Source organism: Rhipicephalus microplus, chromosome 4 (assembly GCF_043290135.1).
Source record: "Rhipicephalus microplus isolate Deutch F79 chromosome 4, USDA_Rmic, whole genome shotgun sequence".
NCBI lineage: Eukaryota > Metazoa > Arthropoda > Arachnida > Ixodida > Ixodidae > Rhipicephalus > Rhipicephalus microplus.
This window is the reverse complement of record NC_134703.1, coordinates 186,251,755-186,395,933: the sequence shown is the minus strand read 5'-3', so window position 1 is coordinate 186,395,933 and position 144,179 is coordinate 186,251,755. Positions and strand designations below refer to the sequence as shown.

At 47.6% G+C, this 144,179-nt stretch overlaps 1 protein-coding gene across 1 annotated transcript; it reads right to left on the bottom strand.

Annotated features, from left to right (window-relative positions):
* Positions 1 to 25,684: 25,684 nt before the first annotated feature.
* LOC142814698 (uncharacterized) lies at positions 25,685 to 136,298 on the bottom strand. Its single transcript, XM_075893876.1, has 4 exons — positions 136,151 to 136,298; positions 57,738 to 58,035; positions 33,509 to 33,634; positions 25,685 to 26,042 (listed from the first exon to the last, which is right to left on the bottom strand). The coding sequence occupies exons 1-4, from the start codon at positions 136,274 to 136,276 to the stop codon at positions 25,762 to 25,764; spliced, it is 831 nt and encodes a 276-aa protein (XP_075749991.1). The 5' UTR covers positions 136,277 to 136,298; the 3' UTR covers positions 25,685 to 25,761.
* Between the last annotated feature and the right edge of the window lie 7,881 nt (positions 136,299 to 144,179).

The window sequence follows — 144,179 nt, the reverse complement described above, 5'->3', positions numbered from 1 at the left end:
TAGGGGCCTCGTCATGCGGTGTCCTGGACTAAGGACGCCGACCATGTAGCAGGGTCATGCTTTGGCCCCGTACCTCTCTCTTTTACAATAAATGTTTTTTATCATCATCATCATCTCTTCGTGACGGAGAGACGCCGAGTGCGCTCGAACGTGCATACGTCAAAGCAACACAGCCCGAAATGGGCGCCTGCCATGAAGGTGCTGGCGTGGCGCGACAAAACGAACGCCGGCGCGCACGTGCACCGGGTCACGTTGAAGTGTATTGGCGCCTTGAGTGTGTATGTAGCCATGTTTTAGGGTCGAAGCTTTTTATAACGGCACTAGTTCATCCCTGGTAGCCGTTGTAGTATGTAACAAATATAACATTTTGACCTCCAAGGTAGTGCCGGTAAAAAACTTCTTCTGTGCGTTGTTAAACAATACAAAATAGTGCTCAATGTACACGCCAATGGCTGCTAATGAAGAATGAAAGACAGGAGCATTCGGCCTTTAATTACCGCGCATGCTGCAATTCCCATTAGCAGTCCTTGGCATGTACATGGAGCACTACCTGATAAGAAAGGCCTGCTGCGTTATACTCGCTGGGTGTAACCTCCTTAGTTTTGAAAAGGTTTAACGAGTGTTTAGACGCAGTGCCATGAATACAATGAACTAGTAGATACCATGAATGAACTCGAGGTGGTTAAAGGTGGGAAGTTGATACGAAGCGCAAGCCAAGAAAGTAAAAGCCGAATTCCCCTGTCTCTCATTTCCCATTAGCAGCCGTCGGCATGTACATTGAGCACTATCTGACATGAAAAGGTTGCTACGTTATACTCCCTGGGCGTAACAACCTTGGTTTTAGAAAGGTTTAGCCAGCGTTGGGCCACAGTGCCATGAATACATTGAACTAGTATATACCATGAACTCGAGGTGGTTAAAGGTGGGAAGTAGACCCGAAGCGCAAGCCGTAAGCAAGTGTGCGTGTGCCACCTTTCGTTTAGTCTTTGGAATGTCCGCTGGATGGTGGTGCTTCTATGTGGGGAGTATAGGATTAATAGATGCGAGGTGGTGGTACTTGGAGTCTTGAATAGATGGATGAACGGACACATAGACAGATGCATGGATGGACGCATGAACGGGCGCAGGGGCGGATGCATGGACAAACACAGGGACGGACGCACGAACAGACGCACGAACAGACGCCCGCACGGACGGGCGGATGGACGCATAAACGGTCACACAGACGGACGCATGGATGGACGGAAGCAAGAAGGAATGGACGGATGAATGCTTCACCCCACTCTGCATCATTCACTTCGTATATATGCTGCCATTTTTTTACATGACACGCATCTCATGACTATCATGTTTGCGTCAGTCACATACCTTCGTCATCCATTCACGTTCCTTAATACCAAATTTCGCATATGCGAAGCTAGCGAAACGGCCGCCAGCACATCATGCGCGTAGAATGTAGTCATGTTACATAACACGCATCTCATGATTATCATGTTGCCACCAGTCATAAACCTTCGTCATTTTTTGGCGTCACGTAACACCAAACTTTGTATATGTGGAGCTAGCGAAACAGCCGCCAGTGCCTTATGAAGGGCCCAATATACACCTACGTAACGTTGACGCGTGGGCACGCCGGGCACAGTGACGCTACGCTAGCAAAACGCGAGCATAGTCTGACGCCAGGCGCGACCGGCGCGACCAGCGTCAGGCGGCGGCCACCGGCGCGAAATGCGACATGTTGCGTTTCGCACCGATGACGTTACCAGCACAGCACTGCATAAGCCTTTCTTCGTGACGGAGAGACACCAAGATCGCTTGAACGCACATGCGCCAAAACAACGCAGCACGAAATCGGCGCCTCGCTTGGAGGCGCCTGCGTGGCCCGACAAAACGAACGCCGGCGCGCACGTGCGCCGGGTCACGTCGAAGTGCATTGGCGCCTTGAGTGTGGCATGTAGAAATGTTTAAGGGGTGAAGCTCCTTAAAGCGGCACCCTTTCGTCCCTCGACGTAGTACGTAACATGTATGACGCTCTGAGCTCACATAGAAAGGGCAGCGCAAAAAACTCGGGAAAAAAGAAGGACAGTAGAGACAGAGCGCTGACTAACAACTGAAATTTGATTGCCATCACCTGTGCATATATATGAGCCTAAAATGTGATTGAGAGGAGGTTTAGAAGCAAGAAAAGAAGGCTGGTTTAAACCAGCGATAAAAACTGCAAACGGAAAAAATCTTCAAAGGAACTCGCGCAAGCGTGATGAGTGAAATGCATCAGGTCATGATAAAGCAAATGACACGCAAAATCAAAGAAAGCCTTTAAGATAACTAGTTTCAGCGTCAGACAAGGATATGGAAGGCCTGCTCACGCACTTGTCACCTGCTTCATGAATGAAGAAAGCCTCAACAATATCGCGCTCTATCTTATCCCTCCCCATTAAAAAAAAAAAACCGAGTACTACGAAAGTCAGGAGAGCAGCCACAACGCCTGCAATGGTCAGCCAGAAAACCACTGGTCGTATTGCGTACATTATAGTAATGCTCCTTCGCCCTTTCATTAAAACACCTGCTAGTTTGACCAACGTACTCCAGTCCACAACTTAAAAGAAACATGTAAACTACATTGGAGATAAAATCTGTGTTCCTGTTCCTGTGTTTGGTTGTGCACCCAGGGTGTTTTCCTCTGTGGGCCATGCCACATAACCTCGAGAGTTTGAAGGGCGCGGACAGTACAACTTGCACGTCATGCTTTGATGCAAGTCACCTCCGGTTATGCGAGAACTTGTGAACATATGGGATAACTTGCACATGCCTTTTCTTTTTTCTACAATCTTTTTGTTTCATTTGATCACGTTTCATGTTCCGTAACAGAGTCTCACACACCGCATAAATTAATTCAGGAGGGTAACCCACCTGCTTCAATCTGGTAACCTGTGCATTAAAGCTAGATGAAATGACATGTACACATGACTAATTCAGGGCTGAATGCAGACAGTTCACTGCAATGCTTCGCTTAACAAGCTTTGAATGGGCGCTGTCATGACGTAACAAGAGTTTCTTCGATCTAGATTTATACTTCCAACAGATGTGATTATCGCCGAAAAGCAAGTCAATGTCAAGAAATTGCAACGTTCGCTTATCAGGCTTTTCATGCGTAAATTTCAGGCCTTGACTTTCACTCTGAAACACATGAAAAACGTCATAAATGACTATGTCAAAGTCATCAACATAATTCAAAACTACTAGAAAATCATCCACATACCTAAAGATCTTGACAACCTGTGGTATTTGCTATTTATCGTGAATGCGGCAAGCAACAACCGACAAGAAAAGATCACAGAACACCGGAGCCACAGCTGAACTAATGCATATGCCCTTTCTTTGAACATAAAACTTGTCATCAAAATTCACATCTGTAGAAGACAAATAGAACTCTAAGAGCCTAACAAAGTCATCAGCAGAAACACCTGCTTCACCTGAGAACTGAAGTTCACCATATTCCTGAACCCTATCTCGAAAAGCCTGCAGCAGTCCTTCATCCTTCAGCAGACCTTTTCTTCCTTCTAAACCTCCTCTCAATCACATTTTAGGCACATATATATGCACAGGTGATGGCAATAAAATTTCAGTTGTTAGTCAGCGCTTTGTCTCTACTGTGCTTTTTTCCCGAGTTTTTGTGCTGCCCTTTCTATGTGAGCACTATGAACCAACTAGTCCAAACCAAAGTACTTCTCTTACGATTTGACCTGTGAGGCGGACCCGGTGGGAGATTTCTCCCGTGCGGTGTTGAACAATAAAAAATTCGAAGCGTGTGCGTTAACTAACAGCCGAATTCACCTGTCTATCATTCCCCATTACAAGCCATTGACATGTACATTGAGTACTATCTGACAAGAAAGGGTTGCTACGTTATACTCGCTTGGTGTAATCTCCTTGGTTTTAAAAAGGTTGAGCGAGCGTTGAGTCGTGGTGCCACGAATACAGTAAACTAGTATATACCAGGAATTCAACGTGGTTAAAGGTGGGAAGTAGACACGAAGCGCAAGCCGTAAAAGAGTGTGCGTGTGCCACCTCTTGTTTATTCCTTGAAATGTCCGCTGGATGGCGGTGTTTCTATATGCGGGATATATGATGGAAAGTTGCGAGATGTTGGTGCTTGAGTGTTGAATAGATGGACGAACGAACACACAGACAGATACATGGACGGACGCACAGATGGCTGCACAGACGGATGGACGCATGGACGGACGCAGGGGCGGATGCATGGACGAACGCAGGGACGGGCGGACGGATGCACGTGCAGACGCATGAACAGACGCACGCACGGACGGGCGGATGGACGCACGGACGGTCACACAGAAAACGCATGCACGGACTGTAGCAAGAACGAATGGACGGACGGATGCTTCACACCACTCTCCATCATTCAACCCGTGGATATGCTAACATTTTTTATTTACGTGACACCAAGGTCATGAGTATCATGTTTGCATCAGTCACACAGTCACATACCTTCGTCATTTATTCAAGTCCCGTAATACCGAATTCGGTACATGCAAAGTTACCGAAACAGCCACAAGCACATCAAGAGTGCGGCATGTAGCCATGTTACAAGACACGCATGTCATGATTTTCATGTTAGGGTCTGTTCCTTGTGTTCACCATGCAGCCATGTTGTACGATATGAGTTTTACAATATGTCATGTGAACGAAATCACCGCCAGAGCAGCAGGACCATGAAATATAAATCATGACACTGGTTGATTTGTCGGGTTTAACGTCCCAAAACCACCATATACACTACGAGAGACGCCGTAGTGGAGAGCTCCTGGAATTTGGACCACCTGGGGTTCTTTAACGTGCACCCAAATCTTAGCACACGGGCCTACAACATTTCCGCCTCCATCGGAAATGCAGCCGCCGCAGCCGGGATTTGAACCCGCGACCTGCGGGTCAGCAGCCGAGTACCTTAGCCACTAGACCACCGCGGCGGGGCTAAATCATGACGTTCATGACAGTCGTGTCATGACTTTCATGTTATGACTAGTCAGATATGTTCTTCATACAGTCATAATATCCCATACCAAGTTTGGTGGCGATACCATTATCGAAACGGCCAGGATATCTAAAAGCCGTAGGTGGCTAGATAGATAGATAGATAGATGGATAGATAGATGGATAGATAGATGAATAGATAGATAGATAAATGGATAGATAGATAGATAGATACGCTCAATGTCGCCGAAGTTCGCTAAGAAATGCGTCGCATTTAAAATTCTTGCAGACATGCTAATGTAATCACAGCAGCGGAGTGGTCACAGCACGAACGGTTGCCCATTCGCACTGTTGAGTTGTACGGTGGTCAGTAGACATGTTGGGCAAAGTAGAAACGATGATATAGAAATTTCTCTTCGTCGAGAATAACGCAGCAAGCGTTCAGAGCTTGGTGTATCTGGCATAAAACAGTGCGCGTTACGTACCAGTGACATCTTACACTTTTTATTTCGTCACTAGTCTGCCGACGAATGACTAATTTTAGAAAGACGCCATTCTGCCGCATGTCAAATTGTTTGATTTAGATGTAGTCGAGAGCGCAGTAAATCAATCAGATGCTTACATTGCCATTATACTAGCATCTGGTTAACCTCCCTGCCTTCCTTTTTTCACGTTTCTCTCTATATTGCCATTGTCCTTCCAAAACATAATCAAAATATAAATGACGAAAAAAGAAGGCGATGATAACTCAGGCACTTTGTGTGCGAAAGACGTGGGGATAATTGTAGGGCAGCTAGTTGAAGCCTGCTACAACATTGCGGCAAATTACTTATCACATTAATTTTAGTGATAAGTCCAGGGCACTGATTTATTTAGAGCATAACTGTGCATCGGTTGACTACATCATAAATATCCGTACGAAATAAAATACTAAAACAAGGTCTCACAATAAGAGGGCAATATAATTCAACGACGATAATTAGGCCAGTTTTGCCCAATGCACGTCTCCAGAAAATAGCAATGCTAGAATGCCTATGTATTTCTAAATTCGACGTATTTATCAATGAGATGAAGTGGACAAAGTAATAGTGCTGCCAACAAATCTACAGCTCCTTACGACGGTGTGAAGAAAAATAGGACAGTTGCCACATTTTTCTCTATAAATCGGGCGAAAATAAATGGAGTATCAGAAAAAAAAGAACGCCTTCTGTGCAGACAGAAGAATCTGGCGGTGGCTTTCGCTCGTATCTGAAGAAAAAAAAAACAAACAAAGACCCGCACTCTGAAATCCATTACGCTCTGCTGTCTGCCGCGGTTTCTTTGGATGGATAGATTAATATGGCTTTACCATTTAGATTGGCGGTGACTAACGCCATCAAGCCGTAATACTCAGTGAACCAAAAACTACATTTTTTTCGTTTAAATAGTGAGGTTGGGGACTCGTACTTTGCAGTGAAGGGTTTAATTTTGCCTCGAGCGTTGACTTTAGCCACCAATCAGATAACCCATTTCTAGTTAACTATACCCGCTTAAAGTCTATTTTGTCCTCCCTGTATCTAAACCCCAGTGCTTTGAAAAACTCTGCGCCGTCATCCCGAACTATATGGTGAAGCCCTTTACAGAACTTCATCAAGTGTTCGGCAGTTTCCTCCTCCTGTCCACACGCATTGCATACCATGTCTACTCCTTTGAAGCTGGCCCGATCTGTCTTCGTTCGCAATACTCCCATTCTGGCCTCAAACAAAAGAGAACTACCCCGATAATTATCATAGATTCTTTCCTTGGTAATTTCCTGCTTAAAAGTTCGATAGGTCTCTAGTGCGGACTTCTTAATTAAGCCCATTCTCCACATATTGGTATCAGCTTCCTTCACCTTCTTCTTAACCGATACGTCTTCGTGGTTTGTCCCCTTGCTGTTTTCTAAGTATTTACCAGTCAATTTTCTGGTTCGCTTCCTCCATTTTGTATCGACACTCTTCATGTACAAGTAGCTCAATACCTTGCTAGCCCAACGCTCATCCACCATTTCTCTCATTCGCTTCTCACAGCTTATCTTGCTGCTAGCTTCTCTGCTCTCAAACGATGTCAATTCCATATCACTTTCAACTCCCTGATTTGGTGTGTTCCCGTGATTCCCCAAGCAAAACCTTCCTATTACACGTTGCTTAATTTCTAATCTTGTTTGAACTTCTGATCTCAGGCAGAGAGGACCGCGTTGCCGAACGTAAGACAAGGAACCATGAACCCTTTTCATAATCCTGTCACAACATACACATTGTAATTCCAGTGTCCTGTTTTTCATCACCGCTGCACTCCTCTTACCTTTAGTCGTCACGTATATTTCGTGTTTCCTTAGGTACTCGGCCCCATTGGTTATCCTTACGCCCAGATATTTGTATTTATTTGTTATCTCTAGCGTGGCTGGCTGTATTCTAAGCCCAGTACCTTCATTATCCTGACTGCTGATTTTCTCATGTGACTGCTGATTTTCCTCACTGAATCGGAAATCTAACCTATCTCTTCATTACCGCAGATGCCCACAAATCTCTGCAAATGTTCCTTGTTCTCGGCCATTAGCACTATAATATCTGCGTACATCAATGCTGGTAGTGCCTGTTCAATGAGTTTTCCTTGTTTGACGAAAGAGTGGTTGAAGCCAAGTCCACTTTCCACTAATTTGGTCTTTAATCCTTGTAGGTACATCGTGAATAACAAGGATGACAGAGGACACTTCTGCCAAAGCCCCAATTTAAACTCTGCGGGCTTGGATACCTGTTTTTTCCACTTTATAACTACCTTGTTACCTTTGTAGATGTCCTTTAAAATATTACCGACTCCATCCTCCACACCTAGTGTGTCCAGTATTTTCCACAAGTCCTCTTGAACCACGCTATCGAATGCTCCCCTGGTATCCAAAAATGCTAGCCACAGGGGCCTGTGTTTCTTCACTGCCGGAATCAGTGCCCTCTCGCGGTAGCCAGGCGCACGACGCGATACTTGTTTGTTTTACTGTGGTGCGCCACGATTGGGACGGCCAGAGAGAAGAAACACGCCGCACGCTAACCATCTGGGAGGCCATGGTCTGGCGAAGCCTGCGATGGCTATTTCTCACGTGTCCGCTTTATGGTGTTCGCACAATATGTTTTTGCACGCGATTTTTTGTGAATAGCACTCCTCGTGGGTCGTGTTTCATTGTGATAGCCATTATACGGACAATCTCGTTTGGATTTTGCCACCGGCGTCGACGTCGCCGTCATTCACCGTATATTGATGCGTATTTATTTATGTGACAAGGAAAAAAGAAAAAAAGTAAAGCAGAAAAAGACTACGGCACGCGGAATCGAACGTCCTAAATGTTGGTTGTGAGTGCACGGCGTCAGCCACAAAGCCACGAAGGAGCACCTTTTGAACGTTGAAACGGCAAGCTGTATATATGTACCACCTACCGCTGGCCATGGCGATCTCTGAAGAACAATGGCGTTTTCGGCAGTAGAAGGGAGAGCGCAATGAGCGCGCGTCGCGAGATCGTCACGACGAGGGGGCGCGTGCTTTCTTATCCAACACGTATACTTTGCCCCGCGGAAAAAGGGAGGCGCAAGCTCACGCGTGCGCGTGCTTATCTCGCGGGGGGTGGGGGGTGGGGATCATACGTTTTAGGCGTTTACTGTAACGGTACTGTTGTAATTACCAGGCGCACAAACGTCACTGAACTTGCTGCACCATCTCCGCTTGCAAAAAAAGCGCGTTTTTCAGACCCAGCGAAGTCCCGACTGAGACACTTATTTGCGCTCATCTGTAACTGTGAGTACGTTTCGTGCGTTATTTGTACGTGAGAAAGGCGGGGCAGGTTTCGATTTGCTTGTCATTTCTCGCGTCACCTTTTAAGTTGTTGCTATCAAGTTCATTGCTTCGCCTTTGTGGTAAAGATGCTACTTTTTTTGTAGCCGAAACACTTTAGAAGAACATTCGGAAGGTGGTGGCAAACCCCTAAAGAACAACAGGTTAGCGTGCCCTAGTTTTTATTGCGTTAGTTTCAATTTACTTCCATACTGAGTTGCGTATTTCATTGTTGTGGAAACACAGTAATGTTTTTAAACGTGACTAACCTAAAAAGCACATGATGCTGTGTTTACGTCTTAGTACGAACAAACAGTGGGAAAGCACATGCGATATATATATTAAAATATTTACATTTGTCATAAAGCTGCGTGCTTGAATCTGTACTTTCATTTGTTTTGGGATAATTACTCGTCATTGCTCATAACCGTTTTATGGGGCTTTATGTGCATGTTTGAAAAGTCGTACTGCTCTGTGACGAAGAATGAAGTTCGCTGTTAGGCGAGCCATCAGTGCTCTATATCTCATTGAATGTGGCTATTTTTCTTCAGTCCGAAGCGTTTTTAAACTATTCCGAAAGGCCACAGCTGATCAGTGCGCAGAGTGCACAGTTGAAGAATTGCAGAATCAGCGTTTCTCAAGATAAAGCTCATGTACCCTTAGATATTATGTGCTCATATTGTCTGTGTTTTTCAAATCACTAGGTATATGAAAAATGAATGTTTTTGAAAATTATTTCTATCTAGTACGGTGAATATTAGTTGAGATTATCTGGGGTCTACTTTGACACATTTGAAATCTTTACAATATGACGGCACTTTTAGGTTCTTCAACTGCTTTCATTGTTTTTTCTTTAATTTCGAATGTCTCCATTAGGCATGCGGCGAATGTTAACGCTTGTTTGTTGTTATGATAATGCATTACTAGCCCAATTTCGCGATTCATCATGTGCATATATCAGAAGCTCTTCCACACTTTCGTGAGAATAAAAATTTTGTTTTTAGCATGTGCGCAAGCATTTTATTCTGTTTTTATTGCGATATCAACTGTATGGACACTCTCAGCTAGATTTAGCCGCTTGCATCACCGTCGTTAATGGTATATGTGTATTTATCTATATATATGAAAGCAAAAGAAAGTAAAATAATCGAGAAAAAGACTCCAGCGCACAGAATCAATCGTTCGACCTATGAGTCGTCAATGCGAGGCGTTAGCTACTGAGCCACTGAAGATCACCTACTTCAAAATTTACACGGAAAGCTATTTATATCTACCACTTACTGCTGGTGCCGGGCATCTCGGGGGGGGGGGACTATCGTGTTTCAAGCATTACCAGCAAGATGGCGCAATGAGCGCGCATCGTCTCATCGCGCCCTGGCACGCGCTCTTATTTCCCACGCGTACTTTGCCCCACGGAGACGAGGAGGTGGACGTTCACTCACGTACCCTCATCTCATAGTGGGGTGGGTCGTACGTCGTAGCTGGCCTTGGACTCTCCCCGGAACAATGCTGTTTTAGTTACCGCGTGCACAAAGGTCACTGCAATTGTTGCACAGCCTCCGTTTGTGAGAAGAGCGCGCTTTTCAGACGCAGTGAAGTAGCAACTGAGACGATTATTCGCGTTAATCTGTATCTTTGAGTGCGTTTTGTGCACCATTTGTGCGTGAGAATTGGAGGGCACCTTCCAATTCGCTTCCCATTCTGTGAGTGACCTTCGAATTGGTTGCATTTGTTGCTATTGTAATCATTGCTTCGCCTTTGTGGCAAAGCTTTGACGTTTTTATATCACTGTTCTGTAAGTATCTCACTTTGTGGAAACTTTCATCTTCAGGGAGGTTGAACATGTGTATATTCTTCCGAAGAGTTCAGTTTCGGGTTAAGCGGTGATGCATACTTCAAGAAATTAAGCGATATAAAAAGGGCAGCAAGAAAATAGGCACACAGAATGAAACGCTTCGTCCCGAGTGCCTTTTTTGTTGTCAAGTTTATTGAGCTTCGTTTTTTCAAGTATGTGTAAGCTAATCTCCTGGTAAACGTTTGAGCCTGTATTGTGACATATTAGATGAAAGTGTTGATTTTCGGAAACGAGGAAAAAAAACAAGGCCAAAAGCATTTTGTGTTGTGAGTGCAACCCTTTTTTTTTTGTTGACGGCACATGCTGCATGGCTACAGTGTTTACAGAATCCATGATTCCAAAATGCATGAATTGAAACGGGTGAAGGACGGTGCAGCTCGAGCGAAAGGATGCGCTAGAAAAGGGGGGAATAGGTCGTGCACAGTGTTCCACGCGGGAGTGGGCTTAAAAAAAGGAAAGCATCCAACGCACTGATAAGGACAGACATACAGACAAAGAACTTTAATGGTTCCTGAGAAACGCTGCTCATTTGGAGCAATGTCGCGGGCCACTCGCACGTAGGAACGGGGAAGCCTAGCCTCACCGCCGCATCGTGGGCTCTCTGGACCGCCCGTAGTTGTGGTAGCAACTCTGAACTTTGTAAGGCAGAGTCCCAGTCTTCTTCTGTGAGCTGACTTGGGTCCTATAACGAGGGGCACTGCCAGAGCATATGTGCTAAGTCACTAACTTCACCACAATCAGGACAAGTAGGGTCGAAAGCTTATGAGGAGACTATGCTGAGGAAAAAAAGCTTGGATAGGACCTGGTCTGGAGGATTCTAAACGTGGTGGCCTGAAGTCTTGACAACTTTTTGTGTGGAGGAGAAAATGACCGCCTACTCAACTGGTAGTGTTAAGTAACTTCACTGAATGTAAGTAAAGCGTCTCTAAAAATTTCACTGCCAACCTGTGGACCTACGTCCTCCCCAGCACGGAGGGTTAGTGCGCGCGCCCGGGAGTGAGCAGTGTCATTCAGGTTTACTTGAGAGTCCAGTAGGGGTTCGAGATGTGCAGGGAACCAGGTAATGGCATGTGGAGAAAGTGTCCTATTTTCAAGTAGTTTTAATACTTCACTACAGACGAAACCAGAGGCAAAAGCCTTGAGCGCTGACTTTGAGTCGGTGAAGATTTGCGATATACTGTCATTCAAAAGGGCAAAGGCTACAGCCAACTGTTCGGCTCTTGAAGGAGTTGAGCCCCTAACTGACACAGAATTGATAATACAACCCATATGATTGACGGAAATAACAGAAAACATATCTGAGCGTCCGTACTGAGCGGCATCGACAAAACACACTGAATGGAGATCGTTCCTGATGTTCTTCAGACGTGTGACGGCCCCAGACCGGTGCCTTCCTACGTTGTGCTGAAAATGGACGTTTCGCGGTGATGGAGAGACCTGGATGGCAGTACGCTGTTCATTTGGTAGTTGAAGACGGTGATCCTCTACGAGTGCCGGACTGAGGCCTAGGACGGACAGAACCTTCCTACCAGCCGGCGTAGACAACAGGCGCATTAGCTGTGCAGTCTCTTGCGCTTCAATCATCTCATCTAAGGTGTTATGAACTCTTAGCTGCATAAGCCGTTCAGTGCTTGTTCGCACGGCAATTTCCTACACCCTCTTTACGCTTTTTTTGATCAGAAATTCCAGCTTCTTATTTTCGAATCCATACCAAGTGTGCATGGCAACAACGTACGTTATGTGACTCATGAGGAATGCATGAAGGCGCCTCAGTAGATTGTCCTCTCTTAGTCCCCCCCCCCCTTTGTTCGAAACCTTATTATTCAACCTGATCATGTTCTCGGTCTTGGTTGAAGTCTTAGCGATGGTTTGTCCGTTGTACCCGTGCGACTCTGTAATCATGCCCAGCACTCTAATAGCGTCCACTCTCAGAGTGGGGGCACCACTTCCGGTGTGAAGTACAATGTCTACCTCTGATAAAGGCTTCCACTTTTTTTGGCCTGGCTCATTTTCTATTGGGCCTGTATAAAAGCAGCTCCGATTTACTCGAGGAGCACCTCAGCCCTGTGCCAGCAAAGAAGAGTTCTGTCTGATCGATGGCTTCCTGGAGTGCAGTCTCGACTTCCCCTTCGCTACCTCCGTGACACCAGATGGTAATATCATCAGCGTAAAGCGTATGGCTGATGCCCTTCACGTTAGGTAGCAGTGTGGACAACTCGCATATAGCGATGTTAAAGGGAAGCGGTGATATCACCACTCCTTGCGGCGTGCCTTTAGGGCCCAGTGCTATGGGAGAGGACTTGAGGTCTCCGATATTGAGCGTGGCCTTCCGGGATTCGAGAAAGGAGCTGACGTATTTTTGGAAGGCTTCGCCTAGTTCAAGCTCAGAAATGGTGTTTAAGATGTGCACGTGAGAGATGCTGTCAAACGCTTTTTCCCAGTCAAGACCCAGGATGCCTCTTACGTCCTTTGTATTCGCGCCTATGATTTGATGTTTGACCACCTTCTTTGTGTCCTGTGTGGACAAACACGAACGAAACCCAACCATGTTGTAAGGAAAAAGACCATTCTTCTCGATGTACTTCAGGACACGGTTGTAAATGACGTGCTCCACCACCTTGCCGACACAGGACGTTAGGGATACGAGCCTTAGACTGCCTAAACCAGGAGGTCGCCCCGGATTGGGAATGAAGACAACCGATGCCATTTTACAAGAGTCGTCTAGGACAGAACCCTCTCTCCATATGCGATGGATCTCATCGGTAGAGAAATTGATGGATTCGTCTTCCAGGTTCATGAGTGCCTTTTTCGAGATGCCATCTGGCCCCAGAGCCGATCGTTCATTAAGGTTTTGAAGAACTTCCCAAACGTCGCTGGTGGTAAAGGGCTCTCCGAGCTCGGTGCAAGGGAGTCCAGTGTAAGACGGATAGTCTGAACAGCCCGAGGAGCCCATGGGTAAATATCTGTGAGCCAAACCACTCAGTATAGCGTCTTCAGAATCAAACTGTCTGGCGGCATGTATGAGTTTAGCAATGGCTTGCCTTTGATTACTCTAGGTATTCGGCTCGTGCAAAAGGTGCTTTAGCAAATTCCATTTCCCTCCTATCCTCATTTGGCCATAACCAGAATTGCACACCTCATGCCACTGCTGCCTAGAGAGGGTCTGGCAGTGGTCCTCGATGGTTTGGTTAAGTTCTGCAATTTTTCCGCGAAGCCGGCGATTGAGCCTCTGCCCTTTCCATCTATTGAGTAATGATTTTTTGGCCTCTAAGAGGTGCGCAAAGCGGCTGTCCATCTTATCCGTTTCCAGATCCGCGCGTATCTCTTTTGTCGCCTCACCGATGTCTCCCTTGAGCTGTTTGACCCATTGATCCAGGATGGGGGTTGAGTCTTCAGCTTGCGCGCGTTCTTTTCTAATATGCTGGAAGTGATCCCAATCTGTGAAACTAAATTGTCTGAAGGGTTTGCCCTTTACACTGATATGGGTAGCTTAGACATTATGACATTATGGTCTCTACCCAGATCCCCGTGCAAGTTGTGCCAAGTAGCAGATTCAACATTTTTAACAAAGGTAAGATCTGGCGTAGTTTCCCTCGTGCAGGAGTTCCAAATCCTGGTCGGAAATGCTGGGTCCGTGGTCAGGGTAAGGTTCAAGTTTGCCGCTGCTTGCCACAAATTTCCACCTTTACAAGATGACCACAGATAACCCAAAGCCTGAGGAGGAGCGTTGAAATCACCCGCCACCACAAGCGGGGAGATACCGGCCTTGGCGGCAGCCCTATTCAAGAGCGCCACAAACCTTTGTCCTGAGTCATTTGGCGAACTATAAATATGCAGGTTGAAAACGCTACTCTTTAAATGGCCGCCTGGAATAATTTCGACCAATGAGTGTTCCACTTTACTACTGTTCATAGAAAGATAATGCGAGATATGGGTGTATCCCTTAGATACGAGCGTGCAAGTGCCCCTTCGTCCGTCTTCATAAAGAGCGTGAGATGTGTAACCCGGTAAAGTGACAGAATCTGAAAGCGTCTCCTGAAGCAAAATGACGTGCGGCGTTTCAGAGTAAGAACGAGTGAACTGCTGAAGAACTGCCTTCTTGCGGGTAAACTCCTGTAGTTCCACTGCCAAATCCTAAACTCTTTAGGCGGACGCGCCATGGTTAGGCTCGAAAGATTTGTGCCTGCGTTCAAGCGCGTTGACTTTAGCGTCCAACGTATTGACCTTGGTATCCAGTGCGCTGAACTTGTCCGCCAAGGTATCGACCTTAACATGAACCAATGCGACTGTTTGGTTAAGCGACTGGAACATGTCTCTGATCTCTGTTTTAAAACTATGCAGTTCCTCATCAAACGCGGGTCTCGTCAAAGCCCTCTTTTTTTGCTGGGCGAACAGTGCACTGCACTTTCATGGGTGTTTCGACGGGCGTCTCCACGGTTTTGTTACAGGCGTTTCCGTGGCCGTTTCCATAGGTGTTTCCACGGGCGTTTCCATAGGCGTTTCGACGGGCGTTTTGAGTCTAGTGACCTGAGGAGGTTGAGGAGCCTCACTCTTAGCGTTATTGGCTTTCTTAGGTGCGACTATCTCGACTCTGAGTTGCGCGGTCGCCTCTTTTAGTGCAGTGGTCTGCCTTTCCAGCTGAATAATTCTATCATTGTTCTGCTCTGGCAGTATGCTCCTCGTTACCTGTTTCTGGGATCCTCTGACGCGGTCAGCCCAATCGGTCGCTGTTGCAGCAGGCACCTGAATGCTGATGGCCGGGCCCCGTGATCGGGAACAGCTTCGGGACTGGGAACGGCTTGTGGATCGGGGACCGCTCTTGTATCGGGAGCGCCCCCTCGAACTTCTGGACTGGGACCTGGACTTGTTGGCCGGTTCGGACAGCTCATGTATCGGTGGGAAGTCCTTGTAAGAGTCGCGTCTCTCTCTTCTGCGCTGTCTGACGATGTAAGGTATCTCGAATTTTTGTGTACAGGTTCTGTCGGACATTGGATGAGGCCCTCCACAGAAGGTGCACTTCGATGAGCAAACGTGCTGGTCGCCAGGGGAGGTCATTACGCAACCTCGACAGATAACATTTCCTGGAGTGGGGCACACGTCGGCTCTGTGGCCGAGTCTACCACAGGTATTGCAGACATCCGTCTGCCGTCGGTAGAGAGTGCACTTGACTATGCTGGGACCACACATGACGTAATTTGGGTCTCGAAATCCTTCGAAGAGGATAACGACTGTGGTAGAATTCTTGATTCGCCGCACTTCGAGAACGGTGGGATTCCTCGGCTGAATAAGAAGTCGTCTGAGCTCTTCGTCATCAATTTCCACATCGATGTTTCTGATGATGCTCTTGCATGTGTTGTCGGGCGCAACGATGTAAGAGCTAACCTCGTATTCTGCGTTATTAATGGTGATGGCCTCCAGACTTGCATAGGCCTTGGCATTGGATTGCGATGGTGTACTAATCACAACAATTTTCTCCATAGCGTTAAGACAAATGATGTCTTCTGCGATATCCACAGCGAGAAGACGCGCCGCTGTCATGAGTGCTTGAGAAATCCGGATGTTACCGGTATTCTTAACGTTCAGGCCTCCCCGAGGCCCAACGATGATTCCAAAACGCTCCCTTGGTAGATGAGGCAGCCTTGGCGCATTGGCGAGGCGTCTCTTCACTTTGGCGGGAGATTAGGTGCCAGCGTTCTTGCCATATGGTGGGCCTTGAACTTCAGCGCCCGCCACGGGTGCTTTAGTTGACTTACGCTTAGAAAGCGCCGTTGTCCATCCAGAACACTGGAATTCTTCGGAAGAAATGTCCTCCCCTTGCAAAATGACTTGCATAGCCATCTTGATAGCTCAAAAACACTAAGCCTAGCAGTAGGCTTCGCTAAGCCTAACCTTAGGCCCAGCAACCCACGGCGTGGTCGAGCAAGAAAGTCCTTCAAAACTCGGTAAAAGATCCACCCACCGTGACAAAATTGTTTGCACGTGGTCCTCGATACCTCAGGCGTCGACTGGAGCAAAAGGCATCAAACACATAGGTACTTTTCACAGAAAAAAAGGTGAACAAGCAGGAGCCGATGTTTCGACGAGCGCATGCATTGGCGCCCCCTACCGTCCAGCCATTGAAAAGGAACAAAAATGAAATTTATTGAAAATTGTATGCGTGAGATAGCTAAGGAGATTAAACGCGGCTGGTATTAGTTATGCCACGAAGGCGCACATAGTGCGGGCTACCATTAATTCAATTTGTGACTGCGGATTCCTCTAGCTAAGGTTGTAAATGAAAGGACATCCGGTGCTGTCAGCGTTGACGTCATGAGTTAGAAACTTCTGTGGAAGGTACACCGAATAACCGACCCCTGGTGAACCGACGAGGCGTTGAAAGGGGTCGGTTCACTTTATTAGGCTGAGTCATTCCGAGCCGCCCACCGAGGTGAGCCGCTTTGCCCGCTCCTAGCTGCAACGGGTGCACTCGAGGGGCCGAGGCAGGCGTGGACAAACCATATTGCGCAGCTTGAATAGCATCACGTCCACTGGTAGGCGATGCCCTCGAAGGTCAGGGTGATACAATTCCCTCGGCGCACACATGACACGACCGGGACGGCTGAAGCGATGTTGGCCGCGTTGTCAATGACGTCTAAATTCATGCCAATACCATACACGACGCAAGCACGTGTGTTATCCACGCACAATTTTAACTTGTTGTAAATGGAGCAGTTCCTCTAACTTCGAGAAGTTGTGAAGGGCCCGCTGATGATGTAGCCTAAAAGGCAACGAGGTTGCGATGAAAGTTTACGCGGATACACAGGGTGGTGGTGAACTCAGAAAGAAAGGAAGCGATGGCATCTGAAGACACCAGTTTGTTTTCTTCCCGACTTGTCTTTGGATGATAGCGCCGCTGCGTTTCTTCAGTATTGTGGGGTAGGCAGGGGCGTCTTCTGGCTCAGGCACTAAGGTTGTGTTGACGTCGGTGGTCGGCTGGGGAGATAGAGCCAAAAAAAGGGGGGGGGGGACACTGAGTGACCTCATCTATTTGCTCGCCCATCTAACCGAGGTTGGCGTGTGGCTCTCTCAGGATGATCTGGATACTGGTGACGTGTCGGTTTCTGTTGTATCGGCACGAGAAGAGGTGATCTTTTGCGCTCCCGCGGGCGCTGGTGACGATTGATTCGCCGTGTTGGACGGACCTGGAATCGGTCTTGTGGTGGTGAATGTTGCAAAAGTGGCTATCAGTTCTGCAAGCTTTGAAGGGGCTCTCGTGTTACCCGTCGCCACCTTTTGCTTCGTAATTTTTAAAATTTTTTTGAAGTAGCAGTTGTGGTTGCCTGCTCCTGCTGGTTTGCGTGAGCAGCTGCGGCGGCTGCCTGATCCTCCTGGAACTCACGTACCACCTTCTGGAGTAGCGCACACGTGCGCAGCAGTGAACTCCAAACGGCTTCGTCATGAGAGGCTGCGCACACGGGGGGGGGGTAGTAGTGGTAAGAACAGACTGGCAGAAGCGGGAACAACAAAAAGCGTGCTCACGCGTTGGGAGGTCGGACTCAACCTTGGCAACGTGCTTCCCGTAATTTTCTAGTTCTTAATGTACCTGATTATATGAGCTTTATGGAGTGTTCATTTTTAACTCAATAAAACTATCAAGGCCCCTTCCTTATGTTGAGAATCTACAGAAAATTGAACTGCCTGTCCATTCCTGCACTGAGAGTGTGCTAAGTTTTTTTTTACTGCAAGAAATTGAAAAGATAAGGAATTGTGGCAAGGTACAATTCCCTGGAATGGAATAGTAATAGAATGGCAGCGCCCATTACGAAGCACTGGTCAATATGCAAGGAGCAAATTGTTATTTGAAGCCTCAAGAAACATCGTCATTATTTTCTTCTATGAGTATACTGGATAAAGTTGAAAACTCTCTGAGAAGCATGGTTTACATTTAAAAGCAAAGAATTACATTCGCCTGAATGCTGCTGCTCGCCTTTGATGCGAAGTGAGGCACACGTTGCGTGAAACATTGCAATGCCGTTTTTCGAGAGTATTGGTAAATTGAACTTGACAATATATTGAGTAATAACAGAGTTGAACGTAAGAGAGACGACAAAACACTCTCTGTGGTCTCTCTCATGTCCCTCTGTTAGCGCTCAATACTTCGAGGAGAAAAATATAGGCCTGCAGAGTTCCTTCAATGCACCTAGTTAGAAAAAGAAGTGCCTTGCCACACATAGATGGCGTTTAAAGTTCTGCCTCTCCCGAGGACCTCGATTTTCTTGCGCCAAGACAGGTGGTTACCATATATGTCTTTAACATGAACTAATGTGGTCTTTTAAAGACTCCCAGGATCCGTCTGAGGGTAAATTAGAGCTGCTTCAAGAACACTAACTGGGAACGAGGTCAAACTGGAGATACGATCGCTAGAACGTTTACAGCACAATGAGGAATTCAAAGCAAATCACAAATAACTGATTTTAAGCGCAAACGCTTTTCATAATAAAATCATGGTTCATAAGAAAGGGGGAAGCGATAAAAACGATATTGGATTTATCAATAATAAAATATTGAAAGCAAATGCTCTTTCCGACTCCTTACACGTTCCACAAATAATAATAATAATAATAATAATAATAATAATAATAATAATAATAATAATAATAATAATAATAATAATAATAATAATAATAATATTTACCATTATTATTATTAATAAATGGTTGTCTATGCTCAGGCACTGTCAAGCCTAAACTGTTCAAATGCGCGTAAAAGAAAAAATATGCAAAAACAATAGATGAAAGAAAACAGAACGGAAAAAGAAGAAAAAAAAGAGGAGAAAAACAGAAAAAAAGAACAAAAGAGAAAGAAAAAGAGAAGAAAAGTAAGAAGAAGAGCACAGAGGAAGAAAAAAGACCGAGAAAGTCGCAATACGGCGATACGAGCCGTAGCGGGGCTTTCGATTGTCTTGAGAGAGGCTGGTGTTAACGCGGGAGAAGTGACGGCAGTGTGCGAGACGAGATAAAACTTCCTCAGAGAAAGAGCTGTCGAGGGTTCAGGGACCGAAAGGAAAGAGACGTCGTGAGCAAAACGCGGCGAGCGACCATGGACGAGAAAAAAATGGAGAAAAGCCGGTAGTGCGTTGAGCAGCTATACTGTAAGTGAATGTCACAAAAGGTAAGATCGCATCCCAGTTCATGTGGTTGGGGTGAATGTACATCACGATCCAGTCCGAGACGTTCGATGAAAGCGTTCAGGCAATAGGTTGGCCTGCGGATGGTAACTAGAAGTGGTCTTGCCAAGAGGTTCGAGGCACGCGAAACTTGGTCGACAATAGAAAAGAGACATACTTTGCCACGATCACTGAGGAGAACGCGTGGGGCTTCTTGGCAGAAAAAGATGTGGCAAAAGAAGAAACTGGTGACCTCAGTGGCAGTCCCAGATTGTATAGAAGCTGTTTCTGCGTAGCGGGTAAGGTGGTCGGCAGCCGTGACAATCCAGAGATTCCCATTTGTTGTCATAGAAACAGGGTCACACATGTCGATTTCGCCGACTTCAAAAGGCAAGGTGGGTCAAGGAAGAGGTTGCATTAGGCCAGCCGGTGCAGTTGTAGTTCATTTTCGTCGTTGGCAATCAACACAGGGAGGAACGTACTTAGCGGCGGCTGAAAAGAGGCCAGGCCGAAAACAACGGCTTCGTATTTTTTCGTAAGTCTTGTGATAGCCTAGATGGCTGTTGGTTGAATCATCATGAAAAGCTTCAAGAAATTCACGTTGAATTGAACGCGGGACGACAAGTACCCACTTGTTGCCGTCGATGTGGTAAATGTAGTGGTATGGAGCGCCACCGACGAGCTTAAATTGTTTATGTTGTCGACGGAGTCACGTGTTTTTAGGAGTAGTAGAACTGGTCCTGTGGTCAACAATAGTGCGGCAGTATGGGTCGACACGTTGTTGAGAAACAACGACAAATTGGTTGCCGGGTGATGAACTTAGCGCTGCGATTGGAGAGGCGGTGCCGTTTTGAAGTAGGGATGGTGAAAGGGCTCCACTGGGCAAAGGACAGCGCGATTGAGCATCAGCATCTTCATCTGTAGGTGACAGATCTGTAGGTGACATCAGAATCATACTCCTGCAAGCGAAGCACCCAGCGACCGGGGCAACCCGATAAGTTTTTCAGCGATGAAAGCTAGCATAGGTCGTTATATATCTGTAACTACGGTAAAGTGACGGCTTTGAAGATATGGTCGAAATCGTTGCACTGCCCAAACAACAGCATGGCACTCCTGCTCGGTAAGGGTGTAGTTCTTTTCTGCAGCGGTAAGAACACGACTTTTGTAAACAACGACGCGTTCGCGTGAGTTGTGGCGATGCATGAGTACTGCACCTAGACAATGACTACTAGCGTCAGTGTTAAAGATGGTGGGTGCGCTTGTATCGAAGTGGCACAGTACCGGGTCCGGCGTAAGGGCTTGCTTCAATGCCTTGAAAGCGCTTTCGCAGTCTCCAGACCAAACGAAGGTGACGTTACTTGCGTGGAGTTGATTGAGGGGAGACGCAACTTCCGCGAAGCCTCGTATGAAGCACCGGAAGTAAGAAGCTATCCCAAAAAAGCTGCGAAGGTCGTTTTGACGTATTGGACGGGAAACGTCGAGGATGGCGGCAAAGTTGTCAGACTCCAGCTGAATTCCTTCTTTGCTGACTAAGTGGCCGAAAACCTTGATTGTCTTGCTAGCAAAGGTGTATTTGTTGGTATTAAGCTGTAGACTGGCTTTCGCAAGACATGCGAGGCCTTCTCAACACGTTGCAGATTCTGCGAGAACGCTGAATAAGAACTACCATGTAGTCGAGATAGAAAGGCATGTTTTTCATTTCAAACCACGCCATACTCCGTCTATCATGCGTTCGAAGGTGGCGGGTGCGTTAAAGAGTCCAAAAGGCATCACAGTAAACTCATACAGCCCATCTGGCGTTGAAAATTAGGTCTTTTTTTGTCAGACAATGACATTGGTATCTGCTAGAAGCCTGGCCTAATGTCGAGGCTAGAAATATCGATGCGTCATCGATGCGAGGCAGACGATAAACATTTTTGCGCGTTACTTTGTTTAGCGCATGGTGATTGACGCTGAAACAAACTGTCCCATCTTTCTTTTGAACCAGAACAACTGGAGATGACCAGGGATTCGAGGAAGGACGCATGATGTTGCATATTAGAATGTCTGAGACGTTTTCCTCCCCAATCTTGCGTTCTGCCTGAGACGCACTATATGGACGCCGATGTACAATACGACAGCCATCAGTCTGGATGCTGTGAGTAGCGGTGGTATCTATGCTGAGGACGGGCAAACTAATGTCAAGTTGAGAACAGTGTCTAGGCAACAGGGCGAGCAAATCTTCAGTTGAAGCTGGTGCTAAGTCAGTGCTTATGGATGCCAACACAGGTGTGGAAGAGGCATTGAGTGGTGGTATTGTTGACTGCGACATTGTTGTGGTTGTTGTTCGGAAGAGTGATGATCGCAACAGGCTGAATGTTGACCGCGCAAGATACTGTTGAGCCACAGGGGAGCACTACAGATTGGGGGGTTTGATTTAGGGCAGTAAGGTAGGCAGACTCACCGAAGAAGCGAATAGGCCTTGATGTGATCACAATGCCCCTACGTAGGGTATGGCTGTAAGGAAATACGTACTCCACCATTCACAATGTCGGTGCAATTAACGATTATACTTTTTTCGATATATGGCTGAAGTACATAATCTGACGTGGTGACAAGGCGGATTCGTCCATCGTGTTCAAGTGGCGAAGAGTCGGTGGCATTTAGATGCGGGAGGCGCTGACGACAAGATATGGAAGCGGACGCAGAAGAAATCCCACCCCAGAATGAGATCGTGGGTGCGCTCACGAATATCGCGTAAACAGCGTGATGGCAAATGGGTTCGATGCAGACATGAATGGTAAACTGCGCAAGTGGACGAATGAGAGCGTTGGTCTCCGAATGGGGAGGTGGGCCGCCATAAGGCGTGGTCACTTTTCGATGGCGGGAACAAAAATCAGGACGAATAATCGAAACGGCAGAGTTAGTGTCTACGAGAGCCTCAACGCATACACTTTCTACAAACACTACTAACATGTTCAATGGCCGCTCCGGAGGAATCGTTTGCTGTCACGTGGATGCAGTTTTCCCCCCTAAAACTGCATCGTGGAGTTATCCCCGTGGGCGTTCATGAAATGGGAGGCGGGCCGCAGAGGCAACACTGGACGCAGACCTGGCAAAGGCGACCTGCGGCGCGAAGTACGGGCATTTTCAGACATGTCACCATGGTAGGTAGGAGACGGTGAACGGTGATAGGACGAGCGAGAAGGTTGCCGTAGGTAGTTCATAGTCGGATGGCACCTTCGGTGTTCTTCGGGAGCCTAGCCGCGTCGCTCGTCTTGTTGGCACCTTCGACAAAACCGGGTGCTATGTCCTCGATAGCCACATTAGTAACAGATGGGCAGAGAAGTGCTCTGAGGGGCCTACTGAGGTGGTGCACGCACTGGCTGTGATAACGAAGCCACAGGCGTACGGTCGCCTGGTGTAGGTACAGAAACAGTAAACTTCAGTCTACGTTGGCGTCTGGCGCACGCAGCGACCTTTGGGACAAGTCGGACGCGATGCGGACATGACGTCTTGCCTAATCAGGTTTCCAAGCCATTTTTTTTTCAGAAGGGAGAGTAACTTCCGCAGTGCAGAGAGAGCAGCACCCATGAAGCGCTTCAAAAGCGATGTCGCAAATAAGTCCAGGTAAATTGAGGGGTGCAGGCAGAAGAATGTCGGAGGCATCGTAGCAGAAGCCAAGAGACTGAAGGCCGTCAAGCCGCTGGCAGATGGTTATCACGTCCTGGGTGGTAGCAGGATTTCGCGTGTCGAAGGCGTTAAAGGTGACCATGTTGATTCTTTTATTAATGTGGAGAATTTGGTCGTTCTGAGACATGGTGGAGTTAACACGCTTGCACAGGGCAAAACATGCTCAATGTACCAAGTGTAAGATTCGCTCGGCAGCTGCGTGCGTTCAGTGAGCTTCTTTTTTGCTTCCTCAGCGCGAATTTCAGGGGTGCTGAAAGTTTGACAAAGTTGCTGCCCGAAAGTGTCCTAGTCGGGAAGATCTGGGTGGTGATTCTAGAACAAAGTTTTAGTGACATCGGACAACTAAAAGGGGACGCTGTGAAACTTCTGTGGATGGTCCCACCTGTTCAAGTTGCTGACAAGGTCGTAGTTTTTGATCCAGGTTTCTACGTCATCACCTCGGAGACCGGAAAACACAGGTGGATCAAGCTGGCGGGTGTTGTTCGGTAGAGCGGATGGCGATAGCTGCAGTAGGATGATGATGTGGGATGGGCCAGGATTTTCTTCGGCGGCCATGGCAGGTGGTTACACATGATGACCGGAGCGGAGCTCCAGCGAGAACGGGCTAGAGGACTTGGGGGAAGCAGAAGCAACGTCCACCACTTATGAGGAACCGGTTTATTTAGCCAGGATTGAGCTAAATCACACTGGTGATGATATTTACCGATGACGAAGATGTACAGGTGATGATGACATGTAAAAAGAATGAAGAGTCCTTCGCTTGTCGCGCTCACAATATGAAAAAAAAAAATGAAACAAGAACTGCAGAATACCTCCAACTCCACATACTTCTTGACGTCTTCTACTAGTAAAAAGTATTGAAGGAAATATGCAAACCGTATTGATGCTAATGGGGCGGAGGAAAGGGCAGTAATAAAGGTATTTTAGTTTCACTGAGCACTTATTTCGGAATAGAAACTTAAATCATCAGGCTACTCCCACTCATACAAAAACAAGAAACGTAAGAACTTCAAGACAGCCCCAATAATTTGCGCATCGCAAGAATTCATCACTGCAGTTTAGTTCGGTGAAAGGTGTTAGCAACAAGTACAACATTTTAAACCAAAACAAGATCTTTTTTTTTTCACCTGGTTTGGCTGGGGGTGGAGTACGCTTTTTGAGCACTTCCGTCTCTCTTAAAATTTCACTTGGCTCAGCCCTTTTCCTTTCTGTTTTCTGATTGGCTTTGCATGCTATATGTTTATGGCGCGGGCTGATAATCTGATTTTCATACCTCACAATAAAGAATGTTGGACATTACCATGCTGAGGAGCCTATGTAGAGCACTAGAAAATCATTTACTTCATTAGGAATTCACAGTTCCTCCAAAATTGCAACTCTCGGGCTTTCGATGATCGTTTTCATACCTCCTCATATTGCCAGATGTTACGTTAGGGAGGTGGCGGACACCGTTTCTGCCATCAGATAATGAATTACATTGGTCACTTCGCTGGTTCCGCAAGAAATACATGAACAGAGTTCCCGTGACGCTGTCGCTTCTTAGGAATCATCTGGCTAGCATCCGGTGTGTGGCGGGGCCTTCGTTTCTCTACTGAGTTCACCACTCATACTTTAGAACGGTGGCTGCAAGACAGACTCCCCTGCCCCTACTGCGCATGAATCTAGCAAGCTGGCGCAGATTCAAGAGCAAACGCACCACCAGCCGGGTAATAGTAGGCACTTCAATCCTAGGCCCCACAATCACGTTTTTAGGGCAACACGGCATCGCCGCCCTTCCTGGGGCACGGATGCGTAATGTTTCACAATTTAGCTCTGGCACCAGTAGCATAAGTGATGTTTCTAGCAATTCAGGGCTATGCATGCTTACTCTCCGGCATTATAAACAACCAATTGCGTCTTGAGATGGCCCTTCCTGCTATAAAATGGGGCTGCTTTTTTATATTGTCCGAACACCTTGCAGCAAAAAAAAAGACCTGTCGATTGTTACAAGAGTAATGCTCCATTTTCACTGCGTTATGTGTTCGGCGTGTTGAGGGCTTGCGAATATGTCGCTGGCCAAATATCACTCAACCTTATAGTGTAATATAAAAAAGGTGTAAAAAATAAACACCGTGCTAAAACCCAAAAAAAGATAGAACAATCTTAACCTAAAATAGGTTGTACATATTGCAAAGTGGGCGAAGAAACGTGAAAATATTCAATGCATTATAATATTGAGTTGCGAGTTTAACTACGCAATTCTCTAGATAAATTTTTCTTTTTAAATACAACGAGTAAATATGTAAACGAGAAGATACGTACCATCGCAACAAATTTTTATTGTAGCGCTTAACTTTCGCCCAGCCCAACAGAAGTAGTTGTGATTATATTTGGAATCGTTATGGTGCATCACGTAGTGGCACGCTGCGATTTCTGGCTCAAAGTTTATGGCTCGTACAGTGGCCGCTGGTAGTTGGAACGGTGGAAAAAACAAGAAAGGCCACCTGACGCCTTCTTCTTGCAGCGTGGCTGCTAAGATATATGCCATGACCACACCTGGACCTGATGGAAAAAGAATACTCAGTTAGTCGATGACGAATAAGCTTAGCAAAAGAGGTTGTATTGTAAGAACAGCGCTAAAATCGTAGAAAGAGAGAAAAAGGCAGAATAGAGCACTGACTGTCAGCTAAATTTACTAAAAGTGCTGCGAATGCTATTATATGGAGTGTAAAAATAGTGCTCCTGCGCAGCGTGATATAGGTGACCTAAAAAAACAATATTCTCCCTTGGAAAGTAGAAGTGATGGTGTAATTGTGCGTTGATTCGGAGCTTCCTTTAAAAAATTAAGTATTAGTTCTCTTTCATTCTTAGTCGTATGTTTTTTAAGTGTTTTCTGAAACAGAGGACCGAACTTTCATTCTTTGCAGTGTACAGCCATGCGGCTACCATAGCTATTCTGAACATTGCAAGCATGCTGTATTACTCGGTTATTGAAGCATTGCCCTATATATTATATGTATATCTCTGCACATGTCGACGGTATCTAATGCCCCGCCGCGGTGGACTAGTGCCTAAGGTACTCGGCTGCTGACCCGCAGGTCGCGTGTTCGGATTCCGGCTGCGGTGGCTGCATTTCCGATGGAGGCGGATAAGTTATAGGCCCATGTGTTCAGATTTGGGTGCACGTTAAAATACCCCAGGTGGTCGAAATTTCCGGAGCCCTCCACAACGGCATCTCTCACAATCATATGGTGGTTTTGGGACGTTAAACCCCGCATATCAATCATCAACACACACACACACACACACACACACACACACACACACACACACACACACACACACACACACACACACACACACACACACACACACACACACACACACACACACACACACACACACACACACACACACACACACACACACACACACACACACACACACACACACACACACACACACACACACACACACACACACACACACTGTTATGAATTTTTCTCTGTGGCGATGGTAGCGGTGGCGAAGAGCGGCGAGCCGTCGAGCGGACTTTGCTGAAGCCTTAGCCCGAAGGCGAAACAGAGAGGCAATCCGTTTTGAAAACAGCAACAAAAGTAGCGTTTACTGTAGCAGGTTGTCGTTTGTACAGAGCCGGCCAGCACGACAACGTCGGCTGGGGCAAAATCCCTCTAACATGGGGTCGGCACGGCCTTAACTAGCGTTTTGGGACTCTTCTCGGCTGAGGAGACGCAGCCCTACCCGGAACTGCAAAGTGGTTCGGCGGAGGAAGCGACGTTATCCCCGGAACTGCATGGTTCTTCTGCACAGAGGGCGGCGCTGGGAGGGGGGGAGACAATTCGTCGAAACAGGGCTCAATCTCGTGAGACGTGCTCCCGAACGAGGAACATGTCTGTGGCACAACAGCACCCCCGCCGCCAGACAATGCATCCGGAGTTTTGAGCCGTCAGCGCGGCTCGGAAGGAGGGATGCTGTTTGACCGTCGGTACCCGTTCCGCTTTCTCCGCTCGTTGAGACTTTCATAGGCCTGCAGAGGTTCACTTGAACGACGGAGTCGAACACAAAGCCGAACCACTCTGGCCAAAGCAAGCACCCTCCAAATGCTGATCAAATCGCCAGACCAGCAGAAACGAAAATATTTCCTCGAGGTTTAGCTGAGCTAAAAAAAATAGCATCACGAGCAATGGATCTGAGGAGCAATACATAATGTGGACACACCTTTAGCCAAGTGTCAGTGCATGACACTGTTGAACCAAACAGAATTTTTTTGAGCGATTCTCAGTCATGATTTAGGCAGATTATGGACGATCGAAGCTGCTTAGTTTAACTCAATTTGGCCCCGAAACTACAATTTAGAGTACCAAGCAATTCTGAATCACGCACATTGGCGTCGCTTGCAAGCGCCAGACTGTTAAACATAACAAAGTTTGTCATCTTACAAGCAATCATTCAATGCGCGCCGCCAACGATCATCACGACAAGAGTAAGCACGCTTGAAAAAACTAAGAAGATAAGACTGAAAATCAAACTTGTGTGCGTTATACAAAACAAAGTGAAAAGTTGGCCTACATTTACGTGCATACTTAAACGTAATGCAAAACCCCGAAGGTACTTGAAACAGGAAGTTTTACTCAGGCTTCTCTGTTAAAATAAAACACACTGGCTGTTATCTTTTGAAATATTATGAAAACAAAATAATGAAACAAATATAGCAATGCCAGTTTTTTCGATGAGAAGGAAAGTAAAACTTACAAAAATTCAAACGCATTGCTTCCTCATCGGCGAGCAACACAACTAGAAAAGGTTATTCTCAAAACTAACCACGAAAAAAATATACATTCTTGGTAATGTCAAGACGAGGGCCCTCTCAGACGAACTCTGGGGAGTCGCGCACTCCATAGCTTTCGAGGGATCCGGTTTAGAAAAAGGCACAACGAACAAAGCTGTTTGCCGAACTCGGTAGCAGAAACTTTTGACGTACAACTGCTTAACTTGAACAAGAGGGCATCTGCACTGCATCGTTTAGCCCGCCCGTTCAACCAGTAACCCATTCGCCATGGTGGGGAACAACCGCTTGTATTACAGCTCAAGCGCTTGCAACGTTTCCACCCATGCTTGCATCTACGTGGCAGTGAAAAGGATGAGACCAAGCGAAGATTTCGGCGTCAGCTTTTTCTTGAAGTTCCTTTCTCTGTGACGCGCTTCGCGTTTAATCTAGATCTCAGCAGCGACCTCAATTTCAACTGTTTCTTACTGAGCTTTGTCCCGAACCCAGCCCTGATATTGAGTATGGCCTCTGGAGAGCCATGGCGTTTAGCTGCTTTGGGAGGCTTGGCGTTATTCGACTTTGCCTTATGTTTTCGCCGGCGATTCTGCCTAATGAAACTGATCGCCATGCTCAGAGCACTGGTATTCATACTCGCAAGTACACTGCCTTCACTTTGTGAAGTCAAAGCTCCAGACTGGTTAGCTAGCTTTTCCTCGGGCCCGTTGCTAGCTGTCTCTGCTTGCAACAGAACAGGATTCCCGATGCCTTTAAGGCTAACCACCTCGCCTGAAGGTGTCTCTTTAGTTCGTGAGGGTTCTCTCTCCCTTTCCAGGATAACCCATGTTCCCAGGCCTTCGTAGTCTGCCTCCTGCTCTATTTGACGCGATTCATCATGATCACGTGTGCTGCGAAGTGGCTCCGTCTCTGGCGCTTTATGGGGCGCCTCGGCGTCCTTAGCTACGCGATGGGCCTCGACCCCTAACTCCTCGCGATACACCTCAGCGCCTGGCTCTATCCGACGCACTTCGGCGTTTTGCACCTTGTGACCGGCCTCAACGTCAGATACCTTTCGACTTTCCTCAGTGCCCGCGCGCTTTCTCTGACACACTTCAGCGGCTTGCGCATAGCAACGGGCCTCAGCCTCTTGCGCTTTCCTGTTGTCCTTATGATCTAACGCTTTCCGGCGAGCGTCATCATCAAGCGCTACGCGATGGACCTCAGCCTCCATCGCTTTACGGCGCGCCTCATCGTCCCACTGTTTTCGGCAAGCGTCTACTTCTGGCGCTTTACGGCGTGCTTCGGCGCTGTCTCTATCGCTCCGACTTTCAGCAGGATATGAAAGAAAAAAAATATCTTATCAAATTGTATCTAGCCTGGCTAAAATCTCCTGCTTCCTGGTAGGGTAAACAACTCAAAACATGCGCGATTTCGCGCGGCAACAACGTGGCGAGCTTCTCCACCCAAAGGTCGCGGCTAACACCAACATTACTGCAAACAACTGCAAAATTCTCAAGAAAATGCGCGATGTTCTCGCCTGTCTGAAAGTTGTGGAGCTGATGTTTCGCTCGCTCCCATTTAAGCGCTTGAATTTTAAGATCAAGCGCTTTCATTCTGAGAGAATGTTCTCTCCTTTTTTGACACTCCTCGGCCTTCCATTGTTCGTGCCTTTGAGCTTCGAGGTCTTCACGGTTTTTCTCGGCCTTCTGCTTTTGCTCACAAATGAGCTCCCAAAACTCGTCAGCCTCATCGGCAGTCACATTTTCTACCCGCATCACCTCGAGAATCGCTTCCTTTGTTTTAGCGGACCCGGCGGAAATCCCCATGGCTCCACAAATTTCGAGGAGGTCCTCCACAAGGTATTGCTCCATCGCGATCTCGTCCCTCGTGATGCTCCACTACTGATATTCACCGTACTCCAAAACTAATCTCGTGGTTTAAAGTAGGTGAATATTAAATTATAACCACCAAAACAAAACAAATCAAAACACTCTCCTAACAATTGCCTGTGCTAGAGAGGTCTGGCGAAATGAACAGGAAACGTTGGGCACTCACCCAACCAAAGTAGCCGACGATGGTCCAACTCGTGGCTGCCGTCGAGCAGTATCAGGCCTTCAGGGATCCGGTCCAACTTGCCAATGTTGAGATCCGGGGTTGCTTGTCCCCGCTTGCCGAACGATGAGAACGGGGTAGCGTATACCAGCGTATGCAAACGCTAATATCAGGTCGGTCGTGCTCGAGCTTCCAGGGGTCCGATCCGGCGTGCCAAACGTAGGGTAGCGTTTCACAGCGTAGCCAAACGCTATCACGGTGGTCGTCCTCGTGCTCAGAAATCCGATCAGACTTGCCAAAAGTAGGATATGTCTTCCCACCGCTGCCACCACTGTTATGAATTTTTCTCTGTCGCGATGGTAGCGGTGGCGAAGAGCGGCGAGCCGTCGAGCGGACTTCGCTGAAGCCTTAGCCCAAAGGCGAAACAGGGAGGCAATCCGTTTTGAAAACAGTAACAAAAGTAGCGTTTACTGTAGCAGGTTGCCGTTTGTACAGAGCCGGCCAGCACGACAACGTCGGCTGGGGCAAAATCCCTGTAACATGGGGTCGACATGGCCTTAAATAGCGTTTTGGGACTCTTCTGCGAGACCAGTTCCCCGGAATGGCACAGTGGCTCGGCTGAGGAGACGCAGCCCTACCCGGAACTGCAAAGTGGTTCGGCGGAGGAAGCGACGTTATCCCCGGAACTGCATGGTTCTTCTGCACGGAAGGCGGCGCTGGGAAGGGGGGAGACAATTCGTCGGAACAGGGCTCGATCTCGTGAGACGTGCTCCCGAACGAGGAACATGTCTGTGGCGCACGCACGCACGCACGCACGCACACACACACACACACACACACACACACACACACACACACACACACACACACACACACACACACACACACACACACACACACACACACACACACACACACACACACACTGTCTAAAGCTTGCAAGGAGTGGAAAACAAGCAATTGGTATCATATCTGGTGGCTCTTTTCTAAATATTAAGATACCTTATTACGTGCGGCATAACATGCAAAAGTCTTTGATCACTCTGTTTTTTACTGGTCCATTTTTATCGTCTTTTACTTTCTGCAGGAGGGTTTCGCAAATAGGTATGATAATGATGTTAGGAATGCGGCACCTTTTATTCTTTTATAATTGTTGTCTTGACTGATCTCATGCTTGTGCTCACATGACTTCTTAAGGGGCTCTTTTTATTTTATTTGGTACCCCCTATCAAATGAAGCACATTCTCAGCACTCCGGCGCTGATAGGACCAGCATGTAGATGCATTATCAAATAATGAAAGGTGCACATCTAAGTACTGAATTCAGTTGTCTTTAGGGAATTCAAACGTAATTTTGAGCCTCCTGGAGTGCTCATTGAATGTGTTGAGAGCACGCTCAACTTTTTTCAATAAAAATGGCAGCATATCCACGGAGTGAATGATGGAAAGTGGGGCGAAGCATTCGTCCGTCCATGCGTCCGTCTGTGTGACCGTCCATGCGTCTGTTAGTGCGCCCGTCCCTGCATTCGTTCATGCATCCGCCCCTGCGTCCGTTCATGCGTACATTCATGCATCTGTCTGTGTGTCCGTTCGTCCATCTATTCAACACTCCAAGTCCCACCATCTCGCATCTTTTCCTCATATATTCCCCATATAGAAGCACCGCCATTCAGTGGACATTCCAAGGACTAAACGAGAGGTGGCACACGCACACTTTCTTACGGCTTGCGCTTCGGGTCTACTTCCCACCTTCAACCACCTTGAGTTCATGGTATAAACTAGTCCACTGTATTCATGGCACTGCGGCCCAATGCTCGCTAAACCTTTCTAAAACCAAGGAGGTTACACCCAGCGAGTATAATGTAGCAACCCTTTCTTGTCCGATAGTGCTCAATGTACATGCTAATGGCTGCTAATGGGGATCGCAGCGTGCGCGTTGACTAAAAGCCGAATGCTCCTGTCTCTCCTTCCTCATTAGTAGCCATTGGCACGTATATTGAGCACTATTTTTTATTGTTCAACAACGCACAGAAGAACTCTTGGCACCACTTTGGAGGTCAAATGTTATACCTATTTTGGATATGTGCCACTGGTGGTTATGTTGTAGGCCCGTGTGCTCAGGTTTGGGTGCGCGTTCGTTAAAGAACCGCAGGTGGTCGAAATTTCTGGAGCTCTCCACTACGGCGTCTTTTATAATCATTTGGTGCTTTTGGGACGTTAAACGCAAATATTATTCCATTATTTTTGAAATACTGCAATGATCGACGGGCGTGGGCGATAGGAGGACGAGACGAGATGTGAAGGCGTTGCAATATGGAGTGGCCGTAAACGTTTCTACGTCGGTGAGGTGCAAATAACTGGTGGTTGAAGGAAGCATACTGAATTTTCTGTATCTGTATATGTTTTGACATTAATTGATTATACAAAGTTAATAAATATGAATTGCCGGAGCAGGGGCTAGTCAGCGCTTCAGTATCAAATAACGTTGCTCCGCAGCTGTTACACACGCTGAGGGATTGTAATATTGAGTATCACAATGCGAGCGACCTGACTAAACTTTTAAGTGCGTATTTTCGCAGTCACTTTGTTGATTGAGACGTCGAATTATTTGTGCCGTATGCGCGCATAATATGATCGGTTATATACAACTATGTGCGACACTTGACTAAAGGGAAGCGTATCATGGCGAGTGCAACAGTCAGTGTTACTGACGTTCTGACCAGTGTATCTTGTTTGTAGTGCACAGAACTCTACTGTGCCTATCTTGGTACATCACTAGTTAAAAAGACGAGCACCATCCAGACGTAGGCATTTAAGTATGTACATACAAATAGAAGCGTTCAAAGTTGATTAGCTGTGCGACGACTAGCGTCACATTTAAAACACATTGAGTGTTCACGGGGAGGGCACTTAGTGTGGTGTATCGTGTTATTTCTGATGTTATAGAAAATTTTTGTTTTTACCTCACCTCTTGTCACATCACACATCTATTACTGCAAGGGTGAAAGTGAATGTCATCGTGAGTTCAGGTGCGCACAAACCCAATTGAGGAGAATCGATTCGATCCAGAGCAGGGGAAATTTTTTTTATGTTTTAAAAAAATTCTGGTCTACCTCCTGTGGAGAAAAATTGTGATAATGTCAGAAGAGAAATGCTGGAAAACTGATGGTGGCCATTGATGGCCGACTTACCTCCAATAGCGTACAACGCCATAACAACTGCGTAAGCTGTTCCACTATCAGCGCTGTACTCAGAAATGAGATAGGGTAGTAATATGTTCACAGGAGCTGACAAAGCCATGACCAGACGCAGCGTCGCTGTAAAGAAAGACAAAAATCCAGGTTTCACCGCGAAGACTCGGTGATCAATGCAATAGCAGATTATGTCTATATATGCCTGTCTTACAAACACATTTTAGTTGGTTATACCAAGGACGTTATAAAGTGCTGGAGTGGAAATTCTTGCCCATAAGTGAAGCCGTGCCAACCGTAAGATGGCGGCTGCGGCAGCCATTTTACGATGGGCATGATGAGCTGTTCATGTTCGGTGATTCAGATGGAGCGTTTTTATCGCACGCTTAACGAGTGTAACGTGACAACCTTTTAGGGTCAGGTAGTGCTCAAAGTGCGCCTGGTGTTACTATTTTTATTTAGTAAGCCTCGAATTCCTGGCGAATTGGTAGGAGATTAAGTCACCAATACTAGTCTTTGCGGAACATTTCCTCGAAAACATTCACCTTTTAATTTATATTCAACATAGCTTTTAGAGCAACGAAGCATAGCCATTTGATCTCTAAGTGGGAACGACTGGGAAATAACGTGTTTCTCAGATCTTTCGAGTGCAAAAGCTCGCTTCACTACTGCTGGCGAATCATTGCGGAAGCTTTCACACCAGCAATTTCTTTAAACCTCCTTCGGTTGTACTCCCTCACGCATGCATCTGAGTAATACATCATTTGTTCACCTGGGAATCACAGACCTTTCTTACGCGCTTTCTGTATTGCTTGATGATTGTGTATTGCTTGATGAGTTCTAATAAAGGATTGCTAACATTCTAATATTTCTTTGCAGTTACTGGGAACGAAGTGAGGATAAGTGGCGGGGCTTAAAATAAATATTTCACTATCTTCATCATAACTCGCACGAACATAGCACATGTGTACACTGAGGAACTCAAATTCGCTATTGAGTAGCTTGACACCTCAGTGTGAATGGACTCAGTGTGATGTAGAAGTGTTACCGGCAGGGTCATGTGGCTTTCTCAAAGTTGGTAGTGTGATGTTTATAGCAGGCGTGTTTCCACTGTTCCAAGACGGCAAGTTAGTCTCTTCGAGTGCACTGACTCAAACTCACCAGGAGAGTACAAAGCCCTTTTAAAGAGAGTTGTATACGTGGCAAGTTGAATATCTCGGAAACGTACAACATATACTTTTTTATTTGTTAAAGCACACAGGAAGGCTTCTACGTCTATTTAACAGTGGAGCGCAGCTGATGTCGCAAGAGAGGCAGAGAGAGGCTGATGAAAAATAAATAAATGATAAGGACGCTTTTTTTTGTCACCCGTCACGGGGGCACGAATCAGCGCCTTGTGGCTAGGAGGCCTTGTATCTTCGAAAGTGTGGGAAAACAGAGGTCCTCTACCGTCACCACAGGCAGACCGAGGAGGCGATAATTACTCGCCATGATGCATTGTTCTGTGGCCATGTTACAGCAGGAGCCTATTGGGGGACCTTTAAGGTTTGTCTTCAGAAGTTGAACGCAATAGCGATATCCAGTCCCTAGAACTTACGTCAACCATTTAGTGCATTATTTTATTGCGATAGCAAATATATGCTTTTTACCATTGCCAAAGCTGCAGTAGTACATGATCATCATCATCATTTCTTGATCACCACGCCACGCCTCTCGCGCAGCTGATGCTAGCTCGAGCTGCGCGAGGATTGGAGCAAGCTCACGCGCCCGGCGGTTTGGACGTGGCAGCCGCCACCGCTCGGCTTCAGCGGAATCGCTTTTGATAATGAAGTGGCGAGACAACGACACGACCACGTTGGCCGCCGTTACGTCTTCGTCGCTCACTCCATTGGTGACCCCGAGAACGCGCCCTTCGACACGCCATCGGCTGCCATGTTTCCGCGACTCGGCCCGCCAGTGCCGCCATTCCAGTCGACCTACCCCAAGGTATGGTTTATGCAGCTCGGCAGCGTTCTTACGGTGAATGGCATCACAGACCAGCCACTGATGCACGCCATTATTCTCGACGCCCTTCCGGTAGAGCTGCGCCATCTCGCTGCCACTTCAAGCACCAGCCCGCTGCCCTACGATTCCCTCTGCACTGCGGTGCTCGCCCGCTACGGCCACACGTACCGCCAGCTTCCGTTTACGCACACCTGGCAGGTTACCCAAACGTCACAGAGCAAGGTACGAACTGGTGCGAGCCCTCCATTGACCACTACCGCGGTACCCCGGCTTCAACTACTCTACCCCTGCACCTGACCACGACCACGAGGTAGAAGACGCCCCCACTGCGACTGACCTCCCCTCCAAGAGGTACATTCCCTCAGAGCTCCCGTGCATAGATCCGTCGCACGTGCGTGCCACCTGCACGACCTCCATGACATCGACGGCACGCGACACCTACCTGGCCGCACGCCTCGGAGTTTGGCTCAAACATCCTTCCGCCCACTATTCACGTCCCGGTCGCGGAACATTTACCATCCCCATTGTCCGAAGGGGGTTCTCTACCAGCCTCAATGCTCTGCGCGTCCTGCCAGCAGCAACCAGCAGCGCCCTCACAGTCTCCCGCAGCCGAAGTTAAAGCCACCAGCCATCAACCACGGCCAAACTTCCGAGACGCTGCGACTATGACCAACGCTCCTGAGGACAACGTGCCTGGTCCGCCTATGCCACAGCAGACCGCACATCTCACGCCTGACATACAGGCACCCATCTTCCATACCAACCTGCGCACGAACCCACGTGCGCCGACTACTGAAGGTGCTTCCCCAAGCCAAGGTACGCCCACTGAGCCTCCTCCAGGGTCTACATCTGATGGATCACATGACATGCCTCCTTCTGAGTTCTTGACGAAAACCGTGGGCCAGCTGGTGGGTAACTGGAATATAGGCACACCCTTTTACAAGCCACATACGTCATTCACCTCTACCCGACGTGTACATTGCTACTTACCCCCTGCCAACGTAAGTGGTCAAGTCCACTCATATTCAATTACCGCTCAAGTCACGACACCCGTATACCGACATCGGCGCCAGCACTGTGCACGCCCACGAAAGCACCATCGAAGCCATTGCTTGTTGATGGGTGGTCTGCAAGACGTCACAACGCCGCTTCTAATTGCTTCGTGCGCAGAGGCCAAATCAACTTTTGTACACCCGCCCACCCTGAACGCACCTCTATCTGCAATGCTCACTTGAGACACCCTGTGCGCTCCCAGCTGGCCCCAGCTGGTCATCTTGTCACCCACTTGTGTACAAACACAGCGACCGAACGCTTACTTCTTCGTCCACTGCGCAACTACCAGTGTCGCCCACCAGAGACACACTGGTTCCCGATGGTCACTACATGTTGACAACCTAGACTTCCCAAATGGACACCTTGCAGATTGTTGTTCATGTATATAGTCTTTTTCTGTTTCTTTGTTATATACACTTCAAATCGCGCAATGCACAGGGTGTGGGGGAGCCCTGTAGAACACGATCATCATCATTTTTTGATCACCACACCGCGCCTCTCGCGCAGCTGATGCTAGCTCGAGCTGCGAGAGGATTAGAACGACCTAACGCGCCTGGTGGTTTGGACGTGGCAGCCGCCGCCGCTCCGCTGCGGCAAAATCGCCTTTGATAATAAAGTGCGAGACAGCGACACGACCACGTTGGCCGCCGTGACGTCTTCCTTGCTCGCTGCACTGCCGTCATGCATCGTATATGTATACGCATGTATATTTAGGAAAACTCCAAAAAATCACAGCTTTGCCGCAAAGTTGAAGCAATGAACGCGATAGCAACGAATTGGAAGGTCTCGCGCAGAATGAAAAGCAGATTGAAACGTACCCCACGTTTCTCACGCGCAAATGACGTACGAAACCTACTCACACGTGCAGATGCACGAGAATAAGCGCCTCAGTTGTTACTTCGCTGTGTCTGAAAAGCTTGCGCTTTTCGCAAACGAAGACTGCAATAATTGCAGTAACCTTTGTGCGCCTGGTAACTACAACAGAAGCGGGACAAATTAAGCGCAATCGTAGGCGTGAAATATTAGAGCACGCGTCACCGCGCGATGTGGTGACACGCGTTCATTGCGCCATCTTGCTGGCAATGCTGAAAGCACGATGATTCCCCGAGATAGCGAGTGCGTGGCGGGGTTATCTCCGGCTGTTCCAATCGCCATGCTCCCGAGTGAAACTAACGTGTATATATACTTTTTCAGTTTCCGAACTCTCGGCTTCGCCTACGGGGAGAAGGCGGCCGGCCACACTTTCTGCCACCGCGGCGCTGCAGGACAACTTTGTTCCAATCGAATAAACGTCGTCTGCTACAGCTAGGAAGCAGACGACGTTCATTCTAAATCACCATATTGACAAAATCACCAAACCACTAAATCGATGAAATCACTAAGAAGGGACGGCGAGCAAAACGCTAAATCAAGGCAACTAAAATTGTGGGAGATAAGCAAGAAATATGTTGGTGCCTCAGCGTTTAAAATACATATGTCGGTCAAAAGAATAATATCTTCTATAACTCGCCCTCTTTGATCAGTTTTTTGGCTGCCCCAGAGAGTACAATAAGCGTTAAAATCACTGACTAAAACAAATGGCTCTAGCAGTTGTCTTGTTAGGCTCTCGAAGTCATGAATGGTTAAAGGTTGATGAGGTGTTATATACAAGGAACAGCTGGGGATGGTTTTATGTGCTAAAATGGTGATCGCGATAGCCTCCAGAGATGTCTTAGGCGTCATTGCTCGGCTTGGGATGCCACCTTGTATAAAGATGGCGACACCGCCCAACAGTCTGTTAGCATGTTTAGTCCTTTCGGAGCATGGTATAACGTTTTGAGAAATTTTTTCACCCAAGTTGGTCTCTTGGAGACAAAATACCCCTGGTGAGAGTGATTTATAGAAGTCCTTGATGTCACCTAAATTATGGATAAAACCTCTACAGCTCTATTGTACAATAAATGCCATGATGGGGTGAACAAAGTAAAAGTAAGCAAATATATACATACAAAGCGTTCAGAAATTTACAATAGTAGGTGACACATGCACGGTGATTGAATAGAGATGATTGTGTGCTGTCTGTCACCAGAAAGCGAACTGTATTTTTTGCAGGGCCTTTGTCAGGCTTTGCGACTGGGGCTTTGTCTTTTTGAGGTGGTCGAGAGACTCGCACTGCTCCCTAGGTAGTACCTGTGCCGGTGGGGGAGACGTGTCCATCGCCGCCGTTGAGGTGCTGGACAGCCGCTCCACCGAGTGGTGTTTTCTTTGGGTAGGCTTCGGCCCAGAGGACGATGCCTTCGACCCCATCAGGCCAGAGTTCGACGGTACCTCTATAGCTGCAGGGATGCCCTGGCAGCTGTTAGAGCTTGCAGCAGTGGTCTGTGTGGCCATGTGAACTGAAGGCAGGCCTACCTTGGCTGTTCCTGCCTTGTGGGCTGGCAGCAGTCGCCCAGGCACACTGCGTGTGGCCTGTGCGACTGCGTGTGGCCTAGGTGACTGCCTGTGGTCGCTGTGGTGCTACCTCCTGTTCCACCACTTCGGCAAGAGATTTCCGCAGAGAGTATGGGGAGAGACGACACCTTGTTTTGTTGTGTGTGACTTGCATAGCAATGATTTCTTTTTCTTTGTTACATTCCGCGCAAGCTCTGGAATACGCCGGATGTTCCCCATCGCAATTTGCGCAGAGGAAATTGGCCTTGCAGTAGTCGTCAGACGGGTGCCCTGTTGTACCACACCACGCACAATTAAGCTGCCCACGGAAACTTTGCAAAGATTGCCCAAATCTTTGGCACTTGAAGCAGTGCCGTGGATTCGGGATGTAGGGCCTGAAAGGAACTTTAAGGTAGCTGGTTACTCTTTTCTCAGGTAAGTTGCATGTAGCGAAAGTAAGAATGATGTGTTTAGTGGGTATTTCTTTGTCGTCTTTCCGGATTTTAATGCGCTGGACCTGTATGACGTTCTCTTCTTTCCAGCCCTCCAAAAGGTCGCTGTCTGTGAGATCAATTAGCTCATCTTCGGAGACACCTCTTACCGCGTTCTTTGGGCGATGGACTGTGACAGTGATGGGCATGTTGCCAAATGCTACAAGCTTTGCCAGATTTTGGAATTGCAACTTGTACTTCACTTCGACTAGAAGTTCCTCACTGGCCATATTGGTGGCCTTGTAGCGACTTCCGATGGTCTCAGCGAGACTCTTTGGCACTAGAGATGGAGAAAGATTTCGTGCTTTCTTGTCTGAGCTCTCGCATTGCATAACATGATACTTGGGAAATGAGTCTGTTTTCTTCGAAAGGAGCTCGTTGGTCGCATTTTTGCGCCCTCTTTTAGGTGGGGATAATTGAGAAAAGGGTTAGGTGAGCCCATGATAGAAGTATTGTTCGGTAATAATGCCAGTGACCCACCATTGAGCCCAATGAGGAGACAGGACAGAGGTTGTGGTGAAGCAAGCCCTGATGTGAATGTTCTACATTATCACTGTAACATACTATGGTCTACCTTAGGTTGGGGAGCCACACACGGTTAGCCCTCGCCGAGCTCCTTGACGCTATCATAACATTATGCCATGTCATTCTGCCATAAAAAAGTTTAACTTTAAATCGTTGAGATCCCCAGAACTTTGGACCATAGGTAGCAAATGCAACAACAGAAGACTTCAAGAATTCAGTGTCAATTCAATGAGTGCATTTCCTCTTCAAGTGCAATAAATATTGGTTTGTTGTAAGCTGGGGCTCTGATTTTTACCTCTAGGAATGACAAGTCACAGTTACAAGCCTGCATTTGTCTTTGGCGCACAGTGTCATCATGAAAGATGGTATTATAATTAAAGACTGGTTTGTGCAGAGATTCGAAATGCGAAGCAATTATGGTAGAATACAGAGGCCTTGCTGATAGCCGCGTCGGTAACAGATGGGTAGTGTATTGGCCATGCAAATTCTCACAAGATGAATGGTCCACATGGGAGAGCCTCTAGGGGCACTACAGGTGCTTGTAAGCTTTCTTTTCGCACAATCATCCAAGGTTTATAATGCTATCTTGGTAAAGTGTGTCAAAAACAGCTTGTAATATCTTTATTCGAAAGATAATGCAAGCCTTTAGATATTTAGAGATACAACAGTAAAAGAAAGACATATGGATTGCATGGTTGCTGAACCCTTCTAGCAACTCTATTGGAACCGTATTCTGCCACCGGTTCAAGCGAGGGTGCTAACGGGTGCCATAGAGTAATGCTTACACTTGTTTTTGGAAGGGAAGAAGTTTTTTGTAATTGAAGGAACCCAGGAAGCAGGTTTATGAAAGCTGTACGATTTAGTTTTGAAAATAAAGAGCTTAGATTAGCAAAAATGGGAGCAAAAGAAGTGCCGCGCAAATGGCTAAAAACTATATCCTAAATTTTGGCGAATACAGGGTCGGTACCGTCATTCTGCGTCTTTTGGAGACACAGGAGCTTCCTCAGAAGACGCTCACGTTATTTTTTTTTCTGAACACGAAATCATCCACGGGTCACAGATATTTCGGCAACGACAAATCAAGAGCGAATATAAAGCCCTGAAGCCCCTAAGTGAAATAACGGAGCGGGCCTCTCACAATCGTAAATACAAGCGGGTCAGACACCTTCCTTATTCAGTGAAGAACTGTATTTTTAAGGGTAAAGCTCCTTACAGTGGCATCCGTTCGTCTCTCGTAGGCGTTGTAGTGTGTAACAGGTATAACATTTTGACCTCCAAGGTGGTGTCGGTGAGAGATTTCTTCTGTGCGTTGTTGAACAATAAAAGGTAGTGCTCAATGTACATGCCAATCGCTGCTAAGGGGGAATGAGAGACAGGAGCATTCGGCTTTTAGTTAACGCGCACGCTGCGATCCCCATTAGTACCCATTGGAATGTACATTGAGCACTATCTGACAAGAAAGGGTCGCTACGTTATACTCGCTGGGTGTAACATCCTTAGTTTTAGTGAGGTTTAGCGAGCGTTGAGCCACAGTGCCATCAATACAATGAATTAGTATGTACCATGAACTCGAGGTGGTTAAACGTGGGAAGTTGATGCGTAGCGTAAGCCGTAAGAAAGTAAAAGCTGAATTCTTCTGTCTCTCATTTCCCATTAGCAGCCGTAGGCATGTACATTGAGCCCTATCTGACAGGAAAAGGTTGCCACGTTATACTCGCTGGGCGTAACCTCCTTGGTTCTAGGAAGGTTTAGCGAGCGTAGGGCCGCAGTACCATGAATACAGTGAACTAGTATATACCATGAACTCGAGGGGGTTAAAGGTGGGAAGTAGACCCAAAGCACAAGCCGTAAGAAAGTGTGCATGTGCCACCTCTCGTTGATCCTTGGAATGTCCGATAGATGGTGGTGCTTCTATATGGGGAATATACGATGAAAAGATGCGAGATGGTGGTACTTGGAGTGTTGAATAGATGGACGAACTGACACACAGACAGATGTGCGGATGGACGCATGAACGGATGCAGGGGCGGATGCACGGAGGAACGCAGGGATGGACGCACGAACAGACGCACGTACGGACAGGCGGATGGACGCATGGACGGTCACACAGACGGACGCATGGATGGACGGAAGCAAGAACGAATGGATGGACGAATGCTTCGCCTCACTCTCCATCATTCACTCCGTGAATGTGCTGCCATTGTTTCGCACTCAGCTGCATAATAAACAGGAACGCGTCTTTTGCCCAGGTGGAGCTTTGCATTGGTGTTCTCATTATCAAAAACTGATGTTATAACAAAGTGTCACGATTCATTCCCGCCGGAGACACTAATTGGTATGACGTTCGAGTACACAAATATTATTTAGCCTCATTGTATGAGCAAAGTACACAACAAAAATTTCGACCACGTATGGAACGCAGTTCATGAAAACAGCTGTCTACTGTTGCGTAGAGTTTCCAATAGCAATTTTACTATAAAGCAGCGAGTATTGCTGAAGACTGAAAGGTCGCCGATTTCACTTTCAAGGTGGCCATCGAGACCCTTTTGCACTGATGGTATCACTAAGACACGTTATTTTTCTCGGTGACTGCACATGCGGGGAACGACATGTTTCATCACGCACCTCTGTCTTCGTTTCCATCAGTTCGATGAATAGATATCACCTAATGAACACGCCCTCATATTCGCTCAAAAGCTTCGACGCGAACTGTCTGCCACTGTGCAAAGTGCTCTTTAATTACTCCGACAGGAAAAATTCGAAATGACACCAGAAAACGAGAAAATAAGAAACAGGAAGAAACATAAATACCTCATAGAATAGGCTTTCCGTAGAACCATGCCAGTGACCTTGAGCTTCACAATCATATCTTTTGTTTTCATTTTAGGGGCGAAGCTCCTTAAGGCGACACCTGTTCGTACTGCGTCGTAGTCGTAGTGCGTAACCAGTCTTACGTTTTGACATGCTAGGTGATGCCGGTGGGAGATTTCTCCTGTGCGTTGTTGAACAATAAAACATTTGCAGCGTGGGCGTTAACTAAACGCCAAATTCTCCTGTCTCTCATTCCCAATTAGCAACCATTGGCATGTACATTGAGCACTGTCTGACAAGAAAGGGTTGCTATGTTACACTCGCTGGGCGTAACCTCCTTGGTTTTAAAAAGCTTAAGCAAGCTTTGGGCCGCAGTGTCATGAATACAGTGAACTAGTATATACCATGACTTGAGGTGGTTAAAGGTGGGAAGTAGACAACAAGCGCAAGCCGAAAGAAAGCATGCGTGTGCCACCTCTCGTTTAGTCCTTGGAATGTCCGCTGGATGGCGGTGCTTCTAGATGCGGAATATAAATTGCTAAGATGCGAGATGGTGGTACTTTGAGTGTTGAATAGATGGAGGAACAGACACACAGACAAATGCATGGACAGACGCACGGATGGCTGCACGGACGGATGGACGTAGGGATGGACGCATGGGCGGATTCATGGAAGAACGCAGAGACGGACGTACAGATGGACGTGTGGACGCACGAACAGACGCACGTGCGAACGGGTGGATAAACGAACGGACGGTCACACAGACGGACGCATGGACGGACGGAAGCACGACCAAATGGACAAACGGATGCTTCGCCCCACTCTCCATCATTAACACCGTGGATATGCTGCCATTTTTTTGTGCTACCTGATGATGTTAGAACGCTAACATCATCTTAATACATAAGAAAGGAGATGACAAGGACTTGAAGAATTACAGGCCGATCAGCTTGCTCTCTGTAGTATACAACCTATTTACAAAGGTAATTGCTAACAGAGTAAAGAAAACATTAGAATTCAATCAACCAAAGGAACAAGCAGGATTTCGAACAGGCTACTCAACAATTGACCACATTCATACTATCAATCAGGTAATAGAGAAATGCTCATAATAGTACCACCCACTATACATAGCCTTCATAGATTACGAGAAGGCGTTTGATTCTGTAGAAATATCAGCCGTCATGCAGACACTGCGGAATCAGGGCGCTGATGAAGTATATATAAACATTCTGGAAGAAATCTACAGGGGATCAACTGCTACCATAGTGCTTCATAAAGAAAGCAACAGAATACTAATCAAGAAGGGTGTAAGGCCGGGGGACACAATCTCCCCAATGCTATTTACCGCGTGCTTACAGAAGGTTTTCAGAAACATAGAATGGGAACAGTTAGGGATAAGAGTTAATGGAGAATACCTTAGTAACCTTCGCTTCGCCGATGACATCGCATTGCTGAGTAACTCAGGGGACGAATCGCAACTCATGATTACGGAGTTAGACAAGGAGAGCAGAAAGGTGGGTCTTCAAATTAATCTGCAAAAATGAAAGTAATGTACAACAACCTCGGAAAGGAGCAGCGCTTCGAGATAGGTAATAGTGCACTTGAAGTTGTAAAAGACTATGTCTACTTAGGGCAGGTGATAACCGCAGAGCCTAACTACGCGATTGAAGTAACTAGAAGAATAAGAATGGGGTGGAGTACATTCGGCAAGCACTCTCAAATTATGACAGGTAGATTGCCACTATCCCTCAAGAGGAAGGTATATAACAGCTGTATCTTGCCGGTACTTAGCTACGGAGCCGAAACCTGGAGACTTACAAAGAGGGTTCAGCTTAAATTGAGGACGACGCAGCGAGCAGTGGAAGGAAAAATGGTAGGTGTAACCTTAAGAGACAAGAAGAGAGCAGAGTGGATTAGGGGACAAACGGGGGTTAAGGATATCATAGTTGAAATAAAGAAGAGGAAATGGACTTGGCAGGGCATGTAGCGCGTAGACAGGATAACCGCTGGTCATTAAGGGTAACTAACTGGATTCCCAGAGAAGGGAAGCGGATTAAGGGGAGACAGAAGGTTAGGTGGGCAGACGAGATTAGGAAGTTTGCGGGCATAAATTGGCAGCAGCAAGCACAGGACCGGGTTAACTGGTGGAACATGGGAGAGGCCTTTGTCCTGCAGTGGACGTAGTCAGGCTGATGATGATGAATATGTCTTTTTGGAATTTTCAGCAACTTAATATGTTTTTCGTGCTACTTAACAACACGCAAAAGCGTAGTAAAAATGCGCGCGATTTGGCTTTGTAGCCTATGCTTTGATGCGCCGGAAAGTTCTCACGACGTATTGCGGCCGTGGTTTACCAACATTTAGCGCCATAAAGCTCGCGTCTCTAAACTCTGCATGTCTCACGTTCACCCATTCAAGATGCACTCAATTGTTTTGACCTTTCATGAAAAAAAAGGCACAACACACGTGTCAAACAGTGAAATGCGGGGATGGAGCGAGAGGTCCCGATGGTGTGCATATGCCTAAATATAAAATAAAATTTAAGTAGAGCGCAAAACAAAGGAGACACAGGAAGCAAGTAGACAGAATAGAGCGCTCCCGTTCACGTAAGGGATCGGCTGGAGGAAAGCCTGTAGCACGTGAAAGGAGCTGTCGTGGAAACCCAAGTGGCACAGATGCCTTATCCTGAAAATCGCCCAGCTACGAAGGTTGAAGAGGTAGTGTCACTTTCGCGGCGGTGGCACCAGTAACGCGAATCTGCAGGTAGTAACGTGATGTTACCGGAAAGCAGCAGCCAATTTTGGTAGACACTGAGAGACGCTCTGCGGACCTGCAGCATCTTGTAACAGAATTTTCCTGGACATATGTCACTCTTACACGGCTGCTACCCACTGACAGTCCTTGGAGTGCGGTACTTCGACGGTTAGGCCTAACGTGCAAAGGCCCATGACGACTGGTTCAAGGCAGAGAAACAAGCAGCTCACTCAACGGAGGACGACCAACAGAATTTTTCTGGGCGAAGCGTCTTATGCCGTGGGTCACGCGTCCGTGATGTAATAGTAGTAGTAGTAGTAGTAGTAGTAGTAGTAGTAGTGTTAGTCACCTCCATGGCCGTACTAGTGGAGTGGCATGCGCGCACTCTTGAATTGAGAAGGAAAGCCGCGCAAGTTAATCATAAATAAAAAATAGTTGCTTCTGATGAAATACCTCACAGAGGCAAGTATCAGTGACTTAATCTCCAATCAAATTTGTCTTGAAGTTCATTCTTACTAGAAAAAAGAATGGCAGATCCCACGTAGAGGGGGAATGGATGATAAGCGAAGCACCAATGAGCAATGTTGATATGCCACCTTAATATCAGCACAACGTTACGAGGTGGAGGTAAATGACGCCGTACATGACTTCCGTGTTATGATTATTATGTCTGAATGTGTTGTTTACCTTCGTCATATATTCATGTACCGTGACGAGTGAGTGAGTGAGAACAACTTTATTATGGTCCAGTGCACATGCTGAGGTTGCCACGCGTCACCCGGCTACTCCCACGTGGGGACCGGCAGGTCTAGCCTGACGACCCTGTCGCGAGCACACTGGACGGCCAGGATTCGGTCCTGAAGTTCTGGGCTGTGCAGAAGCGTATCCCACTCGGTTTTGCTATAAGTCGGTCCAAGGGACCTGAACTCCCAGAACATGTGTGCTAACGTAGCAAGCGGCGCCGGCGGCCTCGGGGATTTTGTGAGGATAAATTGCATTTAGGTATGCTAACGACGGTTGCGAATGGGTCTGAAGTAAGCGCAACGAGACGGCCTGTGCTCTTTTGAGTTTTGAATGTGGCATTGGGAATGCCCGCCTCGCCATGTAGTAATACTTGGTAATCTCGTTGTGTGTAGTAGGTGTGTCTTTATGTCCCACGTCATCGGCACTGGAGCCGTCACCCATGTAGACAGCAGTGCGGTCAGTGAGTGCGCGCGCTGCTGTGTGGGCCGACTCGTTCGGGTTCAGTGCAACGCCGTTTACGGAGCCAACATGCGTGGGGAACCAATATATGGTGTGAGGGACAATCGTATCGCGGTTGGAGCTGTTCAAGGTCCTGGCTGCCTCTGTTTATATGCGGCCCTTCTGAAAGGCTCTGACTGTGGATTTGGAGTCGCTGTACACCTGTTCGCACCGACCATTTAGCAGAGCGAGTGCGATGGCCACTTGTTCGGCCACCTGGGGATTTCTTGTGCGTACCATGGTGCAGTTCGTAGTCGAACCCGTCTGGTCCACGACCACCACTGCAAACTTTTTGCCGTCTTGATATGCTGCAGCGTCAACGAAACTTGCATTTACGCCACCTTTTCCCAGTTGTTTCAGTAGAGCCGTCGCCCTTTCCCGACGACGTCCCTCTTTTTCTGCAGGGTGAGTGTTGCTGGGTATTGGGGCAACAATGACGTTTTCCTGTATATGTTTTGATATACGCACGTTATTTGTTTCCAGCTCGATTGTGTTAAAACCTAGCTCGCCAAGTATGCACCGACCAGCCGTCGTAATGGACAAGCGAGCCAGCTGCGAGCGTTGCTGCGCTTCCGCTATCTCGGCAGCAGAGTTGTGCACACCGAGCGCGAACAAGTTCTCGGTGTGTGCGTACGGGAAGCCCCAGTGCTTTCTTGACGGTATTTTTGATAATCACGTCAGGCTAGTCGCACTCCGACGTGAGCCAGTTGTGCATGTCAACGGTGTAGGTAAAGTGACAGAGCACAAACACATTGATGAGCCTTAACAAATTGTCTTCCTTAAGACCTCTATGTCTCCCAGAGACTCGTTTGACGAGTCGAAAAGCGTTGTCAGTCTTGGCGACAATCTTCCACAGAGCAGTGTCGTTGCCACCCTTCGCTTCAATAAACATGCCGAGAATCCGGATGGTGTCTACCCTCGGGATTTCCTCGCCGTCACTCGTGTAAATGTGTATATCGCTTTCTTCGACGGGTTTCCATTCCTTAGGTCGGCAACCTCGTTCTTTTCTATAGAGCAGGAGCTCCGACTTTGCAGGTGAGCATCTGAGTCCCGTTTGGTGCAAGTACGATTCCACCTCGGCGACTGCTTTTTGAAGGGCATCTTGCAACCGGCCTTCGCTGCTGCCAACGCACCAGACTGTGATGTCGTCGGCGTAGATGGCATGTTTGATGCCGTCCACACTAGCCAGTCTTTCCGACAGTCCGATCATGCAGAGATTGAACAGCACCGAAGAAATCACAGACCCTTGGGGCGTGCCTCGATGTCCGAGTGGTACGTCATCAGAGAAGAAGTTCCCGATGCGCAGCCTTGCTTTTCTTCCAGACAAGAAGGACTTGATGTAGTTGTACAGCCTGGGCTCAAGCTCGAGTTTCGCCATAGTCTCCAAGATGAATTCATGCTTGATGTTTTCAAAGGCTTTTCCAGGTCTAGGCCAACAAGAACCTTTGTATCTCTAGAGTATTCATCAAGGACTTGGTGCTTAATGAGCAGCATTGCATCCTGCGTTGAAAGGCCGGTACGAAACCCAATCATATTGTGCGTATAAATCTCATTTCCCTCCAGGTAGTCGTTAAGGCTGTTGAGAATTGCGTGCTCTGCCACCTTGCCCACGCACGACGTGAGGGAAATGGGGCAAAGATTCTCAACGCTAGGAGACTTTCCTGGCTTGGGAATCAGTACGGTGTCAGCTAGCTTCCATTCCTCAAGAACCCTTCCCGTTTTCCATGCTTCATTGATGAAACCAGTTAGACGTTCTATGGATGCGTCGTCGAGGTTTCTCAGGGCTCTGTTCGTGATCACGTCTGGCCCTGGTGCCGACTTGCGACTGAGCATTTGTATCACTCTCAAGATTTCAGCCTCTCAAAAGTCTTCATCTAGTTCAAGATGAGGAGGACCGCCATACTCTGGGAACTCGCCGTTTTCGTCCTCTCGTTCGACCGGCAGGTACTTGAAAACTTATCGGGTAACGAGTTCGTCAACCCCCTGTTCTTTGGTGGCCTCGTGAAGGGAACGGTCTAAAGTGTGTCTCTGGTTGGTTCTAGTGCTGTTCTCGTCCAGGAGGTGCTCAGAAGGTGCCAGGACATGCCATTTCTCGACGGACTAGCACAACTCGTCCTACTGCTGTTTGCACAGTGTGTCGCAATGTTGCTTGATTTCTTCACTCAACTTTGATATTCTTTGCCTCAGCCTACAGTTGTGCCTCTGCTTCTTTCATCGAGAAAATAGAGCTGACTTGGCTTCAAGCAGGTGGGCAAGCCTACTGTCCATCTTCTTCACATTCAAATCGGCCTTTATCTTGTTGGTGGCAGCGGTGGTATCTCTGCGGATGCCCTCGCACCATTCCTCGAAATTGTCAGGAGCACTGGCCCTTGTACCAGGAATGCTGCGAAAAATATCCCAGTCAATCACCGCGAACTCTTAGACTCTGCTACGGTCCACTATAATATAAGTTTTCAGAACGTAGTGGTCGCTGCCAAAATCCATGGCGCTGTTGGCCCATGTAGTCTTTTCGACATTCTTGATGAAAGCGAGGTCTGGCGTCGTGTCTCTGGTCGCAGAGTCGCCTATCCGCGTAGGAAAAGCCTTATCAGTGATTAAGGTAAGGCCTAGTTCGGTGGTGGCCTGCCAGAGGTCGCGACTTTTTCTTGTCTCATACACGTTTCCCCTTAAGCCATGTGGGGCATTGAAGTCACCGACTATGACAAGGGGCCGAGGACCGGCTAATTAAACTGCCCTCTCGAGCAACGTCTTGAAATGCTAGCGCCTGTGCCTGGGGTAACTGTAGACATTCAAAACGAAAACACTGTTTTTTCGCTGATTGCGCCTTGGTGTGTGAAGTAGGATCTCTACCATTACATATTCGATATTGCATCTGGCCATCTGCAAGTTGTAGGTGACGTGCGTCAGCTTTTTACTTATAAGTGTGCAGACACCTCGTCCTCCTGACTGGCCAGGAAATGCCCAGTGTAACGAAAGGACACAAAAGCACTGTGTGTTAGGTACGATTTGTGGAAAAAAGGACATAAAGACGCCGAGGAACGTCAAACCGAAACTGAAGAAGACGAGCGGAGGGCAGGTGGCACGAAGGCGACAACAAGAAAGGAAAAAGAAGAGGAGAAGAAGAAGGAACGTGCGGAAAAGAGAGCTCGAGGGTTGAGGCCACGAAGGCAGACGAAGCGGTGCGCCTCTCGAGAGGACGAGTTCCTGGCAGCGTTCCTGAGCCGGACGTGGGACCCGTACGTGTCGATCAGGTCGAGCTCCAGTGTGTCTGTTCGGGGTCGAGTCCGTCGGCCTGTACAAGGTCCAAGGACGGGGCCTGCCGAACGGCTCCTGCCTGGGTGCAGTGGCCGGGAGCAGGTTCGTGGGCGAGGCCTACCGGGTGTGGTCCTCGTGAGCTGTGGCCTGATCCTGGACCTCAGGAGTTGCGACACTGACTGCTGGGTTGGCCGCGATGTCCGACTCAACGGCGCTGCACACGGTAGCGCATCCGTGTGCCGTCAGCCATTCCAGCCGTGCCACCTTTGCCCTCGCGCACGTCGACGACCGCATCATGTCGGGACGACGGGGACCCAAACTGTGAGACAGTGGTTTCTTCTTACGAACCGAGAACTATACGCGCTGGACACTGAGTTAGCGTAGCCGCGAACTCTGCGCATATTAATGGCGGTCTGGTTTTCGTGCATGTTGTGTGATGCTTGGCGTATAGGGTTGGATATATAGTTTTATTTTCTCCTGTCACTTCCTTCTCTAGTGTACAATATAAAGCTTCTTTTGTTCCCTTAAATTGTTCATGTTAATCCTTTCTCGTCCGCTATAAACATAGTGACGAACGTGCTTAACCATCACACCCGGTAACCAGAAAGGGACGCTGCAGAGGCTAAGTTCTCTTGAAGTGCTGTAATGGGAGGTTTCTTCGTTATTGTTGTAAACTACTGCTACAGGTGTGCTCTTTTACCAGCGTAGCCCCTGCAGTTCCATTGCCAAATACAGACAGTGTCTTTATTGTTATCCATTATGGATTCTACTTTGATCACCGCCCTGGGGGGTCAGTGTGGCTCGAAAAATCTGTTCATCTTCATAATTAGCTCCTCGGCTATCGACGTGTACGGGAATGGCCATTTCCACGTTGCCAGGCGACGCACTCTGTGGCACAGATTTAGGCAGTTTGGCGTGAATTTCTAGCGCAATGATGCGCTCGTTTATTGCCCTAAGCCCCTATACTGGGTCACTGAGTGCATCCTGCATCTGCCTAACACTCTCCGTGAGGCTAGCTACAATCCCTGCCACCATCCTAATGTTCTCAGTAATTGTAACCAGCGTTTGCTTAATCTCCTCGACTTGAGATTCCGTGTTTTTAAGCTTGCTTATTACCGCTCTGCGTTTGGTTGCCATGGGCCCATCACCAATAGGAGCCGGAACCAGCATATCGGTGGTTTCGCCTTCAGTTTTGCTGTGCATCGTGCTCAGCATTCTTTTAAACTCCGCCAATTCATTTGCCATTTTAGTAAGCGTATCTATCCTTAAGCTCGGCGTTTTCCTTTTTCAATCGTAATATCTCCGCGTCTCTAGCATGCTCTGGGGACGGGTCGCACGGCATGGGTTGCTCGCCGTCATTACTACGAACCCTGTCGGCCCAGGTTAGGTTTTACTTGCCCCTGCTCTGATCCTTGGTGGCGTGGACTGCCCCGGACAGCTGGTGTCCCCGTGCGTGCCCGCAGTCTGTCCTGGGCGAGGGGTCTGGTCTGGTGCTCGGTGCGTCAGTCTTTCCCTGGCCAGGTCCGAGACCGGATCCGGAACTGGCACCGGAGCTGGGACGTGGTCTGGTGCCACCCCTGGATTGAGACCGTGTCCTGGACATGGAGTGGGCTCCGGATCTCGAACGGGATCCGAGACGCACTCTGGACGTGGAACGACTCCTGCAGCTGCCTCTGGTTCTGGATCTCCCTCGTGATTTGAATCGGCCTCCAGGAATCGATGGTCCGGCATGACCCTGCTGATGACAGTCGTTGAGCTCGAGCAAACCATCGACATTGACGGATGGAGACCTCTCCCTAAGGGCGCGGGCCCTAAAGCCTCGCCTGCGCCTGACGACATAGGGTATCTGATATTGGTGCTGGCATTCCCTGGGTGCGGTGAGGTGCTTTGCGCCACACAAACTGCACATTGGTTTACAAACATGATCATCTTCTTGCTGGATAGCTAGTCTGGAAGCCTTGCAGACTGAAGCGTCGGGCGTGGGCAGACGTCAGATCGGTGTCCTAGTTGGCCGCAGGCATAGCAAACATCAACCTGCTTCCTGTATAAAATTCACTTGATGAAGTTGCCGCCATAGGAAACATAATTGGGAACCTTCTACCCGTCGAACAGCACTATGATCACGCCAGTATTCTTGATTCTTTTTGCTTCGAGGGCCAGTGGATTTCTCGCGTTGACAATTTTCCAGTCGATGGCTCCCGGATCATCCCTAAGAGGCATCCCATGGATGACTCGCTTGCAGGTGGCGTGCGGAGCAGCAACATATGAACTGACTTCGTGGTGCTGTCTGGCCACCGTAATAGCTTCAACGTTAACGTAGCGCTTAACATTCTCTTGGCTCGAAGTACTGACATTCTCTTGGCTCGAAGTACTGACGACCATAATATTTTGCAGGTGATTAGGGCACATTGTGTCCGTGTTTCTCTCTTCCGGACTGAGCCCCGCCACACTCCACATGGCCTCTGCCACGACAGACGCGCCAGATTTGCTATTACACAGACCACCTCTCGGCCTCACGACGACCTTAGTTTCGTCACATGGCAGCGGTGGCATCTTGCTTCCCTTCATAAGGTTTATCGTTACATCTCTGAAGCTGTGACGGCTGGGCGTAGGTTCTTGAGCATTCGTCTTAGACGCCGGCGTTCCGGCGCCAGCAGCTCTACTGGCTTTCCTCACTTTCGATCGTCTTTTATTTGCCGTAATCCACCCGGAATCCTTGTTATCCTCTTCAGCGGCCCCTGGGGTGTTCCATGATTTATATTTCACCTCTTAATGTGGCGAGAACAAGTCCTTTTATGTTTGAGACGCAGTGCCTCTGCACCGCGCAAACAACGGCGCAGCCGGGCCGAATGGCGGCGTCTGAAGCTGCACACTCAGCGTCGTCGTCACGAAAGTAATTTAATAATGTAAAATAGTCAAATCACCGGTGTGATTCTTGTGTCCACAGCGTGCCGGTGATCTTAAAAGTCCGTTGCAACCCAATTTAGGGTGAATGTGGCCTCACTTAACACCAAGAAGCGAAGAAATCCCTGGAGCCGATCGCAACGTGTCCCACCTGCACGGCGCCATCCTCACTCCCCCTTAACGGGATACCAAATTTTGTATCTGTGGAGCTAGCGAAACTGACGTGAGCAAGTTATGAGCGTCGCATATTGTCATGTTCTTACATGACACGCGTGTCAGGATTATCATGTTCGCACCAGTCATGTATTTCGTCATCCATTTACGTCACGTAACACCAAATTTGGTATATGTAAAGCGAGCAAAACGGCCTCGAGCGCATCATGAAGGGCCCAATGTAGCATAGACGCGTGCGCACGCTGGGCACTGCGATGCTACGTTAGACTCTATAGTCTGACGCCAGGCGCGAGCAGCATCTGTCTGCGCGAAATGCGACAGGCTGCCTTTTGTACCGATGCGTTACCCAGGCAACAATGCGTCTTTCTCTTTCGTGACGGAGGGATGCCGGACGCACTGTGTTGCGTCAAAGCAACGCAGCGCGGCATGTGCCTACGAGTATATGGCAAGGCCAGCGCCAGGCACGGCAACGCAGGCGTGACACGACGAAATGAACGCCGGCGAACACGCGCACCGCGTCACGTCGAAATATATTGGCACCTTGACTGCGGCATGTAGTCATGTTCTCACATGGCATGCATCTCATGACTATCATGTTTGCACCAGCCACATACCTTCTTCATCCATTGGCGTCTCGTGATACCAAATTTGGCATAAGTGAAGCCAGTCAAACAGCCGCAAGCGCATCATCAGAGTGGCATATAGTCATGTTGTTACATGACACGCATGTCGGGATTATCATGTTTGGATATGTTATCTACTTATGTCGTCCGCTCGCGTCACGTAATACTTAGTTTGGTACATGTAAAGCTAGCGAAACGGCCGCGAGCGCATCATTAGCGTAGCATTAGTTATGGTGTTACATGACACGTATCTCATGTTTATCATGTTTGCACCATTATCATACTTTTGTCGTTCATTCACGTCGCGTAATACCAAATTTTGAATAAGTGAACTAGCGAAACGGCCGCCAGCACGTCATGAGCGTGGCATGTAGTCATGTTGTTACATGACACAAATGTCATGATGTTTGCACCAGTCACATATCTCGTCACCCATTCAATTACTGTAATACGAAATTTGGTATATGTGACGTCAGCTAAACGGCCGCGAGCGCATCATGAGCGTGGCATGTTAGTCATGTTGTTACTTGACATGATATCACGATTTTCAAGTTAGGGTCTGTCAGTTGTGCTCGCCATGCATTCATGCCATACCGTACTGGTTTTGCAACATGCCATTTGATCGAAACCACTGCAAGAGCTGCAGGACCATGAAAGGTAAATCATGACATTGATGATATACATGTCATGACTTTCATGTTATTACTAGTCGAATGTGTTCTTCATACAGTCATGTTATGCCATACCAAGTTTGGTATCGATACGATTCTCGAAGCGGCCAGGAGAGCTAAAAGTCTTAGGCGGCTTGATAGATAGATTGATAGATAGATAGATAGATAGATAGATGGATAGATAGATAGATAGGTAAATATATAGATACGCCTAGAATCGCTGAAGCTCGCTAAGAAATATTTCACATTTAAAATCGTAACAGGAGGACGCAGTTTGAGCAATATCTGACCAGAAAAGGTTGCCACGTTAAACTCGCTCGGGTGTAGCCACCTTGGTTTTAGCAAGGTTTAGCGAGGGTTGGACCATCGTGCCATAAAGTAGTGGCGGTTAAAAGTGAAACTAGACACGAAGCGCAAGTCGCAGGAGAGCGCGCGCCTGCCGCTCCCCTATTCCGTCCGTGCCACCTCTCATTTAGTCCTTGCAATGTCCGCTGGATGGCGGTACTTCCATATGATGAATATTTGATGAAAAGATACAAGATGGTGGTACTTTGAGTGTTCACTAAATAGACGGATGGATGGACCAACGTTCGGATGGACGGATGGACGCAGGGGCAGACGGGCGCACGAACGAGCGCACAGACGGGTGCATGGACGCACGGATGGATGGGTGGATGGATGTTCGGATGCACAGACGCACGGATGAAAGCAAGAACAAAGGGACCGATGGGTGCGCGGATAGACTGACGGATGCTTCGCCCCACTCATCATCATGCACTCAGTGGATTGCTGTGATTGTTTTTTCTGGTTACCTTTTAATGCATGGTAGACTATTATGTAAGTGTTTTGTTTTAGCGTGAAGTAGTTGATAATATGTGTTTAGTCTTGCCACCAAGGTCTCCGTCTTTTCCTCTTAATCCAAATCCTTTGGAAGCGTTCTCGGGATAATCGTGAAAATAACTGTCCAGCCTCTGACAAGGTTTTCTATTTTTTGGTCCAATCAGTATTATCGGGGGTTGCCAGGATGGATAATGAGAAGTGAACGGTTGTGGCCAAAAGATCAGGCAATATGAAAAAGGGGCGACCGAGTTTTTAGGAATCCGTAACTCTAAATAAAAGAAAGTAGAATAAACTTGAAAACAACTAAAAAAAAACACACTGCATGGACGTACCCTCGAACATCACGAGTGGTGAAAGGTAATTTTTGAGTTAAAGCTACGCTTTGAACATGCGCATATATCGGCGCTCGCTGGTGCGATTGATGTTAAAGCTACCACGATGGCATTATCCGGCTTGCTTTCGGCCATACAATAGCCTTTCAGCACTCAAAAACTTAGGGTACTTTTTGACGAGGAAAGGAATGCTTTCGATGCTTAATTGCATGGTTTTTAAAGTATTGCCACATACACGGTGAAATGTGCATTTTTATGTCATATCTGTATACTGCCCGGCACAGGATAACCATTTCATTACATATGAAGTCAGGTAGGCGTTAATAGAAAGTGCGTTCTTTTTGAGGTTGTTTCACACCGCTGGAGCATCGCCTTCGTATTCTTACCTATGAAGTTGTTCCCGACACTTCTTATCCCACGAGGTGTCGCCAGTCCTATAATAAGCTAGTGCATTTAGTGCGCTTGAGGTCATATACCGGGGAGTGACAGTGCGATGCTTTAGTTTAAAACAAACCACTCTTTCTGTGATCGAATCCCGGCGATGCTCTTTGGAGGAAAGACAAATTGCGAGTACTTACGCGTGGAGCTCATTGACGAGGAGGGAATTTGACGAACGCAGTCTAGTGTGGCTTCACGTATGCGAATATGACGAACACATTCTTCCTGTGCAGTCCATTTGAACAAGCTTTTCGCTGTCTCTAAGTGTCCTTCTTTTGTTTACGCGTTGCGCCATGAGAAAATAAATCAAATGCATTCACTAGCTTCCGAGACGGGTGAATAATCTAATTTTGAAGAAAATCGTTTTCGGTACGGGGCGGCCTGTTTTCAACTTGAGCCTCGATGAAGAAACTTAATAAGATTATTTATTTCTATAATTCTTCTCTTGTTGTTTCGCTTATGCTATCTCACCCTACCGAAGCAGCGATTTGCCGAAAACTCTGCGATAACAGGCTGTTGTAAAAATGAAACCAACGATATTGATGTAGCTTGCCCGTAAGATCCACAAGCAATATCAGGCTGGCTTGATGCGTTGGTTCTATGCTATGAAACACAGAAAGTACGTGTGAACTGGTAAATTCCTAAGCGCAGCGTCAAAGAGCGTTGTGTATGCACGCTCACCATGCGTCTTTCAAGTCCTTTTTTCGATATTAGGCGCTAAGTCTGCATTGTGATCGCGTGTATCAATGTGATACAAATTTTCTCACTCAAATATGTGTTACTATTAGGGTGAAAGTTGCTCTGGTCAGTAAATGCATGGATTTTAGAGAAAAAGGACAGGTTAAGAAACATTGTACGGTGTTCACGTCTGATGTGTGTATTATAATTGTTGTGGTTTATTATATGTGTGTATATGTGTTGTTATATGTGTTGTGGTTTATTAATGTGTGTATTATAATTGTTGTGATGAAGTACTTCAACGCGAAAATGTTTGCAGTCAAGATTGAAGTTTGATTTTATCCTGTAACAAGTATTGAACCAGTAAATACGCTTAGGAACTGCAAGTAAAGTCCAACTGAAGACAACGTAGAACGCAATGTAGAGACTGGCAACGTAGCCTGTCCCTGAGCAAGGCAGAGTGTAATTTTACGGTTACGAAACTGGAGTGCGTCACCGTCGTTTTCCCCGTACACAAGTTTCGCCCCTACATCTACGGTCGTCGCTTCTCAATCATCACTGATCATCACTCCATTTGCTGGTTGGTTGGCCTACGTGACTCATCTGGTCGACTAGTGCGATGGGCCCTACGATTGCAAGAATTTGAATTCACGTTCTGCTACGAGAGCGGTAACCACCACGCAGACGCTGCTTGTCTGTCGATGCTTCCTCTACCAACGACCGGGCTGTTCGTGAGCCAGTCCTGCTTCGACCTCCTCCTGTTCATGCAACAATCGAGGTGTGTTATGATAAAGGCCACTTAATATAGGTTCCAGCCTCTATTTGTAAACATTATTTCAACATAGAAGGTCTAAGAATGATCATGCTGACGCTAATTGCTCCCAAAGCTTCATTTGGAGTCAAAGCACTTAGGTGGTGTATTTGGAGGCCAAAATAATGCTGATGAGACTTTTCTAATCTACATGTGATGAGTGGTAGTGCAGTCTACTAGATATAAAATGTCAAGTGTAAATTATTCTTACCTTGCGTACTGTCGGAGAGATTATTGATCATTGAGAATCCCAAGTAGAGTGTTGTCATTGGAACGAAGTAGAAGAGCAGGTCAAAGAGAAAATGCGTCCCAAGATAAGTGCATCCTGTCAGGCCTGTCATCAACTGCAACTCCCTGGCTTCGTTGCATATTTCCATCGAAGGCAATACTACGAAGCTGGACGCTAGAAGTCCTGTGCTCATAGGCACCAATAAACCCCAGTAGATCCAGTTCAACAAAATTGAGTTTATAACTTCATTAAGGGGACCACCTTCGTACGTCTGGTCTACCTGCAAACACATCGAAATGGAGGGGTCAACTGTTGTTTACCTAGAGACAAGAGATGAGCTTGTGGCTAATCTGATTTACATGCTTTGTGTATTAAGCACCTCAAGTGGTGCTCTTTGGGATATTGTATTCGAAGAGCGAGTACCATCATTGGAAGTTACCGAATTGAAACAGGGGCAGGGGTGTGCGAGTGCTCTGACCTTCTCGGGCAGAAGAGTTTGCTACGAGCTGGCTTTATCGAAGTGCACAGCCGTCGTAGTGGACGTAGTAAGGAACGATTTTGCCTTGGAATATGATTAGAATGGTTTCAGTGCTGCCCAGGCGTCGTGCACCTCCGATAGTCAGCTTTGGGTTGCATCGGCGGAGGGTCGAGATTGGTCATCGCCAAGACGTCTGCACCAACACCAGTGACACACTTTGTCCCAAATGTGGACTAAAAGATGCACCTATGGACCACGAGTGTGACCATGTTTGTGTTGTGTGCAATGGAAACCATGAAACAGGTTCATCGCTGTGTAGACAACGATTTAAGCCGCGCCCTACACGGTCCATGGAAAAGCAAGACCCACCCATCCACCGATCTCCTAGTCGCGAACAAACTCACGGTTCAAGCCAGCGGAAAAGTCGAAGCAAAAGCAAGGAACGCGGGCGGAAAAGTCGAAGCAAAAGCAAGGAACGCGGGCGACGCTCCAGTGCCAGCAAAAGTAAAGATCGCGGTCGTCGCTCCGATTCAACGACGCAAGACGACGCCTGGCCAGGCCTATCACCAAGCCCTGCTCTCAACAACTCTTCGGTCAACTCACACCAGGTAGGCTGGGCTAAGTCAGCCTCTTCTAGCTGCTCCTCAAATCACACCAGTAACAACGACTCCACCCTCTTTAAAGAAAATGCAACCCTAAAAGCTGAAATTCAGAGGCTTAAATTACAACTCGAGTCTTTTCACTTATCCGCTACTACCACTCAAATTGATTCTCGTCCTCCTTCCGCATCAACCACCCAAGCCCCTCCCTCTCATTCCGCCTCTTCCATGTGCCATTCATCAGCCCCACCTGAACCCTCTGCACATTTGCCCATGGACACTAGCCCCTGTGCTCAACGCGAACCACTTCTCCCTCCCCCCAGCAAACGTAAAACTCCGAGCACTCCACGATCAGAAGAATCCCTGGAGGAGACAGTTTTAAATTATAATGACAGAATAACCGCATTAGAAACTAAATTTCATAATATACTCACCGCAGTTGAAAAACTCAGTGCAGATTACGCAGCCAAACATGAAGCACTCGCCAAATTTATGGACCTTGTGCAAGCTCATATCCAACAAACTACAAGTTGGATAGCTGAAGTTAGTGCCAATAATCCTAGCATAGCACCACTTTCCACCTCAGCACCAGCTTCGCTTAACAATGGCCAATAACCCGACTCGCTCCGAGCTTCAGGTTTGGCAATGGAACTGTAGGGGGTTCCGAAAAAAGAAAGCACATCTGCAACAGTTCCTTGCCTCCCGTTCTAATCTACCCGAAGTCATTGCCCTCCAAGAAACTCACGGGCCAGTCAGCTTCCCAGGTTATAATGTCCACCAAACTAAAAAGCTGTCCCGGCCTGATACGGCAATTCTTACTCAAAAACACCTCACTGCAAATCACTCCCACTTCGACGGCGTCGATATAGAGCATGATTTTTTGGAGATTATTCCTCATAAGAATAACACATCTGCTCTTTACCTTCTGAATGTCTACAGCCGCCCTCGAGACAAACATCACCGCTTTGACTCCCTTTTTACTCAAGCCATTTCCGCTGCCAAAGACCATTCCCTTTTAATTCTTGGTGATTTCAATGCACCCAACCCGTTGTGGGGTCACACTGTTTCTACTCCTAAGGGCAGAGCCCTGTGGATACACATACAAGACCACAGACTCACGCTACATAATGACGTCGATGCACCAACCAGGCTAGGAAACAGCGTATCGAGAGATACCTCTCCCGATCTTACCCTTACACGCAGAATTCAGCACGTTACATGGAGCAACTTGCAAGTTAATCTCGGTAGTGATCACTACATCATTACTACTACAGTACATTTCAAGCACAAACCCTTCGCACCTAAGCCAATCAGTCACACCAATTGGGACAAATTTCGAGAGGCCCGCCAGATATCAGCTCCCAGAAACATCCAAGACATCTCAGAATGGGTGAAGCAACTTCACTCAGATGCTGGGGTGCATACTACAACTTTGCCCCCCGAAACCCCCCTCACCACGGTTGATGCCAAGCTTTTACATATGTGGGAAGCCAAACAGTCTCTCTTGAAGAGATGGAAAAAAGGACGGCACAACCGAAAGCTAAAACTCCGAATAGCCAAGCTTGACCTGCAGATCCAGGAGTACGCCACACAACTGGCCTGCCAGCAATGGGGCCAGGTGTGTGACAGCATGCAAGGAAACCTTGACAGCAAACGCACATGGCAACTACTGCGCCACCTCTTAGACCCTACCACATCACGCACACATCAAAACCAGAGCATAAAGAAACTTGTATATGCTCACAAAAACGATCTAAACGGACTCTTCGACGACCTCCGCGATAAACATCTGCCTCCTGCTCAGAAGTATAACACACCAAAGTACACTGGAAAGCCCAACGAGTTATTGAGCGCCGCTATCACGGAAGCAGAGGTTCGGCATGCTATGGCCACTCTGCGCACAACGTCAGCACCAGGCCCAGACCACATTAACAACAAAGTACTTCGCAATCTGGACGACAACTCCGTCACGGCAATCACAGATTATTTCAATCACTGCTTTGACACTGGCACCCTTCCAAGTTCCTGGAAGGATGCCAGGGTAATTTTCATTCCAAAGCAAAACAAACCAGTGAACACTTCCAATCTCAGGCCTATTTCACTAACTTCTTGTCTTGGTAAAACGCTTGAACACGTTATACTCAACCGTCTGAATAAATACATGGAAGACAACAATGTTTATCCACCAGAAATGGTGGGTTTTCGAAAATCTCTGTCATGTCAAGATGTCATGCTTCGACTGAAGCATGATATCATTACACCTAACAGCAGCCTAGATACGCAAGCAATCTTGAGTCTGGACATCCATGGAGCTTTCAACAACGTTGCTCATTCCGCCATCCTCCGCGAGCTTAATCTCATAGGGGTTGGCGCAAAGACATATAACTATATAGCTACTTTTTTAGCCAACCGTACCGCAACCATACACATAGGCGCAGATCAATCTCAGTCTTACGCTTTGGGAAGTTACGGCACGCCCCAAGGGTCTGTGCTGTCACCGTTTCTTTTTAATGTCTCTATGATGCCGTTGGCGCAAGCATTGAGATCTATCCCTGACCTCAAGTTTTCACTCTACGCCGACGACATCACTCTTTGGATGACTGGCGGCTCCGATGGAGAGATTCAAGACACCCTGCAAGCTGCGGCAAATACGGTTGTGGCACTTACAGGGTCTATGAATCTTTCATGTTCCCCACAGAAATCTCAGCTACTTCTCCTACCATCTCACAGAGGGGGCGAAAAACACATATCCAATATACAGGTAATTCTAGATGACGTACCAGTTACTCGAGTGGATAGGATCCGCGTGCTCGGTTTACACATTCAAAGCAATCGGCTCAACACATACACACTAAAGACACTTCACACCACCGTTGATCATACCTTGCGACTTTTGGGTCGGGTCAGTAATAAACATGGCGGACTAAAGGAGGCCGAACTCCTCCGCTTGGTCCAAGCCTTCGTTATCAGTAAAATAACTTTTACAACGCCTTACCTACACTTTCTTAAATCAGAATCCGACCAGATAGACATCCTTTTACGCAAAGCGTATAAGTTCGCTTTAGGGGTGCCTATACGGACCTCCACTGAAAGGCTTATGCGTACTGGCACCTTCAACACCCTTGCTGAACTAGGAGAAGCCCATATTGCATCTCAGTATAACAGACTTTCTAACACCGTGACAGGCCGACACATTCTACAAACCCTTTCTGTCACTCCGGCATCCATCACTAAGGTCAAGTACACCATTCCACACCACATACACGAGAACCTATACATTCCACCACTTCCAAAAAACATGCACCCTGAGCACCAGAAACAGCGCAGGATGCAGCGCGCGAGGGCCCTCAAAAAACAATTCTCCTCCTCCAATGATGTGCTCTATGTTGACGCCGCCGATTACGGAAACAGGCATCATTATGCAATATCGGTAATCAACTCTCACGGCCAGGTCGCTGCGGCCGCCTCCGTTCTTGCTTCTTCTTCGGAGGAAGCGGAAGAGGCGGCCATAGCCCTGGCCCTGACAATACCTAGTTCATCCGTTATAATCAGTGACTCCAAAACAGCTATATATAATTTCGGAGCGGGCAGGGTTTCTAAGCCAGCCCTTTCCCTACTTTTGCATCATCCCCTTGATCGACTTGTAGCACTAATCTGGACTCCCGCGCATGCGGGCCTTGCCGGAAACGAGGCGGCTCATGCGAGTGCCCGAGGATTCACAGTCCGGGCACACGCATCCGATGTGTCGCAATTCGCTACGAATGAGGCGCCATTTACAGCGCGGGATCGCCTTATTTCATTCCACGATATTTGCACACACTACCGTTTAGAGCGATTAACCTTCCCGCCACTCACGCGCAAATCTTCACGCAGGTGCGAAATTCTGTGGCGACAGCTGCAGACTCGCACCTTTCTTTCGCCTTACCTCCTACACCGCATTCATCCATCCTGTTATCCTTCCCCCTCATGTAAATTTTGTGCCTCCTCCACAGCAGACTTGAACCACATCATGTGGCGCTGCCCTAAGCACCCTCTTCCCCCATTCCTGAAACGCCTAATTTCTAGTGAGGAGCAGTGGGAGGCTGCCTTGCGCAGCTCGAGGCCCGCTATCCAGGAGGCCATCCTGGAGTGGGCTGAGAGGGTAGAGGAGGACTACTTCAAGTAGTTCATCCCCACCACACCCTTTCCTGTTGCCCCCTTCCCTTTAACAAGGGATAAATAAAGTTGTTCATTCATTCATTGCTACGAGCTCGCCCCATGATGACCATGGCATCTAGACAGTGCCGAGTGCTTGATAGCCGTGCATGATCAAAATGAGTACGAGAACGCGCATCTCGTCAGAAGCGAACTTTGGGAATTTGCAGTGGTTACTGAAGAAACAGCGCGAAGGTTCTTTTTACCCACTGAACACGCGTCTCCTACAGGCGTGTTCGTAGGCGTTTGTCCTCTTTCGGGCAGCTTCTTTAGTTTGGGCCTGATATAATTTTTAATTCTCAAAGGCAGCAAGGGTGCACACTCAGCACTATTATGCTGCTCGTTTCGCTTCCATCAAATATTGCAGATAAATACAAAGAGAGGTTGTCGCCAGGGGTGCTTGCATCATAGCGGCATTGAGTGGATATGAATACGTCGTGAGCACGGTGAAATTGAAGGCGATACATATTAATTACATATGCACACCCTTTCATTCTGAGAAGGGCCCAGTTCAACTGATGGCTGTCATGAGGCCTGTGTGACTGTCAATCGTTTGATGCGGTGGATGCTCAGCAGTAGCCCTTTGCAGATACCCTAATTTGGTCAGCTTGCACTACTCTTAGAAGGCTGGAGCTGTAGACGAGCTTGTATATAACCTAGCTTGTCTCAGCTTTTCAATCTGGTGCTTACTCCTCTGCTTGGTCTGCTTCGAAGAGAAGTGTGCATAACCTTTTTTAATATACCAATTACTTAGGGCTTCATAAACATAACACTGGGCAGTTCTGTCCTAATTACTTAGGTTTCAAATAAACTGCAACAATGGTTTCAGGCGCAATTAGCAAAGTCCTCATTAGCATAGAGCTTTGTAACGTAACTTTTATTAGCACGATCCCAATAGTCATCCTATTAGTTAGCTCAAACTAGCATGGTGTCCCTTATAGTCAGTGACAACCTAAGAATAAATGTCGGCTTCGCCTACAAGGCCTCGTTGCCCTGTTTTTGTGCTTCAGTGCTACAAAGGAAGTAGTTCCCAAACAGTGGCCATAACTTTAACGCATACGACCATCCCCTCACAATACTTGACTGGTACTGAAACACGGAATCTGAAGCTTGATAAGTAAACTTGAGAAGGCGCAGACTCTTCGTCAGCTTAAGAATATGTCTGGGGAAGTAGTCACAAAACTCACTCACGAAAAAATGTTTGCCCAAGAGAAATTTTGTTGCGTAAGTTAATTCCCTAAACAAGAAAAACGTCTTAAGAGGCCATCGTTGTTGCATCGGCCGCTGCAATAATGCACACCACGACTGCTCGGAAACACATCAGTGATAGTGATGCAGTTGCTATATTTGCTTACGTCCCCGAAAAATGCTGCTAAGTGGATTCGCAAAACAAAATGTTTCGTAAAAACAGCGTGGCTAGAAAAAAATCCTAAGAGTAGTCCGGACCACTCTTGGGAACAAAGTGGCTAATTAGAACCTGGCGCCGCGGCGGTATACTTTGGTGCCCTGGCTGGTTTTGGATTTATTCACGCCTCTGTGGGGCTGCTTGATTGCTGATGGGGAGTTTTCATTTGTTTCGGTGCTTTGAGTTTCATGTGTTGTTTCCCTTGTACGCGGTAAATGGTATTGACAACCACCGTCATCCAATAAGTTTGGAGTCGCAGTAATTGAAGAATCTTAGAATCTTATTCGGCATCAATAGCGTAAAATTACGCATGTAAAGATTTGTGGTTGGATGAAAATCAATGTGCTACGTGAATGATCGGTGCATTCGGACGCAGCACTGCGCATGATCAACTTCATTTGCTACGTTTTTCTGTTGCGCCTGACCTCATCCGATTAAAGGTACAACTCGAAATCCTTGCCTCATTGGTGGAAATTGCCACCAAAGAGGTTAATAGGAGCTCGTCACTTGCACGCTATTGGAATAAAAATGAGAGGAACTTTTTGGATTGCGGTTCATGAAGCCTATTTTGGGGATGTGCTCTAGTGTACTTCGATTGGCTCTAACTGTCCAGTAGAACGATCTCTGAAATACAGCTGTCGGCACACTTTGGGACAATCTAGAGCAGGCGCGTACTTTGTAAACCAAATCGTATTAGAGGTGTGCATGATTGCGCAAGGAACAACAATCAAATTGAGCGTTTTCCTCTTCACTGCTCTGCGTCTCTCAGAATCATACGGTGGTTTTGGGACGTTAAACCCCACAAATAAATCATCAATCATCTTCGCTGTTCAGAAACCGATATGGGCCATGATAATAGGGCAAGCAGTCAGGACAAAATAACCCTAGTAATTTTATATGACACTGAAAATGTGCAAACCCTGAAAAATCTGGAGCAAATCTTGGCTGAGTTTGTCCCTGCGACAATTACCAGCCGTTTAACTTGGCACACGAATATCATTCGAAGGTAGAGCGAGCCACTGGCACGTATTTGTGCGACGCAGTGACCATTTGACCTGGGAATGATTGCTTTGCGAAGGCGAAAGCCCCGTCACATACTCTGATCAAAGCAGACGACAAATGCGAGCAGGTGATGGCTTGGCCGACAAGCGCAGCTTGTGAAGCAATACCCTCCACATCAGCTCACTCCATGACGTTGCCAAAACACTTCTTTGATCTGGCACGCCTGTCGTCATCGTCATATCATCCCACTCACACATAAGAGCAAATTATTTAACGCCGTGAAAAATGCGCGAATACTTTCTGACAGCTCTCTTACGTGCGGCGCAGTGGTCGAAAACAATGGTGTCGTAAACAGCGTATCGGTCGGTGCAAATTTTAACAAATGCCTTTCGCTTGAGTTCCTTCAGCGTTCGACTGGATGTGTTGTGGTTACCGCTGCTTTTTCGGGGCTATTAAAAGGTGTGAAAACAAGCAACAGTGTATCCGTGTACGGCGACGCGTAGCGAAGCCTGTGCCTCGGTGTGTTTATCAAGCGAGATCGGCGCCTGTGCATCAACAACAACTATCACTCGAGAAGGCTGCCATGTGTGTTTGTGCGCTGGTAATAGTTCGTTCGCTTCAGTTTCCAGTCTCTCAGTTGGGTGCTGTGTGACATTTTGGATTGACAGTGTTATGGCACGTTACTTGAGTGACCCCAAGTACGTACGAAAACGTTTGAACTACGCGCTCTGTTCGGTTCTTGCTTCGCCACTGATTAGCCCGTATGCGCCTATTTCCTTGTGAGCAGTCAAGTGTTCAGGAGTGAAACAATGTTCGTAGTGAACAGTGGTGCTGTGTTGACGTTTCCAACACTTGTGAAGAAGTTGTACTCGTGTGACCGAAAATTGAAAGACAACGTTGATAACTGTTTTGCCCTGTGAAGTTGTGGCGGTGGGGCTTGGCGTTTTTGTTTCTTAACTCGATTGATTGATATGTGGGGTTTAACGTCCCAAAATCAACATATGGATATGAGAGACGCCGTAGTGGATGGCTTCGGCAAGTTCGACCACCTGGGGCTCTTTAACGTGCACCCAAATCTGACAACACGGGCCTACAACTTTTTCGTCTTCATCGGGAATGCCGCCGCTGCAGCCGGGATTCAATCCCGCGACCTGTGTGTCAGCAGCCGAGTACCTTAGCCACTAGACCACCACGGCGGGGCTGTTTGTTAACTCGTCAAGTTAGTATGAGGCACCAATTACCTGCGTGTTGCGTGTAGTGCAGATAATGCGGCTGATGCAGAGCGCGTAGCCAGCTCCCGTCCCATCAACAAACGAAGCTGATTGGTTCCGCGAAGGCGAACGTGCAAGACCCCGAGCACGGGAAAGGAGACTCTTTTGTTCGCACGGTTGACGAGTGGAGCCGTCAAAGGCAATCCCGTTCGGAAATAAAAAGAGAAGGCTTAGGCCGCGTGTACACTGAGCATTCCGGCCGCCGAAAGTGCTCCGAATCGGGTTCGGCGGAGGCGAGATCCGCCGAAAGGGCCCTCTCCGCGCCGATTGCTCTCGGACCGATTTTTGTGGCGTTTGCCGCCGAATCGGTATCCGCGGACCAATAGGAGCGCTAATCAAGAAATTTCGAAAAATGGCGGCCAAGCCCTACTCACTTGTTATGCCGCAGTGCACGTAACTGAATGTTGAAACCAACGGGAGTTTAACCTACTCTGTGCCTACTTCGCGTCCGTATTTCGTGGAAGAGGTGACCGAGCTTGCAGTGGGCGTGACCGAGCTTGTTGCGGTCTTGCAGAGCAAAACAAACCCACCAACGCCGCTGGCGTCGGTGGTTTTTCTGCTCTTCATGCATTACAAGACAGCCACTTGCCAGCAAAGTAAGCAGTACTGTCTTTTCTTGCTTCTTGCGTATGAGAATTGTCGAAGTATACACCACCGGATATCGTAGTAGCGTTTGCGAGCCGCGACAATAACCGGGTGACAGTGGATCCATCCCGCGTTCGCCCCGTAGTAGATGGCATATTCGGCGGCGCGGCGCGCGTCCAGTGCGAACGACGCTGCGTTTGGGCAGCAGGGAAATTTCGGTTGCTGTAGAAAGCGGATGTTTCAGTGTGAACTAGGCATAAGGCTGGTGCACACCAGCGACTAGCAGCGGTCGCGCGACCATTTGTGACTGGTCGCACGCGCGACCACTTGCGACTGGTCGCAAACAGTCGCGAACGGTCGCAGATGGTCGCAAAGCGACTGCTTTGGCTAGTCGCTTCCTGACCGATATTTCAGTCGCGTGACTGCAGTCACAAAGCTGCTGGAACCAATCAGCGATGCTCAATTTTTGTTCTTTTGTTTTTCATTGCGCTTGCTTCCTGCCGCCAGATACAAACGAGTGCATTCTTCTTGGTCTGTGGCAGCATGGCCACCACGGAATACTTGGCTTGGAGATGGCGGGGCGCAGCAGCTCGAGCGAAGGGTCGAATTTACGTGGCGGTATTCGCAAGAAGGTAAACACCATCAAAGTGAAGAGAATATAAATTGTGCACTATCTTTTCCCCGTATTCAGAACCGTTTTAATGGCTTGAACTTGATTTGTCGCCGCCTTCAATGCAGCACGCTTGGAACCCGTTTGTGCTTCATGCTTTAACCATATGGTGTAGTAGCGCAAATTCACGGGGACAAAAAGGACAAGAAAACACAACACTCGCTTTCTTGTCCTTTTTGTCCCCGTGAATTTGCGCTACTACACCATATGGTTAAATGATGTCTCACCAACTAGCCTAGCTCTCAACCCTACTGTGCTTCATGCCTTGCCAACGGCTTTAGACACCGCGTTCGAGACGCGTTTGTGCTGCATTGTAGGCTGTGGCAAGTCAGTTTGAATTCAAAGACTGTTTCTGAATACGTACGACTCTCGGAAACACTCTTCGTCGTCTCAGCGCAGCTCGGGAGGCAGGCGGTTTGCATGGCCGGCCAACTCCCGCGATCGAAATGACCATCACACCCACTACCGGCCTTTTTTCTTTGGAGGCATCTGTGATGCCAGCGCTGACACCATGACACAGTGCATCACCACCATGACAATGTCTAGTTCTTCACTTGAATAGAACTTGACCCTGTTGGGAACGCTGTGCAAGAACGGACGAAAACAATAAATGCGACGCACCCGGTTTGCTCCGCTCACTCAGCTGGCGGTGATCAGCTGATCGGTGCCGTTCTCTAGAGTTCTCGCGGATAACGAGATCCGGACGTGACTCTCCGCTTTTGCGACTTCCGGTCGCTCGCATGCAGCCCCTGCCGGTGAGAACATCAGTTGCTCTTTGGTCGCGCGACCGCTGCTAGTCGCCGGGGTGCACCAGCCTTTACTCGGAAAAGCGTCTGGCAAGAGGCAGGTCAAGCGCCACCGTCTGAGTTTAAGCCATTGTTGGCATGCACGCGTGCCATTGAGAATGACGCGGGGACGTGACCACTTGGCTGACCGAGACATAGTGGCGGCAGGGAGACGAGCATAACCTCCCCCGCTGTACCTCATTACCTGGCGTTGTTAGCATGTCGGGGCGCCTGGCTGTCGCATGCACACCTGATAAGCGCACACAGCACAACGGTGTGCTCACCGCTCCTAAGGACGCTTCCAGGAAGCAACATTTAATGAGAGAGCTTACGAGACTTGAACGGGAGAACGGCCGCCGACGGAAGTCGGCCGACGAAGGCAGCATGGCATGGCATGGGAAATAGTGTCACACGTGGAGAACCTATCCCTTTGCGTGTTGTATTTGGTAACGGGGTTTTCAGCAATGTAGTGTCTATTATGAAAGTGTTTCTGCAATTGGTTGAGGCAATGCGAGGCCACACGTGTGATTGGCTTGTGTGAAGACCCTTTGTTCAACCGAGAGTTGAAAAGAGGACGTTTGAATATGAAATGAAAGAGCGGATGTTCGGGCTTGATATTGGGCCGTAGCCTGAGGCTGCAATAGAGCGTCTCTTCACCAGACTGCGGCTCTTCCTTCGCGCTGCCATCGTGCACTCGAGTCATCGAGGAGACCCATCCCGAACCTCAAACATCTTTCCTCCTTGGATAGTGTAGAAGCTAGTCGAGGAGGAGGAAATCAGCTCGTCACTTCTCCTTTTTGTGATTACCTTAGTGCGAACGCCGTGATGTGACAAGCTGAAGTTGCGAGATGCTACATACTGTTGTGGATAGTGTTACTTCGGCAGCACACCTAGACTGTTCTTTGGTAAGAACTTGAGAGTTCTATGTGCCAGAGAAAGCCCGTGAACGCCAAGCTTCCCCCCGGCCCAAAGAAAGAGCAAAAGTTTCCCCGGTGCCTTGCTTCGGATCAAATTGCAGGCCAGTACCAGCTAACTACAGGTTTCCGAGTTCGTCTGGCTATCGTTTTGCACGGCACTAGAACCTTACCAAGAGCTGGTCATGGCCAGGTCTTACACTATATAAATGAACGGGCACGCCTGGCCAGCCTTTTATTGCTATGTCATCGGCAGCTTCCAGTGTGCAGATTTTCTTTTGCTTGTTGGCCCGAGAGCACTCTTGGCTCCTGATGACACTGACGGCTACTAAATGCTGCCATCGGTGAGTTGACCTTGCAGAACTAAATTTGTTGCTATTCACGTATTACTATAATGTGCGCAAGCTTTCAAGCCCAACAGATGTAATGTTTCCCTATGTTAAATTCAAGCATGAAAAAATTCACTACTACTGTTATATACATACACATAAAATAGAAAATGGGGCAAGTGAATTAGCAGTTATTTCTGATGTGATATAAGTGAGCTCTTGTTTGACTATTAAGATGAGCCTCTCTATTTATCACGTTTAATAATTGGAAAGCTAATGTGAAGTCATTTTGTTGGAGCCCGGTTACACATGAGAATTCGTGTTATTATTTAAAATTACTTCTATAGATAATTACCGCTGTGGTAGCACTATACTTCGCTAGGACATATCTATTGTGGTACGTAAATTTTACATGGGGCTTCAATTTATTTCAAAGTGAATATAGCAGATTTTATCACTGCGACCATGTGATAGCTCCGTCAAATAGGTATTATAGGTGAGTGCTTTTAATGATCGTTTTTAAACATTGATACAGAACAGCCACAGCAGCCTTGCTGCGTGAAAGAGGAAGATGATGACTATTGTTGCTGGTTGTTGATGAACTGGCGCTATCTTGTTTGTCGAGCTATGTGCATCGCATATAGTGTAATAAATAAGTTACGCGTAACATTATTGGTGGAGGTTGGACGATTCCCGTACCTCGATAAAGACGCGCAGTGGTCGCAACACCAGGGACTCTTCGGCTACTTCAACGGCCAGTACCTCATCACCACCAGCATCTCCAGCTGCGTTGACAGCCTACGTCACCCTGCCACCCCTTCGAGATCCCAGCACTTTCTCCGCTGATACTACCATCGACGTTGACACTTGGCTGCACCGGTACGAGCGCATCAGTGCTACCCACCTTGGGGATTACACGCTAATGCTCGCGAATGTTCTGTTCTACCTCGACGGCACGCCGCGAACATGGTTCGAAACAAATGAAGCCTAAATCACGAGCTGGGATCCCTTCAAAACGAAGATCCATGGTCTTTTTGGCGATTCATCTGGTCGTCAGCTCGCTGCCAAGAATACTCTCGCCACTCGTGCCCAGACGTCTACTGAGTCATACGTCTCATGCATTCTTGAGGATTTGGCGCTTTGTTGCAAGGTCGGCCAGCGCATGTCGGAAGACGAGAAAGTTAATCACGTTCTCGAAGGAATTGCTGATGATGCCTTCAGCCTGCTGTTTTTAAAAATGTCACGAGCATCAACACAGTCCTGAAAGAATGCTGTTGTCTAGAGCAGTCTAAAGCCCAATGCGTCATCCACGGCATCACGTGCCTGCCGAACACAGCGGCAACTTCCTCGTGTGATGATGCCTTCCAACAAGTTCCCCGATGTGACAACCTCACCCGCATCATTCGTCGCCAGGTCGAGGGAGCCCAACCAGTAGTCACTCCACTGCCAACGCCTGATCCTTCACCGACAACGATCTGACGGATACAAGCCATCGTTCATCAATAATTATCGAACGTCGGCCTACATCCTGTTTAACAAGTCTGCTCTGCCGAGCCTTTTCATCGTGGTCCCTCCGCTCCTCACTTTTGTTCTCACTACACTCGACAACGCGATTTGTCTGAATGGCGTACACTCGACGACAAGCCCATATACCTAAACTGCCTAGGCATCGGTCATATCACTCGCCACGGCCGCAATTATTGGGCTCCGGCGGCACACTATGGGCCTCCCCCCTCCTCAGGGCACTTCTGTTCACCAGTCATCCTCAGCATTTGATTTCGACTCCCCCTATGCTGACCACATTCTCTGATTCTGCCGCAACTCTGACGACACCTCGCTACGCCCGCGCACTATCCCCTGCTCACCGTCAATCTCAGTCGCTCCCGCAACGCCGTCCTGCCTCTACAGCCTATTCGCAGCGCCCCCGACCGGAAAACTTGGCAGTGCAGATTCTGGAGGTGAAACTGCATTGACGACTACCTCTACAAGAAATCCTCGTGTAACATTACCAACCATCCGGAATCATTTAAATGTTACTTTAGACAATGTACCTGTGCGCACGTTGATCGATACCGGCACGCATGTGTCCATCATGAGTGCAGCTTTTCGTCGCCGACTAAAGAAAGTTGTCACACCCGCCTTGAACCGAGCCGGTCTACTCACCGACGAGGAAACTGCCGCCATTATCGGCATGTGCTCTGCCCATGTAGCTATTGCCGATAGAAGCACTGCTGTTCTATTCACTGTTATCAAAAATTACTCTCATGATATACTTGAAGGTATGGACTTTATAACTTCTCACTATGCCCTTATATCCTGTTCAGCCGGATGTTTCGACCTTGAGATCCCTCTACTTTCCCATCCGACCAAGCCACCTCAAAGCCGTCTTTGCTGCATTAATTTTGTGCGCCTTCCACCTAACTGTGTTACACACATTGACCTCTTCTCTATGCCACCTGTACCTGACGGCAATTACATGGTTGAACCAATTCCTGCCGTGATGCTTACACATGGCGTTGCTGTTCCGCACACGATTTTGACAATTGTCGGAAACCACACATGCCTTATTATTGTCAATTTTGCCTTCACTGCCTCGATGCTTCCACACGGTTTCTTGGTGTCTATTCTTCCACAATTCTTCCACAAGGTATTATTCCAAAGGCTGAAAAAACTGCCCTACTAGACGATTCGGTTGAGCCCTTCAGAGTGGATAATTGCTGCAGCTCAGGCCGTGATCCAACTATTTCACCTTTATCGGGCGTTGAAGTTGACCACATGGTACCATCAGACCTGACTCCTCATCAAGCGGAAGCCCTTCCTCACGTCCTGGTGTCCTATCGGGACATTTTCGACTTCGCCAGCACATCCTCAAGCCGGACTAGTGTTGTTACTCGTCGCATCAATACTGGTGACGCAAGTCCCATTCACCGACGCCCATACCGAGTTTGCGCTTCCGAGCGTACAGTTATACAAAAGGAAGTCAAAAGGATGCTTAAAAAACACATAATCGAGCCCTCGTGTAGCCCATGGGCTTTTTCTGTCGTCTTGATTAGAAAGAATGATGGAATTGTGATGGAATTGTGAGCGCTTTTGTGTATGTTATCGGCATCTCAACAAAATTACGAAGATAGATGTTTACCATTTGCCTACAATTGATGATGCTTTAGACTGTCTTTGTGGTGCTGCGTATCTTTCCACAATTCCTTCGATCTGGCTATTGGCAGATTGCTGTCGATGAGATGGACCGCGAGAAGACTGCATTCGTTACTCCTCATGGTCTTTATCATTTCAAAGCTATGCTCTTTGGTCTTTGTAAGGCACCGGCCACATTCGAAAGATTTATGGACTCATTGCTCCAAGGGTTCAAATGGTCAACCTGCTTAAGGTATTTAGATGACGTTATCGTTTTCTCGCCCACATTCGACTCCCATCTCGATCATTTATCGGTGATTCTTGAAATATTTCGTCGAGCCAGACTTCAATTGGACTCTTACAAATGCCACTTCGCTTGTCGTCAAATAACTGTACTGGCCACCTCGTCGATGTCGTAGCCCGCCCGGATACCGAGAAAATTTGCGCCGTCACGGACTTTCCTGTTCTGAAGACTACAAAAGACGTTTGCAGTTTTGTGGGATCGTGCTCCTATTTTCGACGCTTTGTTAATGACTTCGCAACTATTGCACGCCCTCTCACAAACCTCCTGAAGAAGGACGCCCCGTTTTCCTGGGGCACTGATCAAGATTCATCTTTTTCTCAGCTGACGACCCTCCTTACAACACCACTGATTTTAGCTCATTTTGATTAATCAGCTTCAACCGATGTTCGCACTGACGCTAGTGGGCGTGACATTGGAGCAATGATGTTGCAGCGCCAACGTGGACTTGACCGTGTTATAGTATATGCAAGCCGACTGATATCTATCGCCGAGCGCAACTATTCAATCACGGAGCGTGAGTGCCTCTCTCTTGTGTGGGTAGTCCCCAATTTCCGCCCATAGTTATACGGGCGTCCATTCCGAGTAGTCACCAATCACCACGCGCTTTGCTGGCTGGCCTCACTCAAGGATCCCACTGGACGCCTCGCTCGTTTGGCCATACGTGTACAAGAATGCACATTCACCGTAACGTACAAAACAGGGCGGTTGCATCAAGATATGGATTGTTTACCGCGCTACCCTGTGGAATAAGCCGCCCATACTGACACCTTTCCAGACCTTCTGTTGGTGACGCAGCTACTCAACCTTCACCACGAACAGTGCTGAGATGCTTCTCTGTGAGCCATTATTGAAAATGTTGAAATAATGCTTCTAGACGCTTCTCTACAAACGTTCCTGTTCAAAGACAGGATCCTTTATCGCCATAACCTCGATCCATATGGCCATGACTTACTCCCCGTCATACCAGCACATCGTGCGACTGTCCTCAACCAACTTCATGACGCTTCTTTGGCGGGCCACTTGAGCGTTTGTCGCACATACGACCGTGTACTTCGTCGTTCCTTTTGGCCTGGTCTTCCCATTCTGTTCGGCCCTACGTCGCCTCTTGTGAGCCCTGCCAGCGCCGTAAAAAGCCATCTTTTATTCCAGCTAGATCCCTTCAGCCGATTGACATTCCCACTAAACCATTTTTCGAGTTGGCCTCGACCAACTTGGCCCGTTCCCGATCTCCAGCTTAGGCAAAAAATGGATTGCTGTCGCCCCTGACTATGCGAGACGGTACGCTATCACATGAGCACTTCCGACGAGTTGAGCAACCGATGCAGTGGACTATCTGATATGGGATATTATTTTAGTACACGGAGCTCTCCGCCAACTCCTCGCTGACCGGGGCGGGACCTTCCTGTCAGCTGTCGTTGACGAAATCCTGCGCTCTTATTTTGCGACTTCGTACCATCCGCAAACGAACGGTCTTACGGAGCGCCTCAACCAGACCATAACTGACATGCTCTCTAAATACGTAGCGGCCGACCACCAGGACTGGGACGTCCGTTTGCCATTTGTGACGTTCCCCTATAATTCGTCACGTCACTACACTGCCGGCTATTTGCCACACTATCTTCTATACTGCCGAGAACCCGCCCTACCTTTTGATACCTTGCTGCCCTCGGTCACTGAATATGCCGGCGAAACCATCGCGCGAGCCGACCACGCACGCCAACTTGCCCGCAGCCCTCTACAGGCCTCACAGGAGCACCAAAGGCAGCTCTACGATCCCATCATCGGAACGTGCCTTTTTCACCTGGTTCCCTTGACCTTCTCTGGTTCCCCTCTCGGCGTGTAGGTCTTTCTGAAAAAACTTCTGTCGCGCTGCACTGGACCATACCGCGTCGTTCGTTAGGTGAATGACGTTACATATGAGATCGTTGCAGCCGATCCAACGTCACCATCGTCAACTTCGAGGGACATCGTGCACATAGCTCGACTCAAGTCATATCACCCCCTTCCACCGCATGCGAGTAGCTCAAGCACCGAGACGGTGCTTCTACCGCCGGGGGTCATGATACTGAACAGCCGCAGCAGCCTCAACACATGAAAGGGAAAGACGACAGTTGTTGCTGGTTGCTGATGAACTGACACTATCTTGTTCGCCGAGCTCTGTGCATCGCATATAGTTTAATAAATAAGGTACGCGTAAATTTATATTGTTTTTAGCGCTTCACAGATAGCAGAGTTTAAGGTCCTGTGATGCATCGGTTGGACGCACTGGCACAGCCAGCCTCATCATGACATAGATCACCTGTACAAAAATAGGAACGACACGTAGTTCCTAAATGTGGAAGTCTATGTCATAGCTGGGACTGTTATCATTCATCGGACCTTGAAGTGGTGTGGAAGCATGCATGGTAGCCTCATCTGGAAGAACCGCAATTGGCCTGGGAGCTTCGAGGGCACAAAACTACCTAACGGCTGGTTGTAAGGGTAGTTTTTTTAATACATACGATTAAGTAAACACCACTTACTTTGCACAAATTGAAAACCCAAGCATGGTTGCTTGCAGTGGATACCTGTATTATTCTCACAAATGATGCTTATTGAAGAGTAATAGAACTAAGCTGCGAGATAATTGAGAGCATTGCAAGTTGAAAGCCTGCAGCTTGTGAATGAAACTCCAATCATCTGAGGCTGAAAAGCTCGTGCGTTTGAACGGGCGCATATACTTTGATTCCTTATTGGGCTATCGAGCTTGTGACTCACTCTGTGGATCAAGTGCTCTGGAAAGAAATACAAAGTGGGTTGAAATCGCCTAGCTGTTCACAACTTGCAAGGAGAAAGATCTATCGTACAAGCCTCAGATGACATAGCACCAGTAACTGCATCCTTCACTTGATGTAGCTTTCTCTCTCTCAGTGCTGTTGTATGTTGCGTTTCACGTGAACGTGTTGACCACGATTGCATAGTGATATATGATTTTTCTGCAAATTGTACCTGATCTAAGTATGCATTGTTGATCTCTAAAGATGACGGTCAGTGTGCCTCAAAGCCATGACTCCTAATCTTCCTGTCTGTGGCTAGCCTACTCAAGCAGCAGTGCGCTGCAGCCAGCACCCATGCAAGTCGATTCCTTGAGCACTCTTTTGGTGTTCTGTGCAGGACACAGCATATCCATCTGGCAAGACACTGACATCAATAATTATGGTAACTGTTGCTAGCACCTGTAGGAGCCCGTTGCGTTTGTTGCGTATGATTATTTCCCCTGATGAAGTGCACTTTTGAAAGGTTTTGTTTGTTTAGAATAATAGATGTGAGCGACAAGCACACTCATAATCCACAAGCGCTTTGTGTCTTCTAGACTGCCTATTTGCTCTTATACCCTGCATGGTGAGTTGGCTATGTTAGATAGCCTAATGTTATGAACATTAGCTGTTGCTTGTAACGCAGTCTAACTTGTGTTCTCAAGTGAACCTATTGGTTCTCGGCTTCTCGCACATGATGTAAAGTCGATATAGAAGATAGTTTACGGGCTTAGTATGCCTGGCAGAAGTTTCTTGCCTTCATATATAACATTGAAGTTCTGCACTTGTATTATAATAATATATTTGCAGTCTTCATTGTTTGTGTTTGCGTTAAGACTTCCTTTTTTATTATTTTTGCATACTTGTCGAGGGGTTTTGAAAATGCGACATCTGTAAACATGAGCACATATGAGACAACTGCACTCTTTTGCATGTAGCATGGTTGTAACGATGATCTGTATTTTTCTACGTTCCAGCGGTAACACGAGATCCAGTGCTGCCTGGTCATGTACAATGTATCAAGAACAACACACAGAAGACTAGCAAGTAGAAAGGAACTGCCAGTGACTTTTCTTCTGCTCAAAGTTCACGACAGCTGAGAGAGCTCGTTGTCACGTCTGGAGTAGTTTGAATTGTGTACATAGTAGCATTCTGTGCAGCTGTAGCTTAACTTTTTACCAGTTCATTATTCAGCAGTTACATTGCAATTGAGCATTCCAAATTACCTAAATTTTGCATGGAAAATACCGAAACATGACACTAATATAAAGGCTGCTGTGAGAGAGAGAGGAAACTTTATTAGAACTTGGCCGGCAGCTTGGTCTTGGTGGCCTCAGATGGCGGCGCTGAGTCCCTGAACTCGGGCGGCATCTTCGGCCTGCCGGACAGCCCAGAGCTGGTCGTTGAGCTCCGAGATTCTGAGCGCCGCCTCCCAGCGGCGGCGTCGCCGATGGAGAAGGTCCCCCGCGGCTCCCGCAGACAGGACGGCGGCGGGAACGAGTGAGCTCGAGGCTTCCTGTTGCCTGGTATTGGCAGCCGCCATAGGCGCATCGCGAACGGCGGCCGTTTCTCGACCATTGTTATCGGCGCATTCCCAGAGCATGTGGCGCAGCGTTGCTCTGTGCCCGCATGCTTTACATATATTGGTAATGTGTAAGTGCGGGTAGCAGTGGCGTAAGACGACCGGGCTGGGGTAAGAGTGGGTTTGTAGTAAGCGATAGCTTACGGCATCGTGTCTGTTTAATTTGTCATGCGGTGGCGGGAACTTTCGCCTTTCCAGTCTGTAGTGTTGCGTGATATCTCGGAACGTGATGAGACGATCACCCCACGACCATTGTGGTCTGTGTTGTCGCTGCGTGTCTGTCAAAGTGTCTCGATCCGGCAGATCAGAAGCCCCGTTCTCGGGAGCGGAGGCGGCGGCCACGGAATGTGCCGCGGCTCGGCGAGTGAGACCTCGAGCCGCGGCGTGGGCCGCCTCGTTGCCCGGAAGCGGGACATCGGTGTGTGCCGGGGTCCAAAGGAGGAAGACTGTTAAATTTTGTTGTGGCGATCGCGACGCTGAGTCACCATGACCGCACATCTTAAGGATGCGGGCCGCTTCCCGCGAGACGCGGCCGCGCGCGAAGCCGCGGATTGCTGCCTGCGAGTCGCTGATTACTATCGTAGCGTTCGGCACCGTGGCGATTGCTAGGGCTATCGCGGCTTCTTCGGCCGCCTCCGTATGTCCCGTGGTCACCGTGGCGCTCGCGAGGCATTTGCCCGCACGGTCAATGACCGCAGCGGCGTGTGCGTGTCTCCCGTCCCCATATCTCGCGGCATCTACGTACACAACTTCGTCGCTAGTGCCGTACTTCTTTTGAAGGTCACTAGCTCGCTGGTTACGGCGCCCGACGTGGTGTGTCGGGTGCATATTCTTAGGAAGCGGCGGAACAATTAGGCGGTCGCGAACCGAGGCAGGAACATCCGCTTTTTCTCCCTGCTGAGTGTGGTACCGGATGCCAAGTGACTCGAGGATGTGTCGACCCGTCTTAGACCCCGACAAGCGTTCGTTTTGCGAAACGACATGGGCCTCAATTAACTCGTCGAGTGAGTTGTGCAGTCCAAGTTCGAGTAACTTTTCAGTGCTCGCATTCAGTGGAACTCCAATTGCTCTCTTGAAAGCCTTTCGTATTATACATTCGATCTTGTTTTTTTCTGAGCCTAGAAATTTGAGGTAGGGGGCAACGTATGTTATACGGCTTATTGCGTACGCCTGCACTAGACGGATCGCGCAGTGTTCGCGCATACCAGTACGTCTGTTCGTGATACGACGTAGGAGTCGGATCGTGTCGTCTACCGAACGACGTAGTCTTCGCACCGTCTCACCATTATGGCCGTTTGCCTGTAGGTGTAACCCCAGAATTCTAATTTTGTCTACGTGTGGAATGGGAGTGCCATCTGCCAATAGAACGCTTATTTTGTAGCACTCCCTTTCCTCGTCGCGCGGGGTTTTGCGACCTCTACTTGTAGGTTGGTAGAGTAGAAGTTCCGACTTGGTTGCCGAGCATTCGAGGCCCGTTCCTCGCAAGTACTCCTGAACTTCGTCTACACCTGCCTGGAGCGTACGCTCGACATGACCATCACAACCACCGCCGGGAACCCAGAGGGTGATGTCATCCGCGTAGATACTGTGATACAATCCTTGTATGCCTAATAATTTCTCGGGTAGCCCCAATAGAACTAAATTAAAGAGTAATGGCGAAATTACGGAGCCTTGTGGCGTGCCCATCGAGCCCATCTCTGCTGTAGTAAAATAATTTTGAGCTGAAGTTTTTAACAAGCATGTTATTCAAAGTGCCCGCGTGTCTCTGCATTTCCCTGCCATAAATGACGGCACCCATGGTCAGCAATGCTAACTGTGTTTGCATTCTTAGTAGTGAAAGAAGTAAAGCTATTGATGCGGAGATCTTGTAGTTAGTCGATACAATCCTTCAGACAATAATTTGTATAGAACCAATGGTGCCATGTGTGTATAAGCTCTGGGAAGTGCTTCTATGTGTAGCATGCAATAGTTAGCGCTGTTCTAGTCTTACTTGGCTTCATTACCATTGCGCTATTAATATGTGGCATATTTATCTTGGTTTTATCACGCCTTGGCCGAATTACCTTGCTCATAGCATGCCCAGACTCAACCAGCTTATGTATACCACCCAGCCAAATAGCTAATAGGCGGCCGCACATGCTCGGGTACAAGCGGACGACGAAGAAGGCATGCACCAGCCCAGCAGCGCACTACACTGTACAGGTGGATCATTATGCATCACACGTGGCCTCAGGTTTAGCTGCCATCACGATGTTGTGAGGCGCTCGGCTGGAATGATATCCGAGGCCACCATACTGATTATTGAAAGCAGAATTAGTGCAAACAATAAAATCTTCAAAATGAATTTATACAGCACGTTCCTTCAAAAACATGATTGATAAAAGCTCCTGAAATATTAATTGCGTGAGTGCACGTTTCCACTCAGTGGAACGACAAACAAAGTAAATAATATGCCCTTGGTTTGAAAACACCGCCCAACTTTGTCGACCATCCTTGATGCGATGCCGCATTGCATTGTAACGAATGAAGCGCAGCGGGCTGATGGGTGGATGTGACTATTTTGCACTGTGGACTCATTTCGCCAACCGCAGACGATCCTCCATAGCGCCTCAGGTGTGAGTTCGCTTATATTTTCACGTCAAACACTTCTCTTATTCTCCCTCAATTCCATTACATAATAAGTACTTCAATTTGCCAGAACGAAGGCATCACTGGCATACAGTCAGAGTCAGTTCAATCGCTAAATACACGACCTGTTTCATTTACACACTTTCGGTAAGTTGATCAAGAAGTACGTGCATCTCTTAGCGACAAGATTGGTTTTTCATAGAATAAAAAGAACATTGAATGAAATGGCATGTGGCATTTTGAAACATACATCGCTGCTTCCACAAAGTGGTGCAGTCCGCACTTTACACCATTGGAAAAAAGGGAGTGCATTGACACCCTTTGCGAGAGTTTTCACTTGTCCCACTGGGAACTCCTTTTTCCAGGCGTGACGCCACTTGCTTTTAATAGAAAGTTATCCAACGTCTTCTGATGCAGTATATTGCGGCATCTGCGATAGAGTAAAGGCGCTCCACCAAGAAATCAAAGCTAGGAAATTGAAACAACAATGGTGTAAATTTTATTCAAGGCAAAAAATGATAAATTTCTTCCCATGCACACGTCCATGCAACGAAGACACGAGGAGTATTCGCATAAAAAATCACAGCATATGCACGGAGTGAGTAATGATGAGTGGGTAGAAGCGTCCGTCCGTCTGTTCGTCCGTGTGTCTCTCTGTCCGTGCATGCATCCATGCGTTCATTCGCGTTCGAGTGTGCAGACGGCGCGCGTAACACCGAGGAGACCCGAGCCAAGGAAGTCAAGTGCAAGCGCCTTCAATGCACCCACCACTCTGCTTCGTCCTTGCCCCACAAACGACCAGCCACCTACGACGACTATCCACAAGACAGAGAGGCACCTGTTCACCGCTTACCAAGGCACAGTCCGCGCAGCAGCCAATTGGAGAGTAGCGGTACAGCGCCCTCTAGAATATCCTCACTCACCTGTAGTTTGTATGTACTTCTATGACATAGCGTCGTCTAATATACTGTTCGGGAGATACTGACTTCTTTTCTTTCTCGTCTCTTCTTTCACTTACGCGTGACGCATGACAAGGTTAGACTATAAGGAGCTTTGTCCTTAAAACACGCAAATTCAAGGGGAACCTTCCGGCTCTCTAGGGAAATTTGAAAATAGTCGTGATGTTTGAAACGGTTTCCTTACGTCCTCGTAGTAAAATACTCTATTGATACTGGCTTGAAATACGCCGGCAAGCAGGAAATCTATTCAAACTACGGCTCTTGTTACACATGACGCTTCTTCAGGCTTTCGGGCTTCTGGAAAATCATGCATTCTATTATATATATATATATATATATATATATATTTATATATATATATATATATATATATATATATATATATATATATATATATATATATATATATATATATATTTATATATATATATACATATATATATATATATATATATATATATGTATATATATATATATATATATATATATATATATATATATATATATATATATATATATATATATATATATATATATATATATATAATAGAACATATATATATATATATGTATATATATATATACATATATATATATATATACATATATATATATATATATATATATGTATATATATATATACATATATATATATATACATATATATATATATATATATATATATATATATATATATATATATATATATATATATATATATATATATATATATATATATATATATATATTTAAATCTTATCATGTTTACACTTACATCCCGTTTTACTGCCTAAAATCAAACCCTCATATGGTTTGTAATTATTATTTCTTCTGTGTTACTCTGGTTGCTTCTCTTTATAGATTATTTAAGTACCCCACTTCTCTCTGGGAAGCAATGTGTGAATGAGGGTAACGTAAATTACAAAAAAATGGCAGATCCCACGTACAGTGGGAAACGATCATATGCGAAGCACGAATGAGAAAACTTGATATGTCATTTTAAAATCAGCACAATGTTACGAGGTGGAGATAAATGATGCCACACATGACTTCCATGTCATGGTTATCATGTTTGGATGTATCGTTTGCCTGCGTCATCTATTGACGTCACCTGATACCAAATTTAGTATATGTGGAGCTAGTGAAACGACCGCGAGCACGCTATAAGCGTGGTATGTTGTCATGTTCTTACATGGCACGCGTGTCAGGATTGTGATATTTGCACCAGTTTTATACTTTCGTCATCTATTGACGTCACTTAACACCAAATTTGGTATATGTGTAGATAGCGAATTGGCCGCGAGCGCATCATGAAGGACCCAATATACTCCATTGTGGCATTGACGCGCGCGAACGCTGAGCACAGCGACGCTGCGCTAGCAAAACGTGAGCACTCTATAATCTCTCGCCAGGCACGACCGACGCAAATGGCGCGACCAGCGTCCGTCGGCACGGCCTGACGGCAACCGCCACGAAATGCGACATGCTGCATTTCGCGCCGATTCGTTACCCAGACGACACTGCGTCTTCCCGTTTTCGTGACGTCGGGACGCCGGATGCACTGAAAGGCGCATGCGTAAAAGCAACGCAGCACGGTACGCGTCTGCGAGTATATGGCAGGACCGGCGCCAGCCGTCGCAACGCTGGCGTGACGCCTCGAAATGGAATGCCTGCGAGCGCACGCGGCGTCACATCGAATTGTATTGTCGCCTTGACTGCGGCATGTAGTCATGTTCTCACGTGACACACATGACATGATTATCATTTTTGCACCTGTCACATACTTTCGTCATCTATTGACGTCACGTGATACCAAATTTAGCATGTGTGAAGCTAGCGAAACGGCCATGAGCGCATCATGAGTGTGGCATGTAATCATGTTGTTACATTACACGCATGTCGTGATTATTATGTTTGTATGTGCCATTTGTCTATGTCGTCCATTCAGTTTGGTACATGTGAAGCTAGCGAAACGGCCTCGAGGGCATCATGAGCGTAGCATGTAGTCATGTTGTAACATGGCACGCATCTAATGTTTATCATGTTTGCACCAGTATCATACCTTCGTCATCCATTCATGTCCCGTAATACCAAATTTGGTATAAATGAAGCTAACGAAACGGCTGCCACCGCATGTATTTATGTTGTAACATAACACGCATGTCATGATTTTCATGTTAAGATCTGTCGCTTGTGTTCGTCATGCAATCATGTCATACCATACCAGTTTTGCAACATGACATGTGAACAAAAGCACTGCAAGAGCTACAAGACTATTATATGTATAATGACATTTATGACATCCGCATCACGATTTTCTTGTTATGACTAGTCAAATATGTTCTTAATACAGTCATGTTATGCCATACCAAGTTTGGCATTGGTACCATTATTAAAACGGCCAGGAGAGCTAAATGTCGTAGACGGCTAGAGAGATAGATACGCTCAAAGCCGCTGAAGTGTGCTAAGAAATTCTTCACATATAAAATGGGCACACAAGCTTCGATTTTCGTTTCACCATTAAATTAGGTTGAATTTCACTACGCGACACTAAGTACTAAGGCCAGATTCCTGATTACTGAAGGCTGCCATAGCTTCTTGGAATGATGAGCTGTTTTTCTCCTCTTTGCTAAGCCACCAATTCCTCTAATCTGAATGTTAAGCGCAATAACTTTACCAAGTATTTTTCTAAATGATGTCATTATCCATCTTAGAATGCCTGACGCTAGAAAAGTTACTATGAAGTATTCGAGCCGTCCTTTTTTATGAAATAAAAGTTGAATTCATTTATTCATGAAACAAATTCCATTTTCTTTATTGTGGCTAATTTTAGACCTCTTAATTGAAGTATGCTGTGTAAGTTTGTAAATCAGAACGAGTATATGTACCATATGGTGAAGTTGCGCATCTTTTTCAGAGATAATGGGGAAAAGGATGACTTGACACTCGCAACTCGACTTATCCCCGACTGACAAAGACTTGAAGCAACAGTGAATGAAAATATTCTATAATAGCACATTTTGGGCTCTTAAAGATCGCGGTTTGTGTATAAATAACCGTAACAGGTCATGTATTCTTATTCATGGAACAAATTGTTTCACACATTCAAACAATAAAAAGAAAGCTTGCGCCGCCTATGCCTTACAAACAAAAAATAACGCAAGAAAAAAATTACAGTTGAGAATAATTCCTAGATGATGAAGTAGAAACTTACACTAGCTTAGAACGGAAGTATATTCACCAAAAGAGGGCTCACCAAGTGGAATACTACACACTTCAATAAAGGCCTTTATTGAGAATGGTAGCTTGGTGGTAACTCAATAAAATGATGATTGACTAACGCATCAGTTCCTTCTTTTGCGAATGTGAAATAATTCGACAATTAGCCTAATTTTATAGTTTGCTTCTAGTATAAAAACCCACTGCATGTCACAAGATAGTGTTGTGAAACTTATGTTCTAATAACTTCAGCCAATATGTACCAACCTCCTTTGCCGCAGTCATGTGTTTGCAAGGCAAGAGTTGCATCCTGGAATGGCAATGCAACGTGTTTCCTAAAAAGCTCGAAAGGATGTGTTGCTCTTTTCAACCGTCGTAGGTGCCTGCGAACACGCTGAATTCAATAACTTTCCGAATGACGCAGGCAACTCCAGTCACCATTTCCGGAAGCACTTTGACATTTTCATCCCCATTTTTCCGAAAGTGCGAAGGTGCTGATAATGTTTAATTAAAAGAAAAGCCCGTCTGATAATAGTGACGCGCTTTTACTGTTTTCAACAACATAGGACTATTACAAAAGAATAAGAAGTTTAAATGAGAACCGAAAATGTTCTTTGAAGTGTCAGTTATCTACACGGCATCGAATCATCTTTTAGCGTGTACACCTAGGATATATCATTTCACCATGTACACCAGTGGTTGCAATTACGCATCGGACTACACCTGAAATATCTTCAAAACAACTTGGAGAAACTCCTATTTTAGTAGCCGTTGTATAGTAATAAGACAATGTATAACAAGTATCAGAAACCTTACTTATGTACCAATACTGCATTACAGGTCTTCGATCATACTACAAATCTGCCCATTGGGTCTAGAAAGCGGGTAATGATAACCTGGCCTTTATTGATAACCTGGCCAAGGGGGAGCGGTTACAAGAAAGAGCTCTATAAAAATTACCCATAATGCTCTTTTCGACGTTCAACCCAGCAGTATTATCTAAAACAGGTTATAAGCGGTTCTTTGACATGCGTTATTCGCAGCTGAAAAAGCCCGCTAGGACCTCGCCCAGGCATGCTATGCAGTGAGCGCGAGGCAAAGGCTGGCTGCCTTCTGTTGCGGATGTTCAGAAGGAAAATGTTTGCTCTCCTAAAACAAAAACTACTCCTTCGAAAGTTTTCACATATTTTACTAACAAACTAGCGTTTGTTTCTTTTTCTCCTCAATTTCCTCTCTCCATCATCTTCATACTCTCCTTGCCCATTCTCCCAGCGTAGGGTGGCAAACCGGCCATGTGCCTGATTAACCTCCCTCCCTTTTCTCTTGTTGTTCTTGTCCTTCTTTGTACTATACAACAGCGCCTAATTATTATGTTTACTTATAAATTGGGAAAATGAAGCCCCAATTTGTGTCGAAATTGCGGAATAATTTACAGCGCAATGGGTTAGATACGAACAGAGAAGGAACACAGCACTGAACTCTCAACTGAAATTGTTTTTTGGAAAACGAAAGCACATATATAAAAGACAATGAGTCATGAAAACTGTGCGGATGGGCACATGTGTTACAGCACAAGAGGATTCATGTCTTGTCTAACAGGAAGTTATATCCTTCATCTGCAAGAGTGATAGATGGATGACTTATGCACTTGTTATTGGATTTATTGAAAAAACTACATGTCTATATTTGATGTAAGTTTTCTGCAAGTAGGGCACACACCCACATAATCTAAATTCGCTGCCAAATAAGACGTGATGGCAGCACCTGATAGTGTCAGGTCATGCTCTCGCAAGCGCATGTTAATGCACCGGCCTGTTTGGCTTACCTGTTCGCAGGCACAAGATAGTGGAAAAGCAAAAACTACGCCAGTAATACAAGGCACATATTTGAGGACATGATTGGAGACACATTTTTTTATCTTTCCCTGGCTGCCGACACAAGGATCTATCCACCAAGACACATAAATTACCCATTTTATTGCGTGCTGAGAACAACACTTTTACGCCATAACGAGCACCAATGATTTTCAAACCATTCACGGTTCTGTGTGTGCAGGAATAACAGCATGCCTCTTTTTCTTTCTAACTTCTGGGGCACTAGAGTCACGGGGATGAAACTTCTTGATTTTTGATACAAGTTTCTCCGATATGGAGCAAATCACGTTGCTCGGAAACCTGAAATTTTCGAGGCGGGAAATCTGTGCATCAAAAGCTTGCGACATAGAGTGTTCACATGACTTTTGAAGAGCGGTACTCAAGACAGTTGCCGCAATGCCTCTCTTTATGGTTTTTGAATGGCCAGAATATAACTCAAGATCAGCCTAATGGATATAGGTTGGTGTTAACAACAAATGTGATCCTTGGCGAAAGCCAGTCTTAAGTCGAAGAACTGTAGCTCATCGTTTTTTGGCAGCTCCAAAGTGAAATGAAGACCCACACCATGTTCCTTAAAAACCTGCATAATATTGTTAACAACTAGTAGAGAGCAAATGTTAGTGTCCAGTACAACTAAGAAGTCATCGACATATCGAAGAAGGTGTGACGCTAACCCATTCAAGTGCTTTTGCAGCTGCCTGTCTACAAAACCAAGAAATATATAATTCTTGATAAAGTTTCTCTCTCTCTCTCTCTCTCTCTCTCTCTCTCTCTCTCTATATATATATATATATATATATATATATATATATATAGGAGAAACACAACTTAGCGGTTGTGTTGATTTTGTTACCAACGGTTTCGACCGGTGGACCGGTCTTCACGAGGGTTTGCAAACAAGTATATATATATATATATATATATATATATATATATATATATATATATATATATATATATATATATGTGACGTTTGAAGTGATGGTAGATAGAAGCCGATGAAGAAGAAGTCAGAACAGAATAAACATGGCGTATGAGCCAGGCCACGTCACCCATTCATCATATAGCCTCACACGAGTCGACAGGATGAAGACCTCGCAACCACTTCATCGCCCGGCCATCATCATCGAAGACATCAGCGAGACGCAGTGACCGAACGCGGACCACAGAAGAACGCGGACCACCAAGACCACCAAGCATCATGACAGCAGCATCAGATGACCTTCCCATTCCCAAGTACACCGGAGCAGCGGACGATGGACCTGTACAGGACTGGTTCGACCTGTTCGAGCACCACGCAACCGCTGCATCATGGTCGGAACGGGAGATGGTCGCCAACTTTACCGACTACGTCTCCGGTGAGGCCTTCAAATTTTACCTCACCCACATATTCGAGAACGACGAGTCATGGCGAAAAATCAAAGAGGAGATGATTACCCGTTTTAATGACTATGACCAAGACCTGCTCAATGCCAACCATCTAGAGACAACCGCACACTATCGTGAATTCCTTAAGCAGTCCTCAACCATTCGAAAGCCCAGCGCGATTCGACAACTGCCTCAAGACGAAGTGGCACATGAGTTTACTTACAGAAGGCGATGCGTATATTGGGAAAAACCTAACCGTCAAGCGCGCCTCCCTTCTCCGCAAAAGTCAGCATTTCCGAAGTCATCGCTTCAGCATATGACCCGAGACATTGCTCAACCACCTGATGCGCTTCCCTCTTCGTCTCGCATACGTGGTCCACCACCTGCGTTTTCGTCACGCGGTTTTTCAAGCGCTCCTATCGCTCACCATTCGCCTCATAAGGACGCCGCTACCTCGGTAGACGACCTAACGCTTCACGAAAATGCCCTGTCAAGCCAGGCTCTTTCAGGACATGTTCATTCATCACCGTGCGGTGCACACACACTGGACAGTCGAAGCAAAGCAGAAGGCTCAGACGCATCGAACGTCGCAAGCTACCAGGCACAAGAACCACTCGCAGTGAACTGCGAAGAAGCCCCTGAAGAGCTTCGTGTCGTTTCTGCGGCACCACAGACTTGCCAAAATCTGCAGTTAAAACCTGGTAATGCCACGTCACCTGTGGTATCCCCATACAGTGCTTACAGCTCCAAAAACCGAAAAAAATGCAGAAGTAATACATACACCAAACCTCGCACGCAGCTGTCTGCCCGAAGCGTCCATACTAGAACACCTTACCGAAGTCTTTGAAGAGCATAATGATGGCACATTACCAACTATGCCCGATAAGCAAGACACCAGCTCACCATGCATCAGCTGTCTATAGCACGCGTCAAACCTCGAAGAAAATGAATGCCCGATTCCAGAAGGGGCGCCACTACAGCCATCTCCTGAGCAGCACCAGCAAAGCAAACGAAGTTCACCAACTCAGAAAACAACGAGAGAGACTGCAACGCGGGCATCTGCGAACGCCAAATTCAATGGAAGCGCGTTCACCAGTTGAAGAACATCGAAAAATAAGATCTCCAAACCAACAAGACGTCAGACACTTTCGGACAAAAAAAAAGTCGCCAGAAACGCTTCCAGCGCCTGCTATTTCGCCGGCTGCAACACCACAGAAAGCGCCGAGAAAGACGCGGAAGCACTGCTTGCAAACCGCAAGCACTCAGGCACTCCATTACAGTCTGTCGAGAAGCACGCAAGCAAGAAGCATCGGAATTGCACCATTCACGGCGAAAAATACAACCCCGACGACATTTGAGCTGCCGATGCAACAAGGCATTCCAACCTTGGTCAGCCCGAACAAGAGTTCTAGCAGTACTGTCAGTATCCACGTGTATCCCGCTCTGTCCGGAACGCAACAGTGAGCCTCGCCCACCAGAGTTGTTATAGAGTTCACCGGACTGCTCCCTCGGGCTTGAAGATTTAAATAGACTGTGGAACTCTGTCGGGACGCGATACTGTGAGTTTGGACATTGTCTGTTTATTGGCTTCTTCAATTTTTCGTAGGTTATAATCGGTGCCATCTTTCGGGGGGAGGGGGAATCGTGTGACGTATGAAGTGATGGTAGATAGAAGCCGATGAAGAAGAAGTCAGAACAGAATAAACATGACGTATGAGCCAGGCCACGTCACCCATTCATCATATAGCGTCACATATATATTGTCACGCAGCAAAGAACGACGCAGTTGTCTATAAGAAAACAAGTTTATTGGAGCGAACCTGTGCTCCCCTAACAACTGAAAGAATACACAGGCGGCGAAGCAGCGGCCGGCAAAACGACGGGCACGCTAGTCAGCGTCGGCGATCGAATGATGCGGCATCGGCTGTATGGGAATTTATATCCCTCGGCGCGAGGGTTCCTCGAATAGTCAAATTGTATCGAGAACGCCGTGATAACGTTTGTTAGAAACAGCGTTTCTAACAAACAACGCTTGAAGCGTTGTGTCTATTGAACAACGCCTGAAGCGTTGTTCGATAGCGTTTGTTCGAAACGCTGTGGTAGCGTTTGTTCGAAACGCTGTGGTAGCGTTTGTTCGAAACGCTGTGAAAACGGTGATAGCACAGGCCGGCGCAGCTTGGCCGAAAAAAAGAAAACACAAATAAACAAAGCCAATGCATGGTTCGCGGCATTATCCCCCCCCCCTCTAAGAGTGCATCGACCCCATGCTAACATAAGGGACAGTCCACACAAATTAAAATAAAAGTTCATCATCGTCCGTAGAAAGGTTTTAAGCGAACCACATGGACGACATCAGGCCGCGTGCGTCGTCGTGATGTACGGGAGTCACCATGGGGGTCACTTCGTACGTTAGTTCGCCAACACATCGTAGAATCTGGTAGGGTCCGAAATAGCGTCGTAGAAGTTTCTCACTGAGTCCACGTCGTCGAATGGGAGTCCAAACCCACACACGATCTCCAGGATGGTACTCGGCGTCTCGGCGTCGGAGATTGTAGCGTCCGGCACCCACCAGTTGCTGGTCCGTTATACGAGCTCGAGCGAGCTGGCGGGCCTCCTCCACACGTTGGAGGTATCCTTGAACGTCGGCGTTGAGGTCGTCGTATTCTACGTGCGGAAGCATGGCGTCGAGCATTGTAGTCGGCCGTCTTCCTTAGACGAGCTCGAACGGTGTCATCTGCGTGGTTTCTTGGATAGCCGTGTTGTACGCAAACGTGACGTACGGGAGGACTTCGTCTCACGTCTTATGTTCAACGTCGACGTACATAGACAACATATCCGCGATTGTCTTATTGAGCCGTTCCGTTAGTCCGTTCGTTTGGGGGTGGTACGCCGTCGTTCTTCGGTGATCTGTGTTGCTGTACCGTAAGATTCCTTGCATGAGTTCCGCAGTGAAGGTGGTTCCGCGGTCCGTGATTAGGACCTCAGGGGCTCCATGTCGCAGCACAATTTGGTTAATAAAGAACTTTGCAACTTCTTGTGCAGTTCCCCTAGGAAGAGCGGTGGTCTCTGCGTAACGCGTCATGTAGTCTGTCGCTACGACAATCCATTTGTTCGCAGATCGGGATGTAGGCAACGGGCCCAGAAGGTCCATTCCGATCTGTTGGAAGGGCTTCGTTGGGACGGCGATCGGCTGCAGAAGTCCGGCTGGTCTCGTCGGTGGTGTTTTTCGTCGCTGGCAGTCACGGCAGCTCCAGACGTAGTGGGTGACATCGGATGTAAGGCGGGGCCAGAAGTATTTTGCCTTAATTTTTGTAATCGTGCGAGCCGTTCCGAGGTGTCCGGAAGACGTGTCGTCGTGGCACGCTTCCAAAATTTCGTCACGAAGGTCTGCGGGGATGACAAGTAGATAATTCGTTCTCGTTCCGGGGTTGAAATTCTTCTTCACTAGGATGGAGTTTTTGAGGCTGAATGCTGGTAAGTTGCGCTTGAACGCCCTAGGCACGGCGACGTTGCGTCCTTCGAGGTAGTCGATCATGGCGCGGAGGTCAGGGTCGGCACGCTGCTGGGCGGCTAGGTCGCTCTCTGTCACGACTCCGAAGAACGCACTGTTTTCATCGGAGTCCTGTGGTGGTGGGTCGACGGGGGCGTGGGACAGGCAGTCGGCGTTGGAGTGTTTCCTGCCGGATTAGTAGAATATTGTAACGTCAAACTCTTGCAGGCGCAAGCTCCACCGCCCAAGACGGCCAGAGGGGTCCTTCAAATTGGTGAGCCAACACAGCGCATGATGGTCTGTCACAACCTTGAACGGTCTATTATAGACGTATAGGCGAAATTTTGAAACGGCCCATATGATAGCCAGGCACTCTTTCTCGGACGCAGAGTAGTTTCTCTCCTCCTTCGACAGACCACAGCTTGCATAGGCGATTACCTTTTCGTAACCGCTTTGCTTTTGGACGAGGACGGCACCAAAACCGATATCACGCGTCCGTGTGCATTTTTGTTTCGGCGTTTTCGTCGAAATTAGCGAGCACGGGCGGGTTTTGCAGGCGTTGTGTCAGCAAGCAGAATGCCTTTTCTTGGTCGTTTTCCCAGCTTAAAGGGGTGCTTTCTTTCGTCAGGTGCGTGAGTGGCTCTGCAATGCGTGCGAAGTTTGCGACGAAGCGCCGGTAGTATGCGCACAGTCCGAGAAACCTTCGCACACCCTTCTTATCTTTCGGCCTTGGGAAGTTCGCAATGGCTGATGTTTTTGCCGGGTCAGGTAGGACTCCCGCGGCGTTCATGACGTGACCCAAGAACTTGAGTTCCTCGTACACGAAACGGCACTTCTCAGGCTTCAGCGTTAACCCCGACGTACGAATGGCCTCGAGTACAGATTCCAACCTTGTGAGGTGTTCGTCGAAAGTCCGGGCGAATACGACAACGTCGTCGAGGTGTACGAGACAAGTGTGCCACTTCAGGCCTGCTAGCACAGTGTCCATGACTCTCTGAATTGTTGCGGGTGCCGTGCATAGCCCAAACGGCATCACCTTGAACTCGTATAGACCGTCCGGGGTTATAAATGCAGTCTTCTCTCGGTCTCTCTCGTCCACTTCAATTTGCCAGTAGCCGGTCTTCAGATCCATGGATGAAAAGTACTTGGCGTGGCAGAGGTGGTCAAGGGCGTCGTCGATTCGTGGCAGGGGTACACGTCCTTTTTGGTGATTTTGTTTAGTCTCTGGTAGTCAACGCAGAATCTTAAAGTGCCATCTTTTTTCTTCACGAGTACAACCGGCGCAGCCCACGGACTTTTTGATGGCTGTATTATGTCGTCGCTGAGCATGTCTTCAACTTGAGTCCGGATGGCTTCGCGCTCGTGTGAAGAAACGCGGTACGGTGACTGTCTGGTGGGTCGGGCTCCATCTTCGGTTATTATCCGGTGCTTCGCCAAAGGTGTCTGACGTAACTTCGAGTTCGAGGAAAAACACTCGCTGTAGCGACGGAGCAACTCCTGTAATTTGTCCCGATTTTCTTGCGACAGCGCCGGGTTCACGTCGAAAGGATGTGGAAGCCTGGAAGCATCTGCGCGTGCGCGTTCAAAGGTGGCGACCGCGATCACTTGACTCGCTTCTTGCGTTTCTTCGAGGAACGCAATTGCAGCGCCCTTGTTTAGATGCTGGTACTCCTCGGTGAAATTGGTGACCAAAACGTGGGATCCGCGTTGCTTAAACCACGCAATGCCTCTTGCGACAGACACACCGTGGTCTAGAAGCAACCTTTGGTCAGTCTCCACGATAGCGTCGACGTCAGGAGCAGCACCTTCACAATAGACGGCGATCATCAAGCTTGCGCGGGGTGGCAGGGTGACGTGATCGTCGGCGATTCTTACAGAAGCGCGGTATCCGAGGTTCGGCTGCGGCGTCGTGGAGTGATCGGAAGAAAACGTTATCGACCTGGTCTGCAGATCAATTATTGCGCCATTGTCCGTCAAAAAGTCCATTCCGAGAATTACGTCGCGGGAGCAGTTAGGCAAAATGACGAACTCCGAAGGGTACGTAGCGCCGTCTATGGTGACGCGCGATGTGCACATTCCACTTGGGGTCACGAGGTGGCCTTCTGCTGTGCGTATGTGCGGACCGTCCCCTCTGGTCGTAACTTTCTTCAGCTTGGACGCGAATGACCCGCTCATTACCAAGTAGTCGGCTCCCGTGTCGATGAGGGCGACTACGTCAAGGCCGTCGATGGACAACTGGACGTCGGATGCCGCTTTCCTCGAATTTCGGGTGCGTCGTGGCGTCGTATCGCGGCTTGCACGTGTTGATGGTCGGACACTATGCGTCGTCATCGTCGTCTTCTCAGCGGCAGGCTTCGTCATTGCGCGTACGCGTCGCGCAGCGTAGCTGTCGTCGTTTTCGGGGGTCTCGTCAGGGTGTCGTCGGGTCGTCGGGATGAGGGCATGTCGTGAATCACGGTCTTGCGTCGTTGGAGGGTTTTCATTTTTTCGCCGTTGTGAAACCTCACCTCCAGAAGCTGCTGCTTTTAGTTTCCCCCTCGTGGGCTGGGGGACCTTCCACGGGCGAAGTCAGCATTGCTGCGACGGTTGGGGGATTGATACGGGTAGGGCGACGGTGAACGGTTGAAACGGTATGGTCCACGGCTGGTGCTCGACAGGTATTCTTCGATCTCAAATGGGCGCTGGCCGGCTCGCGGGCGGGGTGCGTCGACGGAGAACCCACGCAAACCCATCCTCTTGTACGGGCAGCGGCGGTAGACGTGGTCGGCCTCTCCGCAGTGGTAGCACAGCGGACGATTATCTGGCGTTCGCCACACCTCGGTCTTCCTGGGCGCCTGTTTCGGGTTACAGGGGGTCGGGCGGGCGACATTGGGCGGCGGTACGGCGGGGCCTCTTGATAACGGGTTGGGACGGGTCGGGGTCGACGAGCAGCAGCGGAGTAGGTCATCGCTTGTGGTTCGCAAGATGCTTCCGACGGCGTGGAATTCCCCAGTGCTTGCTAAAACCTCCTCGCGGACGACGTCAGTGAGGGAGGCGACTTGGGGCTGCGGCGTTGCTGGGAACGATTTCCTCAGTTCCTCGCGAACAACGGCGCAGATGGTCTCCCGCAAGTCTTCCGTCGCCAATCTAGGGGGGGGGGGGGGCGTTTACGGGGTTCACCGAAAGGGTGTTGAGTGGTTTATCGTATTGCCGCGAACGCATATCCAAGGTCCTCTCGATCATCGAAGCCTCGGTGACGAACTCAGCGACGGTCTTAAGGGGGTTGCGGATGAGTCCAGCGAAGAGCTCTTGTTTAACTCCCCGCATCAGAAAGCGCACCTTCTTCTCTTCTGCCATTTTGGGGTCAGCTCTCCGGAACAGCATCTTCATCTCCTCAGCGAACAGTACAACACCTTCGTTAGGGTGTTGCATTCGCGTCTCCATCAAAAGGGCGGCTCGTTCTTTCCGCACAACCGTAGCGAATGTTTTGAGGAATTCGCTCTTAAAGACAGTCCAGTCGGTTAGGGAGCCGTCATGGTTCTCAAACCACGTTCGAGCTGCATCCTCCAAATAGAAGAAGACATGACGAAACGTTTCTTCGTCATCCTGCCTGTTAAAGATGCGGATGCGCTCCAGCTTCTCCAGCCACTCTTCCGGGTCTTCACCTGGAGATCCTCGGAATGATGGGGGCTCACGAGGTTGTTGCAGAACGACTGGAGGGTTGGTAGCGCTGGTCATGGTGCCTGCGTTGATCATCGTGGTTTTTACGTCTTCTTTCCTTTTTTATCCGGGAGCAGTCCAAACTCTGGCTGCAGGCCTCGCTGTCGGCGGCTGACACGAGTTGGGCGTGCTTGTCGTGTTGAGCTTGCTTGTCGGCTTGGCAATGGCTTAGGGTTCATGTACCCCGGCACCTCCACCAGATGTCACGCAGCAAAGGACGACGCAGTTGTCTATAAGAAAACAAGTTTATTGGAGCGAACCTGTGCTCCCCTAACAACTGAAAGAATACACAGGCGGTGAAGCAGCGGCCGGCAAAACGACGGGCACGCTAGTGAGCGTCGGCGATCGAGTGACTTGGCATCGGTTGTGCGGGAATTTATATCCCTCGGTGCGAGGGTTTCTCGAATAGTCGAATTGTATCGAGAACGCCGTGATAGCGTTTGTTAGAAACGCTGTTCGTTCGAACAGCGTTTCTAACAAACAACGCTTGAAGTGTTGTTTCTATCGAAGAACGCTTGAAGCGTTGTTCAATAGCGTTAGTTCGAAACGCTGTGAAAACGGCGATAGCACAGGCCGGCGCAGCCAGGCCGAAAAAACAAAACACAAATAAACAAACCCAACGCATGATTCGTGGCAAAATATATATATATATATATATATATATATATATATACATATATATATATATATATATATATTGAAGAACACACCGGCGCTGTGGCACGGGGCCATGGGAGGCTAGCGAAACAGAGGAAAAGTGTAATACTTGGGAAGGATTGAATTGAGGAATAGACGATGGAAAAGAAGCACATGTGTTAAAAAGAACACACACTTCATCACACCAAGCAAAAACAGTGAGTAGTAATGACAGTCAGAATTGACTCGCAAAAAGAGACACGCACATACACAATTGCCGGCTATAGAGTGAAACCAGAACTAACTTCAATCCACATAACGCTCAGTCTTAAGCCTAAACCGTCTCTAGTCAAGATGGCGTCTCGCTGGCTGCTCTCATGCACTCGCAATAAAATAGCATCCTTACTGTTCATATGCCACCCACCGAGCTACGACAAAGTGGTACCACCTCGCCGTCATCCTCGTCGGCGCGCGTCCGCTTCATGATCCACTCGTCTGCATTGCCTGCGTCTCGGTCCTTATCTACAACTTCAGCCTCGCTAGGCCACGCTCATCAAAGACTGCCTCGCTGATGTGGTCACTCCGTTGACTGGTGCGACCTGCTCGCTTCCTAATGCTATGTGGGGAAGCTGCAAGTAAAGCAGGAACTGCTTGGCGGGACGCTACAAATCCGGGCAGCATCGCTCGAGACCATCTCCGAGGTCGACGGCCACTTTCCGAGTTCTTCGTGCCCACATTCTTCAGAACCGGGTGTCATGCTGCTCCCATCGTGGTAGCAATGCTCGTTTCTCACACCTCTACAGCTCGGCGTCCCAACACACATTGCGAGCTCATCCTCTGCATTTTTTGGCTCGGTCGCTTGCAACGAGTCTTTCTCCAACCGACCTCTGTCGCCTACGTGGCTGGTGCGCGTGCACTCGGGTGCCAATCCTCTCCTCGTGCACCACCACCACGTCTCCGCGTTCAGCTCCTGTCTGGGGCCTCTCCTTTACTCATTACAAAAAAATACACGATCCCACGTACAGTGGGAATAGATGATATGGGAAACACGAATGAGAAACACTGATATTTCACTTTAGTATTAGCACGACGTTACTAGGTGGAGGTGAATGATACCGCACATGACTTCCGTGTCATGATTATGATGTTTAGGTTGGTCGGTTACATTTATCATCTATGCACGTCACGTGATATCAAATTAGTACATGTAAAGCTGGCAAAACGGCCATGAGCACGCTATGAGCGTTGTATGTTGTCATGTTTTTATATGACAGGCATGCCACGATTATCATATTTGCATCAGTCATACACTTTGTCATCCATTGACATCACGTAACACCAAAGAGAGAGTGAGAATTTATTAGAAGGCAGAGAGGTTGGCCTGAGCTAGTTCGCTCTAGCCTGCTACTCTACACAGGGAATCAGGGAAAGGGGAAGGAAAGAGGGATGAAGGGTGATGATGGGGACAAGAAGAGGTGGTGCGTATGTACAGTAGCCACTTAGCATAGTACCCTACAGTCTAGTTTCTAGTCCAGTGGTTTTTATAAAGTCTAGAACAGCCTTTGTAGCAGTTTTTGACACTGTTTGGTCATTCATTGCTGACAATATGTTGCTTTCACTTAATGGTGTTTGTCCAATGCTTGCTAACGTTGCAGTTAGCATTTTTCTTTGCGCCAAGTATAATGCACAGTCACATAATATGTGAGCTATCGTTTCGCGTACTTGGCAGCGTTCACAATTTGGGCTGTCCGCACGGCCGATTAGTAGGTGTAGTGGCGAGTGAAGGCGACGCCCAGGCGAATTCGGTGCAGTATATTAGCATGTCTTCGGCTGATTTTATCTGGAAGACGAAAAGTCATACCGGGGTCTGTTTCCCGCAGGCGCTTGTTCCGGTGATCTGGTAGCGACCAGTAAGTGGCAGCGCATTCGCGCATGAGTGATCTCAACAATGTGTTGACGTCACCCCACGAGTAGGGTACTTTGACGTACATAGGAGCGTTGTATATTGCCGCTCTTGCTTCGCTATCGGCTGTTTCGTTGCCAACCAGGCCGCAGTGTCTAGGAATCCATTGGAGTGTAATCAAGTGACCGCTCCTGTGTGTTAGGTCAAATGCTTGGACGATTCCTAACGTTAACTCGTAAACTTGGCCTCTTCTTGAGCAAGAATGGATAGCTTGAAGCGCTGATTTTGAATCAGACAGAATCGTCCATTTACGCCGTGCTTGGTCGTTCACAAATTTTATGGCTTCTTGTACAGCAACAAGTTCTGCAGCTGTCGAAGATGACCTATGATCTAATTTGTACTGTCGGGAAATACCGAGTTGAGGGATCACGAAGGCTGCAGCTGAGGCGGATGAAGTTACGGATCCATCTGTGTAAATGTGCACAGAGTCGATGTATCGGTCATCTAAATGTGCCAAGGTGAGTTGCTTGAGGGCAATATAAGAAGCATGCGACTTATACAAAATTCCACGTATGTGAAGGCACACCAGTGGTTTGGTCAATGTCCATGCTGATCCAGATGCCCATATGCATATGTCGTCCGCATACGCACTGATTCTGACAACGTCGGGAAGCTCAGCTTCAAGGCCAATGAGTGTTATGTTGAAAAGCATGGGGCTCAGGACGGCGCCTTGCGGAACTCCACGGCTTACGAGGTGCCTGGCCGTGTCACCGTCGGATGTCGACATAAAAATGGTACGTCCTCTGAGATAGCTCCCTATCCATGCGTGTAGTCGGCCACCTACGCTGATGTCTTCAAGTGCGTCAAGAATGCCCTCCTGGTAGACGCTATCGTACGCGCCCTTTATATCTAAGAAAATGGCCCCTACCAATCTCCGACGTTGTTTTTCCTTTTCAACAAAAGAAACTATATCTACAACACCATCTATAGATGATCGACCACTACGGAAGCCATTTATAAAATCTGGTAAGCCGACATTATTCTCCAGCAGCCTTTCCAATCTTGCCAGCACCATGCGTTCCATCACCTTACCGATGCAACTGGCTAGGGCAATGGGTCTATAAGAAGACAACTCGTGTGAACACTTGCCTGGTTTCAGTAAGGCCACTATGCGGCTGCACTTCCAACTCTCTGGGACTGTCGCTGTTTCCCACGTAGAGTTGTAGAACGACAAGAGAGCCTGCCTTGCTTCCTGGCTGAGGTGATATAGAGCCGAATAAGTATTTCCGTCAGGCCCTGGTGCGGACGACCGTCGGGACGTAGAAATCACAGCGTTGAGTTCGTGCATTGTGAATGGTAAGTCGAGGCGATCGTCGCTGGATGGTGGTGAGGCTAAATACGAAGGTGATATCGATGAGGAGGACATACCTACGAGTAAGTGGCAGTAATCGTCTGCAACCTCTACTTCAGGTCGACCTTGCTTTAGAGCCAAAGATCGGAAAGGGAACAACTGTTGAGTGGGCTTCTGAAGGCTTCGGACAGTTTGCCATATTCGAGAGAGGGGTTTTTTGGGATCAAGAGAGCTACAAAATACCCTCCACCGTTGCCTATCGAGCTTATCGAGGTGTCGCAATACATGTCGTTGTGCTTGGCATGCTGTAGATAGGTCAGATGGTGATTTTGTCCTCCTGTATTTTCTCTCTGGCCGGCGACGAATTGCACGAAGGTATTCATATTGTGCGTCAAGTTGTGATCTTGGTAGCGACACATTCACAAGTTTCGTATGTGTTGTTAAGGCTGATTCAATTAGGCTTTCTATTTCAGATATAGATGGAATGTTCCCGCACTGAGCATTTACAGAAGCTTGGAATCCTGGCCAGTCTACGCTTTTCACAGGCCGGGGAGACGAACGACGGAATTCCTTTAGCTGTAAATATGTAGGGAGATGGTCACTTCCATGTGTTTCAACGTCTACAAACCAACAGGTGGTAGGCAAGAGACTTCTGCTCACAAAACATACGTCTAGACAGCTGCTGTACGATGCGCCACGGAGGTAAGTAGGTGAGCCATCGTTAATGGACATAAGGCCCTGACTGAGCACAAAGTCGGCAATGTCCCTACCGCGGGTGTTCCAAATTGGGTTTATGTGGAGCTAGCAAAACGATCGCGCCCGCATCACGAAGTGCTTAATATACTCCAATATAGCGTTGACGCGCGTGCACACTGGGCAGAGCGACGCTACGTTAGCAAAACGCGAGCCCTCTAATAGTCTGACGCCAGGCGCGACTAGCGTCCGTCGGCGTGGCTCGACGGCAACCGGCGCGAAATGCGACCCAAACAGCACTGCGTTACCCAGACAGCACTGCGTCTCCCTGTTTTCTTGATGGAAGTACGCTGGCCGTGCTGAAACGCTCGTGCGTCTGAGCAACGCAGCGCGGCGCGCACCTTCGAGTATACGGCAGGGCCGGCGCCTGGCATGGCAACGCCGGCGTGACGCGATGAAATGAACACCAGCGAGCACGCGCACCGCGTCACGTCCAAATGTATTGGCGCCTAGACTGTGGCATGTAGTCATGTTCTCACATGACACGCATCTCCTGATTATCGTGATTGCACCACTCGCATACCTTTGTCATCCATTGGCGTCACTTAATACCAAATTTGGCATATGTGAAGCTAGCGAAACGGCCACGAGCGCATCATAAGCGTGGCATGTAGTCATGTTTTTACATGACACGCATGTCGTGATTATCATGTTTGAATGTGTCATTTACCTATGTCGTCCGTTCGCGTTGCGTAATACCGTATTTGGTACGTGTGAAGCTAGGGAAACGGCTACGAGCGCATCATGAGCGCAGCATGTAGTCATGTTGTTACTTGACACGCATCTCATTTTTATCATGTTTACAACAGTTTGATACCTTCGTCATCCATTCACGTCCCCTATTACCAAATTTGGTATAATTGAAGCTAGCGAAACGGCCGCCAGTGCATCATGAGCATGGCATGTAGTCATGTTCTGACATGACACGCATCTCATGATCATCATGTTTGCACCAAGAACATACCTTTGTCATCCTTTGGCGTCACTTAATACCAAATTTGGCATATGTGAAGCTAGCGAAACGGCCGTCAGCGCATCATGAGCGTGGGATGTAGTCATGCTTTTACATGACACGCATGTCGTGATTTCCATGTTTGAATGTGTTTTTACCTATGTCATCCTTTCGCGTCACGTAATACCGAGTTTGGTACATGAGAACCTAGCGAAACGGCCGCGAGCGCATCAGCTTAGCATGTAGTCATGTTGTTACGCGACGCGCTTCTCATTTTTATCATGTTTGCACCAGTTTGATACCTTCGTCATTCATTCACGTCCCGTAACACCAAGTTTGGTATAAGCATAGAGAAATAAAGGTTAAGAGTGGACACTCTCGTAGACCCCAGCGGCCCAATCGACCCTAGCATACCTAGTGGTTGGTGAGAGCAAGTGGCGTGCGCTTCCTGTTTCGGTTTCACTGGCGCAAATTTTGAATTACTTCGCATAACCGACGTTTGGCTATGACGAAAGCTCATGATTTCAGACCACTATTCATCGCCCAAATGGATAGTTTTTGTAGGTCGTTTTGATTTAGCGATTCCCTGTTTTGGTTTGTTCAGTGGTTCGTGCGAATCGGTCGTGACGTAATTTTTATTTCGATTAAGTTATAATAAAAAGAGATGCAGGTAATGATAATTTACTACGGTTTTATTCATCGCGCTTGTGTTTTTCTTTTGGAACGAGTGATCAATGTATATATCAGTCAAAGAGACAGAGTATCCGTAATGTTTTATTCAAAGGCAAGGTAGAGTCTGAGAATATAAAAAGCACAATATGACAAAGGTAGACAACAAATGCATCTCGCCTTACAAATAAATTGTAACAAATACCGAGAGAACACAGACAACGCACACATCGCTAGAGTTGGCAGAAGCCGAGAAGCTGGTGAAGTATGACACACCGGGCCAGTGGGGAAGTAAGGATCTATGGCAAAAACACAGCGCACAATGCTGATGAAGAAGGAAGAAGTGACATATACACAGCAATGAAGTCGCGAATCACGCCTGGGGTTAACCGAAATAATGCATATAAAAAAAGAGCACACAGAAACCACACGACACAATATAGCAGAAAGGCAAAGGTGCAGTGTGCTGGCTGTGCTTAAGAACAGCTAGTCCAAAATGAAAAAAAGTAGGCTTGATGCCTGCTTGTCCTCAGAAAGGTAGGGCTTTGCAGCTTGCTCACTACGTGAAAGACAAACTTTATGCTACAACACTGGCAGGTTTTGTGGCTTTTGTTATGCGTCACCTTCATGAAAAACTTAAGATCCCAAGTGATTTGCGTCTGGGTGTTGCTGTGATGCTTGCGAGCTAAAATAGATTGTAGTCATCACTTATCCAGAATTGTGGACCTTAATTGGTGCTACGAGAGCGGTAATACAGGGCTAATAAATAGCAGAAGGAAACCACTTTGGCTCATTATTTTTCACAAAGGCTCTACATTGTACGTTATCACTCAAAAGCTATATAAAAATAAAATGGCAGCGTCCGCAGCCCCATCAAACGCTACAAGTTTGAGTATTCTTTTGAAAATTTTGATGGGCGAGATGAGGAGGTTGATGAGAAGCTAAAATACGAAAAGCGTGATAACGTGAACCGTTCCCACTTCATACTGTGTTCCTTACCCGCTCGAAGAGATTTCAACAAGCGGTTTTGTTATCAATATATTACTTGAGCTGGAGAGATAAAGCATACACAGTGACCAAGCGAGCCACAGTAAAGTGTACAGTTCGCCCGCATTTGCTACAAAAATACAGACAGGATACCCAACATTCTTTTTAAGGTTATGCAAATCACTTCGAGCGAATACACAGTGTCCCTACTCCTCATAGCGGGTAACCTAAACAATGTATGCAACGAAAGAGTGGCTAGTCCAGTTGAGCTGAATATAAGCATATAAGACCATAATGAAGTCTGCTGTAACGAAGTAATAACATAACAAAGCTATTGCAGGATTCGGCTCAACTCGAATACCTTAGTGTAGACCCGCCGCTAATTGCTAACCTTTGAACTTGTCAAGCTGTATGCCTGAGATTGAAGACTGGAACCTAACCCTATCTAAGTTTCGGTTCACAAAACGCACATGCCAACATAAACGAACCCGGCAAAACATTTTCAGAAACTTCGCGCGACACCCAGCAGAGCAGAAATGAAAATCGCCAACACTTGACAAATGGTGATACAAAACATCGCACACTTTCAGGTGATGTGCAGTGGCCTCAATTATGGCAAGAAAGTGAAATTCAAGTTGTTGTACGTATGCAAAAGCTGCTTCTAATGGCACAGTGAGATTCCCAAAAAGTTTGCTGGGGACGTGGTATGCTTTGAGCATTGTGAAATACTGGTGGGTACCCTTAAGCGTCTCACTGTCGTCTTTCAGTAACTGGGGGCAACTGCAACCGTCACATGCATTCCGAAGGAAGTGTTTGATGAGAAAACCAGCTACATAATATGCAGCGGAGTCATCGATAATATGGGAGTGAACGTTTGTCGCAAGTTCAGAGAGATCGTCTAGAGCGGGAAAGTCGTCAGGCTGTGGCTGTGCACACTCCTCATTATCCACAAGAGACGCACTGGTGAGGGAGAATGGCGAGAGCTGCTCCTGGAGGAGGTCACATTCATCGTCCTCGACATTTCCGTATTCTGACAGCTTGAAGAGTTTTCTTATGCAGATGTGCTTCAGGCCACAAATAAATTGTGCTACATTGGGGTTGGTGTTGCAACCCTGTTTTTGCCTAATGGGGCCAAATATGTTCTCCAGAGAATCCTGTAAGCCTGCGTGTTAACAGGTATTCAAAATTAAAATTTTTGGAGAGGTCGTCCCATAGTTGACAAATTGCCTGAATTGTAATTTGCCAACCTACGAGGCTTTGTGGTTGACGTCTGCCAACAAACTGCCATGATGCAATCTAGGGAAGCTGGCCTCGAAGGAAGTCAATCAGCTCTGAATCATTTTTCATGATTGCATGCCGCAGCTTTTGCGAAGTTCTTTTTTCACTCGAGCTGTTCAAGGCATCGAAAATCCTGTCCATACGATCACAAAATTGAGCTGTAGTGACGGCCGAGGCAGGCAGCACCTTCGCATACACCAATGCCGTGATAGAAATCGAAACCGATGCACTGAGAACCTGAGTTGCTCTGTTGACCTTCACATTAGAAAAAGGTTTCTGATGAACATGCCGTTCAGTCAACTTTGGAGCCAATCGCAACCGCAACTCATGTGAGGATTGGTAAAGGCTTACAATGTGCGACCAGTTAACGATGTCATCCCCAATGTATAACTTGTGTGCTTGGACAGTATTGCGCGTTGTTTTAATTAAATGCGGGACATCAAAAATGTAATATACCCGCTCACCATTAACTTCAAAAAAAGGCTTTGCTACAGTCACTCTTAGTTGGTTAGCGAGACTTACATTTGAACTGCTCTGGTCACAAATGACTGCTTTCACTGCAATATTAATGCTCCTAAGCTCCAACATGAGTGACACCAGCAAGTTATGCATAACAGATGATGGTGTTGATGTGTGCCCTATAGTAAAAGCAACCGGTTGAACCCACTTTCTCGAAACGCCAACAAGAAGAAAAACCAGTGCTCGATCAGCGATGGTTGAAGTGCGATGAGTGCCATCATCTGTAAAACCCTGGACAACGTCTCTTGCAGCATCATAGTACGAATTCTTTTTGAGTGCTATTTCGTCGAAAACTAAAGCGCACACTCGGTCCCGTTCATTCCAAGCTTGAGTATTTGTTGCAATGGAAGAAAGGATTCCTGGAATTATGCCTGGAGTCATCTTTACATTAGCTAGGCACCTCCTTAATGAACGCCAGGAGGGCAAAGAAAAATATGGAGCCAGAAATCGGTATGCTCGCGGACCTCGGAAGTTTAAGTGAAGAGCAAATTTCTTGAACCACACGGGAAACCGCTTGCCCTTGCGTTTGGGCCTCAAGCGAACATGTGCAGAAAGAAGTTTAAAAACCTCCTCGGTGACGTGCGGTCGGATAACTTCAAGGGCCTTTGAAGTCGATGACGGTGCTTGGTGAGGCTGTCTCCGCAGTCTTTTGATAGTTTTCCGCTGTGATGCTACTTTGGCTTGCAGATGTTTAGTGGTTTGCTTGTACTTCATTGATGGAGACATTGTCGCTGGCACACAGGAACGCACTGCAATAAACAAAAAAAAATGGATGTAAAAGCGAAGAACAACTAATCTCATACGAGCACTTTGCTCGCTATTTCAGACCCAAGGTGCACAACTTTCTGTGGTGCAAAGTTTTCGATTCCACTACCTGAAAACAAACCATTCACAATGTTGACAATGCACAAAAAAATCACTGAGAGCCCACCCTTACATTTTGTAAGTGCACACGTAGTGTCCTTTTGAGGATAGTTTACTCAGAATGTCCTAAACATAAAATAGCACATTAAAAACAGCTGCAATAAAAGCATAGTCACCATTTTCTCTAGGGCACTCTGGCGTGGAGCTAATGGCGGAGACGTCTTCTGGAGGGTTTTGTGAAGCTTGTTCAGTGCCTCGGACAGTGCTGTCGGAACAATCTTGCGAGCGGCCTGCGGATGTCTCTATATCAATCCACTCTGGTGTTGAAGTGAACATACAACTTACCGGTCACACAAGTTCCTTTTGTGACAGCTGAATGACTGGTTAAGGTTTTCTCCGGCAAGACGAGGTCAGCGGAAATTCTTTCACCAGCTACAAGGGAGCTGCCACCTGCAGAGGTTTGGTCAACAGTCAATTTCGGTAAAAAAAAGAAATCGCGACACTGAACGCACCCTGTTCATCGGGGCACCTCAATGTGTGGGAGCCGCTTTTTGAAGCCTCTACCGCAGGTCCTGAAGAAATGAAATTACGACAATGTATCAGTAAGAGGCTTAAAATAACACAAACAGAAGCTCATCCGCACCTTGCAGTGCAGCTTCTGCAGCCATGTCACAGTCACTACTTAAAGCGACGCTCAGAGAACCTGCATATATGTGCAGTTGGTACAAGTTACAAAGCTTGTAGCATGGGGAAACTTAAAGAGCTCTTTCAAACGCCTAAATTGGTCGAACGTGGAAGAAAAGAGAAGGCACCAACTAGGAAACAAGTAATTTGTGATTTTTGGAATTATCAACAGTGGCAGCTTTCACTGATGAAAGGTATACGTACATGTGCACTCAGGCTTGAAGATAACTTGAAATAGCCCTTTAAAGTCTTTTAAAACAAGTTGCGCAGGTCAAGAGCATCAAAAAACGACAGAAATGTAAAGCTGCTGTTAGGAAGGTAATAGCCCACAATTCACAAAATTTAAGACTTTACAAGTGTTACTTCTATAGTGAGGCTTCTCCATCGGCTACAAAGATCTTCACGGTTACCTGTCGCAACTGATTCAATACAAGTAGCTGCTATTGCAAATATTTGAGTTTCAGTCAATCACTTACATGGTGCAGCTGGTTGTACACTGGGAACAGCCATTCTTGTAAGCCTTGTGTGCCCAGGGTCCATGAAACTTTGAGCAGTAAAATGGTCGCTACAAAGCCTGTACGTCTCGTACAATAGGCTGGCCGGCTTACTAAGGAGATCATCGCGTCCAGCATACTGCATCCATGCTTTCAACCTGCATTGGCAATGAACTATCAGCTGAAAGGGGAAGTGCTTGAATAGTGATTTTTTATTGTTACCCTCACTGAGCAAGTACGAACAGTAAGCCTAAAGACATGCAAACCATACAAAAGCTTTAACACACCTGCCGTCCCGTGGTATGCGGAAGAAACTCGTCCCAGGCTTCTTGTGGGTTCTGCCATTGTTGAAGCACCACGATACACAGCAGTAGCTGCCGTAGCTTGGACCGCCGGACGGCATGGCGTCAGTGCGGTCTGAAAATGTTAGTAAGTGGATGCTTCGCTGTCAAATTACGAAAAAGATATGTGCACGTCATAAGTGTACCAACAAACCCCTTTGAATGATTAGCTAATCGATGCACAATACAAAACCAGTGATACATCTCTGACCCATAAAACTCTGACTTGCAAAGATATACGTCAAGACCACGTACAAAGATCTTCAGAAGTTTACAGGCCGCTATCCCTTGTAATGCAATGGTATCGCGGCCTGGGAACTTTAGAACACCTTCGTACGTACGCAGTATCAGCAGTACCTTGGGAAGAAAAACCGTAGTTGAAATTTATGCGCTAAAATTATATTGGAAACGTCAAAAAATTGGTGAGCAGCTTGCACAAGTGGCACAAGGCTAGCGAAAAAACGAAGATGATGGCCACTTGGCTACTCCAGATTTGCCTTCGGCACACCAAGAATTATTCGTGTCCCGAGCCTTCGGGAAACGCGTCGTGAAGCATGCGAGGCCCAGCGAATGCTTCTCAATATTTTGCACCGAGCCTATGACCTAGCTGCCCAGCTACGCTCAGCGCACAGACGCTCGCGTCCGTGGCAGACGCAGCACGCGTCACCTCGGCTTGACGCCGTGCCGCCTTTGCTATACTGCATACGTTGCACAATGTTCCCGTCTAGCCGCCGCATAGAGCCACAAACTTTCTTTTAGCGAACCTCCCAGTCCTTACAAGCTTCAGAAAAAGGTTACAACTGCGTGAATGAGACGCCACGTAAAAAACAAACTCGCACACTCGAAGCGCAACGTGTGTGTGTGCATCTTTCTATGTTTGTTGCATGGTGTCTTATTCGCGCAAGTGTAACCGTTTTCTGAAAAAATAACCCAACAAGACCAACAACATGTCACTCAACAAGCTTCGCTTGAAAACGTGCCTCACCTGTTATCTCACGCACGAAAACGCCGATGCAGCCGACGTTGACGAAAGCGACGAAAGCTTCTCGCTGTCAGTCATGCATGGGCTTGTCGCTGGGTAGATGGTGTTTATGACAGTACGGTTGAAGAAAAATAATCGCGTAAGGTGTGTTGAATAAATTGTTTTTATGTATAAAGAACATACCAAATTTGGGCGTATAATTATTATTTTGTAAAAACAATTCTGTTGCATTGATTATAACTGTTTTTTTTTGCGTTTGCGCCCTCTGACGTTTGGTGAGAGCACTAGTTCGTTACGTAGTTGTGACGCACTTCCTGAGGCCAGGTTTCGCGGAGTGTCCGCTCTTGTCTTCTTTCTCTATGGCTTCTCGCTGTCAGTCATGCATGGGCTTGTCGCTGGGTAGATGGTGTTTGTGACAGTACGGCTGAAGAAAAATAATCGCGTAAGGTGTGTTGAATAAATTGTTTTTATGTATAAAGAACATACCAAAATTGGGCGTATAATTATTATTTTGTAAAAACAATTCTGTTGCATTGATTATAACTTTTTTTTTGCGCTTGCGCCCTCTGACGTTTCGTGAGAGCACTACTTCGTTAGGTAGTCGTGACGCACTTCCTGAGGCCAGGTTTCGCGGAGTGTCCGCTCTTGTCTTCTTCTTTCTCTATGGTATAAGTGAAGCTAGTGAAACGGCCGCCGGTGCATCATGAGCATGGTATGTAGTCATGTCGTTACGTAACACGCAACTGATAATTATCATGTTTGCACCAGTCAGATACCTTTGTCATTCATTCACGTACCATGACACCAAATTTGGCATATGTGACGCTAGCGAAACGGCCGCGAACGCCTCATGAGCCTGGCATGTTGTCATCTTCTGCAGACTTGTCCATTCCGCCTTCTGAACGCGCGCGCGTGCCAAAACAAATTTTATTTTACTACAACGCGTCCCTGGCGTACGGCGCCGTCGACAAACATGTGATCGCCAATGTCTGTGTGACGTCATTCCAAGTTTTTCTCGAACACTCGCACATCGGGCTTCCGTGTTCGAGCGAGAGCCGCCGCTGCCTTGCACGAATTATACTTTTTATCGGCAAACCGTGAATCATCCGCTGGCCACGTCCACATGTCGTCTGTCTCTGTCTGTTTGACGCACAGTGGGATGGACGGATGGACGCAAGGACGAACACAGCAACGGACGGACGGTCGCACGAGAGGATGGATGGTTGGACAGGTGCACGGACGGACGGATGGACGCATAGATGAACGGACAGGCGCACAGACGGACGGATGGATGGACGCTTGGACGAACGCAGGGACGGACGTACAGGTGGACGCATGAATGGATGCACAATGGAACGGAAGGATGGACGCACGGACGGACGAATGGATGGACGCATGGGCGGATGTACGAATGGACGGACGCACGTGGATGAACGGACGCACAGATAAATGGATGGACGCACGGATAGACGGAAGCAAGGACGAATCGATTGACGGAAGCGCGAGCGGACCGACAGACGCTTCGCGCCGCTCACCCTCATTCACTTCATGGATATGCTGTGATTTTTGTTATTTATCATACCATTTACATTTTTCAGCGTATATGCATTTCGTTATATGTACAAGTACCGCCCTGTACGGCCGGTCAAGAACTAACGAGAGGTGGCTACATACGATTACGACGGGACGCTCAGCTCACGCACTGAAGAGGCCCTGTAACGCTCGAAAACATCGGTGCTGAGCGCTTAACTCGTAATGGCGCTCACCAGTACTGCGAGCGGAAATGAAACCAAAAGGTTGCCGCCATATGATTGGATAATTGTAACGTTAAATGTAATTTGGACATTGCGGCAAAAAAGCGATTACTCTTGAATTTCTTTTTTAGATGCGGAGCATCTTATACTCGCGCCTTGTAGTGCGCCGTCCGCGCCGTCCGCACCGCTTCTCGAACATTCGACAGCTGACGCGCGCGCATGCGCCGTCGCGCCGTCGCCCACTCTTCCACCATCTGTGCATCCCTTCCTCCTCTACACACCGCGCGCGCTTCACTCCTCCACCATCTGTGCACCCTTCCTCCTCTACGCACCGCGTTCGACATCTACAATTCTCCTGATTCTCCAGTGGACGCGCATGTGGCGTCGCGTTTCGAGAACATTCAACAGCTGACAGTGCATGCGCCGTCGTGCTGTATATATACTCAAGGTCGGCGCTCGCTCGCTCAGTTGCCGCTCGTCGGTTGGTTTGTACGGCGCGTCGACGTCCAAGGTCGCGGTGAAATGAATTCCAACGAATCCACAAACACAATGATCGACGTCCCTTCGACCAGCGCCGCCCTTTCGCATACGTGTGTACGTGTTCACTCATTTAACACCCCCTCCTACAACCACGTTAACCAATTTAGCCATCGACCCAAGTAAGTTGCACTTTAACACCCCGTTAACCAATTATATGGTCCGCATCCTCCTCAGTGTTCCCCCGAGGGAAGCTGCGGGCAATTTTTTTTTTCATTAGCATGGCTTGTCACTCAAAGTGACAGACAATAAAGCTCTCCGACCTTTCCAGCTTGAAAACTGATTGATTGATTGATATGTGGGGTTTAACTTCCCAAAACCACCCTACGATTATGAGAGACGCCGAAGTGAAGGGCTCCGGAAATTTCGACCTCCTGGGGTTCTTTAACGTGCACTGAAATCTGAGCACACGGGCCTACAACATTTCCGCCTCCATTCCAGCTTTAAAATTGCAAAGCTAGTTAAAGAATGCGCCGAACGCTATGCACTAGAGAAAACGTGCCGGTGACGTTCCCGGCGCCGTTATTTCAAGAAACTAAAAGAAAAAAAATGTTAGAGCGCTATATATACGTCATTGCAAAAAGAAGTATCAGTAAAGCAACAATAGAGGAGGAGGAGAAAAACTTTATTTATCTCAAGAGGGAAAGGTGCGGTGGTGAAGTGTCAGAAGAGCCTACCCAGCGTAGGTTTCCGCTACCCTCTTGTCCCAATCCAAGATCTGGCCCTGGACCTCGGGCGCCGAGCTGCACATAGCAGCCTCCCACTGCTCCTTACTATTAACGTGTAGAGAATTATCTGGTGGGTTTTGAGTAGACCCCCACATGATATGGTCTAGGTTAGCTCTTTGTTGACAGAAAATGCACAAAGGGGAGGGGTATATTGCAGGGTGTATAAGATGGCGAAAAGATGGGGTAGGAAACGTACGGGTCTGTAACTGGCGCCATAGTATTTCATGGTAGCGCGAAGCTCCACGATGTAAGGGGGTGGTATATAGTGCGCTGTGGGCGGTAGTGATTTGTTATATCGGGGAAGGTCAAAAGACGATCTCTCGCGCTGAAAAAGGCCACGTGGTCTAAGGCGCCATCAGAGGCCTGCGCTCGGCCGGTCATTCCTCGAGCACAGGTATGAGCCGCCTCATTGCCACTCAACCCCGCATGCGCGGGCGTCCATATGAGAGCAACGTCTTGCGTGGGAGGATGTTTCTTAAGAATTGAAAGGGCAGTTGATGAGATGCGACGTGCGCTGAAGTTGCGTATGGCAGTTTTGGAGTCATTTACAATCATAGTGATATTGGGGATGGATAGACCTAAAGCGATGGCAGCCTGCTCTGCCTCCTCCGAAGAGTTGACAGTGACGGATGCCGTTATAGTCGACAGCAGAGAGGGCATAGGACGAGGAGAATGGATATTCTGCCGCATCGACATAGAGCACGTCATTGCCTCCATGCAATATTTTTTGAAGAGCTTTTGCTCTTTGGATTTTACGCCTGGTGTGGTATGTTGGATGCATGTTTTTAGGAAGTGGCGGTATGAGTAATTGTTTGCACATGTTTTGGGGAATGTTGTATTTAGCATTGGTGAGTGATTGATTGATTGATATGTGGGGTTTAACGTCCCAAAACCACTGATGATTATGAGAGACGCCGTAGTGGAGGGCTCCGGAAATTTCGACCACCTGGGGTTCTTTAACGTGCACCCAAATCTGAGTACACGGGCCTACAACATTTCCGCCTCCATCGGAAATGCAGCCGTCGTAGCCGGGATACGAACCCGCGACCTGCGGGTCAGCAGCCGAGTACCTTAGCCACTAGACCACCGCGGCGGGGCAGCATTGGTGAGTGAGGTGAAGCTAATTCGGGTAGACGATAAAATGTGGCGACCTGCGCTAGTGGTCGCGAGCGTTGCGTATTGAGCTGTTACATGGGCTTCACGGATTTCACATAGGGTATTCATGACTCCTGTCTGGTGGAGTAGTGCGTTAGAGGTATTGATTGCAATGCCTAGCGTGTATTTGTAAACTCTGCGGAGGAGGGTGTTGACCAATTCCTCCTATGCTACTTTAAGGTGAACGTAAGGGAGAGTATATGTGATTTTACTAATCACAAAAGCTTCTATTATACAAAGTAGCTCTGACTCTCAGAGCCCTCCATTTTTCCCAGAAATTCTTCCTATTATTCTTAGGGCGTTTTCAACGGTATTGCGTAAAGCTTCGAGTGTGTGCGTATTAAGTCGGTTGCTTTGGATAAATAAACCTAGCACACGATTGCGTGATACTCTAGGAATGAGGCAGCCATTTATGTGAACTTCGATCATTGGAACATGTTTGTTCCGACGATGAGCTGGTAGAAGGAGTAACTCTGATTCACTCGGGGTACAATAGAGATCCATCTGAGATGTTAGTACCGTTATTATATGTACAGCTGTTTGTACGGTGTCTTGAATGTGTCCATCTGAGCCTCCTTTCACCCATAAGGTGATATCATCGGCATAGATGAAGAAGTTCAAGTCAGGGATACTTTGAGGAGCGTTGGGTACCGGTAGCATAGCCATGTTAAAAAGGATTGGAGAGAGCACTGACCCTTGAGGTGTTCCGAAGCTGCCTAGTGTATAGGGCGAAGAATGTACTGGTCCTAATGTTAATGTAGCTGAGCGGTCTGTGAGGAAGCTTTTGATGTAAGAGTACATTTTAGCGCCTAAATAAATGCAGTTGAGGCCAGCATATATAGCTGAGTGGGCTACGTTATTGAATGCTCCATGTATGTCCAGACCAAGGATTGCCTGAGTATCCTCGCTCTGGTTAGGAGTTATGATGTCGTGTTGAAGGCGAAGCATCGCATCTTGCGTTGAAAGTGAGGCCCTAAAACCAACCATTTCTGGAGGCAGTAGTCCATTATCCTCCACGGGTCTCTGGAGGCGTGCAAGCACAACATGCTTCATAGTCTTTCCGAGACACGATGTTAAGGAAATAGGCCTCAGATTTTCTACCAAGGGAATTCTGTTCGGTTTAGGTATAAATATAATTCTGGCATCTTTCCATAAAGGTGGAAAGGTGCCCGTGTCAAAACAGTCGTTAAAGTACTCAGTCAAAGCTTTAATAGAAATAGGGTCAAGATTTCCAAGTAGTTTGTTGTTAACGCGGTCGGGGCCTGAAGCCGACGTGGTACGGAGTGTTGCGAGGGCGTGCTTAACTTCCGCTTCCGTTATCGACGCACCTAATGACTCATTAGGTTTCCCTGTGTAAGATGGTATAGAATCTTTACGTAATCGAGGTAAATGCAACATGTGGAGGTTATCGAAGAGCTGTCCTAAATGGTCACTGTGCTCGTGTAACAGTTTAGTGATAGCGTGAGAGTGTCGTGCGCGAGAAGTGCTGGGGTCTAGCAGATGTCTAAGAAGTTGCCACGTTCGTTTATTACTGAGGTGGTCATGCATTCCTTCACAAAGCTGACCCCATTGTGCCGCCGATTGAGTCGTGTATCGCACAATTTCTTGGTCTAGCTTCACTATCCTAATGCGGAGTTTTCTTTTGTGGCGCTGGTGTTTCCACCGTCGCAGAAGTGACTGTTTTGCTTCCCACATATGGAGAAGCTTGGAGTCGAGAGTAGTTAGCGGGGTGTCGGGGGGTAGAGTTCCCGTGTGAATTTCAACATCTTTTTGAAGCTGTTGAGTCCACTCGGTAAGGCCTGCAATACGTGAGGGAGCGGTGCTGTTGCGGGTCTCTTTAAATTTGTCCTAGTCTGTAAGCGTCAGTGGTTTAGGTGCAATGGGTCTGTGTTTTAGTAGTAAAGTAATGCTAATAATGTAATGATCACTGCCAAGATTAGTTTGGGTGTTAGTCCAAACCATTGTGGGGGCATTGTGAGGGAGGGCAAGATCGGGGGATGTATCTTTGTTCACACTGTTCCCCAAACGAGTAGGCTCCTCCGGGTCGTTGTGCAGCGTAATACGATGTGCCTGAATATGGGACCAGAGGGCTCTACCTTTCGGTGTAGATGGGTTGTAACCTCACGCTGGGTGGGAGGCGTTGAAATACCCCACTATGAGGAGGGTGTGTTTGGCTGCCGAGAATGTAGCTCGGGCAAATAGGGAATCGAAGCAGTGCCTTTTCTCTTGTGGTCTACTATATACGTTAAGAATGTATTAGGATGGTGAGTTAAGTTTATCAGGTAGTACTTGGAGAAAGTCGTGCTCAATGTCGATGTCAGCAAGTTTTGAATAGGTAACTGTAAGGTGCTTCTGAGTTAAGACAGCAGTGTTTGGTTTGGCATCAGGCGGGTTTTGATGCGTTCTATAACCCGGCAGCTGCACTACACCATTTGTTTCTTGTAACGCAATGATTGGGGGAGGGGTAGTTTGTGATTTGATGTACTGCAGGAGGTTTGCCTTTTTTTCGGCGAAATCCCCTGCAGTTACATTGCCATACGCAAAGTTCAGTGTGGTTACGAGGAGCCATTTTCGCTAAGTTGATTTGACTTGGGTTGGGCAAGCTCTGGATGGTTAGCGTAGACCGCGTCGGTCCACTGCGTGCCTCTATCTAGGGTGTGTTGCATCGGTAACATGGCTTGTTGTATCGAGGCCACGGATTCATGTAGCTTCTGCAAGGAACCTGTGAAGGTAACAAAATTGTCTAGTTTTTCCTCAAGTTTAGTTACTTTTTCTTTCTCTTTGTCAACCTTCTCTAGTTTCGCTTCTACGTGGTCTACTCGCACATCAAATGAAAATGTGGGAGTCGAGACTTTTCGTTTTCGCGCAGATGGTTGAGTGGGGTGCCTAGCTATAGGGGTGGTTGAGAGAGGAGCCGGTGCTGGTGAGATAGGCGTAGGGGTGAATGATGAGGCGGGGAGTATGGGGAGGTAGATGGTTGTTTGAAGGACTGAAGCTCTAGGCGTAGTTTTGAATTTAGCCATCTCATCCTGCAATAGTTTGAGCTGCTTTTGAATGGAGCATTCAGGGGAGGCTACATCAGCCCAGCTAACCTCGTGTCCAGGGTCAGTCCGAGGGCTGGGGTCTTGATGAATGCTTTTGTTGCGACTTCGGCTGTAGCTGCGGCTTTTTCGGCTTTGCTGTCTTGTGATACTGGGTGAGCGTCCTCTAGGAGCGTTCTTGAAAGATGTGCTTGTGTCGAGGAATGGAGCTGCATCTTGCTGGAAAGTTGAGGGTGTCTGCTTTGCTTTGGGCTTGTAGAGCTGTGGGCACTGGGGCAAGCCAGTGGGGTGGTCACTGTTGCACACCACACACTTAGGTTCACATTAGGGATCAAGGAGTGGGTTCGGAATGCCACAAAAAGCAACAAAGCAGTATAGTAGCGTTCGCGAGCTGGCTGGTTTCGTTCGTGTCGTTCCCTATTCAAGTACCACATTGTTTGTTACCATCGCAACGGTGTCCTCAATACGCTGCACGTAACTGGCAATATGTCATGCGAGCTTCCTGTACGGCAGAACTTTAAATCAATTTTATTGCGTAGCCTTCTGACGTCAGAGGCCGAGGAAAACACGGTAAGGTGAGCCCGCGATAATCGAGTTGAGGGTAAGCATTCGTTTCATTGTATTTTGATATCTCCAAGCTTACTGACTTTTCGCTGCGCGGTCATATCACTGCCGTTCTTGTGGAATTTGTCTCTTAGGCCGTTAGTGTACGCAAAAAGCTAGACATACATGTAAAACTATGAAGTAGTTGTATCGTGTTAGCTGCCTGCGCATGCGCCTTTTTGTATCTGCCTTTTGCTTATCACTGTTCTGTACCACTTGGCTGTGATAATGCAGCTGCCCCACAATATATATACCGGCACGCTGCCACAAATAAAGGTTTTCTTCATTGTTGCTTCAAGGCTGCGTGTTTACTGCTGGACACCGGAACATGGTGTCAGAAGTGGGATCGCGTTCGCCAAAGCAGTGACAACAGGCAGAGGGGCGTCACCGTGCACCTTCATGATGGAACTACTGAAGCCACCGCAGCCATTGGTGCTCTCGGGAAGTACAGCAAAGAACTGGGGCCTTTTCAAGCAGAGATTCGACCTGTTCCTGCAGGCCACGGAGCCGTCGAAAGAACTGAGGTCGGAGGCAGCCAAGACAGCACTCCTGCTCAGCGTTGCCGGAGAGGACGCCCTAGAGGTATTCAACAACTTTGCCTTGTTTGAGAACGAAAGCAAGGAAAATTACGCAACTGTTACGAGCAAGTTTGAGGCGTACTGTCAACAGCAGCAGAATGAAGTATACGAGCGTTATGTTTTCCGCTCAAGAACGCAAGCAGAGGGGGAGCCCTTTGAGCATTTCGCCCGGGACTTAAGGCGGCTTGCACGAAGCTGCAATTTCGGTACCTTGAGTGACTCCATGGTCAGGAACCAGGTTGTTTTTGGAACAGTTAATCCGAAATTGCGCGAGAAAATGCTCAAAGTTAAAGATCTCACGCTACAAAAAGCGGAAGACATTTGTAAGGCCGACGAAGTATGCGCTGAGCAAAATAATGCCTGGGCTGGTACAGAGAAGGAAGTAGCGCCGATCAAGATGCACCGGCAGGCCAAATGTGCAGCGTGTGAACAATATTCCGAATGAGCCGAGGAATGTAGGGTGGAACCCGAGAAAGCAATTGCACATGTTAAGGCACGCAGACAATTCAGGTGTTCCCGGTGCCATCGTTCCCACGAGCGTGGAAAATGCCCAGCATTTGGCAAAACTTGTTTTCTGTGCCGGGGCGGTAACCACTTTGCTTCCTGCTGCAAGAAAGGGCCTCAAGTCAGTGAAGTACGCGACGAGCAAGATGACCTTGACATCCTCGATGTCAACGTTGGCAGCAAAGCTGATTGGCTGATCAATGCAACAGTGGCTTCCAAACAAGTGTCTCTTAAGGTTGACACAGGCTCACAAGCCAACTTGTTGCCTCAGTCGGTGTTCCAAAGCCTAAAATCGAAGTCCAGGTTACAGGAAAGCTCCTCTGTTCTGCGCTCATACAGTGGCGACGCTATCAAGCATATCGGTGTTACTACGCTACAAGTTGTCGCGAACAGCCACACCGGTTACTTCGACTTTTTCATTGTTAAGAAGAGCACCCAGGCCATCCTGGGGCTGTCGGCGAGTGTAGCTTTAGGACTGGTCTCTCGTACTGTCGACGTAGTGAATACAAGCAGCACCACCCAAGCGATGACAGAATTTCCCGAGTTGTTTCAGGGCATCGGCTGTCTAAAACGCCAGTACCACATGGTTCTGCGGGGGGATGCAACCCCGGTGGTCCAACCGGTACGACGGGTGCCCCAGGCGCTGCTCCAGCCCTTGCGAGAAGAACTGGACCGCATGGAGCATGAAGGCCTCGTGGTCAAAGTCAGCGAACCGACGGATTGGGTGAGCCCCTTTGTCGCCGCGAGAAAAAAGGATGGTAAACTGCGTGTCTGCATTGACCCCAGGCGCATCAATGAGTGCTTAAAAAGAGAGCACTATCAAATGCCAAAAAGAGAGGACATTGAGGCTGAGCTGGCCGGTGCCAAGTTTTTCTCTCGCCTCGACGCGCAATCTGGATTTCATCAAATTCCTCTAGATAAGGCTACTTCGAAGGTGTGCACGATTGGCACGCCGTTTGGGCGCTACCGTTTCCTAAGCCTGCCTTTCGGTACAGCTTCGGCACCTGAGGTTTTTCAAAAAACCATGAATGAAATATTCGACCAGGTCCCAGGAGTGCGAATATATATCGACAATATATTGATATGGGGTAGCACGAGGGAAGAGCACGACGCCCGTTTCGGCACAGCCTTGCAGTTGGCCAAGAGTGCCGGCCTAATGCTCAATGCTGCTAAGTGCAAATTTGGGGTCACCGAAATCGACTTCTTGGGCGACGTGATAAGCCAAGACGGGATCAGACCTAACCCCGCAATGACAACCCCATTAAGCGAGATGCCACCACCAGTTGACAAAGCCGGCGTTCACAGACTGCTAGCGGTGGTCAACTATTTTGGTAAATACATACCGCATCTCGCGCAAAGAACGACGCTCCTGCGAAGCCTCCTTAAGAAAGACACCACCTTCGAATGGTCTGAGAACCATGCCCACGAATGGAAATCTGTTTGCGCTCTACTGAGCACTGCACCGTTGCTAGCCATTTTCGATCCTCCTAGGGAAACAAAGGTCGTCGCAGATGCTTCGAAAAACGGCATCGGTGCGGCTCTCCTTCAGCGTTATGACGACAATTGGCGGCCGGTAGCCTACGCGTCCCGCACAATGACCGAGACTGAGCAACGATACGCACAAATCGAAAAAGAGGCAATGGCATTCACTTTTGGGAGCGAGAAGTTTTTTCACTTCGTATACGACCGCAAATTTGTCATTGAGACGGACCACAGACAGCTGATAGCAATTGCTTCGAAGGCCATTGGTGACTTGCCGCCACGACTTCAGCGGTTTTTTCTGCGTTTGCTCAGATTCGATTGTGTTCTTCACTTTGTCCCAGGTAAACAAATGTTCCTGGCTGATATGTTATCTAGATCGTCGCCAGTGGCACCGGGCACTATGGATGACTTCACAGAGGATGTTGACGTTCATGCAGTGAGCGTGTCTTCAGACCTGGTAAGCAAGAAAATCTTTGCTCGTCTAGCGGAAGCAACAGCTGTTGACCCAGATTTACGAACTGTGCTGCGCTGCATGAGAAACGGCGAAGAACTACAAGGCTGCTTGAAACCATTCAGCTCAGAGTTGACCGAAGTTGAAGGGATTGTCCTGAAAGGAACAAAGGTCATCATTCCTAAGGCTATGAGAGCTGAAATTCTGGGTCGCATTCATGAAGGTCATTTAGGCATAAATAGGTGCAAAGCAAGGGCCCGTCGACTGGTATTCTGGCCCGGCCTGAATGGAGACATCGGAAATCTAGTGGAAAACTGCGCTGTTTGCCAAAAATACGCGTACAGGCAACAAAGTGAACCGGTAGTGCTCAGGCCAACCCCAGAGCATGCCTGGTACAGAATTGGCGTTGACATTTTTATGTACGCCAGGAGCTCCTACCTGTGCGTGTTTGATGCGTTTTCGAACTTTCCTGAAGTCGAAAAGCTGCCGGACACAACGACGGGCACGGTCATAAATAAACTTAGCTCAATCTTTTATAGATATGGAATTCCCTTAGAAGTCTGCACTGATAACGGCCCCCAGTTCGCATCCCATGAATTCTCTTTGTTTGCCTCCAGATATGACTTCACGCACATGACTTGCAGTCCAAGGTTCCCGCGGTCAAACGGGCTCGCAGAAAAAGGAGTTCAAATTGTTAAAAGAATCACGAAGAAGACTGGTGAAAGAAAGGAGGACTTCTGGCTTGGTCTACTCAGCTATCGCTCGACGCCACTGGACGAAGGCCGATTTCCAGGAGAATTGCTGCAGGGCAGGAAATTGCGCAATCGGCTGCCCGAATTCAGACCATGCTCTGGACGCCAGGACTTCGGGCGTCAGTCGCGCCAACCGAAGTTGTCGAGAGGGAAACCCCTGCCAGAACTCAACAAAGATGCAGTCGTGAGAGTTCGTGGGGATACATGGGATCGCAAGGCTCGTGTTTTGGATAAGGTGGCGCTAAGGTCTTATCGCGTCTTCACAGAAGACAGTCGGGTGCTTCGAAAGAATCGGCAACACCTTCTCGCCACACGTGAATCTTTCCAGAGGGACGAAGCGGAGGACTCATCCACCGACGAAGACATGTTCCAGGAAAATTCATGGTCGCCATCAGTGGTACAACCTGCGTCAACAGGAAGTTCGCCGGAGTCGACGACTTCAACCCCAACGCTAGAACACCAACCAAGGAAGTCCGCCCGGCAAAGGCGAAAACCCAGCCGCCTTGGTTACGACGAGAACTTCAACCAAGTCACGTGTATCTTGATGTCAAAGCTCTAGCTGTCATACGGAGGGAGATGTATCGTGTTAGCTGCCTGCGCATGCGCCTTTTTGTATCTGCCTTTTGCTTATCACTGTTCTGTACCGCTTGGCTGTGATAATGCAGCTGCCCCACAATATATATACCGGCACGCTGCCACAAATAAAGGTTTTCTTCATTGTTGCTTCAAGGCTGCGTGTTTACTGCTGGACACCGGAACAGTAGTGAAAAGTGTTAGAGGGCCCTTGAAAATCTTCACTAAAAATATCAGAAAGGAACAAATGGACCAGGCTCGGGCGTTGTCTTTGTCTCTCTGCATCGCTGTAGTACAGTCCGGCTGCTGAACCATACAGTTGAAGCTATCTGCCTTCATGGGTCATCGGCAGCAGGGTCTCTCCACCTCTGGAATGCCGTTGACGCTTGCTTGCTCATGGAGGCCGTGACCCCACCAGTGCTGGTGGGACCTAAGCCGCCATTTTCGAATGGCGTCCCAGTCTTTTTGGTGGCTAACGGGCAGGTTCACCCTTACTCCATCAAGACGGCGCACACCCTCCTGTTGCCCAGGAATGCCGTTCACGCTTCCCTCGGTGACAATCTCATGCTCATGACAGTAGCAACACTTGAGGTACTGAAGGGTGTTATTGCAGCTCCATGTAACAAGGACCCGCTCAGCCGAGTGAAAAGATCATCTCCTTCCCCTTGGTCGTTTCCGCGGTCTCCATATGTGCATCACTGAATAGCACCGTGGTCTTGCGGCGTACGATTGAGTGACTACGCCTCACGATCAACGACAGAGACGAGCTGTGCGCTCTGCCGTTCTTCCGGCATTGAGTGCTGCCGATGCTATGCTGGACGTAGCCACCTTATACAACCTAAAGGTGAGCTCAACCGAGCAACGAGGAACTTCCTGGCACCCTCATGCAGCTTTCGAACTGACTAGGTGGCTTTGCGTTGGTGGCGCTTTCTGTCTTTTCATTTGCAGTCCCATTATCGCAAGCCGCCTGTGTGAGCGTGGTGGACCCGGAACTGCCTTGACACTGACTTGAGCCCTGTTCTTCATTGTGAAGGGTATTATTGGATTCGCCGTGGTACCAACCACTGCTGATGAACCACACGCCAACCATCGTTTTTGCAATGTACGCATGTGTGCCATAAGCGGCGATATGACCTTACCTCGTCGTTATCTCCAGACGCAATCCTGCTCCCAGCGACCCCTTTCAAACGAAGTGCACTGACGTCATCGGTCGTTACACATAAAAAAAGAGGCACTGCAGAAATTTGCCTTCTGTGGGCACAATAGACCCGGAACTGCCATGGCACTGACTAGAGCCCTCATCTTCGTTGTGCAGGTTGGTCCAAGTGCGAGTTCCTTGCGAAGTGATTATCGTGTTGTTGTGGTCCTGCCGTGCCCACGGCAATGTCTAGCTATGGCTTATGAGCGTTTATTTGTGTGCAAACTGCTGCTTTGTGGCGATGTTGAAGTTAATCCTGGTCCTACTCAGACCAAAATGCTTAAGCAGTAAGTTGATGGGCATGCTGCGATTCATAGTGACATGCAGGCTCTGCAAACGCATTTTATGAAAACAGAGAGAAGCTGGTTCTAGAGCTTCACGATATGTTTGCAAAAAATTCAGACCCAGGTCACTAAAACAACAAATAATCTACCAGCTAGGAACAATAGTTTACAATTTATTGAACGTATTATACATTTCAGGCTCAAAAGCTAAAAGATCTCGAGGATCGTATCTGGCGTTCGAACATAATAATTCATGGGATACCCGAACTTCCAAATGAGACGGAAGATAAACTGAAAGATAGAGTAGTAAAGGGTGTACCTAATGACCAACTTAATGTTGAGTGTCAATGCCTTGGTCGTATTCATAGGCTCGGCAGGCAAGGTGACCAGCAACCCATAACTTAATATCTTCAGAATTTCAATGAAAAGAAGTACTTCAGAATGCTGAAAAATTGAAGGGAACTAACATTTTCATTCAAAACGACTATTCGCAATTCTCATTAAAGGAGCGCAAGCTTCTGTGGGAAAGGGCAAGAAATGGTAAGCTTCAAAGGAAGAAGGTGTCACTTATACACGAAAAACTCAAGGTAGACAAGCTTATCTATTTTTGGGACGAATAGCAAGATAAACGCGTACAGGCTGCGCAAGGCCCCCCTCGGCAAACAGAAGCATGAAATAACGTATATCGGCGAAATAAGCATCTGCGAATATTTATTGTTAACGCTCGCAGTGTCTCAAATAAAACAAGTTCGCTTGAGATACTGTTACTTCAACATGACCCCCATAATACCGTTATTACTGAGACTTGGATTTGCGTGGAAATTGATGACGAAGATGTGTTTCCCCCTTGCTACAATGTTTATCGATTAGATAGGTCGACTAGGGGAGGGGGTGCGGCAGTCCTAGTTAAAAAGCTGGTTGAAGCTGTTTTTCTGGAAATAATACCCTCGTTGGAATGCCTGTGCATTAGGGTATCGCTTTGGGGCTATAGCTTTGTACTTTTCGCAGTTTATAGGCCCCCTGACACCACCCCTAAATTTTCGCATGAAATATCCTGTATTATGAATAAATACTTGAGTAGCAAGGTTATTCTTGTAGGTGACATTATTTGCTTGGTACAGACTGGGTGCATCTTGACTATGGGCTTCATCACAACCGGGATGTTAACATACTTTTTGATATCATGTCAATCCACGCTCTCGTGCAAGCTGTAGTTGAACCTACTTGCGTGCAAGGTTTTTCATCACCAGTTTTAGACCAGGTATTCTTTGCTCGCTAATTTGTTGAATTAACGGTGGTTGTTGAGCCCACGCTATAAGATTACTATCTTGTCTATATTTCCTTGCTGCTTACTTCCTGTAGAAAAACCGATAAATCATGTGCCCATTCTGTCAAAGAATATTCTGGCGCAAATGACGCATGTGTGATTCATTACTTAAAAACTGCTTAAAAATTTTGATAGGAATAATGTGAACATACTTTGAACTGGCTTGAAAGGTGTGTGCCATTTTTGTTGAAACAAATTCATCCCAAATAAAAAAACGAGTACATAAGCAAACAATATGAATCAATCATAACATTATTCATATGAAGCACAAAATTTGGCGATTGAAGAAGGCACACGAGCAGCCAAACTTGATATCGAAATTGCAAAACGAGCTCGTGCTTGCGGTGCGTAATTAGAAGGACTATTAGTTTGCCACGCCCTTGCCCGATTTCATTAAAAGTGATCCAAGTAAGTTTTGGAATTACATTGCCGAGAAGAAAAAAATCAACATCGCAAATGACAGTGAAGGAACAGATGGTTCCTGATAAGCAACATCTTGACAAACGCTTTAATATGTTTTTTCACGGTGTTTTTCCTACTTTTAGTGATTGTTCACACAACTGTACAGTGCCGCAACTTTCCGATGCAAGTTTCATATCGGAACCGGGTGTACTTGCTATTTTGCTAAACCTCAAACCCAAAAGTTCTAGTGGACGCGACAATATCCCTAATTCATTTTTTTGTAGATATGTGGCAACTTTATAAAAATTTCTTGTTATTATGTTTCGTACGTTACTGTTGTAAAAATTACCGAGTGGCTGGAGGACAGCCCGCATTGCACCAATTTATAAGAAGGGAGATCGTCCTCTTGTTGAAAATTACCGCCCTATTTTTCTAACCTCGTCATGCTGCAAACTTGTTGAACATATAATCGCAAACAGCATAACTACATATTTAGAGATGCATTCTGTTTTAACTAAGTATCAGCATGGGTTTAGGAGGGGCATTCGACTGTCACACAGCTGATCACGGTTAATTTTTTTTTGCGTCAACTCTTGACAAAAATGGTCAAATTGACATAACTTTTCCAGACTTCTGAAAAGCTTTTGACAATGTCTTTCACGATAAATTATTTCTGAATCTTGTAAATGCAGGAATCCCAGGATTGTAATTTTTTTGGGTTGCTGCATAACTAACAAACCAGCATAAATTCGTGGAAATTAATGGTGAAAAATCGGGTTTCACTTCCAGTCACTTCAGATGTGCCACAGAGCAGTGTCCTCGGCCCTCTCTTTTTTATTATATACATTAAAGACATTGTTCATTGGATTGAAGGTGGTGTCCAGATTTGATTATTTGCCAATGATTGTGTGCTCTTTAAAGACATTATTTACATTAATGATCAAATTAGCTTACATAATAGTTTAAATAGTATTCTTGAATGATGCATGCTTTGAGAAATGACAATAAACACAGACAAAAGCGTACTAATGCGAATGACACATAAGAACTAACCTTTGCTTCATACGTATAAATTAGGTTCATCCCCCTTGCATAAAGTAACCCTATACAAGTACCTAGGAGTCACCTTCAACAACGTGTTAATGCGGAATTACCACATCAGTAAAACTTGCTCCTCCGCCTTAGGAAAATCATGAATCTTGAGGCACAACCTTAACAAAAAACACTTTCCGACGTAATACTGCTATCCTATAACGCCTAAGGAGAACCTAACTAGAATATGCACGTATTGTTTGAGATACGTACACTAATATCAATAACCTCGTAACTAATATCAATAACCTCGAGTGAGTGCAGCGAAAGGCAGTTAGATTTATATTTAACAAGTTCTCAAGACAGGACTCAGGCTAACCGCCTTTAACAGGCTAACCGCCTTAAACCACTCAATTTGAGAAGACAGAAATACAGAATGAAATTTCTTATACTAGTTTACACGAACAATACACCCATAGACTCATCATTATATCTGTCGCCCCTATTAACCCGAACCACTCGTCACAATAGACAAGATGCATTAACAGCCTACTTCGCGAGAACGAAAACATTTAAAAATTCTTTTTTTCCCTCGTACAATAACTGAATAGAATTGTGTAATGAAATAGACACCAAAATGTTGATAATGATTGATTTTTTCGTATAACGTTTCGCCAAACGCGTTGATTCTCTTTCTGTATTAGTGTTCTGATTTCATTTATTCTTTTGTTTTTCATATGTTCACTGTTGTACCATTGTAATTGCCCTCCCTGCTTGGACTACGTTTCCGCAGTATTTAAAATAAATAAATAAATAAGTACCAGACATCAATGGCTTTCACGATCACGCCGAGCATTGGGTAGTGACCATGTATGATGATTCGGCTGAAATGAAACGTGGAACGCAGCCGTAGAGTACCTTCTAGACGGTGCCACGGCGAGGCATAGGTACAGAAGTGTGAGGCAGTAGTCCTGGGGCGAATTAAGTGCATTCCTGATTATCGTATTTGGCCGTATTACCTGTGCCTACCACGACTTTAACTTGACCTTCCTCTAGGACGGAGCTAAAGAGGGCCCCACCTAGAGGATGTAACACGAACTGCAACTCACTGGCAAACTGCGGAGATCGTTCTCTTACAAACGCCAGGCTCAAGCTGTTCCATGAGCCTGCCCCGGCAGCTGGCACGATAGCATCCAGCTGGCACAAGAGCCTTTACCACCCGCCGCTATTGAAAAGCTGCCCCCAAGCTCGTCATCATTTGGGCACTTGGATGCATCTGCCCACGTTGTAGTGGACGTTCTATCCTCTAATCAAACATTCCTGTCCACGGATTCCACAAACATCATCACTGACCAGATGGAAGTAGATCTGCGTTGGATGCATTTCTTGATCAAACGTAAAAGCCTTAATAACTCGCTAAGAGCCAACTTTCCAGAACCCACCATGGCCTGTGAAAACTGATATTTATTCGATCGAAGGCCTCCCCAAAGAACACAAGTATCGTCCAATCGAAACGGCTTCGCATGATTATGTCAGGCCTGAACTCACAGCGGCTTCAAGAACGTCAGGAATTCCACAGAAACGGCTCCGAAGAAACCCAAGCAACATCACTGATCGACGTGGGAACCTCATCCTACGTTGACGCTGGTGCCTAATAGGAGAACAAAGCACCTATCGACCCATTGCAAATGCGCACATGGCCGAAATTATATAGAATAAGCGCAAGCCTCTCGCGACGTACCAGTGACAATGCCGTGACATCGAAGCCACCCGCCTGAACCATCGCCGAAAAAATTCCTTGTGAAGCTTCTTCATATCACTGAACGTCAACTACCTCGAAACTGCCAACTGCATCCACCTGAAGAGAATGACATAACTTTCCCTGCAAAGTAGCAGCGTGACTAAGGTGTTAGAATACTGATACATAGCCAACTGAATCCAGCGGAGTCATCGTCATCGCAAGTACTGCAAGCCAAAGTACAGTGTGTCCAAGACCTACGAAGTCTTGGTCATAGACAATGTAGGCCACTGGAATCATATTTGGTGAATTTCTGACTGAAATTCTAGCATCGCCCAGCTGAGCCACTCCTAAATAGCCAGTGCCTTCCACCAGACGTATGTACATACGACCAATGAACGAGCCTAGTGGTGGCACAACCGCCACCGTCTACCGCGATTTAGGCAGCATCGCCCACCAGAAACATTTTCATGGGCTTCAAAGGGAACGGTAGCAGTCATGGCCGAGTATAATGAGGAAGAACTGCACAGGCGCTGTGACGCGGGTGCATTACAGGCTAGCCTCCTTGGCGCAGCAGAGGAAGAGAAAGACCAAAATGAGCTGGCCCATTATCAGCCAGCGTGTGTATTTCTCTGCAACACACACACACACACACACACACACACACACACACACACACACACACACACATATATATATATATATATATATATATATATATATATATATATATATATATATATATATATATATATATATATATATATATATATATATATATATATATATATATATATATGTCACCCTCACTACGCACACTTCAAAAGAAACGCCTTTCCCATCTCCAACACTCCGCTGGTCAAATCGGTCCTGTGCTTGCTGCTACCACTTCTACCCGCAAACTTCCTAATCTTATCTGCCCAGCTAATGTTTTGCAATTCCCCCCCCCCCCCCCCTAAACACTTGCTTCGTTTGGAATCTATTCAGTTACGCCTAAGAACCAGCGGTTACGCTGCCTACGCGCTACGTGCCCGGCCCATGAGCATTTCTTCTTCTTTATTTCGAATATGATACTCTTAGGCCTGCTTTGTTTCACGTCCCAATCTGCTCTCGTCTTGTCTTATAAAGTGACACTTGTCGTTTTCGTTTACACTGCTCGCTGCCTCATTATTAACTTGAGCTTGAGCCTTCTTTGCAAGCGTGCTTGTTTCTGCTCCATACTTAAAACCGGCAATATGCAGCAGTTATATATTATACATTCTTCTTAATAGATAGTAGCGCTTCACTCGTCATGATTGGAGAATGCTTGCGGAACGTGTTCGACCTCATTTTTACTCTTATAGTTTTTCAATCTCGTGGTTCACATGCGTGGTTCATACCTCTAGATGTAATATTTACCAATACAAGTGCTCTGGGGCATAGCTAGAAGCACTGTTGTCTTCCGAAGTTGTTGTACATCGTTTTCTTTTTCAAAAGAATAATTTCAAGATCAAGCTCTCTGCTCTCCTTGTCTAATTCAGTAATCATGAGTTGCGATTCGTCCTCTCAGTTACTCCCCAATGCAATATCATCGGCAAAGCGTGGGTTACTAAGGTACTTTTCAATGACTCTTCTCCCTAAATCTTCCAATTTTAGGCCTCTCAAAACCTGCTGTAGGCACGCGGTAAATATATTGGGAAGATGACGCCTCTTATCTTACTCCCATCTCCATTTGCATGCTGTCGGTTTTTTATAGAGCTCTACGGTGGCAGTTGATCCTCTGTAGATTCTCTCCAGGATGTTTATATATGTTTCATCGGAGCCCTTATCCAGCAGTGTCGACACCATCGCAGATATCTCTACTGAATCAAATGTCTTCTCATAATCTACGAATGCTGTGTGTAGTGATTGGGTGCATTCTTATTATTTTTCATCACGTTATTGGTAGTATTAATGGGGTTGCTCTTTGATTGATTGATATGTGGGGTTTAACGTCCCAAAAGCACCATATGATAATGAGAGACGCCTTAGTGGAGGGATCCGGAAATTTCGACCACCTGGGGTTCTTTAACCTGCACCCAGATCTGAGCACACGGGCGTACATTTCCGCCTCCATCAGCCGCCACAGCCGCCGCAGCCGGGATTCAAACGCGTGACCTGCGGGTGAGCAGCTGAGTACCTTAGCCACCAGACCACCGCGGCGGGGGGGGGGGGGAGGTGTCACTCTTTAAGCAGCCTGTTCGAAGTCCTCTTTGTTCCTTCGGTTGATTGAATTCTAATGTTCTCAGTTAACAATTATTTTTGTAAATAGCTTGTGCATGGCAGAGAGCAAGTTGATCGGCTTGTAGTTCTTCGAGTACTTATCGGCATATTTTAATGGATTAAGAATATGTTAGCATTCTTTCGAGTTTATGGTGTCTTCCCTGTAAGGAAGCAGTTCGTGAACAGTGTGGTCAGTTTACGCATATGCACATGCCCACACTCGCATACATACATACATACATACATACATACATACATACATACATACATACATACATACATACATACATACATACATACATACATACATACATACATACATACATACATACATACATACATACATACATACATACATACATACATATGTGTGTGTGTGCGTGTGAATTTACTACTTTAGAGTAGAAAAATAGTCCAGCAGTCGAGATGGTGACCGTTATGTTTTCCGAACACCAAACACGGCATCGTTCTCTTCTTTCCACAACCCCACATAGGGATAGCCGCAACACTGCATCATCCACCTCCGGCGGCAAAAGCGCCAACCCGGCGCTTGTTAGGTGTTGGATGAGAGGTACGGCTTCAAATGAGCGACGTAGACGATGTCGGAAGATGCGCAGAGAATCGAAGGCTCTAGAGAGGCTATATCATAGGTAACATCAGTTACCTTCCGTAGCATATGGTGAGGCCCGGAATACTTGGGCAGAAAGTTTTAGACCTGGCCAACATGCCGTGACGGAGTCCACAGAAGAACGATTGATTTGATTGATATGCGGAGTGTAACGGCCCGAAACGACCATACGATTATGGGAAACACCGTAGCCGTAGTGGAGGGCTCCGGAAGTTTTGACCACTTGGTGTTCTTTAACGTGTACCGAAATCTGAGTACACGGGCGGACTGCATTTTGACCTCAACACAGAAGAATGAGGTCACCCGAGTTAAAGCAGACGTTCCGATGGTCGCTGTCTTAACTATGTTTCTGGTGGAGTTGCGAGCACGAAAGGCGTCATCGGGCAATCAGACGGGCCTTCTCGGCTGTGCTAATAGTCCGGTGATATTGACAAGAACATGTAGTGGGTTTCTGGTTGTTGCGTGGCTAGTGTCATCTTTACTTGTGCGTGTCGAAGGATTTGGTCGGCAGAAAAGACGACGACGAACTTGCGCTGCTCGATCGAAGCTGTCCCTCTGTTTGCTACACTGTTACTTGCACAGATTTTATTACCGTAATAAACTGGTGCGCGTGCTGGGTACAATCCCAATTCGCTAGTTCTAACTCAAGCCGCTTCAAGCTTCTGTCACCATGTCAACAATGCCGGAGGAAAACCTGGCACTTCGTCTTAGCCGACGCTTGCTAGGACTACCTCCTGAATTTGGTCCCTTGAGCTCGGCAAGAATGACCACCACAACGGCAAGTCAGACGCAAGAGAGCTACGTTGGCCAACTCGCCTACACCCCAAGCGTTGTCTACAAAGCACGCACCCCGAAGCCGTTTCATGGTGATGTATTCGAGGACGTAGATGACTGACTAGACCCCTTCAATCGGATCGCAGCCACCAACAAATAGAACGACACGAAGAAGCTTTGCTACGTCTATTTCAGACTTGAAGACTACGCTCGCATCTGGTATGAGAACCATGAAACGTCTATCACCAAGAACCATGAGCCGTCTTCACCAAGAAAAGATCGACCAGGAAAAGGCCGAGCAGGCGCTGCAGAGCCGGGTTTAGAAGCCAAATGAAAATGTGGCTATGTCTGTCGAAGACATGCCACGCTCCTTTGAGCAGGCTGACCCAGGGATGGATGAAACAAAAAAAGTTCGACTCCCCTGCGGGGCGTCAAGGAGCAACTTTTTGCTGGACTCATACGCAAGCCCCCAACCACTGTCGATGAGTTCATCGCGGAAGCAACTACCATAAAATGGGCACTTCAGCAACGCTCTCTACAGTACGACTACCAAGCTTCTGTTGCCGCGGTGGCACCTTTCGCCTGTGAACAGGACTTATCAGCACTGCGCGAGCTTGTGTGGAGCATTGTCCGAGAGGAGCTCGAAAAAGTCTGTCCCGCTTCTGCTCATACAAGTGCGACAATTCTGGGAGACAATATTCGCGATGAACTCAGGAATGTGACCCAACCATTGCTCCCAATGCGTGCGGCAACTCCTCCTCTGTCTTACGCCGAAGCATTGAGGACGCCGGCCGGATGCCGGCCATCCTCTACTTTCTCACCATCGCCCCGTCAATTCGCCCCTGCAAATAACTACGAGAGCACTTTCCAGTATGACGTTCCGCGTGAAGTCACCCGTAAATCTGACGTATGGCGCACCTCTGACAACAGACCTCTTTGCTACCACTGCGGCGAAGCGGGCCATCTGTACCACCAGAGTGCGTATCGCAAGATGGGCTTCCAGGGGTTTCACCCTAACGCGCGTGGACCTAGCAACGGGGAGCGTCCTCACGGGATTCAGCAATACCTAGCAGCGTAGTGGTCGTTTCCTCCTGTACAAAGCCACCGGCCACACTCACTTTCTCCTCGATGCCTCAGCTCGCCTAGTCGTTACGCCACGTTCTCTGGTGTACGAAGCAGGTCCCCAAGTCCTGGCCCACGCCAGGAAGCCTGGAGCCAGCGGCCTCGGGGGGTAGGGCCGCTGTTGACCGAGCTGACAAACATTCTCCGCCATGACACGTTGACGATGCTGATATTTCTGTCACAAAATGTTCAGAACGTGACGCAGCGATTTCCGCTGATATTTCTATACCCGTCAACAATCACTCGACCACCGCACTTGTCAATACTGGCGCCGATTACGGTGACTTCGCGGCTGCTCTCCGAAAAGTGGTGACACCATGAAACGGCCCGCAGCTCCGTACCACGGGTAGTCATCTAGTGACGCCGGCTGGGAGGTGCACTGTCCGAGTACATATTGGCGCTTTGAACTTCATCGGGACTTTCGTCGTACTGCGCGAATGATCCAGGCAGGTCATCCTGGGATTAGACTTCCTTCAAGAATATGGGGCTATTATATATCTCCGAGAATTGCTGGTGACGCTTTCACGTAACGAACATTCTCAGGATTGTAAATAGTGTATGATGGCCTTGCGTGTATTCGACGATTCAGTGACAGTACCACCCCGTTCCAGTGTTTTGGTTAACGTGCTTAGTGACATCAACCGAACGGCTCTTGGACTTGTGGAAAGCAATGTGTCCGCGCTCTTGTCTCGTCAAGTATGCGTCACCCGTAGTCTTAAAGAATTGAGATAAGAGCCTGCAAAGAGTGTACTAACAAGTTTCACTCATGAATATCAGCACTTCGTGAAGTAGTGTGTCATCGCTTACTTCGAAGAAATTGGAGACTTGAAAGCCAGCTTCTCACTCGCGCAGCTCTCTTCTGATCCTCGCGACGACAGTCTCCTGTTAAGCCTGATGTGAACGGCGTACTGTCGACTTCACAGCAAGAGAGTCTTCGCTCCCTCCTGTTTTCCTTCGGTGATTGCTTTGCCACGACGTCCAAAATCGAACATACACGCGTCACAAAGCACAGAATCATAACAGAGCCCAGCGAAAGGCCTACTCGATAACATGCTTATCGAGTTTCCCGCAGAGAACAAGACGCCATCCACGACTAAGTACAACAAATGCTTGCTGACGACATCATTCAGCCATCTACAATCCCATGGGCATCTCCGGTTGTGTTGATAAAAAAGAAAGACGGCACATTGCGTTTATGTGTTGATTATTGCAAACTGAACACCGTGAAGAAGAAAGAAGTTTATCCGCTCACTCGACTGCCTTAAAAACACCCGACATTTTTTATCCATGGATTGCCTTGGATAGCCTTGGTTACTGGCAAATTTAGGTCGATGAGCGTGGCCGAGAAAAGACCGCCTTCATTACTTCCCACGGGCTCTTCGAATTCAAGGGGCTTCCTTTTGGACTGTGCTCTGCTCCCGCGACTTTTTAACGAATGATGGGCACAGTTTTGTCCGGTCTCAAGTGGCAATCGAGTCTTGTCTATTTAGATGACGTCGTCGTTTCTTCATTGACTTTTGAGCAGCACCTTCAGCGTCTTCATGCAGTACTTGAGGCGCTACGAACAGCTGGCCTGTCACTCAAGCACGAAAAATGCCACTTCGGCTACGAGGAGCTCAAGTTTCTCGGCCATTTCCTCAACAGTGATGGAATTCGCCCAGACCCCGAGAAAATACTGGCTGTCACTGCCTTCCCAACTCCGACGAACAAACACGACGTACGCCGTTTTCCGAGCCTTTGTGCGTACTATCGTCGCTTCGTTCCGAACTTTTCCAAAATAGCCGAACCCTTAAACCAACTCACTAGAGACAGCGTTGCTTTTGAGTGGGCCCCGAACAACACGAAGCTTTTTGCGAGCTACAAACGATGCCTCGAGAGTCCTCCAATCTTGGGTCATTTCGACGAAAATGCCGACACTGAAGTGCATACAGATGCAAGTAATGTCGGCCTCGGAGCCGTCCTTGTGCAATGGCAGAAAGGTATCGGTTGAGTGATCCCCTACGCTAGTCGTACGTTATCATCGGATGAAACAAACCATTCCACCACAGAAAAATAATGCCTAGCTGTCGGGTGGGCCATAGCCAAGTTCCGACCATTTTTGTGCGGGCGACCATTCAGAGTAGTCCCCAACCACCATTCCTTCTGCTAGCTTGCAGGCCTCAAAGACCCCTCAGGCCGCCTAGCTCGGTGGAGTCTTCGCTTACAAGAATTTGACGTTACGATGGTTTACAAGTCAGGACGCAAGCACATCGATGGTGACTGCCTATCACGAGCCCCAGTCGAATCGATTTCTCCTGAACAAACTGACGACGAAATTTTCTTCTAGGCCGTCACAGCCTCCGACTTGGCTCCAATACAGCGTGATGACACAGAACTTCGCCCGATCACTGACTATCTCAAGGACAAACTTGAAAAGCCACCACGAAGATTTAGGCGCACAATTTCATCATTTTTCTTTCGTGACAACGTCCTGTACAAGAGGAGCTTTGATCCTGTAGTGCCATCATGAACGCTCGAACCGCCCTACTGGCCGTACTGTCTGTGAAGCGAGACGACATCTTTAAGGCGTGCCATGACGAACCTACTTCCGGGCATTTAGGGTTCACGCATTCTCTGGCACGTATCCTACCACACGTACTACTGGCCCAAACTATCCCGTACGGTCAAGCTCTACGTGAAAACCTGCCGAGACTGTCAGCGTCGCAAAACCCGTCCATGAAACCTGCTGGTCTTTTACACCCTGTGGAGCCACCGCAAGAACCATTTCAACAAGTTGACATGGACTTGCTAGGTTTATTTCCGAAATCTTCAGCGGGGAATCGCTGGATAATAATTGCGACTGACCATTTAACCCGCTATTGTGAAACACGAGCACTCCAGTGCGGTACGGCAAGTGATGTCACGGATTTCTTCACTCATGTTGTCGTCCTCCGCCATGGTGCACCGGCCGTCGTTCTAACAGACAGAAGCAAGGCCTTCACTGTCCAACTACTGGAAGAATTAATGGCGCTCAGCGGCACCGTACATCGCCGAACGACTGCTTACCATACACAAGCTAACGGAAAAACAGAACGGCTCAATAAGACCATCACAGATATGATTTTTATGTATGTCGACGTAGACCATAGGAACTGGGACAATGTCCTCCCTTTCGTAACTTTCGCATAAAACACCACCATGCAAAAAACTAGAGGATTTAAACCTTTCCGCCTGCTTCACGACCGCGAAGTTACTACGACGTCAGACGCCATGCTATTACCTGACGCATTTACAACCACCACCGAAAATGTTGACCAGTATGCGTAGCGCGCCGGAGAAGCTCGACAACTAGCTCGCTTGTGCATTCGCTCTAAGCAACAACACGATGTTCATAGGTACAACCTTTGCCACAGAGAAATCACCTACCACCCCGGAGAAAAAGTATGGCTCTGGAGTCACGTACGCCAACGCGGCCGCTCTGGGAAGCTCTTGCTTCGTTATTTCAGCCCTTACCGCGTTCTTCAGTGCACCAGCAATGTAAACTACGAAGTTATCGCAGAGCCCAGCGTGTAGTCCTCCCGTCATGGTGCCCAGCCGGACATCAACTGCGTGGCTAGGATGAAATGGTATTACTCACGCTGAAGACTTGCTTTTGCCTTCACTCATTTGAATGCATCGAGTCGATGCTTTTCGAGAGGGGGAGTAATGACACGAGCAGGTAGTGGGTTTCCGGCTGTCGCGTGGCTAGTGTCATCATTACTTGTGCGTTTCGAAGAATTTGGTCGGCAAAAAGACTACGACGAACTCACGCTGCTTGATTGAAGCTGTTCCGCTGTTTGCTACACTGTTACTTACACTGATTTTATTACCGTGACAATATGCTATGGACAAGGTTAGGCACAAGCATGGCAAACGACAATGCGGGGTCTCTTCCACACAAAAGGTAAAAGGGAGAATATCCGGCGGCGTTGTGACGTGAGCTATTGTAAGCGAAAGTAACCAAGGGGGGCGCAATGTCGCAGCCGTGATTATCAGTCGACACGTACATAGCAAGCATGTAAATCAGCATACGATTCAAACGTTCAGTGAGGCCGTTCGTTTGAGAATGAGGGACCGTCGTAAGCTTGTGCTTGGTTGCATAAGAACGAGGTAGGTCATCGATTACCTATCATGAAAAGTTGTGACAATTGTTGTCCTGTGTGTGCATATGCGGATTATATGATAAAAAGATGCGAGATGGGGGTACTTGGAGTTTTCAATAGATGGACGAACGGACACAAAGATAGATGCATGGACGGACTTACGGATGGCTGCACCAACGGATGGACGCATGGGCGGACGCAGAGGCGGTGCATGGACGAACGCAGGGACGGACGCACAGATGGACGTGCGGATGCATGAACAGACGCACGCGCACGGACGGGCGAATGGACGCACGGATGGCCACACAGACGAACGCATGGACGGACGGATGCTTCACCCCACTCTCCATCATTTACTCCGTCGATATGCTGCCATTTTTTTCATTGCTGGGAGATGGTGCATTTTTCGAATGTACTAGAGAGGACAATCAAAAAGATATTCAAGCTAGACTCATACGGTATCAGATTTTTCTCGGTAGATAGAAAACGATGGTTTCCCAGTGACCTAATGATGCCAACAGGCCTCCACTCTTTATAGCGTGTCGGTATGGCAAGGTTTCGCTATGATTCAGACATGATCCGCAAGAATGTATTTCCGAGAGTGCATGTAGAAACTTGTAGAACTTCAGAAAACATAGGAATCTGTTCCTGAGTGATTCTCGAGGGTGGAACACCTGACAGCTCCCAATGCATTTTAAGGTTAGTGTCTATTCAGTAGGGCTGCAACTACTTGTTTCCTTGAACTTTACGTCAATGTTCTTGTATATAGTGTCTGGGAACAGGCAATAACGCAAAAAACGGCGTGGTTCAGTGGAAGAATACTGAGCTGAGATGCCATGGGCCTGGGTTCGAGCCCCACTTTGTGATTGGTGTGTTTACTTAGTAATTTTTGTTTCTGATTTCATGCAATAATAGTTATGGACACCAGCGAACAGCGGCGTGCAACTACGGTGCCGCGAGTGACCAGAGCGGAGATCGCATAACAGCTTTCGCTGTAAAAGAAAAGAACACCAGGCACACTTTGCATCGAAGGCCAGTCGTGGTAGAGAACGCAGAAGGGTCAGTACGTGTACTTCTCAGAAGGTCGAGTTCGGCATAGCCATCACATGAAGCGCGTTGCTCAAACAGAAAAGTGCAACGACTATTACTGCTGCAGGTTCATGTTGTCCTGTGTGTGCGTTTTTTGTGTTGGGGGGTGGGTGGGGAGTAGGTGTCTCTTTTTGTGTGCTTCAGTGGTGCGTTGCAAGTATCGAGCTGCTTGTAACAATCTTGTGATATTCCAGTTTCTTGCTATTGCATTCATTTCATCTCTTTTGGGGTGAAATTGTGACTTGTATTTACTTTATGTTTTCCTGCGGAGCGCACATCATATTTTTTTACTTGATATAGGCAGCTGTTTTGTTCTACAGGTTATTATTAGCAATTACCGTCTTACATCACTGATTTTATACTTGTGGCTATGGATTGCTTTCAACATAAAGTAAATTTATTCAGTACAGAATCGCCAGTAGCCTATCGGCAGCAGAGTATTTTTGTTTTAGTCGCTCCTTCAAAAGCAGACCTACGCATGAAACGATAGGAAAACTTCGTTTACCTAATCAGTACAGGTTGTCCATGCGAAAAACACATACCAGAAAAGTCCACATGCACTACTCGCAGCGATGCATATACTTACGTGTGCTTGTGCTGGTGTCAACGGAACTACGGAAATTCCAGTGTCAAAGCGTGCGTTTGGCTGGCCCGTTTGTTCACGTAGCAGCACTGTGTCAATCAGGTTCTGTTGAATACTTGACCCCAGCATGCTGAATAAGTTTATCCACTTTTCGATTCTGTGTCAAAGGAAAAAACAAAATCGCGTCAAAAGGTGTCCGATAACATATACAACATTCTTTCATATATTTTTCGCATACAAAAAGTATAGGAACTACGTTTTGTTATATGGCAATGCAATACTGCTACGTGGCCCATGGCACTGGACATGGGGAAAAGCCCAAAAGATGCTGCGCATTGTGAGAAATGATGTCATGCGAAGCATTGGGACAGAAGCCACGTGTATTGGATTATTCCATTCAAACCCAGACCTAGCAGCTGGCTCGACGAGCTTTCAATATTTTCCTGGCTATTAAAGTGGAATTCAAGGAGGATCTTGGTTTTACATAACGTTGGCACTCACGTTAAAAATAGATAATGTTTTCGCGATGAATTGTGCGTTAAACGTAGCGATGGTGTGCACATCACAAGTTGCGGAAATGGGCGAATGCTTGTTTCGCTTTGTTATACTCTGAGTAGTAACGGATGGTTATTGTTTCTTATATGCTGATAAGTATCGAAAGTTGACACTGCCACTCCATTTAGTGTTACCTTGACTGGACACATCTCGAGGTTTTTTTCTATTTTTACCGAGTTAAAGATGCCTGCAAACTATTGCCATGCGAACCTCCAGCTATTCAGATGCCTTTTTTTCTTCGCATCACTAGTATTCCTTATTGTGTGACCCTCTACCGCTAGTAAAAAAAATCACCTCTATATCCGCAAAGGGAACAATGACATAGGTGCTTGCTCCGAGGTGCACGGGGCGTTTCTTGGCGAGACCATTTCTGTAGAACGAACCTTTTACGAGACAGCTCATGATGTGTCTGTCGAAGGCAGCGTTGTCGGGCACGTTCCGCGGCCTCGACTACACAGTGTTCGCCACGTTGATGGGCCTATTCACCACCTGCTCCTTTACGCCATTCTGGCTGCTGGCGAGAGTGAAATGCATAACGCTCACAAATTGTAGAAAGGGAATAATCGAAGCTTGCAATGAGAAATCCGTGAACTCGGGTTGTGCAGAACCACGGTTTCTAGAAACAGGAATCGTCTTTAAGGCTAGAACATACTTATGTTCTAGCCTTGAAGAAAACAAGTCCGCTTGTCGAAACGTCGACTGCACAGAACGACTTTATACACATTTTTCAGCGCTCAAAAATTTCAGACGTGGAGCCATCAGGCGCTCTTCAACGGGATTGAGAGCAAGCAGGCAAGTGAGAAGAGTAAAGAGGATATCAGTACCCGTGTGCAACATTCATCCTACTGAGTTGTCACGTGCTACCGTGCACATTTTGCCACTTGTAGTAGTGGGTTGCATGCTTACGCAGAGGCGCAGGACACACTAGAAGTGCACGCGCTATCCGTCTCTCGTGTGCAGGCCCAAGCGATGTGTCGCGCAAAACTCCTGCTACTGTTCTTCTATGTAGATGCTCAGAAAGAATATGATCGAAGAAGAAACAAAAAAAGAAAAATGCAAGAAGTTCGAGGCCTCGAAAAATTTTGAAAACAAAAAAAAAAGAGGAGTGCGCGCGTACCCACGAGATTGGAAGGCGGGTGCGTGTAGAGAAGTGAACGTGGCGAGCGTTGACGACGGAGAAGACAGCGGATGTTCGAGGCAGCCTGGGTTTTGCCCCGGAACTGCAACGCGTCGAAAGCCACCCAAGTTTCTCCCTCGGTGAACTGCCGTCTTCGTGGCTTCGGTCGCCCAGCTGGCGGGCGGTGCAGCGAGCGGCCAGGACAGATCAGCGTCATGCCACCGATTTTCAGCGAGCCGGGCCTCACGGGCACCCGTCTGCCATGTCAACGGCTCATGGTCTGAAGGGGCTTACGACGTGCCTGGAGCTCCTGCTACCACCATGAGTCCCATTACCGAATGTTTACGACGTCGGTATACCTCGCCTCGTTGGCTGAGTGCCCCTCTACACCGCCAGGAACAACAGCATGCACGGACGGGGTGAGCGATGCTCGGGTGTCAGTGGTCGACACCTTGCACACCGTTTGTTCTAGAGACGTTTGTTCCTAGCTTTGATTGCATTGCGACACGCGTCGGGCTCGTGCATGCTGGGACGTGTTAAATATTTTGTTTCAGGTGACCGAATATTTTCCAGAGATTGTTAGTATTTTGTGAGTACTTGCCTATACTGTGTGTGTGCAATAAAGGTTGTGTTTTTGCGGCACCCCATGTATCTATCTCACTGACGCAAACAAACCAAGCCGAGTGACAACGTAAGTGACAATATATGCCCCATAAACTTCACTTCTACCTCCAAAAAAAAACGTGATAATTGGTTCAAATTTTGGGTAGACCTCACGGTTGCTGCACACCTCTCCAGGGAGTCGACCTACAAGACCTGTGTCAGTCAACACACCCGTGAATCTGGCCAGCCGCTGGACGAGGGGATTTGCACCACTTTAACTGGTATGAGCAGAACTTGCGTCCAGACGACCGCAACCGGTATGGAAGACACTGTGGTGAACCGCTGTACAACGGAGAGCCCACATGTGCCGAAGCCATTTAAGGGCACCTAGAACAAATACGTAGAAGACTGCTGGGCCGACTTCGAGCGCGTGGCTACCTTGAACGATTCGAATGACGTGACCAAACGGCGACGGGTGTACTTCTATTTGGAGGACGGAGCACGTACGTGGTGCCAGAACGGTGAGGAGCAGTTCACGTCGAGGCACGAAACCAGCCGCCAGCTACTCAACACTTACACCAATGTTGAACGTCACGAACGAGCAGAACGATCAACCCAGGGCCACATCCAGATGCTTAATGAAACCATGGCGACGTACGTCGAAGATGTGACGTGCCTATTCAGATGACTGGATCGGAAAATGGCGGAAGAGAAAAAGTTGCGCTACCTGATGCGAGGCGTCAAGAAGCACTTGTACGTAGCCCTCCGAAGACGGTCATTGAGTTCTTATCTGAGCTGGTCACAGTGGGGAAGATGCTCAAGCACCGCTCCGCCCAGTACGAGTGGCAAATGAACAGCACTTGCGCTACTGAGGTTTTCACAGCTATCGGCAACTGTGCTGAAAGTCTACGAAAACTCATTCATTCCAAAGACAGTGAAGAGTTGCCAAAGACCGCCACACCACCCATCCCTACGGTGAACTCCTTAGCAAGTATCATATAAGATGAGTTACAGCAGGTGCTCCGGGACACTGTGACTCTCGTCAACGCCGCTGATGTACGATGTCAATACCAGCGTGTAACCTATGCATACGTCCTGAAGCGTCCTGCTTCTTCTCCCCCTGTGTACGTTCCTCCACATCCTGTGCTGTCATTTAGGTCGGTGCTGCCGCGACACTATGAAGATCTGCCTCCATCCCCACCTTTCGTTTATGCCAGTCCTTGTGCACATCGTTTCGAGCAACCTGATCGTTACCTCGTTGATAGACGCCCATCCTCCGGGAATCTGGTGTTTGGTGCACTCCAAATCATAGACCTTGGTGTATGCACTGTAGTGAAGCCGATCATTTGTACCGACAATGCTCATTCCGGCGCATTGAGCTACAGGGTTTCTCCGCATATTCGCCGCCTCTCCGGTAGGAACAGCAATCCCAGGATATCGAGGACTACCTGGATCAGCAGCGCATGCCACCTGGTTCCTGGCGGCTGTCGCCCTCTACTTCTCCGAGGCGCTTTTCGCCTCTGCCCCAGTGATCTTCTGGTGCACAGTCCCCCATTATAGCCGAGAAGGCTAACTCAAGCGACCATCGGAGGCTAGGTCGCTGGCAGTCGACGTGCTGAAGACCTCCGATCGGCGCAAGCAAAAAAGTATGCATACGACTGAGCAATGTTTTCTAGATAGCGGTCTGATTCCTGGTTACGCAGTTGGCGCATACCGGGGCTGACTATTTTGTATTAAGCACAAAAAAAGGTAATCGAGCCCTGGGGTAGCCCACATATTCAAACGGCTGGTGGCCCCGTTGTGCTCCCTTCGAAACCTGCACGAGGAAATTTCGGTTTGCGGATCAACTTTTGTAGCAAGAGAATCTGTTGCTGGGCCTTTTCGTACTTACTTGAAGAAACGGAGAAACCAGCTTAAGGACGCCTTCACAAGAGAAGAGATGACACACACACACGCTTTCCAGCGTGTGTGTGTTATCTTCTACGGCGTTCGCGTCCCTAAGCTGGTCTCTTCGTTTTTTTTGTAGCAAGTTTTCTTGCGATACGGGAATGTTATCCCCGTCATGTTATTCTCGGTGTCGAGTTCTTCCGGGAGTATGGGGCTGTTATTGATATCCAAAAGCATCGCATCACCTTCTCAGCTAACCGAGCAATCAATGAGCATGACGATCAACGGCAACCCGTCGTTCTTTGTATATCCGCTGGCAATTTGCGTTCCACCCGTGGGCCAGGGCTGTAGCTGTGGACTTTAAAATTGGGAAGCGTCGTGGAAAGTAACTTGGGCAACTTACCGACAAAAGGTGTTTGTGCAGCTCGAAGTATTATGAGTATACAGCTTCAAGATGGCCGATCTCAACTCGGAGTATAGAGCTTCGTGATGGCCGATCTCAGTTGCTTGTCAAGAACTTTAGTAACGAACATAGACACCTTTTTCACACTACTTCATGAGCATTTCTAGATGATTAGAAAGACTATCGTCTTTAAATGCGAATGTTCGCAACTACTTTACACCTGAATCATTGGAGACCACCAATATGCTACTCGACAATATCAACATATGTTCTGAACTATCATGCGACAGCTAGACAGCACTGAGAAAGCTTTTGCTTGAACTCCACTCATGCTTCACCATTAGTTCTTAGGTTCGTCAGACTTCCATCACTCGGCACCGAATCATCACTTATTACGACGCCCGCCCCATACACGGGCAACCTTACCGCGTGTCAGCAACAGAGCGTGAAGCGATTTGTACGCAAGCACGAGGAATGCTTGACGATGACATCATCGAGCCTTCCAATAGTGGTTGTTTATCTCAAGTCGTCTTATTCAAAAAGAGAGCACGAACGCCACGCTTTTGCGTAGGCTACCGGAAGCTGAACAATGTGACAAAAATGGACGTGAACCCGCTGCCACACATCAACGACTCGTTAGATAGGCTGCGTAGCGCCCACTAATTTTCCTCTTTGGATTTAAAAAGCGAGTACTAGCAGATCGAGGTAGGTGACAGAGACCACAAGAAAACCACCTTTTTGACCCCCAATGAACTCAATGAATTTCTAGTTCTTCCTTTTGCCTTGTGTTCAGTCCCGGCATTTTTCTAGCGAATGATGGGCACTGTGCTAACTGGGCTGAAATGACAAACTTGTCTCGTGTACCTTGATGATGTGGTCGTCTTTTATGAAGCGTTCGAACAGCATCTCCACCACCCACGGAGTGTGCTAGGGGCCATTCGTTTACGAGATCTCACGCTCAAAGCCTAAATGTGCCACTTTGGTTACGAAGAGCTCGGGTTGCTAGGAAAGCTGTTCAGCCTCAGAGGTGCTTGACCAGAGTTTGAAAACTTACTGCTGTGGCCAGCTCCTATGGACAACAAAGCTGTCCGGTGCTTCCTGGGCTTGTGCGCGTACTATATGATTATCAAATCATATGTGGGGTTTAACGTCCCAAACCACCATTTGTTTATGAGAGACGTTGGTTCCGGAAATTTTGACCACCTGGGGTTCTTTAACGGGCACCTAAATCTCAATCAACGGGCCTACAACACTTCTGCCTCCATCGGAAACGCAGTCGCCGTTGCCGGGGTTCGATCCCACGACCTGCGGGTCAGCAGCCGAGTACCTTAGCCACTAGACTACCGTGGCGGGGCTTGTGCGCTTATTACAGGCGCTTAAATAAAGGCTTCTGAAAAATAGCAGAATCCTTGACTCTGCTAACAAGAGACGACACGCCATTTGTTTGGGTCAACGAGCAACATGCTGCTTTTGCCGAGCTACGACCGCGCATGCTGTCAGCGCCCGTTCTTGCACAATTTGACGACGATGCTGAGACAGATGTGCACACTGACGCCAGTAACATTGGCCTCGGCGCAGTGCTCGTCCAACATAACATGGGTACAAGAGAGTTATAGCCTATGCGAGCTGCTCACTGTCCCGTGCGGAGGCTAATTACTCGAGCACAGAAAAGGAAAGTCTCAATGTCGTTAGCAAAGTGAAGTGTTGGGCTACTTGATTTTTAAGACTGAGAAAAACTGCGCTCTAATTGCTGCAGAAAACGAAGTTAGGGAGGAAACAAAAAACAAGGAGACAGTAAAAGCGCAATGTCATACTGGCGATCAGCAAGTTTTGCTCTTATCACGTCCTTTTGTCGTTCATTCCAAGCTGCAACGGACCATCATGCCATCTGATGGTTGGCGAACATATGTGGTTCCTCAAAACGACTGCCTGATGGAGTTTGGGCCAAAAGAATTTGACGTAACCACCGTCTATAAGTCTGGTCGGAAGCACGAAGACGTGGACACACTGCCCCGTGCACCAATGTTTGCCGTCAGTTGGGAAACAGAATACGATGACGATTTTCTAGGCGTCCTCAGCTCATCGGACTTGAGCAGATGACAGCGCGATGACGATGAGATTCAACCGGTCAAAGATTATTCAAAAGGTCGTACCACAGTCATAACACGCCATATATTCCGTGTGCTTCCAATTTTTTGCCTTCGGACAACGTCTTGTATAAAAAAAAACACCCTATATACGAGCCGCACGCACCTCCTTGTAATTCTGAGGGGGTTCTGAGGGGCCTGTTGGACGACGTGTTCTTCACTTGCCCTGACGAGCCACATCCCGCCATCAAGGCTACTCATGAACACTCGCCATAGTAGCCAAGGCGTACTATTGGCTGGGCCTTTCCACGAACATCAAGCAGTACGTAAAAGCCTGTCATGAATGCGAAAATGGCAAGTCACCATGACACAGGCCGGCTTAATTACTTCAACCAATTGACCCGCCTGACAAGCCCTTTGACTAAGTCGGCATGGACATTCTCGACGCTTTTCCTCAGTCTACCAATGGCGAAAAATAGGTGATAGTCGAAACTGCCTATTTGAAACGCTATGTTGAGACAGAGGCGATAACCCGAGCCATGGCTGCCGAAAAAGCGCAGTTATTTATATGCCATATTGTATTGCGTCATGGAGCCCCTTCTACAGTAATAACAAACCTAGGAACAGCATTCACTGCCCAACTTACCGACGAGGGTTTTCGGTTCCGCAACACTAGGCATCGGAAGACTACTTACCATCCGCAGAGCAACGGACTTACTGAGCGACTAAAGAGAGCCAGCACTGTGATCTCTCTGTGCATCGACGTCCAACACAAAAGATGGTATCTGATATTACAATATGTGACGTTCGCAACACCGCCGTTCGGAAACAACATCTTTCACGCCATTTCGCCTTGTATACGGGCGCGAAGCTTAAACTATGTTGGACGCTCTTCTTCTCTGTCAAGACACTGACCAGAACAGCTGACACCGAAGAATTCACCGAACGTGCTGAGGAAGCTCGCCAGCTCACACGGCTGCACATCAGTCTGCAAGACTGCAACAGCAGGCAGATGCACGATGCTACAATACCTGCCATCGATACGTGCCCGACAGTCCAGGAGGCCAAGTTAGGGTGTGGAATATTGTTTGCCGGCGTGGTCTCTCGCAAAAGTTGCTAAGCCGGTACTTAGGACCCTATAAGTGCTGCGCCGCGGGAATGACGTTAAACATGAGGTGTACGAAACCTTATTTCGCGCGTTCATTATTTCTCTTGCCATTATTTTCCTGTTTTTATTACGCCTAACGTTTCATTGACTGCTCGACCTTAGCCTTTCATCACCCTTATCTTATCGCGCTGCGTAATGTCTTTACTGTTTTGTCTTACACCTAACTTGCAACATCAAGGCGATGCCGTTTTCCCAGAGGAGGGAATAATGCT

Excerpts from the sequence above, each read along its gene's own strand:
- LOC142814698 (XM_075893876.1), bottom strand. The coding sequence starts at position 136,276 with ATGCTGGGGTCAAGTATTCAACAGAACCTGATTGACACAGTGCTGCTA. Across the intron at positions 58,036-136,150 it reads TGACACCAGCACAAGCACAC|GTAGACCAGACGTACGAAGG; the intron begins GTAAGTATATGC and ends ATGTGTTTGCAG. Across the intron at positions 26,043-33,508 it reads GGCGTTGTACGCTATTGGAG|GTCCAGGTGTGGTCATGGCA; the intron begins GTAAGTCGGCCA and ends TTTTTCCATCAG.